The sequence below is a fragment of the Callionymus lyra genome, chromosome 6, assembly GCF_982586985.1.
Source record: "Callionymus lyra chromosome 6, fCalLyr1.hap1.1, whole genome shotgun sequence".
NCBI lineage: Eukaryota > Metazoa > Chordata > Actinopteri > Syngnathiformes > Callionymidae > Callionymus > Callionymus lyra.
The window spans coordinates 12,621,598-12,765,776 of record NC_141823.1 but is presented as its reverse complement, the minus strand read 5'-3'; the positions used below and the strand labels follow the sequence as shown (position 1 = coordinate 12,765,776).

Below are 144,179 nucleotides of genomic sequence, written 5' to 3'. Positions count from 1 at the left end.
AATATTAAAAGGAAATCACCATTCAGTTGAACTTCAGAGGATTTTGGAAAAGACGTGTCACCGCTATTCCTGCTGCGTAGGTCACCACTTCTACAGGTTTGTTCAGGCGAGATGAAACAAAGAGACAGAAGCGTTATGGGGATTATATGACAGGTATGTCTAAAGAGACAATCCAGGGGTCACTTTTGACCCTCAAGTACATTATAACATATTGACAAGATCATGAGTCAAAGGAAAAAACAACAAAGTGAAGCTGCGAATGGTCTAAAGCACGAAAAATATTTTTGAGACCGTTTGTAAAAAGGTTCTTAATTTTGTGTTGAAGTCAATTATGATATAGATGCTTTATATTTCGAACTTATCAATGTGATAACATGTCTGTTAATTTGAACTTGTGACCCTCTTCCAACAACATTTGAACACCCTTGTAATATCACTCTGTTCCGAAGGAGCTCTCCAGAGGGATTGATAAAGTCTTTCTAATCTAATAAAAAGAACCAGCTACTGTTTCAAATGATTGATAATGTGTTACAAGCTGTAGTCAGACGCCATCGTACCCTTCCTGGCTACAGTGGGAAATCCACTCCCTTATTGTTGAGTGAAACTTCTCTCTGCTGACAGCCGAGTCCTCGTAGTCCGGATCAAGAAGAAGCTGAAGAGCCGTCAGCCTGTCCCGGTCTGGACTTTCTCCCATCATGGTTTCCAGATATTTTATAATTGATGAAGCAGTAACCTCTCCTGTTTAAAAAAGAAAAAAAAGCATCAAGAACATTCCTTTCTTTATTCCATGTAACTACTCAGAGCGTGAATGAACTGTCTGTACCTGCGCCAGGCAGCTTGCAGGCGTTATACATGATCTCAAGAAGTTCGTGATCTGAGACTCCACCTGTGTTTTTAGAGTCCTCAGACGTCGCAAACACTTTGAAAAAACACAGACATTTACCAAGCAGTTGCAACGATCTGAAAAATATTTGTTGTCCCAATGGCACTCACCATCGTTACTTTTAGACATGATTATTCTTTTTACAGGAATCCTTGAAGACAAAAGATAAAAAACATGAATAATAAGACTGTTTCTACTTTATTATTCTAATGATCATTTTTTTCTTGATTATCAAATGATCTCTGCATATTATAGTATAGCCAGTTTATCATACTTAATGAATATACTGTAGAGAGAATTGTTCCATTTTAAGTCTCCTACCTTAAATTAAGATCGATCAGAAACACATTACAATTCTACATGGTTTGTGTTTCCAATTATGTTCTGTTCTGGAAAAAAAACAAATACATTTTGTGTTGAAGACAATTCAAGATGCTCTAATGGAAATGGATGGAAATGGTTCTAACAAATCTAACATATAATAAACTAAAATCAATGTAATAATACAGATAAATTCTTACTTCTCAAGCCTGCTGTTCGTCCCGTTGGAATGAAATGGCGTACATTTTAAATCAGTTGCTGAAGAGCTTTATCTGATGGAACACATTAAGCCTTCAAGATGGTGTTGTTGGTTTTAACTGCTTGACATCAAAACCAGATGACAGTCCTTCTTCCCCGTCGCCCCTCCTCACCCTCCTCAGCCTCCTCACCTTCCTCACCCTCCTCACCCTCCTCAGCCTCCTCAGCCTCCTCACCCTCCTCACCCTCCTCACCCTCCTCAGCCTCCTCCTGACACAGTTATGGAACACAGACATACTACAATCATTTAATTATGTAATGAATCACATCATTTAACTGCAAAGCAAAACAAATCTAACAATTACATAAAATAAATAGAAACAGTGTAATAAAATAAACGTTTGAATTAAATTGTTTTCTTTAATTATTTAAGAAAAAGAACACAACATTAAATTAATTTAATCTGAAATTAATCCTCATTAGATTCAAACAAATAGGGCGGTCACTTCTTCACCTTAAAAAAACATACATATCCTCCAATAACATCCATCAATCCTTTAAAATGTTAAATAATTATGCAGTCTGTCCCTGCACACTAAGAATAAAAGTAAAAAAAAATTTTATTTCTATCTAAAGCAACCAATTATTCCATTATAAAACTTACCTAAAACCTATTTTCTGCTCTTTAAACTGAAGTATGTTGCTAAAGCTAATAGGTACATATTTAAAAGCCCTGAAAACTCGTTTTACTATTAACACGAGTCTCAAAATGTAATAGGAAACCATGCACATAATTGCGTTATTAAAAATCTCAATTTATCATTTATATTATTCTTATTTAGACACAATTTACTCCTGAAAATCTTCCCTGGTTCTTCAACACTCATGTCGAGCAGGGACTATATTCAAAAGAGACCGTGTTTCCGCCCGGACCGTAATTTGGAAACACCTTGTGTGTTTGTTTCATGTCGGTCGCATGAAACAACTACCGAACGTTTGGCGAAGAATCGAAACTAACTAGTGGATTTATCGCTCCACAGACATGTCTCGGGGGTCGATTGAGATCCCCTTGCGGGACACAGATGAGGTAAGACTCCTTAAAAAACCAAGCGCGGACTATGATGCTAGCTAATGTTGATTAGCCGATGCTAACAGACGCTACGTGAAGGCGATCCGTGCAAAAAATCTGTTCTTAAACTTTTGAATCGTGATCGAAATACATTTACACCTACTTTTATTTTTGAATATACAGAAGGATTAGCTGAAGCGATTTAAAAATAACGGGCAACAAACTTAGTTAAAATTGACATCTCAAACTTTATTACTCTATTTTTTTCGTTTGTTTGTTTTGAATCTGCTTTGAAATATTAATTCTTGTTCCGATCTGCGAAAACTTACTTCCTGAAGGTTACAGTTTTATCAAGAGCACATTATAATAAAGTTTTTATTTTATTTTATTTAGTTACGTTATTGCAATATCTTCATTAGCTTTTGACAATCCAGTAATCTGATCTACTTTAGTCTTCATGTGGACGTAAAAATATGAGATTTTAACAAACAAATACATGTTCTGCAGCTACTTAACTGCTTGTTTGCCAAAGTTAAAATCTTAGTTGGGGGAAAAAAAATTATCAATATACAATATTGAGTTGTTTTTTAAATGGAAATTTAATTTACAATCCAGTCCTTTTAGATTGTATTTTGGCAAAAGTATATTTACTGAATGGAACTTGAGATGCATTGATGCATTGAAATGTTTTTTTTAACATGTGAAGCATCCTAACTTGTTCATCTTTATCTTGTAGGTCATTGAGCTTGACTTCGATCAGCTGCCAGAAGGAGATGAAGTCATCAGTATTCTGAAGCAGGAACACACTCAACTGCACATCTGGATAGCCTTGGCTGTAAGTGATGTTTTTCCCCAAAAAAATGTGAACAACTGCATTTTAAAATGAATTAAACATGTATACTTTTTCACATTCATTTGTATGAATTTATCTTTGAGATGTGATGAAAAGCATGATTCCTGCTAAGAACTATTTCCCTTTTTTTCTCTTCCTCTCAGTTGGAGTATTACAAGCAGGGAAAAACAGAAGATTTTGTCAAACTGTTAGAGGCAGCTCGGATCGATGGGAACCTGGACTACAGAGACCACGAGAAAGACCAGATGACTTGCCTGGACACATTAGCAGCGTATTATGTCCAGCAAGCGCGTAAAGAGAAGAACAAAGATGCCAAGAAAGAACTCATCACGCAGGCGACGCTGCTCTACACAATGGCAGACAAGATCATCATGTATGATCAGGTAAGCATCGCGCCAACGTACTTGCTTATTAAAAAATAGTTTGGATCTAAAAATAACATTATTTCTCTCATTCAGAACCACTTGTTGGGAAGAGCCTGTTTTTGCCTCCTTGAAGGAGATAAAATGGACCAGGCCGATGCTCAATTCCACTTTGTCCTCAACCAGTCGACCAATAACATACCGGCTTTGCTAGGTGCGTAGATAATATAAGTGTACACCAAAACCACCATTCAAAATAACATATTTAAAAAATAACAATGCTCTGTTCAACAGGTAAGGCCTGCATCTCCTTCAATAAAAAGGATTACAGAGGAGCGCTGGCGTATTACAAGAAGGCTCTGCGAACAAACCCCGGCTGTCCCGGTAAGTATTTTATTTAAAAAACTCTTTTAAAAAAAATGGCAATATGAACAACAGAGGTGGGCAATTTAATTATATACTCTAACTGTTGTGAGGCACCATCAAGTCCAAATAGATGAGCAAAGAGCCAAAATATGATGGAAAACACAAAAATAAAATAAAGCTCAACATTAAATTAACCCATATATGCCAGTAAAATATTTAATAAACCTTTCATATAAAATAAAATGAAATGATTGTTTTTCTAAATAAATTAAATTTGAGTATTAACTCTCAATGAGTTAGAAAAATACTCAAAAAATGACAACAAAAAGAAGGAAAAAAGAAACTTGAGAAAATAATATTTTGAGTTAATACAGTAATAGACACAGACATTTAATTGTTAGCTGTAAGAAATATGTGCTACGTGTTCTACTCTGACCTCATTAGGGCCACAGAAATACAATCAAAAGATGAAGGATTTCCTTTTCCCCTGTTTGATTTACGATGAACATGATAACATTTTTTAACGACTCAAAACAAATAGATTTCCGATTAAATGGAAAAGGATTATTTATTTGATTACTTGATTTATTTATTTATTTTTGTTGTTCAGCCGAGGTCCGGCTCGGGATGGGTCACTGTTTCGTGAAACTCAACAAGCTGGAAAAGGCTCGACTGGCCTTCGGTCGAGCCCTGGAACTCAACTCCAAGTGTGTGGGAGCGCTGGTGGGTTTGGCGGTTCTGGAGCTCAACAACAAAGAAGCGGATTCCATCAAGAACGGAGTTCAGCTTCTGTCGCGAGCCTACACTATCGATCCAAGCAACCCCATGGTGCTGAACCACCTGGCCAACCATTTCTTCTTCAAAAAGGTAGCCGTTTTAAGATTTTTATTAGATGATGATTGTCTGACAAAAGCTTCTTCTTCTTCCTCTTCTGTCAGGACTACAGCAAGGTGCAACACTTGGCCCTCCATGCCTTCCACAACACGGAGGTGGAGGCCATGCAGGCGGAGAGTTGCTACCAGTTGGCTCGATCCTTCCATGTGCAGGCAAGTTCCCCATGATGACTTTTCTTTGACTTTCATTTTTTTATTTTGAGGTAAAAAGTTGATTCAAAATTCAATATTCACCCTTTAACACACAATGTTGGTCGCTTGTTTGATGGGGAAAAGTAGTGACCATTGAATGTTTCTTGATTCATTTAACAATATTTATTTGAAAACATTGCATATGTGATGCCATCCATCTCAACAACCTTCTCAGTAAAAGTGACCTGAAAAGCTCCTATACTGCTTTGCCGCCCAGCCAAATGTGACCTGCGACATGACTGTGTAACAGTCTGAGTGAGACATGTTTCCTCATCATCTCGTCTCTTGTTTTTTTTAATCCAATAGGAAGACTACGACCAGGCCTTCCAGTATTACTACCAAGCCACTCAGTTTGCCTCGTCCACCTTCGTGTTGCCCTTCTTCGGCCTCGGTCAGATGTACGTTTATCGCAGGGACAAGGAGAACGCCGCCCAGTGTTTTGAGAAAGTTCTGAAGGCGTACCCCAACAATTATGAAACCATGAAAATCCTGGGGTCTCTCTACGCGACGTCCGACGATCAAGAGAAGAGAGATATAGCGAAGGTACGAACCATGCCTGGGTTGTTTTATTTCTACATTTTGAGGTCAGTATCAGTCAATTAAATGTTATTGTTTGCCTTTCAGGGTCATTTGAAAAAGGTCACAGAGCAGTACCCAGATGATGTGGAGGCCTGGATCGAGTTGGCTCAGATCCTGGAGCAGACGGACATCCAAGGCGCTCTGTCGGCCTACGGCACAGCCACGCGGATCCTGCAGGAGAAGGTCCAGGCCGACGTTCCACCCGAGATCCTCAACAATCTGGGAGCTCTTCACTTCCGACTGGGCAACCTGGGCGAGGCCAAGGTAGCCACCGCTCGTCATTTTCGATGAATTACTCCCGTCGTTCATTGTTCTTTCCCTCGACAGAAATACTTTTTAGCGTCACTGGAACGCGCCAAAGCGGAAGGAGAACACGACGAACACTACTATAACGCCATCTCTGTGACCACCTCCTACAATCTGGCTCGTCTGTACGAGGCCATGTGCGAGTTCCACGAAGCTGAGAAGCTCTACAAGAACATCCTGAGAGAACATCCCAACTACGTGGACTGTAAGTGTATACATGCATTTATAACAAAATAACAGTCTCTAAATACTTTAATTCAAATTCCTCCAGGTTATCTGCGCCTCGGGGCCATGGCTCGTGACAAAGGGAACTTCTATGAAGCTTCAGACTGGTTTAAAGAAGCCTTGCAGATCAACCAGGTAACATAATCTCAACGAATACATTCGTGTTTAGTTTCATATTTTCAGTTTTTCTTAATGAGCATCATCTCAGTATCGTTTTTTTTCCTCAATGATATTGCCCTAAATCTATCTTATCTATAAAACCTATACGTTTTACCAAAAAGCTCAATAGAACAGCAGGTGGCAGTAGTGATGTGGAACTCTTGTACACAAGCATAAAGTGATGAATCAAAACATCACCAACATTCACTCCTATTATATACATTTCTTGATAAACTTTTCTGAATTTGAGTAAAGTTTATTTATTTTCCCAGTGATTAGGAGATTTCCTAATGAGAAACAATGTCACAATAATCTTTTTTGTTATAAGTTATAATTTTTCAAAGTGCTAACTACACAGTTACTGTACAACTACACAAGCGCTAACTAAACATACATTCAACAAGTAATATTCAATTACTTTTTCAATGTTCTCTTTTCACGTATTTCTTATTTAACAATAAATCATTAATGATACAAGAACACAATAATGGGTATATATAATAACGGGCACCGTCAGAATATTAAATGGATGAATTTTTACTAATTGAATTCTCTAATTTGTATTTTAAATTTCTTTTAATTTCTATTATAAATAATTAATTTGACAAAGTTGAATTTTTATATTTCAAAATATTTGTGTTGGAGTAGAATATGAAACTCTTGAAAACATGAATCTATTTTGAAAATACTTTTTTAAGACAATTATTTAACAAAATGAATTCCTTTCAATATAGAAGTGAATTAATTCAATTACTCGATAAAACTAATTCAACATTTACTTATAGAAATTATTTAATTGGATTATTTAAATGCTTAAAACATTTCCATGTAAAGTTTCCACATTTAAAATGTTAAAAAGAACCAGGCCTTTGGTTAGGATGAAGGTCAATAATACATACATGTGTATGTAATAGAGACAGTTCTAGCTACTACTTTAATAACAGTTGTAAACCAACTTAATATTTAACTTAAACAATCATGCAAAAATGTGCGCTTTTGTATTATTTATATTATTAAATTGTATTTTTCATAAATGCAAATGTTTTAATATAACATGTGTGTATGTTTATCTTTTTTGTGAACTTCTGTGACGACTCAAATTTCAAGGTTTATCTTGTATCTCAGTCAGTAAAATAAATCACACAACTTTATTTGAAACATATCAGCGTAATGTCTCAGTGAACTTCAGTTTCTCTAACCATCCTAACTAAACAAATGCTCCCCGCCGTGTTCTCCAGGATCATCCGGACGCCTGGTCCCTCATCGGAAACCTTCACTTGGCCAAACAAGAATGGGGTCCCGGGCAGAAGAAGTTCGAGCGCATCCTGAAGCAGCCGTCCACTCAGAACGACACCTACTCCATGCTGGCTCTGGGTAACGTGTGGCTGCAGACGCTCCATCAGCCCACCAGAGACCGAGAGAAGGTTCGTGACGAGGGAAGGCGACCAGGAGGACGAGAAGTCACGCTCTTGTTTTATGCAGGAAAAGCGGCATCAGGACCGAGCTCTGGCCATTTACAAGCAAGTCCTGAGGAACGACTCCAAGAACCTCTACGCTGCCAACGGAATAGGTGAGTGTTAGACTTGGATTTTGTCTTCTGACTGGTTCGTCTTACGATCTTCGTGCTTGCAGGCGCCGTCCTCGCCCACAAGGGCTACTTCAGAGAGGCTCGCGACGTGTTCGCTCAGGTCCGAGAGGCGACGGCCGACATCAGCGACGTGTGGCTGAACCTGGCGCACATCTACGTGGAGCAGAAACAGTACATCAGCGCCGTGCAGATGGTGAGTTCCTCTACTGGGACGTCGCACGTTCTGTGGACTCACGATGTGGATCTTGTAGTACGAGAACTGCCTGAAGAAGTTCTACAAGCACCAGAACACGGAGGTGCTGCTGTACCTGGCCAGAGCGCTCTTCAAATGTGGGAAGCTGCAGGAGTGCAAGCAGATGCTGCTCAAGGTCTGTTCGGAGCATGTTTTTAAGAATGTTTTATTTGACTGACGTGTTGTTGTTGTTGTCGTGAAGGCCCGACACGTGGCGCCCAGCGACACCGTGTTGATGTTCAACGTGGCCCTGGTGCTGCAGCGTCTGGCCACTCTGGTGCTCAAGGACGAGAAGAGCAACTTGAAGGCTGTGCTGAGCGCCGTGAAGGAGCTGGAGCTGGCTCACAGGTGAGGATGACGCGCCGGAGCGACTCTTTTCTTCCTCGCTGAACCATCGTCTTTCTTCCGCCGCAGATACTTCAGCTACCTCAGCAAAGCTGGAGACAAGATGCGCTTCGATCTCGCTCTCGCCGCCTCTGAAGCCCGGTCAGTGGGATCCAAACACATTTGTGCAATGATGAGATTGAATTATTCTTTACTGCGATCATTGTGCCACGAGTTGCTTTCATTCTGACCTGGGATTCAAACTATAGCCTGAGAAAATCTGTTTAGTATTTCCAGTTTTAGGTTTTGGAATCTCTTTTTATGTCGTGTCGCACAGATTTTAATATCAAATTCTGCATTAAGAAATGCACTCCGTCAGCACCTGATGAGAAAGGGAGGCTCCTCTAAATGTACTATAATGGGTGTGAGGAAGACTAGAGATGAATCTAGACTCGTGTCCAGAGAGTTTTAACCATTTAAAAATGTATTACAAAGTTTACAGTCGATGAGATGCCTTGACCACATTTTTTTTAAATCAAATTGAAGAACTGGTGACTAAGAAATGTAGCACAAAAGTCAGAAAAGAATTATGTAAAAAATACTTTTTAGAGGAAAAAAAACCTTCGAATTTGATCTCAATCCGTGTTGGTTAGTTATTAATTTTTTGACAATTTATCTACGGTTTATTGTTTTTGATTGAGATATTTATTGACCACAGTACAATGTTTGAAGATACATAGACACACCTGCTGCCAAAGGGATAAAAACACAAAAACACTTATTTCCATTGTGGTCCTTTTATGTGAGAGTATGCGTGTGTCTGTGAGTATCTGCAAGTACATGTGTATAATGTTGTTGTTGTTTATTGTTTATTGTCTGGCATGACAGTTTAGATCACATTTCATCATAGTTCACATATTATAACGTGAGAAGTTAGTTTCTTTAATTTGACTTTGTTTTCTAATCAGTTTAATGTGTTTAAAGAACTCTATTTTTTTTTAGTAAAAGCAATAATTAATTATATTAGTCATTTTAGTAATAATAATAATGTTTTTGTGATGATGAAACTAATTTTTTCATCACATTTTTACAAAATCTATATCAGTGTTTTCTGAAATATAGTCGACCTCTATGGCGATCAACAAAAGAACACGACACAGAGGTAGAGGTTGTGTAAAAAAAGTCAGACCCTGACTCTGACATGCTGCAATGACGCTTCTAACTCTGACACGTGGTGCATTGTGGGATTCCAGGCAGTGCTCTGACCTCCTGAGTCAGGCTCAGTACCACGTGGCGCGAGCCAGGAAGCAGGACGAAGAGGAGAAGGAGCTCCGGGCCAAACAAGAGCAGGAGAGAGACATCCTGAGGCAGCAGATGAAGAAGGAGCAGGTCAAACCTTCAATGGCTTTTCTTGAAAACTGAAATGCAACGCTCTCTGTCGGGACTCTGATTCTCATTCATGGTTTTGCAGGAGGATAAGCGAAGCAAGGTAGAAGAAGAGCAGAAGAAGCTCCTGGAGCAGAGAGCGCTGTTCCTGGAGAAAACCAAGGACCTGCTCAACTTCGCCGAGGAAAGAGAAATGGCCAGAGAGAAGAAGAAGGGAGGAGGAGGAGGACGGGTAAGTTCTCGAGTTCTTCATCAGATCAAGTGAAACGCACTACGGGTGTGAGGAAATATATTTTTATTCACGATACTGTGTCGTTATTCAATAGCATTACCTAGATATTTAAAATAATCTATATTTTTGCGCTGATAAAATTGTGTGTGTGGAGTATGAAGGAGGACAAATCACACCACAAGATTCAACAGCACTTACTTTATTAAACATCTAAAGACGCATCACGACAAATACGAGCAGATCGAAGAAACAAGACGCAAAAAAAGTTAACTTTGCTGTTCTGTAGAGACGAGAGAAACTTTCAGTCGACATCAACAACAAATGTTCTCATTAGTGTCATAAAGCCGTTAAATGCTTTACTAAGTTACTTTTAAATCGTGTCAAATAAGATCAAATTAGCTATTTCTTCAAAAACTAAAGGATAAAATAACTTTGAATTTAAGTAAATTGTTATTTCAAATATTTAACGTCAGCTTTATTTTGGCTTTAAACCCTAGTTTTAAGTTAGAAAATGTAATACTGACAGATGCTGAATATTGCCTGTTGCTCCAGGTAGTTTGAGATGTTAATGCGTTTCATTGTTTATTGTTAATGTAAGTTTACATTTTTTTTAATATTATGAGAAGCACTTTCCTACAAACACTTTCACATTTGATTAGAGAAAGTATTTCCTAATTTCTTTGCTGTAACAGGCAGAAAAAGTCTTCTTTAAAAGAAACGTCATCGATATATTGTTTCTTCGCAATATTATCTTATCACACATGTATCATGATATGCATCATATCGGCAGATTCTTGTCAATACACAGCCCTAAAACTTCTGTAAACGTTGAATACTTTGGTTCTCACAGCGTAAGAAAGGCGGCGACATGGACGAGTTCGTCAACGACGACTCGGACGAAGACCTGCCGGTCAGGAAGAAGAAGAAGAGGAGAGGCGGCAGCGGCAGCGAGCAGGAGGAGGAGGGAGGAGAGAAGACGCAGCGCAAGAAGAGAAAGAAGTTTGTGTTGGAAATCGATGGCGGCGTCGGGATCAGGACTCAAACCTGGATCTTGTTTTTCTCAGGGTCGTCAGAGACGGCAGCGACGACGAGGAAGGAGGTTCACGACCCAAGAAGCAGCGCAAACCGAAGGATCGCAGGAGGATAGAAAAGGTTTGGACTTGTTTTTTACTGAATTTTAACATCGACTTGAATTAAATATTTTCATTTCCAGTCCCAGCCGGAGCGCATGCCCCCGTCCCTCAAAGGGAAGATCAAGTCTAAGGCCATCATCTCGTCCTCCGAAGACTCCTCCGACGAGGACGGCTTAAAAATAGCCGAAGACCGGTACGACTCCGACGGGTTTCATCGTCACGTTCTTACATTAAATCAACGTTTCCTCACCAGGAACCAGAGGGACAGCGGGTCCGGCTCGGACGACGGAGGCGGACACACCAAGCGCATCGCGTCCGACAGCGACTCCGACGCCGGTCGGAACCGCTCGGCCAGCGAGGCGGGGGGCAGCCCACGCCGCCGCTCGGCGGGCTCGGACGACTCCGGCAGCGACCGCCCGGCCAAGAGGAGGATTCAGCGCCAGTCGGACTCGGAGCAGTCGGACAACGAGAGCAAGAAGAGCAGGTCGGGATCGGAGGACGGGTCCCCGCCCGGGTCGCCAGCGCCGGCCTCGGACGCAGGCTCGGGATCGCCGCGCCGCTCCGATAACGGATCAGAACCGGCGGGTTCCAACAACGATGACAGCGATTAAATTTTTTTTTATTTCTCGTGTCTCTGTGTCGAGAGATTGTCAGTCATGATCGTTTATGTCTCTTTGGATGATTTGGTGTCAAAGGTTCGACCTAATGCTGGTTTAATGCTTCAATAAAGATCCTGACAAGTCTGACTTTTTAATTTGTAGATATTCTGTTTGCATCTTTTTTATTAAACTGTAGCGACAATTTCAGACTTCCATTCATTTTTCTGAAGGCCACATTTCAAAATAAGATTAATGCAAAAGTATACTGAAAAACGAGTTGTAATTTAGTTGATTTGTTAAACAATTAGGAAATAATTGTGTATTGGAAAGAATCTGTTGACGATAAGATCTAGTGATACTGTAGTAACAAGGATATATTTGTAGTATTGTCGAGTACTTGACTCTGGTGTTGAAGAATTTACAGACCACATGACTCTTGATGAAGTCGTAAATGTTTTCATTTGTTTTAAAACCAAAATGTGTCCAAACATCAGCTCTAAATGAGTCGACTGTATCCTCTCGTCCTCAGTCGTTTCTGGGATCTTGCAAAATACTTATTAAAATATTAACCATAAAATAACTCATAAGAAATACTTGACTCTGGTGTTGCAGACCACATGACTAGGTTGAAATTACTTTTGTTTTGAAAATAAAATCGGCGTTTAGAAGTTATTTAGAAGCTGCTGCAGTCGACCGTATCCTCTCGTCCTCAGTCAACACTGGGGTCTTGAGGGATTCCGTTGGTTGTTAAGCTGCGAAGGATGTAATGACGCATGTCATCTAGCGGCCAGAACTTTAATCACAGCACAAAAAAAATTAACAAATTCCATGAATATTTCCATGTTAATTATAAATGTAAAATACCAAATTATTTCATACACAATGTATTGAATCATAAACCATTAAAGAACAATGGTGGAAAATATATGGTTTGAAGCAACAACAAAAAATAAAGGACATTGCAGTCAAAATATCCACAGTATCGTGAAAAAAAAAGCTATAGAAGTAAAATGATACAATCCTGACTGGCAAACCTTTGAATAATTGTCAAAATTGGGAGAATATAAATTAATCTGATTTAATTAGATCAGATGTCCTTATGCAGTTTACTTTTTTGAACAGCTTCTAAACAGGTTTACACACTAAAACCAGATTAGGGAATTTGTACTGGCAGGAAAACTAATATTGCAAATATTGAAGACAAATACACATCTTTTCAATAGCAACCTTCAGGGCTACTAGCTTTACTTTTAAAGAAACGAGTCGGCTACTGAACAGAACACTAAAGTATGTCCAAGACTAAAGGTCCATGTGTTCCCTGAAGGCAGCATGGTTTGGGTCAGGGGTAAAAAAAAAAAAAAAAGCCATGACACGTTTAAAAAAAAAAAGGAAAAAAAAAAAGATTCTGACACCAGAAGTCGCATTAAATGAACCATAAGTTTAATTAAGTTTTTGATCTGCAGCTACTCACACATACACACTTCAAAAACTTGACATTACATCAACACATAAAAAAAAAAAAGGAAAAAAAAAGAAAAATGTTACCAAACCATACATTCTGTGTAAATTCTTGATGATAAAAAATACCTTTTTTTTTTAAAATACCTGACGAATTCAGCAAACCGACAAAAGTGAGGACATGAAACTTTGGCTGTCGACTCGATAAAAACCAGACATTCAAGTATAGTCAGAGATACATTAGAGGTATATCCATTTGAATTGATAAATTAAAGGCCACAGAGATTCATTCCACAGCAAAAAAAAAAAAAAAAAAAAAAAATTATAGAGGAAATGAAGGATCCATACTCAACAATTTAAAAAGAGGGGGAAACATTTTGCACAGAACAGAATCCCAGATGAGAAAAAAAAAATGTCAGTTTCCGATTTCCCACAAAAATGATCTGGTACAAGCTGCACCGTTTTAAAAACCTCCGAATAGTCTGAGAGTGAACGAGTTAAAAATTGCACGACTGCACTTGGATGTTGTCTCAAAAATGAAGAATGTATTTCATATTGCAGTGAGTGATTTAGCAAAGTGCATCAAAAACTGATTAAGGATAAAAAGTATTTTTGCATTTAACTTAAAGGATTTCATCGTTTGTAAACCGTTAGTTACAACCAGACCCGCTCAAGGTGTAGGAGCGGGTCTGGCGAGAAATGAAAAAGAAAAAACTACAGACGACCAAAACCACAGTAGATTGACGATTATACTTAGCAGATCTGATGGGAGAAGGTAGATCTAAAAAACATAAATATAAGCCCAAATTGACGATAAGCATCGTAGTGGAATCGACTGTAACAGTGGTGGAGAAACACAGAAACTACAAAAAGGGTTTAAAAATATATCGTTTCTTGCATCAATGTGGTTCTGGACCAGATGGGCCTCAATAATCCTCTTCCTCAGACTCTTCCTCCTCGGCCGTCTCCAGCCAGGTCAGCCACTGGTTCACCTGCAGAAGAGACTCGTGTTTAGACATCAACTCTGTGGAGGCTTCAATGGCGTCACGAGCGCTCGTCTAACCTGAAACAACGCTTTTCCTTTCCCGGGATACTCTTGGGTCACGTCTTCTTTCCAGGACAGGAAGGCTTCTTCCTCGATGATTTCCATGTCGTAGTAGTGAACGAAGTAGCGCAGCATCATCCCTGGAAGTCACGTCACGTTTTAATTCACGTCGACATCTCACCCTGGTGGGTGGTTTCCTACCTTTGGGGAAGTGTTTGGAGTTGCAGTGGACCTGCAGCGCGTACAGAGCCTCCACCTGCAGGTCGATGTGGTCGTGCAGGAACTTCTGCATCACGGGTTTGAAGGACAGCAGCAGCTGGTTCTCGTCGTCCTGCTGTTCCTTGGTGGGAGACGCAAACTGCTCCTCGTCGTCGTCCGGGTTAATCTCATAGGCAATGAACTGCAGGAAACTGAGAAGATCCCATGCATTATTCATGTGTCTTAGAACACGAGTCATGAGCGGAGGGTCTTACCTGGTTGTGAGGATGTTGACAAATCCTTTGTCCGTGTGGAGCTTCGGGGAGATGTTGTCTTTGATCCACTTGTAGATGGACTGAGGAGACGGATCCACCTTGATCTGCTTCAGGAGCTCCTTCTCCAGCTTCATCAGCGGGAACAAGAAGGAGAGACCCTTCCCCTCCAGGATCTCCAGCATCTTGTCCTTGTTCTGATCCATTTCTAAAAACACAGGCCGAGCGTTAAACGGCGTCTACGACTCGCGCCAGATGGAACTCACCAGGCAGCATCTTGAGCATGTTGACTTTGCTCTGCTGGAATATGTCCGTCAGCCACTCGCGGTCCTTCAGCTTGGCCATCTGCTGCAGGCACAGCAGGAACAGAGGGAAGTGGGCTCCGTTCTCCAGCTGGTGGGCCAAGTCTGCGATGCTGATCAGGTCCGCGACCGCGGCCCGAGCCGCAAACTGAGCCAGGTAGGATTTCACCAGTGGGATTTCTTCTTCGATCTTAGGGCAGTCAAGCACACTGAGAAAGGCCTGGACACAAAAAAAAAAAAACAATGATTAGATCAAATCATATTTCCTTCGAGCCGCTTCACTTTCTACCATCTCACCTGCAGAACGTTCTCGCTGCTGACCACAGAATCTCTGGAAAGTTCGTAGATGAGAGTCGACACTTGTTCTTTGTCGTCGTCGGAGCGGTCCAGAGAGTAAACCACCATCTTGTTCAGCATCTCAGACAGGAAGTGTTTGGGGGCCCTCATCTCCTTCACGGCGGCCAAGGCGTCGTTGGCGTTCCCGCCGGTCAAGAACTCGGACAGCAGTTTCTCCTGCAAGCACAGCTTCATGAACATCCGTGCAGAACCGGTGGTTGTCGGGCGCGTGTTCGACGCAACGTACCGTCATCTTGATCAACTCTTCCTTGGTAGGCGGCGCCTTCTTGATGGACTTGGCAGGTTTCTCCTGGATGGGAGGAGGGTTGGTTTTGAGGCCCAGCTGTGGTGCCTGAAATCAAATCAGAAACTTGTAATAAAGTCCAGTTTTCATCGTCGTTTCGAGCTCAGTAACAGGATGACTCACCTGTCCCAGGGGTGTCGACATCATGGTCATCTGTGGAGCCAGCTTTGGCATTTGTTTCTTGTTCAGGAGGAAAGACTGTGCTGGTCTCAGACTGATCTGCTTGTGAACGGAGAAGTTAATAAATCTAATAATTGATTAAATACACTTTAAGAGTCAAAATACCTCGTCAGCGTTCATCTTTCCCTTCTTGGAGAAGCGAGGAGCCATGTCCTTCCCCTGCATCTGGACCGAGATGTTCTGCTTGTGGTTGAACACGGGTGATCCCTGGCCCTGAAGCAAGACCAATAAAAACAGCAATGAAGCAAACGATCCCCACGTGTGAACCAGAGTTTGAGAAATCATACCTGGCTCGGCTTAATATAAGGCTTGTTTCCCGCGTCGTACTGCGGCTGGTGCGATCCATTACCGTTACCCATGTGACCGTTGTACATCGGGTTTGCACGGTGGCGACCCATGGTGGGAGAGTAGTGATCCTGAATGACTCCTGGTCCGGTGCCAATGCCGATCCCTGGAAATAAAAAAAGGTACGTTAATTGGACTGAGTCGTAAAAAAGAAAAGAGGTTCAGAATAGTGAACGTACCTGGCATTTGACCAAACATATCAGCCAAACCACCGATTGTTTCTTTGTCAAACTTCATCCTTGGTGGCATGAAGGTGTTCTCCATGAAAAACTCATTCCTCATTCCATTATTAGGATGAGGAATAAAAACACCAATGTCCTGCAAGATTAAAGAATGGCGTTACTGGAAGGTAGATTCATAATTAAGCAAGTTTATTTGGTCCAACACATTCAAAACTTCAACCACAGTCAGATACGAGTCAAAAGTTTAAAAAAAAGACAGTTAATATAAGGTGTTTAATAAGAAACAAACCTTAACTGCATCTTGGCGGACTTGACTGATTGTCCTGGGACCGTTGTCCACGTAGGCTTTGCGAGGCGCCCAGTGCTCCGCCCGGAGCTCCACTGTGTTCTGCAGCAGGAAGCGGATTCTTGCTGGAAGCTCCTTGTTGGTGGTCAAGGCCTTCATGCGACTAAAGTACTGATCCATTAGAGACTGGTGGAGGCAAACACAGATGATTAGATAAAAGGCTTCTGGTCACATGTTTATCCAACTCACCTTTGCCTTGTCATGGTCCAGTTTAGGTCCCACAGTTTTCATTATTTGACAAAGGCATTCAAGGTCTTCACCCATATCCTTGAGCTGGACCTTTTTCTTTTTCTCCAAGAGCTTGAGATTTAAAAAAACAAACAAAAAAAAAGTTAGCAACTCAACTTTGAATCCAAAATATAATCTAGTTAAAGTTTAAGTAACTCACTGTTTTGATGCACCGATGAAGGATAGACTCGTGAATGAGGTGGAGTTTTCCAAGTTCCCCAATGAATTTGATGTTGCCCAACATCTTAAGCTTTGCAATGCCACGCTGTTCTTCCTCCTCGGGCGTGAGTGGGATGTCGTTTTTTTCAAAGACTGGAGAAAGGTAAACAACTTCAGCAACACCTCAAAGCCAAGACAGTGCAGACTTTTCAGATACAAGTTACCCACCTTCGACATTTCGGGCACGATTCTCAAACTCATCTTGAAGCTTAGAGATCAACAGTCTTCGGAAGGTCTGAAGGAAAATAAATTGTTAAAACCCATGTAAACGATTTGAAGAAAAGTACTCTTTTCTCACAGTGTTTTGCTTTTGTGATGATGGAGTTTCACTGGAGTCTTCAAAGTTGGGTGCATCCTCTGATAAGCGTAGACATAGTTGGGCATACAACTGGCTGTACTTGGGCTCTTCGAGGGCTTTGTCAACAATCTGCAACAAAAAAGAAAAAAAATGGATGAGACACTGCAATCAACCTGACAAGAGATGTAAACCCACTGAACGCACCAGTAAAATTGTTCCTTTCAAGACAATTTTTGAGTCCACACCCACATTGAGAAGCTCCAGGCAAAGCTTGTCAAATTTATCAGGGGTCAGCTTGTTGAGTATGCTGGAGAAGATGTTGAAAGTCATTTATTTTGGACAACAACGCGACAGTTACCGGGCCAACCAGAAAACCTACCCTCTCACTTTCCGGAAGATTGGGTCATGTTGTCCTTTTTCGTTCGCATCTCGTCTAGTGTGTCGAGAAGGTTCCCATCTCTGAACGCTAGAACCTGGGGTCTTCCCCAGGGACTCGCTAGCAAAAAAAGGGAAACAACCGAGGTCAATAAAAAGTATTGCCGAACACGTCACACCTCTTTAATGGCCATAATGCCTTTTGCACAACATATGATTAAACAATCAATAATACATAGCTTTAAACACATAAAACAATAAAAATCCCATTATTCGTGCTTATTTTTAACCTTTTTTCACTTGCGTCATCTTTTGTTTATACATTACACATAATTTAAAAAAATGTACCCTGAAATCATGTCAATACAACAAGAAAAAAATTCACCTGTTGCAGACAGTCTTGGGATAGTGCTGAGCAGCACCCCCGCCTTCTCCCCCTACACTGAGATACAAAAGCAAATGCGTTTACACTTACCCCAAAAAAAAATATTATCAAGCGCTATGTTTTGGGGGAGCAGGGGTGGTCTAGTAAATAAGAGTAGGGTTCTTATTGAATACCTGAAACGAGAAGGACCCCCTGGTGCGACGACACTCTCCACTTTGGCGGCTTGGCAACGAATATTAGGAAAGAATAATGTTCCGGGAAGTGAGACGGAGAGAAAGCGACCTGGAAGAAGAGACGAGGCATGAGTCATCGGGTTGTTTAATGGCTGAACAATTGAAGCAAATTCACAAAAAACGGTAACTAGGAAACTAGCCCTAGGATCCTGTTCTGTCGCGCATAAAAATAATAATGGTTTATGGATCTCTCTTGAGATTTAAATAACGCTTTATTTACACAGTGACAGCAAGTTCAACACGACATGTGATCGGAGAAGAAAAACTTTTGACGTGTTTACTCGATAAGATCGCACCATGTAAGACCTAAATCCAGGTGACCCAGATAGGGCTTCGACATGAGACCTGGCGAACATGTGCCTGGGCCGAGATTTGGCTGAAAAACACGCTCGATCGCGGGGAAAAAGGGCCTAACAGTGGCGACATTACAACAGTTTAAATAAAAACGTAGCCAACTCAAAATGGTCGCGGCTGAATTTCGATTTTTTTGGTTAAAAATGTTACTCGTTATTATAAGAAGGAGTAATTTATACGAGGGATTTTGACAATATTATACGTGAAATGTCGGCGCCACGTCGATGTAGTGAGTCGACTGGCATAAAAGATGTGTAGTTGGCGATGACAAAAGCAAACAAAGAGGTAAAAATTGTATCAGCTGGTTTTACGAGGCCTTTGTTAGAAAACCGGAAGCGGAGACACAACGACACCCGGTAAACTGACCTAGTAAAGAAACGATCGTGTTTTAACCGAAGAGACAGTCGATACCGAACAAAGTATTGATCCATATTCTTAATATCTGACGATTTATCGTCACGGTGGCGTTCAAACGCCGGAATAAAACGGAACAGGCCCACGATTAACGTCTAAGCCGGCAAAGTGTTAGCTAGCGTTAGCATAGCAGCTTACCTTCGTTAAAAGGACGTCAGCGTAATGGCCGTTTGGTCGACGACGAAGAAAAAAAGGAGAAAGAAGAGGAAGAAAAGTAAACTAATAAGATGGGGGGAAAAATGGCAGCTACTTGTCAAGTAGCAGAAGTGGCAGCAGATCGGGGCGGGTTAGCAGGTCTAGCTGCTCGCTGCTGAGGGGAGAAGAATCTGCTGACTGCGACGTGGGGGCCGCGTTTTTTGTGTGGGCTACTGCTGACGTCACTGCGCCGTCACCGGCACGTCACGTACTGAAACTGGTTTCGCAATCCTATTTTTCCTGGATCTGATTTAATTATTACTTAATCGTATCATATCGCAAGTTACTACGGGTTGGATAAACGTAAAAAATAAAATATGATTTGGTTAAAAAAATGAGCATATCAAAATTCCAATCTGCTTACGGTTCCCCTCCCCCACACCATCTGACTCCTGACCTTATATCAGGGGCCAATTTCACTTTTTGTTTATCAGGCTATTAGTGGACGTGACACATGAAGACCGATTCTTACAACATATTAAAACATAATGTTTATTTTAAAATGTCTCGATGTTCTCCCTTTAGTCGTCATTGTTTGTATCAGAATGACCCAAATACTACAAACATTTAAACAATGTTATATGTATATTTATTATTATATACAATGGTTAGCTAAACAATACATAAATACATTTTAAATGTAGATGACTTGTAAGTTAATATGTGTGTAACAATCTTTGTACAACAACAACCTTAATAACCTAGAATATTCTTTTTCATTTGTGTATATGTGTTTATTAATAATTAATAATGTATAAGCCATTTTATGACAGTATATTTGAGTTTCATCTCCCTTTATTCAATTAATTATTATTTAATGCCACAACAAATTCCTGTCTTGTGTTTACACAGGAATTACACGTTTTGTGATTCTGATTAAAGTACAGGTGTCACTGGCCAATCAAAATCTATATTTATTCCACCGTCTATAACAGGAAACATAAAATAAATTCAATGTAATTTTCTAAAGCATTCCTGGAAGTTTCACTACAAACATAACATACATTTTGCATTGAAATTTCCTTTTTATCTGTTGACTTTTAAGATCTTATCACTAGAAAAACAGCTTGACAAATGATCATAATAGCAACAGCAACATTAACAATATTAAAAACTATGATCTCCGTGGGTCATGGTGGGAGTGAAGGACTGGTTAAGGTTTAAGGGCTTCAGGTTGTCAAACACAACTCGGGCTGAAACTATTTTATATTTACCAAACTGTCTCCAACAGGATCAAGTTAATTTTCTTCGACCTTAGTTCTACATTTATTAGAAGTTTCTGTATAATTCTTGACATCCACAATCTCTCTAATGTATCTTAAACACTGACATATCTATAGGTCAACATATCAACATGAACATTATCTACCGTCAAGTTCCACATAAAACCACTTGGTGGGTCAAAAGTTTGACACATGATTTTCGCTTTGTGTGTGTGTGATTGAACCTACCAACATGTGTCATTGATTTATCCTAACTCGGTCCAAATGTCACCTCGTGGATGCTGCCGTAAAGAAGCCCCTTTGTCATCGACCGCATTTTATTTTCAGTGACCAACGATGCTGTGATGAGGTTGAAAGGAGGACTTTATTAGGAATAAAACCAGGTGAATGACAAGATCAAAGTTTTTTCAAATGAAAGATTAAAGTGACTCAGTGAGCTGCTGAGCCTCAGGTACTGTGATGTGTCTTTAAAGTGAGTTTGCATGAAATCTCCTCTCACAGAGGTCACAGACATACATGTCATTTGATGACACTCCGGGGTGTGAATGCATCCACTGGTGATAGTGTCGCCCGGGGGCGCTTGTTTTTCCTTAACATATGATGTAGGAACCCTAAGGTAATCCTTATCATTTCAACAGAAGCACTTTTATATTCTGTGTGAAATGTAAGCGATTCAATCATTTATTCACTTTATAATTAACATTTTAGTAAAATGTGTATTAATACAATGAATACGTCTGCAGCCCATATATTTTCCTTGTGATAAACATTTAACAGTGATTTAATCATAGTAAAGTGTGTTTATTTAAAAAACAAAAATGTATATATTTTAATTAGAAATATCAAAAACTCCCCCCAAATTCAACATTTTATTCGTTTTTTCTCTCTCCATTCTGAGATGATTTAAACTCTTTTTGATCACATCAGGTCATACAAATGCTAATAACAATTAGAAAGCACTTTAGTCTGCCCCCCCCCCTTTGGCCCGGATTTGCATGACACTTGTCCAATTAACATGTGAGTTACATCTTTATAGACTCACGTGACATTCGAATAGACTCTTTTGTTTCATAGATTTAACTGTTAAAAACTGAAATAAATCAATTTGATTTGCGAAAAAGGTTATTTTAATGTTCGTGAGTTTGTTATCTACAGGTGTTTTACTTCAGAATCAGAAACTTTTATTGCCAGTGTTGTAAACACGTCATAGGATTTTTTTTGCGTGGTGTTAGTACAGAATGAAATAAAATAAAACACTAAATAAGCAAAATAAAATCAGAATCAAGCACCAACATATATATGTTACTAGTTGTTTTTTTTTTTTACTACAAAGGGTCAAACATAGTCAATAACATCCTTGTTTCCTCATGTTATTTACAACCCAGTGATGAAATAGACATTTTATAAGAGGTGGGATTCTGTGTATGACATTGATTTGGGTGAGGCAGTTGTGTGTGTGTGTGTCGGTGTGTGTGTGTGTGTGCATGTTTGTAATTACACAACAAGCAAAAACACGTCCGGTAGCTGCCTGTGAGCTGAGGTCACCACAGTTGACTCTGAATATTCAAATTCATTCTTCCCCGTCTCAGACGGATGAAGATCTATGACAGCATCTGACATGTTGGCCCTGTTATTAAATCGTCTTCACTGTCCAATATCTCGTGGATCATCTGCACCTGCCACTGTTTCTCTCTGTCAAGTTCTGATCGACCCGGCGGAACAATCGTCAATAACCAACCAGTCCCGGCGCTGCCTGATGATGATGAAGCTCTGATCAATGACATCCTCACAACATTTCACTTTCAAAGAGTATTCACACAGAAATATTTGATCTGACACAGTATTTCTCTCTCCAGTCAAACACTGTCCTCCCCATCAATCTCCACCAAAGGTCTCATCAGACGTTTATGGGATGTGTTGCCGTGGAGATGGTCCATTCTAGGAGGACTTATTTAATCATGCGCCTCTGAGAGTCATCACATATTCATCAAAAGCCAGTTGTCTGTAAACACTCGGGTTCACAAGTTAATTAAAACATGAGGATTTTTCTCTCTCTTTGCACTTGGACGGCAGTCAGTGTTTGCTAGTGAGCATGAGAGGGTGGTTGGACAAGGAAAAGAGGATATTTATTTATTTAAAAAAAAAAGAGTCAACAAGCATTAAAAATAACATTTAGTTCATATCCATAAAGACATTATCTTCAAGATTAAAACAAAACAAAACAGGAATATGTACAGTTTACTGGTCAATTTGTCTCTGGTCAAGAATATATGCTTTGACAGCGTTATTTAATTAAAAGTAAATTATACATTTCTACTAAAAGAAAATTCGTTTTTAATTAGATGTTTTCTCCGTTACCAAGGTACATTTTCTGCTGTTTTATGTTAGCAATAAAACAAATATAGAAGAAAAATAAAGCAGATAATAGGATAAGAAACTGATTATTATATGTTGGTAGGACTTTTCCTCTTTGCACCTACTGTGCGAGTTTAGTCCAGACCGCTACCGCCACCTAGTGTCCAGTCGAACTCATTGCTATCAACGATTTTTCACATTTTATAAAGGGATTAAGTAATAGTAAGTAAGTAGGTAATGGTTATTTCTAGAATAGGGTCACAAACCATTACAATTAAAATATTAGTCGTCAATATATAATTTAAAAAGAGCGGCTTATGTTTGTTTGAGCGTATTTGTTAAACGATTATTTAACCCATCATCTTTGTTAGACTATATTATACAGTTGAACTTCTCTGTCTTATAATCATAAAATAGTTTATTCCTCCAACATAAATGCGTTTTAATATCTTGCTCAGGGAACAGAAAAGATGATATTCGATGACGATAAAGTGTAATCCAACATTCACCTGCCACTGTAGGGAAATATAAACTGAACACTAGAGGGAACCAAAACACAACCATTTCCTCGAATTTCCACTTATTTAGTGGCCTGACATTTTGTTTTTGTTATAAGATAAAACCTCACTCAGACAGATAAGACCACAGAGTCTGCAACGACAATACAATTCTGAGCTAACATAAAAAAGCTTCTAAAATCAAACAGCAGAGAGAGATACGTAACAAAACACAATGAAGTCAAAACAATAATCATCAATTGGGTAATTAAATCATTAATTTGTACATTAATATCCTCAATTATTTAGACTTTTATTTTAATGAATTCTAAATAAGTATCAGGGGCAAACCAACAGTGTAACTATGTCAGTTTGGCTTCAGGAAATTGTTTTGTGTCAAAATAAAATAAAATAAAAACAAGCTTAGGTTATTTTAATAAACTTTCATTCACATTTGGATCCTGACCTTCTCCTGCAGCTGACACTTGTCATCCCAGGCTTTATTGAGAGCAATTTTTCCGTCTTCCCGTGTATATTCAAGCGTGATTTCTCCAGATTGATTTATTCATACGTGGGAAAGTGGGAGCGCGACCTCATGTGTCATTGCAAAAACAGCCCAAAGGACTTCATTGTTTTGTCATACGGATCCTGCGTTTAATATTCTGTCCACATTCCACGAGAAAATGCTGAGCAAGTGTTCTGTGGCCGGATTGTTGGCCAGGTAGCTTGGCTGGAGGAAAGACCAGACCAGTGGAAGTCTTGTGTTTGAGCTGGGAACCATTTTTGATTCATAAATTGATTCTTATATGAATCCATGTATAGTTTTTATAGCGTAAATAAACAAATACAGCTGGATGGGCATATATGCAATATTTATTTGTTGAAACTAACTTTAAAAATGTAGACTATATATATTTTCATCCAGTGCATTTGTTTTTAAATTGAGGCACAAAGAGAGAGCTAAATCAAATAAATGTTTTGTATTGATTATAAATAGTGGTGTTAAATTCTTCGGACAATACTTTATCAATATTAAACAGCAGTGTATAGATTTTTTTTTTAAATATATAGAAAATAATTCTGCTGTTTTATTGTGAGTTTGACTTTAAATCATATTTATCCCAGTTTCACAAAGAGTGTTTTAAAATAAAGTAAATCGATTTTTTAAATTAAATTCACAATTCTTATACAACTATTCACTTTGTTTGTTCATTTTTGTGTTGCAATAAAACCTCCCGCTACTAGATGGTCAGTCAGTCATTACTTCCGCCGCAGTTATTGTCGAATAGATCTTAGCGATGACTGTGGACGAGAGGATACAGTCGACTCCAACATCTTTTAAAGCTAATGTTTGGACATATTTCCGTTTCAAATCAAATGAAAGTAGTTACGACTTTGTCAAGAGTCATGTGGTCTGTAAATTCTGCAACACCAGAGTCAAGTACTCGGACAATATTACAAATATATCCTTTGCTACTGCAGTATAGCAATATATTGTATCGTTGTCCCTGTATCGATATACGTATCGTATCAACAACAGAGTTGCAAAAACTTTTGACACATCTGAGTCAATATGTTCTCTTCAAATACTGCAGTCCTTTCCTTAAACAGACCAAGTTTTTGTTGGCTACCTTTTACCCGCAAAAGGGAATCACAGTTATTACTGTAGAAAACCGGTTGATATCACTTTTTTAGAACCTTGCTTGCACATATTATTTAGGAAACACGCTCATCACGACCTGTGTAATTGACCTTGATGAAACAAAATATGCTCTTAAACTAAAGAAAATGTATATAAATCAATATATCATAGCAGGCCATATATATGCATCTTCTGGTTCTTTTCATTCTTTAAAATATTTGACTAGAAGTGTAGATGGAGCTGCCAGTAAACCCCCCTCTCCCCCTCAAAACATCAGTTAACTGTGAGATGGATGATAGTCTGTCGACCAGTCCCAGGATTATACATGTTTCATCACAATAAATAGTTGATTTCTTCTCTTCACTGCATGTCTCAAAATGTCAACCATTAAAGTCAGAGAAGGTTAAATCTTTCTATCTTCAGAATGTGAAAGTAGTTCAGGTTCCTCTATTAAATAGAATATTAATGCTGAGTCATACATTTGTATTTACCCCCACATTGTCCTTCATATCCCAGTTATAGACACAATACAAATAATGGATTGAATTTCATATCGATTAGTCGCATGTTGAAGAAAGCAAACTATTCAAGGACGTATTTGACACACAACAACACAAGTGTCACATCTGATCCACGCACGACCTTGTTTATTACATTTTCAAACCGGGCTGCCCGCAGACAATGGCCTTGTTCTTATTCTCAAAATAGATTAACCCACTAATCCAGATGACAACTCGATAAAGCCAAAAGCACGGCCGTGAGACCGAGATTTCCCTTCGAGAAAATGTCTACATGAGACCAGACTGACTAATGAACAGACTGCCGAAGGTGGCTTCGCTCACTTTGGTCAAAGCACCGAGGCGGCAGTGGCCGGAAAACACAAACATTCTCTCTGTTTGTCTGCTCAAGTCGTTTATCAAAATCAGCGACAACAGCGCTGAAGCTCTATAATCCCATTTTAGAAGTTTATAGGCTGTTAAGGGGAGTTATTTGCTGTTCTGATAGAGGTCACTACTCAAAGAAACGTGTAAGTACTTCAGAGACTGTGTGTTTTTTTCATGTTGCACAGACTCACACTTGGGTATGACTCAAACATGCCAGTTAAAAAGTTTGTAGTTTCACTTGAGGGGCTCTGGTGACCCCAGAAAACTTAGGAATAAACAGTCCAAAAGACACAAGGACTAAAAGATGATAACATAGCTGGAGGTCAAGCGGACCATCAGTGGATTAAAAAAAAAGAGAAGAAGATGGAAAAGTAAGTTGGAAGGATAAAATGATAAAATGTCAGGAATAAATCTTTTTTTAGTGGGGTGTAGAACAAGCGCCATCGACACAGCCACAGTAAAAAAGTATAAAAAGTGTTTTGAGGGATAAATACAGTATATACTTGAAAAATTACACACAAAAAGTAAATAATTGTTATGTTATAATGTAAATGAATAATAGATACAAAATACATTTGTTAATGCATTGGAACCATTTATACATGATCATACAGGTCTGCTGTATCATGATAGAGTGCTTGGGTACTTGGTGACTTGAGAAACCTGGGTGTTGTATTTTATAAAGACATGTCTCTAGTTCAACACTGCAGAAAACTGACCAGAAACTCTTTCCTTCAACTGAGAAAAATCTCTAAACTTGAAAATGTTGTCAGAACATGATCTGGAGCTTGTAATCCATGCGTTTGTGTCTTCTCGTCTGGACTATTGTCAAACAACAAACTATTATTAAACAGTTTAATTTCATGTCTTAACAAGAAGGAGCTGTCTCGCCTGCAGTTGATTCAGAACTCTGCAGCGAGAATTCTAACCCGCTCTAGTAGAAGAACTTACATTTGTCCGATCCTTAAAACTCTTCACTGGCTTCCAGTTTCTTTCAGGATCAACTTTAAAATTCTGGTTCTTACTTTCAGATCTATTCATGGTCAGGCTCCTCCTTACATCACTGATCTGATCCAGCCTTACACCCCAGCTCGGGCTCTGAGGTCTGTGGATCAGAATCTACTTATGGTTCCACGCACACGGTTCAGGACCAGAGGAGAGAAATCCTTCCAGACTGTTGCTCCTAAGCTTTGGAACAATCATTTTCTCTCTTTGCGTTTGATGGATCTACTGACTCCTTTAAGAAACATCTTAAGACGTTTTTATTTGTTCAGGCTTTTCCTTGATTTTCTGAAACTACTGTTGTGTTATCAGTTTTCTCTTGACCTTTAAAGTATATACTTTATTGAGTATTGTTTTGATTGTTTAAGCGCTTTGTGACCCTGGTCTGGAAAAGCGCTATACAAATAAAAATAACTTACTTACTTACTTACAGATGTTTCATGATGCCTTATCAACCCATCACTAAAATGTTTAATATTTCAAATATCTGTACTATATTATATTATCTGAACAGTTTTAAGACACCAACCAAAAAATCTATCCATTTTAGCTACGTTTTTTTGAAACCACTTCTTCTTGAACAGCTCGTAAAATAATGCTGAAGTCGTGATTCTATCATTAGTGTTGTTCGAAGATTGGTCTCTCTGAATGGACTGACATGTCGGGAGAGGCACAAGCCGGGGTTGAGTAAAGTCGGCTCTGATCAGAAGGTTGATTCATGTCTCGAGATCCGTCTTCTTGATGGTCAGGTTGGCAGCTCGAATGTCTGAATCGTCGCCCGGATGACATTGACCGCGTCTCATGACGGGAGGTCACCCCTAAGCATTGGGAAGCACCTTACGAAGGTGACGCTTACAAAAAGAATTCTAATAAGCTTTTGGATGTCTGTGATCCTGACATTCTTTAACAACAAACATGCTAACTTTCTCAGTTTCACGCTCACCAAAAAATACACAGTAAGTGTAAGGGGTGTGTATTGGCAGTAATCTGGCAAAATAATACGCATCACGATACAGTAACAAATATTACCATATATTGTAACTTTACTTACAGTACTTAGTACTTTAGGAACAAAGATACAGTATATTTGTACTATTGTCGAATACTTGACTCTGGTCTTGCAGAATTTACAGACCACATGACTGTTTTCAAGCCACAATATGTCCAAACAGTCGACTGCATCCTCTTGTCCTCAGTCATGGCCGAAATCCGGCAGAATTTCAATGATTCTTTACTTCATTGGTCTGTAAACCATTAAAGAACTATGGAAATCAACAAATTATGATTTGACGCAAAAAAACAATTAGCTACAGTGCTGTCGAATATCGATACTGTATTAAGGAGAAAAAAACTACAATATATAACCGTATCAGTATTTCGCCCCTGGTCTATCACGTTAGATTGAGGCCTCATGAAACAGCTGATGATGTATCACGATACAGAAAAGCCATTGGATACCACTCTAAATAATATTTTATTCTGATCTGCTAATTCAATAAAACCTCAAATTAGAGTGCCATCTAGTGGCCCCTTTAAAATGAAGACACTGTATCATCCTGATACCTCGTCAGCTGTTTGAGGCCTCATCAACAACTCACTAAAAACCCAGTAGCCAATATATCAATACTAATTCTTACTAGTTTACTCTACAACAAAGTTTAAGTAAAAGCACCCAAAATTCATATTTACATTAGATTACAGATGAGCAGTATGAAGGTCATTTGTTGTTTTTATTTCTGTCTTTTTGGACGAAGATGAAGACAACTGAGCTCCAGTCGCTACTTAAAATGAACAAACATTTTTGTCTATAATTCTGAAAAGGAACAGATTACTCTGAAAATAATCCCAACCCTTAGGCAACATGAGGGTGAGTAGAAAATGAGTGAAGTTAAATTTTTTTGTGTGAACTACCACTTTTGAGATTGTTCACAGTGTAGCTTCTATTGAAAGTACTCTTTCTTTTGTAAAAGGAAAAAGTCATCTTTGAGTAACACAATATAATGTTTGTGTCCATAATGAGAAAAACTGTGTATTTTACCCACTGAGTTCGCAAAGTGGTTCTTTGTGTTTGCATCTCCTGTTCATGCTTGTTTGGGTTTCATCTGGGAAATCTAGTTTCCTCCATAACAGAAACGGAAATAAGCAGCACGGATAGTGAATAAAATATAAAGCTTAAATATAACAAAACATATAAAAAAGTAAAAAAATCATCCATTTAGTTTGTTGCACTGAGTATCTGTTTTACCACCATTTTGTAACACATCAGACTCCGAGACGAAGATGAAACAACACCCACAACAAACTCATCTATAAAATGGTTATTCGCCCTGAGACGAGAAAGCTGTTTGAGAAAAGCTTCATCAGGGTTAAGGAGTTCATAAATCCATTACCCACCATGAATACAACGCAGATTCAAAGACGCTCTGATGATGTTTTTCTTCTCATTAAGAGATGCTTTCAGTCCTGATCTTAAGTACAGAAGCTTTACGGGGAAACAGGTTCATCCGCACACACATCCATGGAAACAGCAAATCGCTTTTTGAAATCACAAGGCATTTATGGTTGTGGAGCTCGTTGGATGTTTATCGCTTCCGTCGTTATGTTTTGAGAATAACTCAAACGCGGGTTATCAGTGTCATGCTTGCAGTTTTGTTATTGAAGACTGTGACCAGATGGAGACGCGAGATTCATGTGCAAGAATGAAAGTTGTTTGAAAGAGGTAGAACAGTTGAGAGACGATGTTACAGGGCCTTGAACCCACTTTCATTGACGGAGAACAAGATGGAGACGTAAAGAGGAGTAGAGGAGTAGGAGGTAGAATAGAAGTAAATACCAAAATACCAGTGAAGGTTATTTCATTGTATAAAACATCAAACTAGAATAAATCCAGTATGTGAGGCGATTTCAAAGTACATGTGTTTGAAAATACACCGGAGATCGACGACATAATGTTGTGCATTTGAGTCCTAAGGTATTCAATAATTAACATGGATTAAATATTTATTTCAAATTGTTTGTCTCGGTGCCAAGTCCGTGCCATATAATATCATTAAATAACCATTAAAGCGTAAAAACTGAAATATTAATGGCGTTTCATCTATGGAGAGATGGTGGATGATGTAAAAATAGGTCGACACAACATGTCCTCAGAGCGTAAAGACTTTTGATATCTGACCACGGAATCCTGCAGAACTTTGGCTTCACACAGTGAGCGGAGTAGGAGTTGACAGGATGAGGAGTTTCTACGAGGCTGTTGGTCTGCGTGGAACCACTGGAGGTCTGATTGTGTCGTTGCTTCAGGCTTGTCGACATCTGAGGGAAACACCGAGGGTCGGCTGTCGGTCTCGTTTCCACCGCACACGTTTGTGGGCTTGAAGTGGAAGAGTGGGTGTGGAACACAACAGCTCGCTTATAACACAACAATGTCTCTTATAACATATTTTTTTAATCCGTCCGTTCATCCATCCGTCGGTCCGTCCGTCCTCCCGTCCATCTATCATCCATCCATCCATCCATCCATCCATCCATCCATCCATCCATCCATCCATCATCCATCCATCCATCCATCCATCCATCCATCCATCCGTCCGTCAGTCGTTCCAGCCATCCATACATCAATCCATCCATCCATCCATCCATCCATCCATCCATCCATCCATCCATCCATCCATCCATCCATCCATCCATCCATCCATCCATCCATCCATCCATCCATCCGTCCGTCCGTTGTTCCAGCCATCCATACATCAATCCATCAGTCCATCCATCCATCCATCCATCCATCCATCCATCCATCCATCCATCCATCCATCCGTCCGTCCATCCATCCATCCATCCATCCATCCATCCATCCATCCATCCGTCCGTCCGTCGTTCCATCCATCCATCCATCCATCCATCAGTCCATCAGTCCATCCATCCATCCATCCATCCATCCATCCATCCATCCATCCATCCATCCATCCATCCATCCATCCATCCATCCATCCATCCATCCATCCATCCATCCATCCATCCATCCATCCATCCATCCATCCAGGTTGCAACAAGGTGGAAGTGATTTTTAAAAATATATTCTATGGATCTAAAACCAGTTTTTAGTTCATCGAATGCAATACATTCTAAATAAAATATAAAGGGTATATTAAATCACATGTTCTGAAAGGAAGGTTTGAAAACATTATATTTTATTATATTTGTTATGGTTGAGAGTTGGGTGTTAATGTTTGATTTCATGGTTGGGCCGCATGGACAGATTATATTATTTCTATTAATCAAAATTCTTATAAATATTAGTGTTTAAATCTTCAATTGGACACCTCAGAGGAAACATTATGTGTAAAGGCTCTATATTCAAATAAAGGCTTCCACCATAGTAAGTGTTCGACCCACTGTGTTTACTTCTGTGTTCATCTGTACTTCCCTAAAATATACTTTCTTTAACTCTTAACTTATTGTTCTTTTTCTACATTTGTTTCAGTTCAGGTACAGCACTGCAGCTGGAGGAGATAATCGTTAAAATAATATGTTCATTTGAAACACAAACAAACTATAAACTCTGACATTAGTACAGAGTATTGTTCACGGAGCTCATCAAATACTCATTACCGCTCTAAAACTATACCTCATGTAACATTTATTGGGAAAGGTTTGGATAATATCTGTGAAAACATCCACAGGAATATTCTTTAACACTGTTAGAAGATTGTAAAAGTCTTTACAAATGTTGCGACCGTCAGGAAGTGCAGTTTAACATTGAAAGCTTTTCTTGTCACCATCAAGCAGCCGATGGCACTGAGGACGAATGTCACCCTTGGAGAAAGTATGTTTGTACTGGCTTTTTGAAATACTTCAGCTGAACATGGAATGGATTTTTCTTTATACATTTACTATTTACAGAAGATTGAGGATAATGGCCCAGGACTCCAGCCTTCTGCTGGCAGACATAAATGCTTCACTTGGGGAAAAGGTCTGTGAACGGTTGCCTTGGCGATCTTGAACAGGTGAGAGAGATTATAACCTTCAAATATCACCTTTTTAAAAATAAACTGACGAGCAAACGCTCTCTTTAGCGCCTTATTTCAAGTTCCTGTCTGTGGTGGTCAAACAACAGATTCGCAATAAAGGTGGATTTCATTTTCGAAAACATGATCGTTTTGATATTTAAATCTCGAGCCAACTCCTGTCAGAGCCATTTAGTCATTTGTGTTGGAAGTACCACTTGAAAGCCCAGTAAGTGGCACTTGGTACCTTTTACGTTTAATTAGGAACCGATAAAGTGACAGGTGCGCTGGAAACTAGGGAAGTACACTGTTCTCGACAATCAAACGTCATTAGGTTATTAGGTTTTTTTGTGTTTTGTTTGATTCATCACGTTTGTTGGACTTCAATAAACTAGATAATGACATAAGATTGGATCGACCAGGTCACTGTAATAACCTGTTCTTGTTTGTCTTTCAAAGATTGGATGATGTAACTTTTGACAAGAGACAACAATATACATCAACATTTATACACCACAATGATTTAAATAGAGGAAAATTCTAGAACATATGGTTTGTCAAAGTATTCTCTTCTGGATAAAATGACAAAACACTAAAATTAAAACTGGCCTCTTCTACAACCAGAATGGCCTCAATGCTTTTATTCAAATGCTGTGTCTCAAATCGCATACTACTCTTAGTATGCTAGAAGTTAGTATGCATCAGTTTAGTGTACGTACTAACTAGTACGCAAATTCTCCACAGATAGTATGTCTCAAACCAAACACTGCTGCTACACACTAACCTGAGATCACATGACAGCTTCTCCTTCTACTTCTATTTAACAGTGGTTTCAACCAGCTGTTTGAACGCTATCACCGACACCTGCTGGCAGCACGTATTGCAACTTTGTAAAAAGAAATAAAGAAAAAATATGAGAATCTAAATAATCGCGAGTTATTTAAACTGGTATCAGCAGCGAAGACGTGTTTATCCTCCTACTGCTGCGGAAAATGCACCTGTAAGTATATGCATATATATGCATTTATATATGACGTAACTTCCGGTTAAAACGTCACTAAGATGGCGGCTGTTTAGTATGGTTAGTGTCCATCGAACCATGCTCAGTTTTGTGGGCGTGTTAGTATGTCAATTTAGTGTGCATGGCGCACTACATTTCGCATACTAAGAATTGAGACGCACTAACGCACTAAAAATACTAACTTTTAGTACGCTAGTATGCGATTTGAGACACAGCAAAAGTGAAATATAAGTTAAGACATTATTTAAAAACTTTTGCTTTGTGTTTAATTCAGAGACACTTGCCTATTTCTTTTCATCGTTGTTTGTGATATAAAGTGAAATATTGTTAATCTGATAGAACATTATAACCACTATATCGGTCACAGGCTGTACGAAATGTACGGTTTTTGACCAGTCTACTTGTTTCCCTCCGCTTATGAAAGGCAAAGAGAAGTGATGCAAGTCTGACTTTAAAGTCTGATTATTTTATTTAAAAATCTTCAATAATCCTTGCTTGATATAAAACATGTAAAAACTCTCAGTCAGTCTTTATAACGCAGAAGAAGAGGAAGATCAATCCAAAGTTTAGGAGCAACAGCCTGAGGATTTCTCTCTTCTGGTCCGGAAGCGTGTTCAGGAACCATCAGTAGATTCTGATCCACAGACCTCAGAGCCCGAGCTGGGGTGTAAGTCTGGATCAGATCACTGATGTAAGGAGAAGCCTGACCATGAATAGATCTGAAAGTAAGAACCAGAATTTAAAAATGGATCCTGAAAGAAACTGGCAGCCAGTGAAGAGTTTTACAATGTGAGAATGTGAGTCCTCCTACTAGAGCCGGTCAGAATTTCGCTGCAGAGTTGTGTTCAGATGTTTGTCACTGTGTCGTCTTCACCTTTTAAAGTTTTTAAATGTGTATTTTTCTATTCACGCTATATCGCGCTTTGAGACCCTGGTCTATGAAAGGCGCTTTACAAATATAAATGCCTTGCTTACTTACTTACAAATCAGTGTACTTTGATTTTGACTAAACTTGATATTTAAAAATATATGCGTCCCGGGTCAATCAATTTCTATAACTGCCTAAAAGTTATTATTAGTGTATCGTCTTAATGAGCTTATTCATAAAAAAAGAAATTGTCCACTTTTAGGACGTCTGGAAATAGAGTGATTGTCCCTGCGAGGACAAAGGCTAATGAAGCTTTTAACTGTTGTGACCCAAATTGATTGAAGAAACTCTTGCTAATGACCAGCGACGGTGTTGAGACGTGATTCCTGCCAAACTGGCCCAGTTTCCGTCCCATTTCCTGAGCTCTCCGAAATCTCAAAATGTATCAAAACACACCCATAGTAATAATAATTAAAGTATTGGGAATTACTTCACAAAATCTTGACCAAACATTAAGTATTTATTCATGTCTGGAAAATTTATCCTGCTTCTGCTGGTTTCTTGTTAGTATTTCTCTGTCACTACTTTTATTGAAATATAATTTCCATCTCTTTCCTCGAGTGTCTCCTCCCGATGGATAGAGCATCAGAATCCTCCAGCTCATTCAAAAGTGGTTCTGGACCTCCCTCTCTTTTAACCGAATCTGCCTGCTTCTATTAGGAGACCCCGAGTCTCCCTCAGTCTTCTGCGCTCCATTAAGTCTCCAATGTTCCCCTTCCTGTGTGAATCAAGCATCTAATGTCATCGTCAGAGCAGATGTGTAGCTCCACCGTGTTAAATGGACGGACTGAGAACATCATCTTTCACAAGTTGTTGATCTTATTTCAAGGTTCTGGAGCCCATTAAAATGATTGAATGTAACCTTGATCCAGCAGCTCAGCAGAACTTGTGATGTTAAATTGGGCAAATTAATATGAAAGGAAGTTCTATTTTGTTTTGGGATGAACTGGAAAACACTCGTTAATCACTCGACATCGTTACGCCTATTAAGGTCGGAGCTTGATCGTCCAAATAAAAGTGCGGATAAGGACACGTTCAAGTGAAGGTTGCTCAGGTTCATCGACGCCCGTGTTTCATTTAGCAGCGCCGGCTAATTGAATTTCCTCAGGGGCCGAGCTTTCTCACAGCAGACACGTCCAGACTGTAATCCTAGGACCTGTGGTCTCTGTTCAATAACTGCAATAACTTTAAAATGAGAGACAATATTATCATAAGTCAAATGAAAACACTACAAAATGAAGCTGCTTAAGTGTTGATGCTAATTCCATCTAAAAATAATTCTCTGTGTTGAATTGGATGAAGTTGTTGCGTTATACTTTGAACTTCTGAGGCCCTCGGCTGTTTTCCCATTATCAAATTGGTCCTCGTCCAAGAAGGTGTGGACAACCCTGACATACATTGACCGCTGTAAAGGTCCGTCAAGCCAATACCATTAGAAAAAAAACTTTATATAATGGGGATATATAAGGGAGAAAGTAGGAAATATAATAGTATTATAAGCTGTTTATTATTAGTTTAATTTATACATTTTATCTAGAGATTTTGCATATGATTGAGAAGATCTTTCAGAGAACTAAATGTGACATCATTGCACTTTATCACTTTTTCCTAGTAATTGTTAGGGACAAAAAAATAATTACCAAGACATGACGTTAAAAACCCATTGTATTTTAAATGTACAGAACAGGCCAAAAGTTTGGACACGTGAAGAAGAAGTCAAGAAATTCCACAAAGTATGCCAGAAAAGATACACCTGTGCAAACCATGTCAGGTTAATTCATTAAAAGATAAAAGTCTGCAAAGCAGTAATATAAGAAAAGGGTATTTACTTAATTAGAAACAAGACTACAAGATTTATTTTGTTCTTTTTAAATGTGTTTGTTGAGAAAATAATGCCATGTGTATTCATTCATAGTTTTCTATTCAGTGATGAAAGGATGTGTTTTCATATACATTGTACATTGTATATATATATAAATATTAATTTTATGACCTATACGGTATATAATCTAACATTATAACATGAGCTGTGAAAAAGACTATAAATCCCCACAATTTGGGAAATGGTGACATCCTAAGATAAGATGTACAAAAACACTCAAACTGTTTCTAAGTTTTAAAATATATTAATCTTTATTTTTATTGTTTTTCTCTGGCCCCAAGAAGACCCCACAAAAATATGTGAAAAGGCCCTCTATTGTAGACCTTGTCCAGTTCTACAGAGAATGCATAAACTCGAGCAAGAATCTCATTTCACGATACTTTATAAAAACACAATTTACAATCCAATAAAACAACTTCTCCTCTTGGGTAGACGCCAAGATTGCAGCAACATAGGTCAACACCATGAATTGTTTACTGGTGTGAACATGTGTGTGTGTTACTATGGAAAGCCAAGTGAGCCTTGATATCAAAAACACAAGAACAATTCCCAACCGGTCCAGCTCCCTCCAATCACTGAATAATTTGTCAAAAATTGAATCAATGAATTAACAATGATGTGTATGCAAGCTTTGACCAGCAGCCAAGGATCCTTTAAAATTTCATTCATCCCGTTATTAAATGTCTACTGCAAGTGAATTTTCTTGGAAAGCTCATCAGTTGTGTCAAGGGTTGTGATTTACGATCCAGGTTTGATCGTGAGTTGAGTCAGACGAATGATTCCTGAGAAGCTGTTGTGATCATGGGATCAATCGTGATACGATTCTGCTGGAGTCAAACCCGGTCATGCAAGATCTAACAATGTGACAGCCACGATTAAGACGCTTCGGAATCACGAGCATTCATCATACTTTTCTCAAAGAGAATCCAAAAGCGTGCTAAGACGGCAGCTCTGGGTAACGATGTGGATGGAAATGACGGCGTGTTTATAAAGTGTATTCCGCTCCACTTGACTGTGATTTCATGCCTCGTATAAAATGGCGGTTGTTTTTGATGCCTCCTCTTGTTTATTTTTACTGCCTGAATTCATTACCATTTCAAAGATTTCCAGCTTCTATGGCTGCGCTCCTTCAGTCGGCGAGATCAGGGTTCCTCATATCGTTGATTCATGCTGCTTGTTTTTATTGGGGATGTAGCATATTATGTTTCCTAAACTTTTTGTATTCAGTTTTGTAAATTACTTTTGTTTGAAAATTGTTGCTGAAGAACTGTCTACAGCTGTTTGAATTAGTTGTATGTTCATATGTTTTAATTCTTAGGGGTCAGCAGAGTGATCCAAATACGGTACAAGCCTTAATAGATCATTATTATTACAATAGCATTAGTAAAAAGTAACCACTGTGAGTAGTTGGTTACGAAAAGCCAGTTATCCGTGTTTTAACCTTTCGGACTGCTAATGTTTGAAACCCAAAAAGTGTGAAAGGAATCAGGGCTTTTCTTGGAAGTACTCAAATGCTTTCCCAGCACGATTTAATCTAGTTTTTAAAGGGTGTGATTAAGATCGACACTCCCCGTTTTAAAGGGCAACTAATGTGAAACTCCAACTCACTTGACTCACTCACATGTTTCAAATGTTGAAGTCCATGTTGCAGTAAGTCTCTCATCATGACCATGTTTTGAAGTTATTACTTTATAAAGTTCTCCCCCGTCTGAAATCTCAGTGGAAGAGAGGTTACAATACCGAAGTCTGTTATGACGTAATAATGGCTTCACTCCTCCTCCAGACAGCTGTAATCATGCCCCACTTTGTGTATACAACGAGTCCCTTGGAGGTGAAGACTTCCGGGATTGATGACGTGCGGTGACAGATCTCAATGCTTGACCAATCACAGCAGAGTGGTTGTGGTTATAGTAAACAATATTTAATCTCCAGAAAAACTAAATGGTTTCAGTGGGCGGGGCTTAAGATCATTTTGTAATGGAAATATTTAAATGAAAAGAGAGTTTTGTACAAACAGACACATACTAATGATACAATAGAGTTCAATATATATTTGAGACACACTTAAATGACCTCACACCACAGCTCTTACTTCAAACCCTCAATGTATTCTACTAATGGATTATTTTTTCAAATGTTATTTTCTTAGACTACCTCGCAATTCATTGGTGCCCTGAGCTTCCCTTTTAATTAATTTATGTCTTGACTTTTCTCATGATTTTCTTTTGTAGTTTGGTGTCACTGGCCTCTGTGCTCTTTACTTTTCTCTGGAGACATACTTTGTGTGGATTTATTTTATTTGGAGCTTTGTTGCCATCAAATTGATGATTTATTTGGTTTTGTGAACATTATATTGACTTTTTATCTCCTTTTCTTATTGACCCTTATTGGGTCACTTGAACCCACATCCATAAAACTAAAACTTTAGTTGTTTGTCAAATATTTGGGAGCTGCTATAGAAGTCTTTTGCTGACATTCCTAGTGTAGTGCTTTTATTAATATTGGTGTTAAATCATAAAAAATCATCAACAAAGGTTGGTGTGGGTCTCTTAACGTGGCAAGCTTTATTATCATTGATCGTATTTTTTTGCTACACTTACAAAAACCTTTACATAAAATAACACAAAAGAATATTCCACTGTCGTAAACTACTTCAGAAATGTGTTATTATTTTCATGTTACTTATTTATTGTACTCAAAGTACTTTTATTTTAAAAAAGCAAGACGAAACAAAGACACATAATTTTCCGTATAATTTTGATTTGATTTCTATGAAAACATATTTATTCACTTGAGACTTTTCAAATCAAACCTCTTTAATTATTCATTGGACTCAAATGGAAATCATAAGAAAACCTAAAGGTCTTTGTAACGTTGTTGTACTGTTGATGATTAAATATGATTTATTTTATAATATGTCAGAAGTAAAGTGAGAGTTTGAAAACAGTTGGAGGTGTCGGTCCGGTGTGTCACACGTGCACAAGGGTCAAGTCAATTGTCCTGAGCTCCAAAGTGTCCACATGTTTGGAATGTTTATTGTGTGGATGTGTCAGCTCAGAGATAGATTGTTTATCAGTTCTCCATCGATCAGATAACGGGCGGCGAACGCAGCCAGCAACTGTCCTCATGATGGATTTTCCAATTCCGCAACTGACTTGTGCGTTTAGACCCGGTGAGTGAAAAGGCTAACGTTTGTCGATGAAGTTGATCTTTATTCTCCGCGACCGGCAAATAACGAAGTTTGTTTCTGGAGAATAGTTCTCCTCTCTGAGTAAACGCCTCCAGACAGATGGTTTTTTTTATTTATCTGAAAACATCCATTTCCTGAATCGCCACCCAGGCCATATTAACATTAGATTTGATTCAACTCTGGTTGCTCTTGACTCCCCCAGAATCTCGGTGTCCTCCCGCATCAGCAACCTTCCGCCCACTTCCAATGACCTTCTGCTCTCCAACGCTTAGTCCTGTCATTTCTATAACCAATTCTTCCCTCGTCCTCCCGCTGAGAACACTTTCGCCAAAACACGGCTCTTATCCTCCCACTGTTGAGACAAGTGTAACCTTCTTGACTCTGGTAAAAGTGCAAACAAAGTTTAGAACGTTTTCCTTTTTTTTTTTTTTTTTACGTATATCTGATCATAGAAACATACACATATATTGTAATAGAAAATAAGATTATGAATAAATAAAACAGTAGTTCAAGAAGTACAAACATGGACAATGAGTGGAAGTGATTCATGTGTTATTTCCACGATGTGTCCACAACATGTTTTATAACGAATGGTCTCTTCATCTCAAGTTTAACGTATATGTTTAAAAGGTTAAAGTATGCTAATTCTACCTCTCTAAGGTCAGCTGAATGCTAAATTATGCTAACCGAGACCCAGGTTTGTGGGCGTCTGGACGGCTGCTGAGGTTATCATTTAGAACGGTTGACACCTTGACGTTAGCTGCGCTCGACCAGGTTCTAAAAATAGAATTGTGAATACCAGAAAGCTCTCTTCGGTCTCCCCTGAGACGCCTGGATGCACTTTGAGCTTGTGTTTGCTTCTTAATGGTTTACACACTGAAGCAGGTGACAAAAGAGAACATTAACAAACAACATGAAAATAACAGTCATTAGTTAAACACCAAGGGAGTTCAACTAATGTGTTGATTTAAGCGTGTTTTGAATAGATGTTGGACTCTATTCTATCATCAGTATGTGTCTGTTTGAACAAAACTCTCTTTTCATTGAAATATTTATATGAAAATGTGCTTAAGCCCACTGAAAACACTTAAAATGTTGTTTACCATAACCACACCCACTCTGCTGTGATTGGTCAAAGGTAGAGGTTTGTCACGCGGGTCATCAATCCCATAACTCTCCATCTCCAAGGGACTTGTTGTATAAACAAAGCGGGGTGTGTTTACAGCTGGCTGAAGGTGTGAAGATTAGACGGGGGGGAACTTTATAAAGTAATAACTTCAAAACATGGTCATGATGATGGACTTCTTGGAGAGGAAGACTTCAACATATGAGTGAGTCAGGAGAGTTGGGTTTTCACCTTAGTTTTCATTTAAAATACTTGGAATGGAAGCAAAAAGATCCCAAAACAAAATCAAACAGACAAGAAAAGTCTGATCTTGAATGTAAAAGATGTCATCTTTTTATTTTGTTGTGTCTGCCACTGCTGGATAGGTTGTGACGCTCACAAGTCTAAAGTACATTTAGATATATTTACAAACTTTCAACACAAAGTCACTATTGCTAATTACCATGAGAGTTATGTCTAAGGATGAACCCCCACTTTTGTTATTTGTACCTGTTGTTGCAGTCTTGACCTTGATAGTAACATTAGAGGTCAGATTAGAAAAGATAAATGAACTTTTAATGTGACTAAATGTAATTTGTGATTCTCTTTTTGCTCAATGTCGTTGATTTATATATAAAAGAGAGGTGTGTACGCGTGTGTGTGTGTGTGTGTGTGTGTGTGTGTGTGTGTGTCTGTCGCAGCTCACCTCACAAGAAGTGAATTTAATCATCAAGACCTTTAGTAAGAAACTGTTTTTTTTCTTTCTCCCAGCGTTTAAGAAAGTTGTGCAAAGATGTGCAGAAATAGGTTATCGACGGGTTTCTTCTCCAAATTCCTCCTCGTGTCGCAGTGATAAGTTCAGAGGCAGGTGGCCCCTAAAATGAGCTTCTCTCCCACGAACCCACATTAGATTATTTCGCTCCGTCTGTTTGACAGATGCCGTTTGCCAGTAATGATTAATTTGGCATCTGGGTCAGAGTGTGTGTTTGAGACCGGAGACTGGAGAGCCTGAGAATGAGTTTTAGAGGAATCTTTATGGTTTTGTTTTACATCATTCTTTCGCAATAATCTAATAATAATTTTAAGGTAATATATACACAGGAATTTCAAATCTTACACTGGTCAATTTAAAACTCTTTTTTGGGATTATGATACACACGAAAAACGGTCACTGTTTTGCTAAATGACTCCTGTGTGAGGTTGAATGCTAAATGGTTTAATGGTTAATGGATTTAGAAGCACCACAGGAGCTCTGTGAAGTGAGAGCTGAGCCAGAAGGCAAATCTAACTCTATTTAATTGTTTTTCTGTTAAATGTGCCTTGATTTCCAGTTTCACGAGAAACGATTGTTTGGAATATTGCAACAGTTTATTTTAGTGTCTAAACAAGAAGGAGCTGTCTCCCCTGCAGTTAATACAAAACTCTGCAGCAAGAATTCTGACTCGCTCTAGTAGGAGAACTTACATTTCTTTGATTCTTAAAACTCTTCCCTGGCTGCCAGTTTCTTTCAGGATCAATTTTTAAATTCTGGTTCTTACTTTCAGATCTATACATGGTCAGACTCCTCCTTACATCAGTGATCTGATCCAGCCTTACACCCCAGCTCGGGCTCTGAGGTCTGTGGATCAGAATCTACTGATGGTTCCTGAACACGGTTCAGGACCAGAAGAGAGAAATCCTTCCAGGCTGTTGCTCCTAAGCTTTAGAACGATCTTCCTCTCCCTCTGTGTTTGATGATCTACTGACTACTTTTAAAGTATATATTTTAACTGTGTATTGTTTTTGATTGTTAGAGGCTTTGCGACCCTGGTCTAGAAAGATGCTTTAGAAATAACCATTACTTACTTAATTACTTACTTGTTTCTGTTAGAAGAGCAGAAATAAGTCGATCAGAGGCACAGTTTGAGTAGAGATGTTTGGAGAAGATAGAGGTTGGAGGATAAATGTTGGTGATGCCAAGAAAAAGTGGACAACCAATCAGGCTCATGGATTTTAAAAGTAAATGTACCTTACTTGTGTGTTTATATACCTTTAGAGGTTATTCCGATTCATATATAAATACTTCAAAGTTGTTGTTTATTTTGTGAAATCCAAGACCAAACTTAAGATAAAAAAAAAAATCTTTGTTTTTGAGCTTGTTTACTTGTTTTTGCTGATATTGATTTGAACAAACTTTTTAAAGCAGAGTATGATAACATTATTTAAAATTTAGATTTTTTGGTGAGGATCTATTTTTGACTCTCTTTTGACTTATATCACAATTATGATAAATTATAATGAAATATGACACAACCCTAACCCTCTGATAGGAAATGTTGACAGAGAAAAGGATATGAAAAATAAAGACAAACTCAAGATTTAAAAGGAAAATTGGACACAAAAAACATTATAGTAATATAGAAACTTAAAAAACCTTATCAGGAACCAACGAAAACCTTCTTAATGTCACTTGACCCATGAATGAACCCACATACAGCAGATTGTGTCATTTTTAAGGATATTTCTGAGGGTTCAGAGTGAAAAACCTGTGTGTCTTTGCGAATGTTTCTTGTTTTCGTTGACTCCAAAATCAATAAAATACACAGTGTATCAATAAATCATGTCAGTATAATTCACCAATCTTCATCTTCGGCTTAAACATTAAATTTGTAATTCAGGTCATAAAATCTTTGAGCCAAGTGTTCCAACAGAGTTGATGAAATAATGAGTTAACACGATGAAAGCAGCGGAAAAAAGACGGTTGAAATTAATTAACCAAACCATTTGCCAACAAGCTTGTTTATCTTCCACACAGGGACAGGGACTCAAGGCTACCAGGGTGATGTAAGGTGTGAGAGAATAAGAAGTTTTATATTCCAGAAACATTGAGCGATAATTCTCTCCTCGTGTGAGTCATAGAAGGTGTCACCATGGTTGGAGCTTCAGGAGGAACGAGCAGCACCTTCACGAACACCTTGACCTTGTGAGCAGTGTCCCGGTTTTTATATCCTACCTTTTTTACTCTTTTTTTCTTCTATTCATTTGTCAACTTTTGTGCGATATCTTAGCCAACACAATGAAAAAAACAACATCTTTTGAAAATTATTAATAGTTTTTGTTTTAGTATTTTAGATTCAGTGAAACTTTACTAATTAAAAAACCTATATATTTGGATGGATGGATGGATGGGTGGATGGATGGATGGATGGATGGATGGATGGATGGATGGTAGATGGACGGGAGGACGGATGGACGGATGGACGGATGGATGAACGATGGATGGATGGATGGTTGGATGGAAAGATGGATGGATGGATGATAGATGGACGGGAGGACGGGAGGATGGATGGATGAACGATGGATGGAAGGATGGATGGATGGATGATAGATGGACGGGAGGACGGGAGGACGGGAGGATGGATGGACGAACGATGGATGGTTGGATGGAAAGATGGATGGATGAACGATGGATGGATGGATGGATGGATGGATGGATGGATGGATGGATGGATGGATGGATGGAAGGATGGATGGATGGATGATAGATGGACGGGAGGACGGGAGGACGGATGGACGGATGGACGGATGGATGAACGATGGATGGATGGATGGATGGATGGATGGATGGATGGATGGATGGATGATAGATGGACGGGAGGACGGATGGACGGATGGATGAACGATGGATGGTTGGATGGAAAGATGGATGGATGAACGATGGATGGATGGATGGTTTTATGGATGGAAGGATTGATGATGGATGGATGGATGGATGGATGGATGGATGAAAGATTGATAAAAAATGTGTTTGTGGTATACCTTCTGATGTCTAAGGGTCAAGGTAACCCGAAAGCCTGAAAAACAAATATGTTCGCGGTATCCCTTGTGTTATCTCAGGGTCAACTTGACCCGAAAGCCTGAAAAACAAATATGTTCGCGGTATCCCTTGCGTTATCTTAGGGTCAAAATAAGCTACCTTCTCCGCTGCATATGTATTTCAGTTTCTACCCAAAAGTAACCTTGACCCTGAGGTAACACAAGGGTTAATATCATGCTATTAAGGATAGTATTATAGTCACAGTGACCAAGGTGTGAGTTAGTACTTTATGATGGTTCATAAGTGGCTAATTTGCTGTTAATACACATGTGAATAAGTATCGTTTTATTATGTCATATGTGTTACACATTATAATGTGTTACTCACAACAAAACAATATTCCTTATTTGGTATATGTTTCTAAAAAAAACCCTTGTAATCGGATGATTTAATACAGAAAAAAAGTTTCTTTGATTTGTGTTAGAAACTTCATCTGAAGTCGACCCGACATCAGCAAGTCTCAAATTCCAACCATCTGCCTGCTGCAGCTGGAGACCGAAGAGTTATTAATAAAAGACGTTCAAAAACCTTGACGCGGCGTCTGCAGACAGCACAGGTGATTAGTATCATCTCCAGCGCCGCGTTATTACAAGTATTGATCAGCGTCTCAGTGACTCCGAGTCTCGTTGAAAGAGTTGATCCTCGTCTCTCCGCCTCCTCGGCATCGCAGACACTCAGGCAGACGAGGCTCGTCGCTGCAGCAGCTGCCATCTTAATGTACTTCACTTCGTCCTGTTATTTCCAATAAATGTTAACGAGCGAAGCTGATGCGAAGTTTGTGGATTTTACCTCCCAAACAATTTTCGCCGCCTCTTGACAGTGATGGATGAGGTTCTGCTTCGGAGCCTATAAATCAGACAAAATAGTGAAAATGGGTATTGACTGAATTATCCAGGGGACTATTAGCTTTGAGGTTTTTAACAATGTATCACCGCAGTTTAGTCGCCAGACTGTTGGAATGTCTTTCGGGCTCTCACGACAGCGGCCGACATGTCATCCATCATTTCCAGATAATGGATGTAAAATCAAACGACACGGACTAAACATCCTGAATGAGCAGAAGACTAAAGATTTTTCTGATTTCATTTTCAGTTAACCTTTCATTTTTGACGCAAATCAATTCGCTTCAGCTGGATTAACGTCTTATTTAGTTACACCGAATGTTTAAAGAGCTTCTTCTTCCATTAAAATGACAGCATTTGTTCTAAAAACTTACTTTATCTTAGACATTATTTAATATTTTTGGTGGATTTTTTTTAAAGACACCAGGTAAACATCAGGGCACCCTGCCTGCACTCTCTTCTTCACCTCCCACCATTTCATTTCATGAGTGAGCCACTCTTTAAAATATCAATAAAAACATATATTGATACATTTAAAAATATAGCAGTGAAAGTGAAACATCTGTGTTTTTTATTTTTTTCCCTCAAAATTTGATGCACGTCTTGAACTCCCTCCTCAAACTCATTTCTCATTTGTTCGCTGCATAACGTCGGTTGTCAAATCCAACAGGACGGAGATAAGAATCTCATTTGTCTCACCTCGCTGGACAGACTTGTCGTGACCTCGGTTGTTATGCCGGTGGGCGTCTGCGACAGACTTCATGCGCGTCTACGACTTCATCATCATCGTAGACAGCGGGTGGAAATATGAAGAAGAAGAAATACAATTTGAAGTGATAGTTCACCCGAGTCAGATCGTCTCATTTTCGACTCAACCTCGTGTCGACTGTGGATTGGGATTATTATGAGTAATCCATACCTTTTGGAGTCAAAAATGTATTCCCTTAGTCGACATGATGATGTAGAACATTACAGGTCATCATCATCATCGTACATAAAAACAATTTCAGATGCTACATTTTCATCGTATTAAATAATTACAGACTATTTATTTGAGCCTATTAAGGTTATAATGGGATTTCTCGGAGCCGAAATGGTAGCAAAATTGTTTTCCCGCATGGCTAATTGATCTGGCTTTGTATTCACACACATGCACACACACACACACACACACACACACAATAAAGTCCAGTAAGTGTCAGAATTTAACTGCATTCTGAACCTGGAATTTTATTATCAACTTGTAAATGATTAAAAAATAATATATTTTTTTCATTTATTTCTTTGTTTTTAGTAATTTAATGTAATATTGAATCTGGAATGTAAAACTGGGTTGTGTATAAAATGCCTCCTGGCCAGTAATCCCTTGAAAAATGGATCTGTGGATTTCAATGAGACTTTCCTATGTTAAATAATAACAATAATACATTATCTTAGTCGTTACACACAGCTTTTTTTGTCTGTTATTTACCCTGAAATGGAATTATGACCCGTCTATAGGGGTAGACCCGGCCCCCTAAAGAGATCAGACGTCCCACAGTCAATGTTCCTATAATTCAGATGTAAAAGATTGATTCATCAGAAAACACACTAATTGTTTGGGTTTATCCCCATTAGGTCCAATATATTAAAATAACCTCTTTCTTCCTTCTACCCAGGACTCAGCTTTTTCTATGTGGCACAACAAAGGTCTACATAATTTCCTGTATTTGTATACAGACGGCCAATTAGAAAACTTTACAAACCTTTCTTTGAAATACAGACAACCAGCTAAGAATCTTTTTAGGTATTTTAAAATCAGGAACTTTATTTCACATAACTTCACTACTTTTCCTTCAAAGCCGTCTCAGCGGCTCAGTGATGATTTTATGACTTTCAAAACAAATAGAGGGGGAATCGTGTCAGAGGTTTATGATCGAATTTTCAATCTCTGTGATCAATCCAACATTAAACTTAAAACTACCTGGAAAAAAGACTTGAATATCCAGCTTTGGCGAGACTTGGTGGGATAAAGCGGTTTGTGAAATCGGTTCCGTTTCATCGTGTGCTCGACTGTCACTAATCCATTTTAAAGTAATCTACAGAATTCACTTCTCTAAATTTAGACTTTCACAAATATACCCGGAAGAATCTGATAAATACACATTCTGGTCTGGCTACCTTAACTGTATATCTACTGTTTTGGGAATTACAATTCAGCCATGCCCACTTATGGCAGTATTTGGAACCCCGTCAGAAGACATGAATCTGAGTTCTTCCCAGTCGTCGTCGAGCAATCAAAGAAGTGAATTTCACAACCAACTGTGATACAGACTGTTGTATTGTTGCTTTGGAAATCTCCAAAACCACCAACAACTTCAATGTGTCTGAGAGACGTTGTATCTTTTCTCAAACTTGAAAAGATTAAATATACAATGAGAGGCTCAACACAGAAATTCACAGTTACTTGGGAACCATTTCTGTCACATTTTAAAGCTTTGCAAGTTTTGCCTGACTGAGAGTGGTTAGGAGTATTACTCATTATTCTAACTTGTCTAGAGGTCACTTTGTATTGATGACGTTATGAATGCTATTATACGGGGAGGGTGTGTAACAAGTGTGTAGCTGCAGGGATTAACATTTTTAGCAATTTTTAGTCAGAATAAGGTGGTGAGTCTTCTCTGTGAAGCGGATGAGATCATGTCCTAACCAGAGTCAGCAGTTGTGCAGACGATGCACCGATTTGTGGTAGTAAAAAGAAAGTTAAGTCAAAAGGGAAACCACTGTGTACTGGTTGAACTTTGTCTTTTTTCTCACATGACTATTGGTTTGTGACCCAAAGAACAAGATCGTGGATCCAGCCTTACACCCCAGCTCGGGCTCTGAGGTCTGTGGATCAGAATCTACTGATGGTTCCTGAACACGGTTCAGGACCAGAGGAGAGAAATCCTTCCAGGCTGTTGCTCCTAAGCTTTGGAACGATCTTCTTCTCCCTCTGTGTTTGATGATCTACTGACTCCTTCAAGAAACATCTGAAGACATTTTTATTTGTGCAGGATTTTTCCTGATTTTCTGGAACTCCTGTGTTGTTTCTAGATATTATCTTGACCTTTTAAGTATATATTTTATTGAGTATTGTTTTGATTGTTTAAGCGTTTTGTGACCCTGGTCTGGAAAAGCGCTCTACAAATATAAATTACTTACTTACATACTTACAAGCGGCCAAAGTTATTCAAAAGGTGTCTGGACTGTGCCTTGGAGATAGGGTGAAAAGCAGGCCATCCAGGAGAGGCACCGAGTAGAACTGCTGAGTTGAGATGGGTTGGACATTGGGAAGCATGTCTCCTGGACACTGGTTAGATGTTCAGGTCACCTCCTAAAATAAGGAAACCGCATGGAAGACCCAGGACACACTGGAGAGAATATGTCTATGTGGATTCATGAAGGACGTCAGTACAGGATCTGGAAAATCTACTCGATCTGCTTATGCATCTGCATGCAGGTGCCAAGGCCTGTCTCAGTTCGGCATGTTGGAATCGGTGATCCATTTGGTCATGTGTGTCGCATTCAAAAACACATCTTTCAAAATCAATAAACTCAGTTGTACGGGACCACACCATCAGCCAGTCACACCAGTCAGATATTATTTCTCCTTCCTGACATTTGTCTTCGAGACGTTTCACCTGAACGGCCGGCCTTCTCACTGTAGCCTCTAGCACCGCATCGGTGTACTGCTGTGAATACAAGCAAGCGAAGAGTCAATTTTTCCAAAGAAATCTGCTTTTAGAAAATCCGCCATTGCTTAGAAAAGTTTGCTGCTAACTTTGTATTGATGACGTTATGAATGCTATTATACGGGGAGGGTGTGGGTGTGTCGTTTGATTTCTTGTATTGCCCTTTTGTTTTCCTTCTATTTTTGTATTATTATTGTTCTTTTTTAATTTTTAATTTTTGTTTTGTTTTCTATGTATGTAAAAAAAAGAGGAAAAAGTAAAAGTAAGTTTTGTTATGTAAACTGTGATCTAATTTGTTGTTTTCCAATAAAAAATATTGAAACAAAATAAAAAAATATTGATTCAAAGCTCTTGGTATGCATGTTGTTTTGCCTGCAAACTTGACTGTCTGAGTATTTTTGTCTCCCTTACGCGCTTGGGTTGATTGACACCCCTGCTTTAATCCGACTCCACAAATGTACCATTTGCCTGTGTTTGTGATCATATGTAGCCGTTGCCTTAATGGATTCCTTGTTGAATTGGAGAAAGGAAAAAATCATTGAAGCTTATTAAAACTAATGAGGTTAATTTCCTTCTCCAGTTTCTCCTCTTTTTTTAATTTCCTGGCTCAAACAACTGGAATAAATTATGTTACACATAATGTATTCAACCATTTGCGTGTGACTCATCGTCTGGTCATTTACTTTATTTATTTCCCAGGCACAATGAAGTTTGACGGTTACCTTGGCAACGGTCACTTTATCACAATTACCACAAGCCCCCCCCCGGGGCGCTCGATTATTCTCTTTGTTTTGATCACATGTTTGCACCCACTTCTCTTTTTTTTTGTAGCACCTTCTGACATGAGCGAGAGCAAAAGAAAAAGCTAATTACTTTTCTTTCACACAGTTCTTCCACCTCTGCTGCAACAGTTACACGTGGCACACCTGCAGCATCAGCGGAGGAACACCTCTGCATCCGAGGAGGTGGTGACATATTCACACGTCTGACAAGCTCCTTCCTGCTCGCCATATGGTAATCAACACCGATTCCCCCGATCGCGCTTCATCTGCTGCCAGGAATATCTTCCTCTCTGCTTCATCCCGGTGCCGAGGGCAGAAAAATAATGACAAGATATGATAGGTTGAGTGTGTGAAAGTTCCCCCTCCAGAGGCGGCACCGGGACGGCTGGTGCGATTGTAAGAGTTGGCAATTAAATATTCACTCGCTCTGAACCTGGTGAGTTTGAGAGAGTGGCTGGAAATACCCGCTGGATGAACCTTCAAGAACGTTTCATCTGGGATGACATTCTTGAGGCTGTAAGGATGAAGAGCTCTGTAATTCTTAAAAGACGTGGAGCAGAGCAGCACCGTCTTTGAGTGGGAAGTTAATATGAAGCATAGTTATAACCCAGCTGCAGTTAAGTGCCTGAATAGTGGTTGAGAATATCCTGATTTTTAATGTCAACGGCCTGGAGTCGATCTGACGTTGAGAAAGTTGCCAAAAACTGCATTTGAATCATATTTTTTCTTTCGGGTTCCTGCTTTTTGCTGATGATGTGATCGTATTCATCACCGGGACTTCTATCCCTCTTAGACGAGCAAGTGTGAAGCTGCAGGGATGAAAATCTGCCATTTCCAGTCGTAATAAGCTGGTTAGTCGTCTCTGTGAAGCGGAGCAGATCATGTCCTAACCAGAGTCAGCAGTTGTGCAGACGATGCACCGATTTGTGGTGGTAAAAAGATAGTTAAGCCAAAAGGGAAAGCACTGTGTAATGGTTGATCTTGGTCTTTTGTCTCACATACTATCAACTATTGGTTAGTGAGCCAAAGAACAAGATCGTGGATACAGCCTTACACCCCAGCTCGGGCTCTGAGGTCTGTGGATCAGAATCTACTGATGTTACCTGAACATGGTTCCGGACCAGAGGAGAGAAATCCTTCCAGGCTGTTGCTCCTAAGCTTTGAAACGATCTTCCTCTCCATCTGTGTTTGATGATCTACTGACTCCTTCAAGAAACATCTTAAGACATTTTTATTTGTGCAGGATTTTCCCTGATTTTCTGGAACTCCTGTGTTGTTTTTAGATATTATCTTGACCTTTTAAGTATATATTTTATTGAGTATTGTTTTGATTGTTTAAGCGTTTTGTGACCCTGGTCTGGAAAAGCGCTCTACAAATATAAATTACTTACTTACATACTTACAAGCGGCCAAAGTTATTCAAAAGGTGTCTGGACTGTGCCTTGGAGATAGGATGAAAAGCAGGCCATCCAGGAGAGGCACCGAGTAGAACTGCTGAGTTGAGATGGGTTGGACATTGGGAAGCATGTCTCCTGGACACTGGTTAGATTTTCAGGTCACCTCCTAAAATAAGGAAACCGCATGGAAGACCCAGGACACACTGGAGAGAATATGTCTATGTGGATTCATGGAGGACGTCAGTACAGGATCTGGAAAATCTACTCGATCTGCTTATGCATCTGCATGCAGGTGCCAAGGCCTGTCTCAGTTCGGCATGTTGGAATCGGTGATCCATTTGGTCATGTGTGTCGCATTCAAAAACACATCTTTCAAAATCAATAAACTCAGTGGTACGGGACCACACCATCAGCCAGTCACACCAGTCAGATATTATTTCTCCTTCCTGACATTTGTCTTCGAGACGTTTCACCTGAACGGTCGGCCTTTTCACTGTAGCCTCTAGCACCGCATCGGTGTACCGCTGCGAATACAAGCAAGCGAAGAGTCAATTTTTCCAAAGAAATCTGCTTTTAGAAAATCCACCATTGCTTAGAAAAGTTTGCTGCTAACCGGGGTATCGACGTTAGCCTCTGGGTTTTGCCTGCTCTCATAAGTTCTGTTTTTTGACAGGAAGAAAAAAGTTATTCAAATCATTTCAGTTATTGAACTTCTTGTCACCGCTTTAACTGGGTAAAGCTTGAAAAAAAATGGTGTATATTATTTAAAGTGGGTCACAGTTCCAGGAGCATCTCCAGCGTTCCACTGCAACCCCCTCAAAAACACAACTTTATTTATGAAACTGATAATGTATTGTCGGCTCTAGTCCCAAAACATAAATTTCATGAAAGATGAAGAGGAAAACATGCCGTGAGCTTCGCAGTGGCGAGACTGTCCCTGCAAAACAAGGCTTGTTCTTGGAATCCTCTGGTCTGGTATCACAGAGCAAATCATCGTGTCGTGTTTCAACTAATTGTACACAGTAAAAGAGGAAACGTCCCGATGGTAAAATGTTCACAGACTCAATGATTCGTTTTCCATTTTTAATCTTTCATTTAATTGATGCTTCAATACTAGAAGTGACATTACGTTCTTGGCTTTATAAATAATGTTGTGTTTTTTGAATGAACTTGCTCAAATGAATCAAATAGAGAATAGAATATTAACAGGCAATCGCGCATCCGTTCCTGGATCACAGAGATTCCCGGATCATGTATTGAAAAAGACACAACGTTTTATTCGTACATGAGGAAGGAGGGGATTCGTGTCGACCAGGGAATGTGTGACATCAGGTGCAGGATATTTCTAGTCGCCCAGGTGATTAGAGAGAGAGCAGGTGATAAGAACCAGATAATCATTATCACACCTGAGACGCGACACCTTTAAGGAACCAAATTAGAGAAGAGATTTAGAAGAGAACAGAATGACCAAAGAAGAAAACGTTCACCTGAGATAAAAGCTTGATTGACAGATGGTTGCATAAGTAAAAGTATTGACAAAACACATGCAATAAAAGGCAAAAGAATAAAGTAATTTATAAAAAAGAATCAATGGGTAATTGTCTATTCAAAATAAAGAATACTTTTATAATAATTCCATAAAGAATTGTTTGGTAATTAACTGGGGAAACTAAATCATTCAAAGCTGAATAGTCTTCTTTTCTTCTTAATTAATCCAAGACAGTTCTTGTCTTGTTTAATTCAAACTGGTCACAATTCACTGCTGTTACTCGGACGCCTCCACGTCTCTTGTCAGAAACAGTTTAAAGCCCCCCCCCAGAAGAACTCCAGCATACACACTCAAATGTCGCTCTATGGATTCTTCTTCACTTTAACAGCATGCTCTTTCTTTCTTTCCCCACTCTCTTTTCCCTCGTTATTTCCATCATGCCTCCCTCTTTCCCCGGATTACCCCCTCCCGCCGTGGCCGCTCTCTGCTTCCAAAGAATACGTAAATCAATTACAGAGCTGAGAATGAAGCTTCCAAAAAAGACCGATAGAAAAGAAAAGATATCTGTTTTGCACGATTTCTCCGCGAGAGACGCCGACTCCTGCTGAGCCTCTTACAGCATATATTAAAGTGTACGTGAGGGAGGTCCTTTGATGAAATTGGGTTCCTATGTATATTTAATGGCCTGTGCTGCTGCGTCCGTACTGTGTGGATTTTAATGGCGACTGGCAAAATGAAAACAGGTTCTGTGTTCCGGCTCCTCCCCAGGTACCGACGACAGCCAGACAGCGGAGAAAAGGGTTCCCATCTTTGGTTGTGTATTTGTTATTTTTTTTTAAGCCAGAACACTATGAGAATACTTTTCTTGACTTTCTTTTACTTTTCAGCGAGTGTTTCCGCATGTTTGAATGTTGATGAAGTTTCCGCATCAAAGTCGATCAAAGAAACTTCCGACAACTCTGCGTAAAACATTCGAGTTCTAGGGACTATTTGGTGTGTTAGATTGACAAGCCATCTCTTCACAAATTTTGCTGATGACAGTCACAAGTATAGGAGAAAGATCAATATCTATGATTAACACTAAACTTCTCCTTTTTCTATTTTTATTTTTTATTCATTTATTTAACAGGGACAATGCACAGCTCTCAGCCGCACCAGATTTAGCAGGAAAAATACAAATATAAATCAGATAATGATCACAAAACTTATTCAAAAACAACAATGACTTAGTTCACACCATTTGACCACAGTAAAATCACAGTGACAAGACACTACTTTAAAAACTAGTGCTTGAGGTTTATGATCGACGGGTACATGATTGAGTTGATTTTAGCCATGATTTCATCTTGGATTTAAAGAGAGGGAAACTGTTGCTCCCTCTTATCTCACTAGGCAGCGAGTTCCAGTGATTTTTAGCCCTAATAGAGAAGGCTGCTTTGCCAAACTCAATAGTTCTGTGCTGTACTACACAGTCACGTCTGCTGCTTGTTCTAGTTGTCATGGAGTGCATATATAGTTTTGCTGCATCTAAGGGAAGTTGCTTTCGGATGTATCTAAAAACTCAGGTTGAATTTGACACTTTTACACACCTGCTTTATGTGTTTCTTGAAGGAATATTGGGAGTCAACAGTATGACTAGATATTTAAAATGTGACACATCCTGGATCTTTTCCCCTTTTACAATGATGTCTGGCTGGCTCCTATTTTGTCCAATATAAAAATACATGCAGGCAGTTTTACTAGTGTTTAGTGTCAGGCAAGACTCTGAAAGTCAAGTGGATTTTTTTGTCATCGCTACTGTTTATTTGGATGCCACTTTACATCTATCTTTTCCATGCGCAAGGATAACCGTGTCATCAACGTACATTTGGGTTTCTACCTCATGGCACACCAGTGGCAAATCTTTGACATATACACTAAATAATAAAGGGCCCAAAATTGATCCTTGTGGGACGCCAACAGAAGAGTCAATAAAGGATGATGTTTTATCCCCAACTCTGGTACATTACCTTCTCATAGTGAGGTAGGACTCTATCCATTTAATTACATCAACAGAAAACTTAAATTGTGACAACTTTGAAAGAAGAACATTATGGTTTACTGTATCAAATGCCTTTTTCAAATCCAAGAAGACAGCTCCCACAGCACACCCACTATCTAGTCTTAATTTGATTGTTTTCAATAAAATAACAAGTAGCCATCTCTGTTGAGTGGTTTTTCCTGAAACCAAATTACATGGAATGAAGTAAGGCTTGACCAGAGTTAAGATAGTCAGCTAATTGTTCAGTTACCACTTTTTCTGCAATATTTGATGCTACAGGCAAGATGCTGATGGGTCTACAGTTATCTACATCCGTTGGTTCCCCTGTCCTAAAGATAGGAACTACAACTGGAAGATGAACAATTTACTTATTATTGATAAATGGTTAAATGTCCATGTATTTTCAATCCATATCCCTTTACCTGATCTGTCTCTCTCTTTGTTAATTTATTAATGTTCATCCATATCAGTTTACTATTTCCTTTTCCTTCTTTGATAATATCCATAACAAAGTTGACCTTTGCCTTCTTTAGTTAATTCACTACTTTGTTACAAAGACTATAAAAAACTCGTCTGTCATGAATTGATCCTGACTTCAGTGCTGTTTTCAGTGCAAAATCACGCTTTTAAGTCCCACAAGTTGTCATTGAACCAAGGCAGGTTACTCTTGGGGCGTCCATTTTTAAATGTTTAGGTGTATTTTTCTTCAATTCTGTTCATGGAACCTATAAAGGATTCACAAGAGGCCTCTATATCATCTGTGAGTAGATCATCACTCCAATCAGTTTGGCTTATTTCTTCCTTAAATCCATTCATGTCCCATTTTCATTATTCCATAGGAATGTTTAATTATCTCTTGCTGGTAAGAAAACCTGTTTTTTGTCATATTGTGATCTGAGAAGTCAGTGAGGAGACAATAAGATTTAATGATTCTTTCAGGCTTGTTGAGGAAAAGCAATTTGTGTTTTTGCGACATTTGTTATTCTTGTGGGTCCATCTATTAATTGAGTAAATTCAAATTGGTCTGTAAGTGCTTTTAGCTTTTTTCTAAAATTTCTTCAGCCCCGTTTAAATTAAAATTAGCCTGGGTGCCATCCTCTTTCTACTGGGGTCTCCTACACTCGCTACCCTAATAAAAATAGTCTGGGATCGCTTGACCTGCTTCCGTCGTCAGGGCTTCACATCGTCATTAACATGGCCGACGCGGAAGCCAACTAGCAATACTAGTAGCTTGATCTGATTGGATCGCGGTATGAAAGGGTCATCCAGGGGTCATCAAATTGGATCCAGCGTGCACCACATGATGCCTTCATTACCCGATTTTGAATTCCAAACGTAAGCGGGTCAAGCGATCCCAGACTATTAGGGTAGCGAGTGTAAAACATAGGATGGCACCCAGGCTAATTTAAAATCGCCGATAACTATACATTCTATCTTTGTGTTCAATTCCTTAAGTAGGTTCTTGAAGTACTCATGAAATGTGACATCAGGTGACGGGGGGTCTATACACACCTATCACATTAAATGACATCTGCTGAGACAGTGTGACGCTAACGGTAATACATTCAATTTCATTTGCACAAGCGAGATCTGTTTGTTTACATTTAATGTTATCTCTCACGTACATAGGCTGTCGCCGCCTCTTCCTTTGATTCTGTCTTTCTGAAGACCTAGTAGCCAGGCATTGTACAGGAGGCTACAGGTGATGTGGTTGTAGATCTTGCACAGAAGCAGGCCCCGGGTTCAGCGTTAGCCCAGTTGACAGAGGTGAAGGCCCAGCTAGCAGTGGTCGAGGCCCAGTTAGCTCTTTTATTGTGCGCTACTGCAAAATGCTGTGGAAATGAAATGAAATGAAATTGAAAAACAGAGGAGAAATTTATGAAATTGAAATACTTTGAGAAAATTGTGGAAAATTTGACAAAATCCACAATAAAGGTACAACATTTGTGACATAAATCGACAAACTCATTAGAAAAAACAAATACAGACACGTTGCAGAGTTTGTAAATTCATATAGTAATTGTGTACACTTGTTTTCAAGACTTTATAAATTTCAACTCAAAAATATTGTGATTATTGTTATGAGTTTACATTGCTTGTGTTGGTGATGTCACCAGTCCAACTACTGGGCCGTCCAGACTTGGTTAAAGATCTAAAATAAAAAAGCCAAAGTAGCAGGTTCTCATCAACCCTCTTCCTCGTTTGGCATCTTAACTGAAATTAAGGCAACATATGTCTTAAAAATTTCATGAAGCTGAGGTTTTGACATCGAATTAGTCTAATTGGTAAAGAGAGATTTACCAATCCGTGACTCGAAGAAAAATATTGCTGATCGTAAAATTGTGAGTACTTTGACAGTCCCACCATCTACAGTACCTAATATCACCACCGGATCAATCTGAGGGATCAATGTTTTCCATTACGGTTATTACAGTAATAAAAGCAATATTTCTAAACTCACACAGTACTCTGGTGATTTTAACGTGTTTCTATTCCAGGCACAGGATGGAGGAACACAGGAGGAGAAAACTGAGTGAACACATTTACAAACAGCAGAGACTTTGCAGATAAGTTTTAGGATTTTTTAATTCGTAATTTTCCATTTGAGTTCGCACGTTGATGTCATGGTTTTGTAAATTGTTTTAGAGTTTGTAAATTTATCTTAGAGTTTGTAAATGTGTTTCAGTTTGTAAATTGATGTCATGGTTTGTATATTTATTTTTAGAGTTTTTACATTTATTTCAAGATTTTGTCAATTCGTTTTTCAGAGTTTTATAAGTTGAGATAATAGTTTTGTACATTTTTTTGTAGTTTGTACATTTGTGTACATTTGTTTCAGATGTTTGGTACATTTATTTCATGATTTGCAAATATATTTCAGAGTTTGTGAATTTGTTTTGTACTTCCAAGCCAACGTAGCCAGATTGTTGTTATGTATTTATGCTGCAAAACACCACTCATTTTTATTTAATTAAAATATTTCCAGAAGCAAAATAACATTTTGTATAATGAGAGAGAAGCAGTGCCAGAGTCGGGTCAATCCATAAATTCCAAGAGTTCCATTTTAAAAGAGGTGGAATTCCAGCGACATAATATTGTGTTCTCTGCGTATTTGAATCACCACGAGACAAAAGTTTCTATAATTTATTCAAATTCCTGTTTGCAACCTCCAATGTTGTGTTGTTATTCAGTTAAAAAGTCTGTTTCTCGAGTGTGTGTTTTTCTGAGCTGCTGATCCACTTCCTCCGGCGAGCAACACCTGAACTCAATTGTTCAATCACCGCCTCTACTTAAGCCAGTTCAGTCTCCACTTCCAGAGTCTCGCTTTACTTGACAGTGACACTCTGTTCTCCTGATTTCATTCAGCGCTGCGTCTGCAGCCTTTTCTCCTCCCTGAATCTTTTGAAGGTTACATTGTTTGTTTTTTAAACACTTTTCTGAGAACAAATCGAACATTGTATTCTTTCACTACCACGTTTCTCGCAGTTTTAGCTCCATGTTTCTCCAGGCTGTGAAACAAAATAACCAAAAAGAATAAATAAAACTCACATTGTCGGTGTGTTGTGTTTTTTTTGTGTTTATTTTAATCTATGGCATATCTTGAAAGACTGTGAAATGGCAGCAACATAAGGCACATCAGGCTTGAAAAGTTTTTCCACATCCAATTAGGTTAATTGATAACATTTGATTTACCAATCTGTGACTGACTCACTCCGAGAAATATTACCTGTCGTAAAATTGATCGTTAATCTAAGGGATCAATAGCTGGTGTTCCATTACACTTATTATGGTATTAAAATCCGTATTTCTAAATGTATCACAGTACTTTAAACTTGTTTCTATTAAAGCTTGTTTTGGTCTCGTGAAATGAGACCAACTCCCACATGAGAATAAATGAATATGAATATTGTCTACCTTTCTACCTGCTTATTCCCTTATCCTAGTGTCTTCTGGGAAGAGGCAGGGGACACCCTGGACAGGACTCCAGTCCATCACAGGTCACACAAAGACAGACAATCATTCGCACGCACACACTTGTACCTACGGACAATTTCCCCAAGTTTTCAATTAACCTTTTTAACCTATTTTTGGACTGTGTGAGGAAATTGGAGTGCCTGGAGTAAACCCACGCAACACAAGGAGATCATAAAAACTATAAACGGGTCACAAGTTGCCTCCCCCCAAACCGGGAAGCGTACCTGCAACCTTGTTTCTGTGCAGCAGAATGTCTCACTTGGTTTATTGCGCCTAATGATAATTCCAGGGTCACAACACGATCTGGAGCTTGTAATCCATGGGTTTGTGACTTCTCGTTTAGAGTATTGTAACAGTTTATTTTTGTGTCTAAACAAGAAGGAGTTGTCTCGCCTGCAGTTAATACAAAATACAGTTAGAATTCTGACCCGCTCTAGTAGAAGAACTCACATTTCTCCGATCCTTAAAACTCTTCACTGGCTTCCAGTTTCTTTCAGAATCAATTTTAAAATTCAGGTTCTTACTTTCAGATCTATTCATGATCAGACTCCTCCTTACATCAGTGATCTGATCCAGCCTTACACCCCAGCTCGGGCTCTGAGGTCTGTGGATCAGAATCTACTGATGGTTCCTGAACACGCTTCCGGACCAGAGGAGAGAAATGTGTTTGATGGATCTACTTTTTCTGGGGGCCTGTGTTTGTCTCTGTGTCTTGGCCTGTTAAAGTTTAATTTAACTGTGTAATCGTTCTGTTGCTTAAGCACCTTGTGACCCTGGTTTGAGAAATGCGGTTTCCAAATAATAATTTACTTACTTACTTTGGTTGGACCCCTACAATCTTACTGGTTTGACACGTCCAGAGTACTAAACCAGGAAAGCACAGAGTTGTCATTTTGATGCTCGAGAAACCTGAACATACCTTGTTGTTACCTAGTTGTACATTCAGTCTCTCCCAGACTATTGAGCTTCTTTTCACTCTGGTAACTACAGGGAATCATGAAGATTTTTGGAAGCCCCCTAAAGAGAGCATCCTGACAAATGTAGGCCTTTAGCCATCTTAGAATATACTTACAAATTCCTTATTTAGTAAACGATTCCAGTAAAATTGTGACTTTTACCACCAATGAATATTTTTAGAAAAGCTTGAGAGAATCTTTGAATATTGACGAAGCCTCTAGTAACGGAATCAAACACTGATCCCGCATCTGTGTTAAACATTTAAAAAAAGTGTGTTAACATTTTAAAAAGGAAAATCATGCAGCAAGAGAAATAACACCAGCTCTTTTTTTTAATATAATACAAATCTTTTGGAATAATCACATTTTTGTAAAATGTCCTACAGTATCTCATGGTTTTCCCAGACAATGTACATGTGAATCACATAATAAAGCTACAAACCTGAGACACTTAAATCAAACCGTTACAGCAGAGACGGAGAAACTCGCTACACGGTAGCGGTTTTAGGACAAAGTACAAACTCATTATATATTCTTGAGTCAAAGAAAAATCTGACTCTGCTGTATTTTACACAAAATAGAGTAAATAAATGTCAAATATTTTCCTTGCAAAATATCCGCCGCCTGAGGCTGCTCCAGTAGGCAAAATAAAAGTTCAACATTTAAGATGTGATGGTCGTCAGAGGACGTTGTGTTGCTCGGAGTGAACTTGTTCCTCCTCGTGGCTCCACACAAGCTTCCGTGTGCTCAATAGAAACAACCTTCCGACCGCTCGCGGCTTTGATCACGAAGACGAGCCGAACAGCACGTTTGTGATGGACCACTTCTGTCCGGAGCATTTCTGCAGCGCCAGTTGGAATCCAAACTCATTGTCACTGCTCGCTACGAGCTCCAGGCATCGCTTTGATTTCTGGTTCTGAATGGATCCTCCCTGAGAAGGAAAGTGGGATGGTTAGCACGCGGTTCCAAAAACGTTTAGCTACAAAGTCGCCCCCAAACACTTGTGTTTTCACGGCTGTGAATACAAATGCTGTGGTTGGAGGCAATTTGGCAGATTCACCCTTTAAAATTCATCCAACAGATGAATCAGTGACACAAATTTAACTTCAAAAGGTCAAAGAGAGAATGGAGACAAAACTAGTCGCATGTTTGTTCATGTTTTTCTGTTTGGTTCATTTTTGATTGATCAAAATTCACGTGACAAAATGATAATTTTACAACTCTTACCTATAATAAAAATTGAGAAAATAGGAACTTTTCGTGCTATTTGAGGGCAGGAGTGGAGTGAAAAGATGATTGAAAAGATGTATTCTATTCTATGTTAATCTTTGTTTACTTCTTGTTTTATTCCCTTTGATGTATGTTCTTTATACTTGCACTTTGTTCTTTTTAAAAAAAAACTTGTCTTTATGAAACTTCTGTACCTTCTATCGTCTGCTGTGTACTCAGAAACAATGACCCTGATCTTCAAAAGCGCTCTACAAATATAAATTACTTTCTTACTTACAACACACCAACAATGTGCGTTTTACTTTTTCTGTTTTCTAAGTCCAATCTCACTTGTTTGGTTATTTTGAGTCCCAGCCTTCAGAGAAGTGGAGCTAAAACTGTAAGAAACTAAACCCAATTTCCAGACGGAGATCTCCAGAGGAATTAAATAAAGTCAATCTTATCTTGTTTTAGCTTTTATCTTAAAGTGGTTTAAGATCAAAGGGTTGGTTTAGCTTAAGTGGTGTTCTGGATTACATCTGAATCCACAAACCTTTTGAAGGATTCATCACTTCTCTGTGCTCCTAAACTTTGGTCTATGCTATGTCTTGTTATGCTACTGCAACCTGCTGCCCAATCTCCCTGCTATCAAATTCAAACACTAAAAAAATGTCGGGAAAATGTGACAAGACTAAAACTAAATACTGGTCATGTGATCATAACTATATTTGACTCTATAAGGCAAATTCGATGAGTCATAAAAAGCGAGACCAAACGTGGTTTACAGGCTATAAACTGTTAACAATGACAATAATAATACAATAGAAATAATATATAAGACATGGTTACTTTTGTTTATAAACCTTTACATATTACCAGGACAAACTGGTGGGTTCAATAGTGTAGGAACGACAATGCTGGATTCAATACTGTGGGACAAATACAACTCACAGGAAAGTAAAAACAAATGGAGGGATTTTTCTTTCCGAACCAAAACAAAAAAGCCCAAAGGTAGAAGAGATTATCAGATCGAGACCCAGACTGGTCTTGACTGTTTTTCAATTCTTTATTACCTGTTAAAATCACTAGTACTAGTAACATTGAGTAGTAATATTTGTGTTTACAGCACTGGCGATAAAATAGATTGTGACTCTAATAACCAACAAGCCAGTACTTGGCATATCATTAAGCAGCACTGAATTCAAAGGCCATTGTTTGATTAACATTAATCTTGATTAATTGATATAAACTAAGTGTGACAAAAAAAACTATTATTTTTGTGTAAAAGTTTAACTTTGCAATCTGTGTCTGATCCAGATTTTCCAACTCAGTTTGATTGCTTCCAAGACGACATAAAAAAGTAAAAGTGTGACAAAAAAAATATTTTAAAGTGAAAAAAGTCTCAATACTTTCTTAAAAAAAAAACTCATAAGATTGAGGGGAAAAAAAAGCTCATCGCGACACCATGTCCCCGTTTTCTCTCCCGAATATTGTCTAAAATCAATTATTCAGAAGACAGACAATATTTGAAGGATATGAGCACGAGAAATACGGGGCCTCAAGCAAGAGAACAGATTTTTTTTTTTTTTCCTAAATGAAAGCGAGGTCTAACAATTTAGACACTTTAAAGTGACATCTATCATCTGGATGTGAGCATAAATCTTTAGATCATAAATATTGCAGCATGTGCTGATGAAACGTGGCAGGATTTTCTCATTACGGCGTCGGCGCTGACAAAAATTGTGATTGAAGACACTTGAACCAGGAGGAGATGACATTAGCTTGTAGAGAGTGTCCACGCGCAGAAGTTTGAGCATCTGAAGTTTAAAGTAGTTTAGTCACTGTGGTCAACATCTTATCTTATCTTAGTTCTTGATCACTTTCTTAAACACTGTTTTACCATTTTTCTTTCAACTGTTGCAGTACAATTTCAGAGCTATTCATGGTCAGGCTCCTCCTTACATCAGTGATCTGATCCAGCCTTACACCCCAGCTCTGGCTCTGAGGTCTGTGGATCAGAATCTACTTATGGTTCTACGCACACGGCTCAGGACCAGAGGAGAGAAATCTTTTCGTTGTCGGAACATGATCTGGAGCTTGTAATCCATGCGTTTGTTTCTTCTCGTCTGGACTATTGCAACAGTTTGTTTTCATGTCTTAACAAGAAGGATCTGTCTCGTCTGCAGTTGATAAAGAACTCTGCAGCGAGAATTCTGACCTGCTCTAGTAGAAGAACTCACATTTCTCCGGTCCTTAAAACTCTTCACTGGCTTCCAGTTTCTTTCAGGATCAACCTTAAAATTCTGGTTCTTACTTTCAGAGCTATTCATTGTCAGACTCCTCCTTACATCACTGATCTGATCCAGCCTTACACCCCAGCTCGGGCTCTGAGGTCTGTGGATCAAAATCTACTTATGGTTCCACGCACACAGTTCAGGACCAGAGGAGAGAAATCTTTTCAGGCTGTTGCTCCTAAGCTTTGGAACGATCTTCCTCTCTCTTTGCGCTTGATGGATCTACTGACTCCTTTAAGAAACATCTTAAGACGTTTCTATTTGTTCAGGCTTTTCCTTGAATTTCTCGAACTCCTGTTGTGTTCTCAGTATTATCTTGATCTTTAAAGTATGTACTTTTTTGAGTATTGTTTTGATTGTTTAAGCACTTTGTGACCCTGGTCTCGAAAAGCGCTATATAAATAAATATTACTTACTTACAATACGGGACCGTGCTTTTCTTAGGCCCATAAATCATATAGATTATGAGATATTAAAATGTTATGGTCCCTAAATAATATAAATGATGGTGAAATCAATATTTTATGCTCGCTTTATCTAAATTATGAGGGATTTCATTTCTTCTGTTCTCTAAATAATCAAGGCTTTTACATCTCATATGGTCCTTTTAAAATCTAGATTGTGATGTATTTAGTCTCTAAAGATCCATAAATAATCTAGATTATGAAGTACTAAATCCTTTATGGTTCTTAACAAATCTAGACGATGGAGGTTATGAGGGTTTTACATCTCACATGGTTAGTTTAAAATCTAGATTATACTGTATTTATAATATTATATAATGTGACTGTTTTTAGGGATGGTAAAGCCAAAAGATCCGTAACACCATTTGGGAAAAAAAGTAAAAAAGAGAATATATGAAGAAAATATATTTATTTTTGTAAAATAAGTGTCATTAGTTTGTAAGATTATAGGAATAAAATACAAAATATACGCATGTTATATATAAAATATTATAACAATTATAAATAAATAAAAAAAAGTAAAACATATATGAGACCTATAATACAGAAATACTATTAAAATGTAAAAATAGATTTGTAATTTTGAGGTAAATACTGTGAAATGTATTCCTAAAAAAGGTTTTTTTATCAAAATGTTAAACAACAAAAAAGTACTGCAAAGTACAACAGGGTTATTCAATTACTGAAGCCATAAATATTTGTGATCAGTTGTATAATTGAATTGCCACCTCAAAGTAATTAAGTAATACAACAGATACATGTTGCACACAAGTTTAAAATAAAGTTGAACTTGATAAATGAGTAAGTATAGACAATATTATTTGTTGTTGTTTTACCTGATTTATCTTTTCCTGTGCTGTATTTCAAGCACAGGAAATTTAAAGTCTCTTTAAGTGGCCGGTCGGCTGATCTTTGTATGATTGGCTGAGAAAGTGAACGATGTCAAGTCGACGACGGCTCCTGCACATTATGCTGTGTATTATTTAAAGCATGTTGCCCGTGGAAGCGGGAAGCGTTAGGCTCAAATGGGAAAAGATTTCCAGGATGTCGCAGCACTTTGTAGAGCATCACAACACATCAACGCAAGGTGGAATCTTGGCACGGTTTCTTTTCAAAAGCTGGACTCTCTCACACACCGTTTATCTTTTTTACTGTTTGAAATGTTGAGATTTAATAAGGCAGAGAGACGTGTGAAGCTCATTGGATGTTTCACACGTGATCTCTGGACTTGTATTCCACCTAATCATGGTCTTCTCACCTGAGTGAAGAGCCAGTGAAGCTTCATGCGCTTGGCGGCGGCGTAGCCACACTCGATGAGCCGAGGTCGGCTGTTTACGTCCACCAGGCACTTGTTGTCGTCGTCGTCTATCGTGGGACTGAGGAGACCGACGTGGATCAGCTGGTTCCGAGTGTAGTACACATTCTGCCAGGAACCAATAGCCGTGTTACTTATGGACCAACGTGACAACGTAACACATCAACAGGAAGTAAGGACGTTAAGAGTGTTTGTTCTGTCATAAAAAAATAAAAAAATGCAGAAACAGAAGTTCTACCTATTTGTGAGGGATGTTGATGATTACAAACATGCTTTAAATGTGGTCCATTTATTGGTATTTATTTTCAATGATGAGTAGCTTTGTCTTCTAAAAAATCTTACTCGTCATGTCTGATTTTATTTTTGTTTTTTTGACTGTTGTTTGCATCTTCACTTGGTTCCAGCTCTAGTCAAAACCTCACGATACCATAGTGGACACCAATGGCATAAGAATGACAGATTTGTTAAGAGTATAATTTGATTCATTACATTTTTTTTTTACTGGATAAATAAAAAGAAATAATAAAGGCTGTTCATACTTAATAAAATCTAAAGATAACGTAATATATATTATTATAGATAGTGATTAAGATTCCTACAATACACTAATCACATGATTAATTCTTCAATTATAACCAACTGGCCAACAAGAAAGGAAACGCATAATTAAACATAATAAGATACAAAATGCACTAACACAATTAAGACGTATTTTATGTCTTTTTATTTGTTATTTAATTTTAAATAATGAGCAGCTTCCAAAAAATCCTACCATGTTGGACATCCATTGCATAAGAATGAAGGTATAGAAATATTAAAAGTATAAAAGAGTATATTTACGATCAAATCATATCGTTTTATTTTGTAATCTTTTTTCATTAAGGAAGGGGAAAAAAATGTGTAATTGGTGAAAAAATGTTTCCTCATATAGATAAACTTCCCCCCATTCCCTTTAATAGTGTTCAGCTGTACCTTTAATTTAAAAACAAAGTAGATTAATATTCATATTGGTGACTTAAAAAGATACCAGTGTTTAAGAAAAGATAATGAACAGAGATTATTGACGTCAACAAACTGGAGAACAAAACAAGGATAATTTAGATAAATTAAGCCTCAAATATTGAACGATAGTAGATATGAGTGAATCAAATTGACTTAAAAAGCTGCTATTTCGACTCCATAGTTTTTCTCAGAGGTTGTGTAACTTGAAATCCACATTAACTATAAAGCAGCCAAAGACGATAATAATCATATAATGCATACGTTCCATCCTGTCTAACGACTGCTGTCACATGACTTCTTTATTTGTGCGTCATGACAAGGTTGTGTTTAATGAGTTCAAACGTGTTTGTGCTTCACACTTGTAAAAGCCTTGTCGTGTCACGGAGTCAGCTTTGTATTTCCCTTTCTTTCATGTTTCTCTTTTAACCCATTTCTTAAAAATGACGCAAGACATTTTCTCTTCAAATGCTCCAGTGATGAAAAGAAAGCCGTCGTTTGGGTTCTTACAATATTTGATTTGGTCCCAGAAACAAACCAGGAGCTGTTTGTCTGCTGCCAAATAAAAGTGGAGCCCAGTGAGCGAGGCTTGTATAATGTTCTTTTAACAGTTTGAATATTTTAAATCCTCCCTTCTCCCTGCTGCATCGACGCACATGTTTAAAGATACATACAACGCTTCAGAACACATGAGGATCACACGGGCAAAGTAAAGCAGCGAAGAAAAGGAAAGAATACGATCATTAAAATGTCCAAATGTGAAGTGACTCTCAAGATGGAAGAGGCGGAAGAGGGAGGCGTATTAAATCAGGAGGTGATATATTACATGTAACAGCAGCTGACCTGAGGGGTCATCCCGTGACAGAGATACAGGATCGGGACGTTATCGTTTTCCGGTCCCTGGTCCAGACACAGGTCGTTCTTCAGGGTGTTTTTCAGCTGAGAAGAGAACAAAAGACAAACATTTTAGAACTTTAACGACGTTCATTAAATATTATAACCTTTTTAAATCTATTTATTTTGATGGTTATTCGAGGGTCCCACAGTCAGTATGAGTTATCAACACAGCATTGATTCAAAAGATGCAAAGATGTGCCCCAGATTACACTTTGTTGCAGTTTAAAGGATTTGGGGGAGTTTACATTCACAAACTGATCTCATTTACCACAGACCATAAGGTTTTGCCGAAGAAAATGCTATTTTAATTTAGCGCACACACTCTGAAGGTTGAGCATCAGTAGTTAGATGGAGACATCCTCATTCATATTTATTTTATAAACCGAGATCCTCAGCCTTAAGATGACACAGATCTAGTATCAGTATTATGAAATCCTGATTTTTGTGTTGACGATTGGGATTATTTTCAGAGTAATCTGTTCCTTTTTAGAGTTATAGACACAAATGTATGTTCATTTTAATGTAGCGACTGGAGCTCAGTTGTCTTCATCTTCGTCCAAAATTACCCATTTAAAAAAGTTCCAAATACCTCCATACTGCTCATCTGTTTCTATGGACACCTCAACATTAGAAATTGTTACGATATTATTTTAAACAATTTTTAATTGTAATGGAAGATCCCAAGCCATCAGGCTAAATCTTGCAGACTTGCAACGTGTAGACTTGGAGGTGGAGCCGAGCGACCGTGAAATTCAGCTACTTAAAATATACAAACTTGTTTAATTATTTTTTATAACAATTTCTTATTTCCAGGCTACAATACAGGAGGGACGTTACAGATGTGCAGTTTGGAGGTATTTTGATGTTTTTAAGTGTCTTTTTGGACAAAGATGAAGACAAAGACAACTGAGCTCCAGTCCCTACATTAAAATGAAAAAGCATTTTGTCTATAACTCTATAAAAAGGAACAGATTATTCTGAAAATAATCTGGTCGACATGAGGCTAAGTAGAACGTGTGAAATTTAATTTATTCACTGTTTGGGTGGCAGCATGTGCTTGTGACTCTCCAAACTCTAGTCCTAAACTGACCTTGAAATATAAAAAACAAAGTAAAGAGATAAAAACTGGATTAAAAATGATTCAATAAAAAAAATATAATTGAATTTATAGTGAATTCAATCCTCATTATTGTAACAATTTCAAAGTAAATAACACTAAATGTATCCGTAGGGACTAAATAGTTTGTGACAACAGTGAAGTGTTTCCTACTTTCATTTTGTTTTAGCTGCATGAAGGACGTGTTGTTGGCACCAGGTTGTTGGCTGATGCAGTTACGGCAGGTGAGAGCCAACAAACAAACACTGCATCAGAACATTCAATCAACTTCATGATAGGAATGAAGTTTATTACTGTCAATCAAAAGTTTAGCCGGAGCCAGTTAGAAGCTAATGATGATATTTGACTTGTCAGGGTTTTAAAAGAACGTGTCATTCTTTCTGTCGTCTATCTCACATCTGGCAGATATTCTAAACGTTACAAACGTCTGCTTCTCAAGCATCAAAAAGACTCAGTAGTGACAAAACTAAGCTGCAGATAAAGTGTCAGAGCTTCAAGCTCACAAATGCTCATAAATTCTTTGTCACGATGCTGTTTGTCAGACTGTCAATCCGTACATAAGCTTGAAGCGAGAACGAACGTATATGTATATGTGCTTTTCCTTCTTTCTTCTGCAGGAATCTAACCATGCTGTCATGAGCAGTTGTCATTATCTTTCTTCTCCGCATCCTTCTTCTTTTCTTGGATGTATTGATCGCGGCTCTTCACTGACTGCTGCTCACTATTGACAAGAAGTTCCTCAACCAACAACCAGTTTGCTTTGTGGAAATTCTTCACACGCGCCAAGAGTTTAGTAGTATATACGGATATTCGTGGGCTTTCCTGAATCATCTTATTTTCTCCAATATGTGTTTTTTAAAAATGTTTTCCTACTGTTCCTGGATGACACTCATGCTGTGATTTATTCCATCAGGAGAACCAAGTCAGTGTTGTTGAAATAGATTCCACATCAGGGCGCGACTCTATTATACTGTTGCCGACACCTCAAATATATATCTATGTTCTCCTTTACAGGTTTTGCTTTTCATGATAACGTCTGCTGCTCATAGATATTCCTGAACCTGTGAGGGACTTGAAGTAATACTTCACGTACATTTCCAGATTTCAACCTTTTTCTACTATGTTGACAAAGGGTCAGGATTATTTTTTTCAGAGTAATCTGTGTATTTTCGGAGTTATTGGCAGAAACGTATGTCCGTATAAAGGTAGCGACCGGGGCTCACTTTTCTTTGTCTAAAAAGAAAATAAAAATTATACTACTCGTCTCTCCTTCTTCTATTGATGCCTCAACATGAGAAATTGTTCCAACAAAAAGTAAAATAAGTCTTTATTTTAAGCTTGTTAATATAAATTTACATTTGTTTGAGAAGCACTTTCCTAAAAGCACTTTCACATTTGGTTAAAGAAAGTATTTGCTCATTTCTTTGTTGTAAAACTGTTCGATAAACAATATATTCTTGTTCCTACTGAATCGCAGTATAGTGCAATACATTGTATCGTCACACTGGTATCGTAATACGTTTTTATATCGCCAGATTCTTGCCAATACACAGCCGAAGTAGCTCAAAAATCCCTTATGATAGCAGAGGAAAACGGAGTCCAGTTTCTTGCCCTGCTGTGAGACATGTAACCTGGGACTCCCATGGGCTCTCCACCTGTGAATGGAGCTAAAGGGGTGCAGTGAAATGTGACCCGGGGCAGCCCCCTAAGACGAGGACCTTGGCGATTTGATCCTCTCATGTCAACTGCATTCAGGCCCGCAGGCAAAATCGTGTTCATTAAATATGACTTGTGACATTATTAACTTTTGACTTTTCACTGCTTGTGTATATCTACCACTCCCACAATGCACTGCCACAATAATAGTTTATATTTGGATGCATTTAGTGTAAGAAAATAATGAATCTGTACATATGTCACTCATTTTTTAAATCCAGGCCTATATGATCTGAACGCTGAGAAAAGGCTAGAGTGGTTGAGGTTAATACGGAAGGTCCAACAAACCAAAGTGAAGCCATTTTTTCCGTGTATTCACTGTCATGAGGGGATACGTTTAAATCATGTGCAGCTTAAATGATTCAAACATTCATGTGAGCCAAGATGTGCATACAACACATGTTGGCTGCTCGTGTCAAAACATATGAGCCACATAGCATGACAGAGTTCTCCAGACACATGTGAATTTTACAGCAAACAAACAGTCTAAGACTTACATGAGAATCAAAAGCTTAAAAATATAGTAAATGATGGAGAACGAGCTGAAATATTTGCAACTGGAAATATCTATTTTCATTTTATTAAGTCGTTATCACAAACCGATAATAAGCGAAAGATTATCATCACATTAAGATAAGCTTCTGTATTACTTCCAGTCCAGAAAGTTTAAAGACTCAGAGCCAGGAATGTATTTTTGCTTCATAAAAATGCAAATTGAAGCATAACGGCTGATGAACATGGTTCTGATGGTTATTCATGTGCACCATGACAAAGGTCTGCCTGATTGCCAGATATGAAGAGTGCCGTTGGGAGCTGCTGGAATTCTGGGCTTTTTTTTTTTGTTGTGTGTGAATTAGGTACAGAGATCAAAGGAGCAGAGTTACTCGTGCTCCGGCTCTGCAACAGCTCCAGAGAATTCCATCTGCTAATCAGTGAATCCACAGGCAGCGCGTGGTTCTACGAGGCTGCGTCCGCTTAATTGTTTCTGGAGAACAAAAGTCACGTGAATATTTAACCGTCTTGGTCGCTCGGACCTGAAAGTCATCAACCCAGAATCACCAGAAGATTAACTGTGTTTGTTCTGCAAACTTTAAATCTGTGTGTGTGTGTGTGTGTGTGTGTGTGTGTCGGCTTAAACCTGATATACTCCCAAACCACTTGACAAAACTGAAAATAAGCATGTAGACTATTGACCTCTCAGTCAAGGTTTTAAAGAGTGACAGTCAATTGATCCGGATATTATTATCATGATAATTCAAACATTTTAATAACATTTAAACCCTATTTATTACATACTAAGTCAGGGAGATTCAATTATAGTAAGGGTGCAAGAAGGGGGGGCAGAAGACCCCCCGATAGTTCACATATGTCATTTTTTAACGTAATTTAAGCCGCACTGTATGTGTTAAATACTTAAAATAAATTAAATTAAAACATACAAATATTTGTTGTTGTTTTAAGGTCCACAACCAACCGTAACTTACTGGCTTCTCTCTCCTCCCTCTATCTTGAGGGTTATTTTGGTTATTTGTTTTTGAAAATGTATGTTTTTGTACAGGGTGACAGGTGGGTCAGTTGTGTTTTTAGTAATCAGCCTTAAATTAATGTTCTAGATTCATGTAGAAATATCCTCTCTCTCTCATCAACATTTGACCATTTTAATGAAAGGGTTAATGAACTTAAAATACTGGGTTTAATAGGTTTTAATTGGTTTGAAATCACCAAAAGCTAAAATTCAGAAAGTAAACTTGTAGTTGTAAAGTTTCCTTTTTTTTTAGTTAAACTTTGTCATCTTTAGAGAGCAGAAGCTAACAGCGGTAAAACACTGGGAGAGTTGAGTTGCCATTAGCTTGAAAGTGTATTTTTTCCCTCGACAAACTGGGAATTAAATCTTTCCGGCTGCAAACTCGAGAACTGGACTTAAAGGAAACATTAGAAAGTGGAAAATCATTTGATGAGAGATGTTTCTATTAAATTTGACACATTTTCTACACACCCTCATGACTAAGGGTCGAAAAGACAAACTTAAAAACATCAAAATACCTCCATACTGTTCGTCTGTATCTTGTTGTGACACCTTGACAAGAGGATTTTTTTAATAAACCTGAATTCGTCATTTTTTAAAGATCCATTGTAGCAGAAGCTTAAAGGCTAGCATGCTACACAGTGCCTACTGTCTGCACTAGGCTACAACTGAGCTCTAGTCACTACATTGAAATAAACATGCATTTTTATTTATAACTCTAAAAACACACATATTACTCAAATAATCCTAAATTAACATAAGGGTGGGTAGAAAATAATTGAAGTTTTAATCACTTCAATTGTGATCCAAACACAATCCAAAGACACGACAGGATGAAAAACAACCAACAGGTGGCACTATTGGACCCTTTCAATCTCACTCTTTCAATTGACAAATCGGCGGATCGTTGCCAAGATTATGAGGCAGGAATCGACTTCACTTGAGTGAGTTTAAGCTCATGGTGCCGTCGAAAGCTAATGACAAAGTCAGGGCGTGATCATCCGAGTGACTCATTTTACACTTTGTCCGGATGTTTTGAAGTGATTTGGTTGCTCACAGTTAAACAAACACATGCATTAACAGACACACACACTGCCATACATTCAACCAGTGCAATGGAAATAAAGTTCTAAGTGTTTTTCTGTTCAAGAAAGGCCTATTTCAACCCGACATGATCAGTAGCTCGACGGGATAATGAGGTCTACACAGTGAATGTGACACAGTTCATCATCGAGCGTCAAAGAGGACAACGTTGTGTCAGAGGCATCAGAGCGACGAGAGGTGGGAGGATTGTAGATATAAAGCATCTGGAGAACAACTGGTGAAACACTGGCAGCACGTCTGTCAGCAACCGAGGGTTCCTCTGAATGACTTCAAAGCCTCCCCGGCAGGATGTTGTATCTATATTTGAGGTAAACCTCGTCTCATCCAGACGCCTTGTTCTACTCGCAAACCTTCAGAGGAGGAAAGTTGGCGGAAACACACCACACGTTTGTGTCCGTGACAGCAGGCGTCACCGGAGATTAAAAGCATTTCTTCTGAGAAAAAGTCTAGCTTTGTGTTCATCAGAGCGGGAAGAAGATGTTTGAGGCTCACCACTCCGTACGCCACGGTCTCGCTGTACATCCTCATCTCCGGGTAGATGTTGACCAGATACCATCGGAAGGTTTTACACTGCAGCCGCTTCCTCAGGGCTTTTCTTTCCGAGATGTCGCCGATGTCGATGCCGGAATCCTGCATCACACAAGGATCGATTAGCCGGGGTTTATGAAGAGCCGGATCAGATAATGGATCATTGAGGGAGCAGAAGCGGTGCAGTCAACTGTTTGCTACTTTAATAGCCTCGATAAAGTTTTGATTTTCTTCTACCAGCTCGATCAATCCGCTTTTATTTCAACCGCACTCCAATCCATTTTTCTAACAGAGTCTCAACAGAAGTTCCAGGTTTAAAAAGACCTGTGCGATCACATGCAATGTTGACCTGATAATGATTTTTTTTAAAGTAAATTAACACCGACTAATTCAGCAGCGAAGCCACCTCCCCGGGCTGAATTTTCACGCTTCACGGCCACAAATACCAAAAACGTCTCATCAGTGATTGAACGAATGGCCTGCAGACGCTCATCTATTCATGAAGCGGATTTATACATTCAAGACGATTAAGCGCAGGGAAAAATAGAGTCGGTAAACAAACATTTGACTTCGCCTCCGAGGGATGCTTCACTTAACGTCACTTGACAATATGATTAGTTTTTCACAGGAGAATAAATGAGCGCATGCAAACATACAGCTTGTTAAGTAGGCCCAGATACCGTGGGGCAAACTCGGTTTTGAAGCCAAGCTGCAGCCATCTTGGAAATTAGGTCTTGGAGATTAGCCAGATTTTATTTTAGCCGGACTTCAGTTTAGCAAGACTTCGGTTTAGTAAGACTTCGGTTTAGCCAAGTTGAGTTTATCCGGACTTCGGTTTAACCGGACTTCAGTTTAGCCAGACTTCGGTTTAGCCAAATTTAAGCTTATCCGGACTTCGGTTTAGCCAGACTGTGGTTTAGCCAACTTTAGTGTATCCCGACTTCAGTTTAGCTGGACTTCGATTTAGCCGGACTTTAGTTTAGCTGTCCTTCGGTTTAGCTGGACTTCGTTTTAGCCAGATTCCGGTTAAGCTTCACTTCGGTTAAATCGTATTTTAGTTTAGCCACACTTCGGTTTAGCTAAATTTAAGCTTTGCCAGACGTCGGTTTAACCGGATTTCAGTTTAACCGGACTTCGGTTTAGCCGACTGTAGTTTTGCCAGACTTCAGTTTAGCCGGACTTCATTTTCGCCAGATTCCGGCTTAGCTTCACTTCGGTTTAACCGGACTTCAGTTGAACCAGACTTCGGTTTAGCCAAATTTAAGATTAGCCGGACTTTGGTGTAGCTTGATTTCAGTTTAGTCTAATTTGGGATTAGCCAGACTTCAGTTTAGCCAATTTTAGTTTAGCCAGACTTCGGTTTAGATTGACTTAAGTTTAGCCGGACTTTGGTTAAGCACGATTCTGGTTTAGCTTCACTTTGGTTTAGCTGGACTTCGGTTTATTAAAATTCAAGCTTAGCCGGACTTCCGTTTATTCAAATTCAAGTTTAGCCGGACTTCGGTTTAGCCAAATTTAATCTTAGCCGGACGTCGGGTTTAGCTGAATTCGGATTAGCCAGACTTCAGTTTAGCCAATTTTAGTTTAGCCAGACTTCGGTTTAGATTGACTTCAGTTTAGCCGGACTTTGGTTAAGCACGATTCTGGTTTAGCTTCACTTTGGTTTAGCTGGACTTCGATTTATTAAAATTCAAGCTTAGCCGTACTTCGGTTTAGCCAAATTTAAGCTTAGCCGGACGTCGGGTTTAGCTGAATTCAGTTTAGCCAACTTTAGTTTAGCTGAGTTTATCTATCTATTTATCCTTCTATCCATCTATCATCTATCCATCTATCTATCCATCTAACACCGGTCTTTGACTTTAAAAATATCAAATATTTTCTGATCTTGAGTAGATGTGAATCCGTGCCTCTCGAGGTCACAAGGTTATTCTGTCTCAGCAATTATACTGGACCTGTTATTTAACCTTCCTCCTCACCTCTCACCATCACTGTCCTTGGCGTGCGACCAGGGGTGAGCATTCCAACATAAATTGAAAGCTAAATGGAGACTTTCACCTTCAAGCTCACGTTGCTTTTTACTCTCCAAAAAAAAAAAAAAAAATCTGATTCTGAACTGATGTGACTTTCTTCTCCTCTGCAATTAAGTTGACTCTGAGTCTGAGACATTTGAACTCCATCATTCGTTAATAATTCATGTGCTTTGCTAAAAGTGTCCCTGCACGTGCTTTCAAAAGACCTCCAAGTGTAATTTCAGAGGATTACGTTCGGTCTGGACTGGAAGATGTTGCATCGGTTTTCCAGTGAACTTTCATTGCAATAACAGTCCCATCTAACTGAAGCAAGTGTAGGGTAACATCCTTTTGCAATGTTCAATTACACTATTTTCCTTTTTTTGGAAGCTCCAAGACAATCATCCAACAAAAAAAATGAAAAGTTTTCATCGTATTTTCAGCATTTGGCAGTAAAAGTAAAACAAAAATGTCAGATAAGGTATCTGATATCTTCATATGAAAATAGACTTAAAATACTATCATTTTAAATGAAGCTTCTCTCTGTTATGTTGCTCAAATACATAATCACTGTTAATTATGTTTTATAAATTTGGTTAAGGATGAATTTATTTATTTTAAAAAAATCACCGGAAGCAAAATTCTATTAAACATTTCTTGTATTTTGTTCATGTTTAATAATAAATCCTGCTTGAAATACACATAAATTAAAACCTCTCTGCGACCCTGATAGTTATCGTTTTCCAAAGCTTCTTGAGATTATGTTTTTATTCTATTATCGTTTCTTATGGCCGGTTCCTCCAGTTCCCAAGCGACATCAGCGATCACGCACCTCAGGAGGGATGTTCCAGGCCATGTACACGTGGTTCTTGAACTCGTCCATCCACACCTCGGCCACCCTGAGGGCGTTTCGCCGCACGTGCGAGGTCAGGTCTTCCGTGTAGGGTTTGTGGGCTCGCTCGATGTGGGCGATGCGAGCACACGGCAGCACCTCCACGCTGCCCCCACACTGCCACGCCTAGGACGGGGGAGAAAAACATAGTTCAGTGAGGGTTCAAGGTTTGTGTACTTCCTCAGCTTCTTCCTTCCCATTGTAATCCAGTTATTGTTATGAATAACGGATGTTTTTGACCTCGAACTCAAGGTCGAAATTGAGTTTCTTTTTTGTCATGTCACTGCACTTAACCTGACATATCTCATTGATTAAAAAGGATTTCCTTTAAGAAGCAAAAGATCAATTAAAGTATTCAAAAATCACAACAAAGCCCACATCACACACTCGTATTGTTACTGCAGAAGATCCACCCGGGTACTGTCTCCGGCTCCGCTCGCTAGAGAGCCATTATAGCATCATTTGTAGAAGCGTGTCAAGGACCAGAGCTCTTTATCACCTCTGCCTGAATCGGTATCCTTGACCAGATGGAAGCTCCTTCCATGACGGACAAATGTGTCTCTGAGGAGAAATCCAAGTCCTCCAAGATTCAAACATCAAACGTAGTTGAAGTCCAAAGTATAATTAAGACCACTGGGAGGCTCCGGAGCGTCGCTCAAGTTTAGGTGGATCCTTGTAGAGAAATTCATTTTCATAGTATCTAACGTTTGGATGTTTTTTAATGAACAGATGGAAGTGAAATGTTGAGCATTAATTAAAGAAATAGATCAGAATATTAACCATTGATATTTCCATATTCATATGTTTAAAGTTAACATTATTCAACCTTTTAAAATGACAATTACTGTATGTTCTAATGACTTTGTTTTTTTCTAGTAAGCAATACGTTCTTTTTTGTTTGTGTACACTTTTGGTGCAAAAGTTATGCTACAACAGAAGATTACATAAAATGTTTTTTTTGTCGAATGACGTTTTATTTTGCAATGTTGATTATATTTGTGACTTTAACTTTACAAATGATGTACACAAGATAATAATCAAACCATTTCTAAAAAATAAAGTTTATATTCTAAACATGTTTGTAGCGGAGGCTAATACGCTAACATGCTACACAGACAACAAACAATGTAAATATTGTGAGAGATCCCAGTGTCTCTCTTGTTGAGTTCTCAATACAAGAGGGACATTACATACGAGCAGTATGAAAGTATTTGGATGTTTTAAGTTTGTATTTTTGGACGAAGAAAAGTAAATGCCAGTCACGTGTCTTGGAATGGACTTACATTTTTGCCTATAACTCCGAAAAGACACCGATTTGAAAATAACCATTTGGCAAGATGGTAAGTTAAAAAAATGGTGAAATTTTAAAGCGGAAAAAAGTAAATCCGTCTCTACCTTGTGTCAGAACAGTGTAACTGCAATGTCACGGCCACATTACTTAATTTTGTCTTTGTTTGCAAATGTAGGATTAAATAACAAGATAAGGGCTCTTGATGTTAATTCAAAAAAGAAGAAGAGAATCCTAAAAAAAAGTTAGAGATCATTACAGAAATAAAAACAGAACATTAAAAAACTGTCAAAATGTTACATACTGTTGCTTTAAGTATATTATCAAAGCCATACATTTGCTTGAAGTATACTGTACTAAGCTATGAAAAAATGCTAACATTTGATGCATTAATCATCTTTATTCATTGACCATCAGTGTAAAGATGAAGTCCCTTGCTCGGGGCCACACTAAACTTTTAATATCATCCCACGGACTGCAAGTTTGAGACCTTGGTGGGGTCAGCAGTACTAACACCGTGAGTCTCTACTCTGTCACATCAATGTTTGCGCCAGTGGGTTAAAATGTCAATATAATGACACGGTAACAGCGTCTGAGTGTTTAGTTCCTCCACTGCTCATCTTCCTGCAGCAGGAAATGATGAATCTAAATGGATGATTTCTGATGAAATCTGGTTCCCTTAATAAGCCTCTGAAAGACCAGATGCAAGAACATCGAGAAAAGAGTAATTTATATGGGTGTTTTCATTCTATGATTAAGGTGTGAACTCTAGTCGCACAAAGATGAAATGATTATATTCAACCACGATTCACGCAGACGCCGCGTCGACAACCACTTAAATCTGTTTTTAGAAAAATTTCCGGAACTCATGCTGTTTTAGCGGGAAAAGGAAAGGAGCTGTCACACTGGGCTGTTGCATGTGATCTCAGCACCGCGGCAGACTTCCTGCGTCTAAATGAAGCAGATCATTTATTTCAACAAACCTGCTGCTAAATAGAAGACAAAAACATCTACTCAAATACTCTCCTTCAAACTTAACACACACTAATGACAGATTTGTTTCTTCAATCGACCGGATCGGCCTGGATAAAAGAAAAAAAAAAAAAAGAATATTTAGTTGAGAATCTATGGATTTTAGTTCTTTGCATCATTTTTCACTACGAAGCCTGTTCACTCCCACTTCCTGAAGTCACCACGGCCACTTCAGATGATTTAGGAAGATTTCATCGACTAATGAAAGTGTGTTTTTTATTGGATCAGCGAACCGCCAGCGTGCAAATTCTGAAGTTTAACAAGGAAGCAAATGTATTTGTCCAGGAAGGTTTCGAAGCTACGATTTATTTTCCATGTTTCTACGGTGTTGTTTACAGCCACTCACTTCCTTTTCTTTACCCGTCAATCATCACTTTACCTTTTCATTGAACCAAGTCTGTGTCAGTGAGAGTCAGACTTTTGCAAAATGTGTATTTAGCAAACTATAACAGGAAGTGTGAGTCTGATTGTCATGTTGTACTTTTGGATGAGATGTATCTATATTGACAATATCTCTGTGTTTGTGTGGGTTTACTCCGGTTTCCTCCCACAGTCCAAAAACAGACAGAGGTTTATTGAGTTCTCTCAATTGTCTAGGTGTGTGTGGGTGTGTGTGTGTGTGTGTGTGTGTGTGTGTGTGTGTGTGTGCCCAGCCCCAGTGCAACCTGTTCTGTAGTTAATGAAAGAATAATCGTGTATTTGTTGAAGGTTAAAACAACAAACTCATATTTATGAAGTAAACCCGATGAGCCTCAGCAACGAAGACTTTCTGACAGTTTTCAACGTTAACGGTTCTGCGTGGGCTCAGAGCGACGGAGCAAAATGAAGGAGCAAAAGGTGACGATTGAAAGCAAGTCTTGAAAGAAGAGAGAAAAAACAAGTGCCGATCAAAAGCAAGATACTTTTGAGGATGGTTTTAAAGTTTCAGTGGATGGATTGAGCGAGGAGATTAAACTTTTTTTTATCCAAAAATAATGAACGTTGACGACTTTGAGTGAGGAATTAAAAAATAAAACAAACAAAAACAAACAAAACTAAAAAGATGAAATGATTAAATCTTGAAACAGTTTAAGGATTATATTTTGGACAAATAAATCCTCCCTTATATTTGCAAATGACCTCAACCTATTCTTGTTAGTTCATCCGCATCCAAACCTTTTTCATGTCCGTCTAACTTTTTCCTGCAAAGTCAGATCTATTACGGAGGCTTCGACCTGGGAAGACTTTTTTTATTGCCGCCATCATCATAATTTGCTTTGGAGAGCAGCACTCTTTAAACATCTGTAATGCAAATGTAATGTGAGAGGAAGTGTCCATCTCGTTCCGTGCCAGTTCCTAATCGCAGCATCTTGTGGATGAAAGTGGAGTCAGAGAGGAGGCACTAATGAGCTTTTTACAAATGAATCAGAGCTAATAGTGAAGAAGAATCTGCCAAACGGTTGAAGTGAAGTGAGGGGCAGGAAGTGCTGATGGGCAGATGGACACATTCACAACTAAAAGCTAAATGAAGTCATTTTTGCCAAATCTGTTGGACTGCACAACAAAGAAAAAGCTTTTCAAAGCTTCAAAACATGTTGTTGTCTTTTGCCAACAGCAGAATAAAAATTGTGTTTTGGGGAATTCAGCGCCGAGAAAACTAACTTCTCTCTCCATGATGGAAATCAGGAGCATGTCTGCTGAGGACACACAGCCTGAACACACCAGTCAGTGAGTTGGACATTCATTCCGTCACAATTTTTCTGTTTCATTTGTTTCTTAGAAGCAGATACAAAGGATTTTGAGAAACACATCTTGGTTAAAGAGGAAGCAATTCAGGAAATGCAAAAGCACTCTGACAGCACATACCTCTGCCAAGGAGCCTTCATTAAAACTATCAAAGCAGTTTCTATCATACACAATTTTTTTCTTCTCTTTTTTGCGATAATTTTAAACATTGATCAGACTCATTTTTCAGTGTACCAAATATTAAATTGATATTTTATCAATATTTTATTTTAAACTCTAGGCCTCCTCGTTAGCTTAGCTTAGCATGTTAACAAAACTATGGCGATCTTATCTGCCAGTCCTAAAAATGATGTTGAGAGATTAACGTTTGTAATATTTAAACAAACTTTCATTATATTAGTTATTTGATCGTTCGTTGTACTTTGTAATATTTTTTTAACCTTTGCTTTTTTGCCAATTCTCAACAAACTAGCATCAGTTAGAAGACGTTCAAGTGAATAAAATAATCTTTAAAACCATTCAAAATCCAACTGTCTCTTAATGTTTCTTAAACAATGAATATTAAAGTATTTAAACCTATTTTCGGTTTTTTAGAGGGATAAACAGAATCAAATCACAAGTTGGCTAACACGATACAAACATAAAATAATACACAATGGTATCCACCAATACACAAGTATAAACCCTGTTCCTTCAAACTGGGTTTGAAATACGCTTTGAAAAAAAAAAGAATAATAATTGCGAAGAATATGACTTAATGGGTTTTGACTGAACTCCAGCTCCTTTATTATATTTTATTTGATTGACAAAACAGGGACGGAATCTGGTCGTTTCCCTAGGAACAAGAAGAAGTTAAAGAGTCTCTAGCTGAGCCTGAATGAAGGGAAACATGGTTCTCCATCCAAAATTTGCTCTTGTGTCACACAATTGAAGTCACTGCCAAATATATCTAAAAACAGGCTTCTATTAAAGAGAGGTAGATTAGAGTGGTGGGAGTGCATGATGATGTAATCAGCCATTTGAAACTGTCATGGCAGGAGATATCTGGTCCACAGGCCTTGAGTGCGACATTGTTGAGGTAAACACAATGATGGTAAACACATTATTATACAGTACTTATCATTAGAAAAATAATTAGCTTTATTTATTGTTTAGCTCTTAATCTAAACAACACGATCTTGATCTTATAATCCATGCATTTGTGTCTTCTCGTTTAAACTATTGTAACAGTTTATTTTCGTGTCTAAACAAGAAGGAGTTGTCTCGACTGCAGTTAATATAAAACTCTGCAGCAAGAATTCTGAGCTGCTCTAGTAGAAGAACTCACATTTCTCCGATCCTTAAAACTCTTCACTGGCTGCCAGTTTCTTTCAGGATCAATTTTAAAATTCTGGTTCTTACTTTCAGATCTATTCATGGTCAGACTCCTCTTTACATCAGTGATCTGATCCAGAATTACACCCCAGCTCGGGCTCTGAGGTCTGTGGATCAGAACCTGCAGCTCAGGCTGTTGCTCCTAAGCTTTGGAACGATCTTCCTCTCCCTCTTCGTTTGATGGATCTACTGACTCCTTCAAGAAACATCTTAAAACATTTTTATTTGTGCTTTTCCCTGATTTTCTGAGACTCCTGTGTTTTGGTCTCGAAAGACGCTTCACAAATAACTATTACTTACTTACTTTCCTTTATTCATTTATGTTATTTCTTAATAAATTAACAGTAAAGGTAATTAGAGTTAAGTTTTGCCTTCAATAAGTCACTTAACTAAACTCCAGAAGAAACAAAAATCCAGTGTTGATGTGACGAACAGTGACAAAAAACTCATTCTTGGTGAGAAGTGCACTCGAAACCACACTTTACCTTCACACACATCAGGCCACAATAATCCGAGGCTCTTCGTAAAAAAAAAGGCAATTAAGCTCAAGGTTCTACAAGAAAGCGCGAACGACCTTGTCGAAGGAGTCCTGCTCTCGGAACGTGACTCTGAGTTCAAGCAAAGTGGAACGAGGACGAGGGGAAGGAAATGATTCCTCCCTCCAGTACCATGATGAACCACAGCAGATGGGGAGAACCTTCTGTCTCAGACTCATCACCCCAAAACTAGAACTGTGTGTCTCAATCACTTGCCAGCAGCAAACACACATGTCCTTGAATAATTCAGGGCCTCACTTTCTCCTCTTTCTCCATTGAATTATCAAACAGTTTATCGTAGTTTGCATCCAATGTTTGGAGATTATAGCCTTTAATTCGACTATATGTGTGGTCGTCTCTCGCTTCGTTCTCCCGCTCTGATAAACCTGTGATCTGCAGAAAAGAGCCTTCAGCCGCTAGAAAAAGAATAGAATTCAAATTATTTCTAGTCATAAAATGAGCCTTGTCGTTTTTTTCCATTTTCTCTGACCCTGCTCTGCTTAAAGTTTCCCTTTCCTCTTGTTAAGCAGAAGCATCATTATATCTCACCCAGAAGATTTTATATCTCTTTTTCAGATCCACAGAATAAAAAGAAAGAAAAAACTCACAGTGGAATTTACAAGACTTTGTTTGGTCTTTTTTGGTCTTGAATTTGTATCTATGATTTTCCTTTAATATTTGTGAGCATATGCCGCAGTAGGTTTGTTTTTTGTCTTTTGTTCCGACTTCAGGATTTTGAACATTTTAAATACACAATCCTTTATTTATTCAAACCTATTGAAGTATGTGTTGGAAGTCAACTCACAGTTTCCAGGGATAAGTAAGCAAGGACATGAAAACAGACGATCTAAAGATATGCTACAGCAATGGAGGCTCACTTGATGTTGAAAATCATGATGGAAAATACTGGAAGAAAGCTAAAATGATTCATAACTTCTTTAAACTAGCAACAATAACATCCAAACTATTAGTTCCAGCTGCACCGACACATAAAATAATTCTTGTTTGGTTCATAAACTCAATTCACAGACTTCCTATCTTCACAATAACCAAATGTTAGCTTTTATTACTTAAAATATGTATAGAAACATACAGAATACAGAAGCATATTGACTTAGAAAATAAACTGTTTTTACAGTGTCATTTATTGAGCATTCGTTTCTGTTTTTCACGTTATTTTTCTTATACCGTTTATTGTTTTCTCTTTTAACCTCAGAGCTCTTTCCTCAGGAGACGGGAGTCACCACTTATCGACACCAAGTTGTTTAAGTTGTTGTTGTCTTATTCCCAAACCTCTCATTTTGTGGGTGTTTCTTCCACAGACGACTCCAGTGGACATGTTTGAAGTTGTCATAGGATTTGGAAGTATCTCAATAATTAAGGAAAAAACACTAGTCGGACAAAAAGCCTGAATTACCACAAATAATAACATTATATTACCTCGGAATAGTTTTTTTTTTCTCAAGTGAATGTATCAGGCTTAAATATTGAGATGAAATCAGAAAGAAAGAACGTTTTCAGTATAAAAATAAAGGCGCACTAATAAGATTTTCACATACAACCTATTTTTCTGTGAGGTTTATTTCCAAGCGGTCATGACGTGCACAGTATTGTTCCGAAAATGTTTATACACATATTTGAAGCCGAGGTCCATGTCACCTTCAAACTTTCATTTCAATTACGCCTACAGTATTGAGAGTACGTCATGAAGCCTTGAGGAAGAGAAAACTAGCCTTTTCTCTTCTAACCAACTGTAAGTGCAGACTGTGGGCAAAGGATGGGAGACCCTTGAGTTATTATGACAGATAATAACACTGCTTTAACATTAGAGGGAGCCAGAAACAAATATATTCAATCTTATTCTTTAATGAATAATTGCAAATTGAAATAGATGAATAAATGTGAGGAAAAGTGATTCAGAAATGTTTCTTACAATAGCTGATGGGAAAAAAAAAAAAAATTATATAAAAACATTCAAATGTACAAGTATAAACAACTTTAAAGTCACAGATGGACTGTTTAAGGCTCAAGCAAAAAAATACTTGTTTATACTTTTTCCATTTTTATACTTGACGTGTTCTGATGTGTGAGGGTGAGTAAATCAAAGTGACATTTAAAAAAGGAGTGATATAATGACGCAGACTCATTTACAAGTTGTTGTGAACACATCAGACATGAGGTTCATCCGACTGTCATGTCGCTCGTCGTCGCTTGAAACTGGAGGTGAGCAGGAGGAGGAGCGTCGTCCTCATAAACATGAGCTCCTTTCATAAAAAGCTGGAGCAGCAGAAGATCAGAGGAAGTGTTGATAAAACAGAAGCGTCGCTCCCTGGGTGATACCACCGCAATACCTCGTGGAACAAACAACAGGAGGTTTTGAAACTCAAGTGGAATCTTTGATCCTTGTGAATAGTCGTATTAATGAAGCTATTTTTCAACTAATGATCCTTCACATCAATGTATTATCCACACAGTGATTTAAAGTGACTCTTACACATAAAGAAACCATAATCTATGACATTTATCTTGATTTAAATGATAAAAGAGCGAGATTTATTTCACAGTGGGATGTTGGCTTCAGCATTTAATTCGGAAAAAGTGTAAATTATTCGGAGATAGATTCTAATGTCTGTGACAAAGCTTTTTTTTATTCATATGCAGTAAAATGACTTCCTTCAAAAGACTAAATAAAAAACCTCAGTTGCACAGGAGCAGTGAATTAAGTTACAGTCTGACAAGAAGTCTTTAAAATCCGAGCAAATTGTCCAATACTAAGTGATATCTGTCAAACATGAGAGAAATCTGAGTAAAAAAAATTGACAGGCAGAGCTCAAGGAAGCTTTTTTTCTTTTTACTCTTCTAGGAGTTTTTCTATTTTCATTTCGTACTTGTCGATCTGGCTGAAACTATCTCTTTTCATCTTCACCACCAATTCCACTTTCTATCCTCTAGACTCTTGCAGGATTTAAAGTAACCTGCAATATTTGCAATTGAATTCATTTCACTTCTGCTCGCGACTCAGCAATAATAAAGCCCTTCACATCAAAGCAGAGAGCGACTATTATGGCCAAGCTGTTTTTTTTTCTTCAGCCACCAGATCCGAGCACAGGAGTGGGATTTGCCTCGTTCTGATTGTGAGAATAAGATGAAGCATTATATATATATATATATATATATATATATATATATATATACTGTATATATTAACCTCAAAGTGTTGTTTGATACGATAAATTATCTTGTGTGTCTCGCTTCTCCAATCAACGCTGTCTTCTGTGAAGCTCACAGCAATGCATTGTTGAGATTTTTTATTGAGAAAATTAAGGAGACCAAAGAAAATATCCCTCCCCTTTGTGTAGAACCCCTGCTGTCACTGAGCCTGTCTCCAGCTTGTGGTACTCCTTTAACACTGTGACTCTGGCTGATATATCGGCACTGGTGAGCAAGATTTAGCCCTCCTCTTGCTCGTCCGACGTCCTTCCGTGTAGGCTCTTTATTGAAGTGTTTGATGTAATTTGCATGTATTTGTTTTACTGTGTATTGCTTTTGATTGTTCAAGCGCTTTGTGACACTGGTCTAAAAAAGGCGCTTTACAAAAAACTATTACTTGCTTACTTACCTTGGCCTATGGATTCGAGTATATGATACATATTTCAAAAACTTCTTTAGTTCTCAAACGATTTATTGGACCCTCAAAACAATCAGTTTATAATTTATAAAACACATCGTCATATGCAATTTGAGCCGCAGAGGAATAAAGGCTTAAAAAGGTTGAAAGAAATCTGAACATATTTATTCAATCTCATGATGAATAAACCTGATGATTATTCAAAAAATGGTTCGAATAACAATAATAAGTATATCTACTCTGGAGAGAAACTTCACTTACATGGTTTTAGGCTGTCAATTCAGGTCAGAAAGTCCTTTTATATACATAAAAAAAGATAGAAGTGGGCGTACTGCTCGTGGACTTAAAAGCTTGCTGCAGAATTGTGATCGAAGAGTCGAGTCGAAGACATCAAAGCAAAATAAAACTCTTGAAGCATAACAGATTTAAATGTCCACCTCTCTATTTAAACACCACCAATAGCCTAATGGCTGCCATTTGTGCTAGCTAATAATACATAATCACAAATCTAACATTTTACGAGTGCAATATTTTCAACTCTGGTAACACACCACCAAGATCCACACAAGTTACAAAAAACGACCCTTAAAAATTCTGTCTGCTGTATTTCGCCGCTTTATTAAATCCGTGTTCATCACGATTGCTTTTAGGTTTCGCTGACCCTCGGAAACTTTAGACGTTGCCCTTGAACATGAAACACAAACGAAATATAAATGCATGTAAATGTGATTTGCGGCAAACAGAGCAGCAGTAATGTGTACCGACAACCATTTGAAGCCCTGGCGCCTTGAATTATTTATGTAGCACTTTCCATCACATCCTGTCCACAAAACGAGTCGTCTTGAGTGGTGATGATACCTCGACGCTTCCTTCGCCTGGACTCTGTGAGTCTTTCATTTCTCTGCTAATAAAACAAAGGTTGTGTCGAGCTCAAGTACGACATTCGCAAAGTTTTCCTTTTGTGGTTTGTATATGATAAATCTTGCTTTTGTAGTCCATTTACTGTTGGATGTTACTTATGCGACTCAGGGCTTTCTATTTCCTCGATGTATAAAACACAGAAAAGTAAAATAATTAATTGGGATTCTCTATAGGCACAATGGAGCGTGGTGTGAATACTTCCTGACTAAAGTGAGCAGAACTCATTCATTTTTCTCTGGTTTATTTCCAGGGAAAGAGGACAAATAAGTGAAAATCTTGACTCCGACAAAAGCCCTTCTTTGACTGAATACATTAAAGAAAACCCGATAAATCAAATGGCTTAAGTTCAAAAGATATGATTAAATTGAATTTATTATTTATTTTTATCTATAATGTACATGGGGATTGATTGTTCCGTTGGGATATTATGACAATCTCCAGTTGTTGACTTCAGTGACAGCAGATCCTCTTTTTACTAATTTTTTTTTATTATATCTATGTTTAAAAGTATCCAAGAGTATCCTTTGTACTCGCAATTTCAATCTAAGAATTTCGGGACATTTTGTTAACATAATTATATCTAGAGTAAATATAAACAAGATGAAATTAAAAGAGTTTCATTTGAACATCAATGGCACTATCAACATCACATGCTAACACTTTAGGCTGAACAACAACTGCATGTGAATTCCACAAACCCTCAGACTCACACAGCAAGTGACGTCTATACAGAGGAATCAGATTGTTGCTGTCCACGGGGATCCATGTCCAGGATTTAGTATTCACTGTGAGCGCAAAACCCATTCAGAGAGTGACAACTGAGTGACTGCAATGCATTTCATTCCATACAGATTTGGTGTCCTGAAACGTTCATCCGTCCTTCTGTCTGTGAACAACACTGCCGCGGTGGAAGACGGATCGTTGTTCGGAGAATTCAGAGACGTTGTTCTTCTCGGACATCAGGGTGTTAGACGTTGGACTTTAATCATTTTAGATCGATGAGTGGAGTCTCCTCCTCAACAAGATGATTTCAATCAATATTTCTGCTTCATTCCAACAAAGAGCAACAGTTCTGCTAATGAACATACTAAAACATTTCCCAAAGGAGACCTCCTGAGGGACCAATACAGTTCTACCTACCTACCTAATGTAAAGAAATACAAATACAAATACAAAGATGATACAAAGACACTGTTTCTTTAAGTGATCACTTAAAGCCTAGCAGGAGCCAAGGTCTTAGCAGGTAAGTTAATGACATGATTTAAGGGAGAAATCATTTAATTTAATTACATTTTTTGTTGTTGTCATTTGAAGGCTACTTTTTCCACAACGTAACACTTTGTATCTCTTTGTTTTTTGAACTGTAAAACCTCATTTCAATAACAAAGTTATGGGCCAAAAAATTTTGGACATATTTAAAGCAGGAAACATTTGAAAGTCAATATTGAACCTATTTAAACATGGACAACACAATGTGGCTAAATCTGGGGTAGATATTGTGCATTCATTCTGGAGCTTTTGTTGCCATAAATCAATAGAAGAGTTGTGTGTTTTTGTTGTTATAAGTGGACGAGTTCTTTTAAAAACAGAAGCTTCACATCTACAGGGAGTTCATTTTGTGTAGCATACGTATGTAGCAGTGCACGCGTGTTCAAGTCCACAATGGCGTGAAATAATGGGTGAAAGCCTTTCTTTTTTGGAGAGAAAACACAAATGCAGGAGTCGAAAGATTGGCCGAGAGTGACTGGAGGACGGGAGGCTACATCTGTCCGTGGATGATTGCTTTAAAGGTGATTGACCTGAAGAAGATTTGTCAACAAACCAGCCAATGCTGCGGGAAAAACTACTGCGAGCACCAAACCTTCAGCAGAAGCAGAAAAAGAGCCGTAACATAACTTTGATTTATAAATATAAAAATAAGAACAAACGCAATAATTAAATAATTATGTAACTCAGACTTTAGAAAACCTCTTGAAAAATTACACCTATAAATAAATATTTTTTCTCACATCCCAGAATATACCAGGATAACATCATAACATTTTATGAAGAAACAGAAGTGAAATCTGTGATGTTTTTTTCCTCAGATTACTGACTGATTACTAGAACTTAACTGATTATGTCACAGACCAATCTCCAAAAGAGAAGACCCTTCAAATCTTGGAATATCAATAATGAAACATTTATAAATAATTATACGTTTATCTTCGTTTCTGGAGGACGTCAACACAACATTTTTGTCGTTTTCTAATCTTCTGCTTTTAAAGGAGGAGAGAACTGAAGAAAGTTGGGTTACATTTTTTTAATCGTTTCATCAGGATACGCCAAGACTGGATCTTTTTAAGAACGTAAGAATCATTTTAAGCTTTATTAAGAGCCTTCTTTTGTCATCTTTCTACTCTAGTCTTCGTAAGTATCCAATCCCAACCTTGGTCGACATGATGGTGAGTAGGAAATGATTTTTTAAATTGAACTTGAAAATTAACTTTTGAATTTTTCAGTTAACTATCCAATTATATATTATTATGGAGCAGTAAAAAATAGCAAAAGTCCAAAAGCGAAAAACCTCTTTGGATGAATCTAAAGTCTAGTTATGAATAGAATAAATGAATAAATAATAAAATGGTTAGTTTCTACACAACCTTGAGTGGGCCATAACAATGCAGTAAAAGGGCCATATGGGGCCCAAGTGTGCTGTAGAAACAGTTTCAGAAGCCTTCATACACAGTATATTATTACGACAGTGTTCCAATGAAAGCATCAACAAGATGTGACACCAAACAATTGTATTTCAGTAGTAGAGCGCGAGCCGACCCTTCATGTGTCCAGACACACTTTCCCTTCCATCATAGAAAGGACATTTCCTTCCACGGCTCGGAGCTTATCTCAGATTCCGATCTCTGAAGTGATGTCTTGCTATATTTCTGAAGAGTAATTCAAGGAGGGGACGCTCTTTATGACACGGCTCCGTGTGATCTCAGCAGCTTTAGCCGACTACAGCCCGAATTTAAAAATGCCACGAGTCACGGTTTGATTTCCGGCGTGAACAGCGGCGCTCGGTGCAGTGAATCTCAAACACTTGCTGTGCAGTTACTTTCAGACCGTGTAGTTTATTACAGGAACAGGACAAGACCTTGAACCCGTGTTATGAAACTGTGATTTCTCAAGGCTGCTATAAAAAAGTATTTTCCAGGAGTGAGCCACAAACATTCACGAGTGACTTGTTTCAATATTGGAAGAAAACGCTTTCGCGCTTGTAGTTAAATAAAGTTTCAAGTCATATCTCTGATATTTTTTGGCACATATTGTGCTTTCCTACAATTATCTACAGCGTTCACAAGTCACTTTTACAAACACTGTATTGGAAATGTAAAGTTTGTGTATTTAGTGGTTATTAAAGTTGTAAAAATATTTCCACTAAAAAAAATGTTTGCCAAATGTACTACAGACAACAGAACTAAAGTAGACCATGTACCTCAAGCAAAGCATCATGGGATAGATTATGTGCTGCCCCGGATTAACAACTCAACCAGTGCATCCTTATTTAAACTTGTGTTTTTCACTTAATTTCACTTAAGTATGATTTGAGTTTTGTTTTTGTCTTTTTCTTAAAGGGCAACTAATATGAAAACCCAACTCTCCTGACTGACATCTTTCAAATGTTGAAGTCTTCCTCTCCAAAATGCAGAAAGTTCCTCATCATGACCATGTTTTGAACTTAATTCTTTATAAAGTTCTCCCCCGTCTGAAATCTGGGCGAATGAGAGGTTACGAGAGTGAAGGCTATTATGATGCAATAATGGCTTCACTCCTCCTCCAGCCAGCTGTAATCATACCCCGTATTGTTTATACAACAAGTCCCTTGGAGGTGGAGACGTCCAGGATTGATGATGTGCGGTGACAAACCTTTATGCTTGACCAATCATAGCAGAGTGGGTGTGGTTATGGTAAACAAGATTTAATCTCCATTAAAACCAAGTATTTTCAGTGGGCGGGTCTTAAGCCCTTTTTCTGGTGTAAATATTTCAATGAAAAGAGAGTTTTGTACAAACAGACACTGATGATACAATAGAGTCCAACATTTATTTAAGATACACTTAAATCAACACATTAGTTGAACTTTAAGAGCTGAGATCATTTTGCAAATGTTTAAAGAATGTATAGAATAAGATAAGATAAGAGTTTATATTTATTGTTTTTACTTTTTTCAAGAGCTCTTTACCCTCTTGGAATTTCAGGTTTAGGGTTCGTGAACAACCTTCCTGTGTCACCTAGACCCTGAAATAACACAAAGGATACCTTAAACACATTTGTTTTCAGGCCTTTTGGTCACCTTGACCCTGAGATAACACAAGGGTTATGAACACGGGGGAAAAAGGAAATGTCTTAGCTTAAGATGATCTTTCACCAAGAACAAAACGTAAGATGGAGCTGACCCACTCTTAACAACCAATGACCAAATTCTAAACAAACTTTCTAAATAATGAGGTCTTTATCTGCTGGACCAGTAAAGATTTTTGTTTCTCTAAAACTTTTAATGATGAGGTTTAGATGTAGTTGTGTTTCGTGGTACAGGTTTCTGTGACTGTGGCTCCTGACATCCCTTGACAAGTCAACACTTTCTAAAGAGAAAACATTTGCTTCAGAAGTGACACTTTCTTGTACCACCCTCGGTCTGGCAGGGGCTTGAAGGTATGCGAGGATCCGCCAGCGTACGGCGACGTGCTGGCAGCGAGGCCCGCAGGCATGACCAATACGCCACCGAACATCATTGCCAGGACCGAGCGAGCAAGTCTGGAGCGAAGCGTGAGTCATGCGGCGCGTTGGGATCTGAGCTCACGCTGTCACCAGTGTTTCAGAGCCATGACTGAACTCTAAACAACATCACTCAGTCAGCAAGGGCACATTCCTTGAGGCCAACACAAACACCGGCAAGTAAACAACATCCATTGTGAATTCAGAGCCTGATCTGAACACTGAGCCAATGTGCTTCATTAACGCAGTCAACAAGGACATATTCATAATTTATGAGATAAAATCTTCTCTGTGCCCAGTGATAAGAGGCAGAAACCCGGGAAAAAGCTATAGCATTCCTGCAGGGAAATGACTTATGGCTCCATCTAGTCGTCATGATCGCATCTCCGTCATTAGCAAGCAGGGATTTAAGGATCCGTTGTGTTTCCCTCCGTTTCTAAGTTTTTGGCATTTCTGAAATACAAAATTATACCATTTTCAACTTTGCAATCATTATAAAAAAAAAGATGAACCTTTTCTCAGCTCATGATAATAGAGCAACAACACTAAAGTTGAAATTAACATTATTATTATTATTTATCCATTTTACTGAGAGGTAGAGGAACGACTTGAATAAAAATGTACAAAACTACTCTGATAATATTAAAATTGTCCATTAAGCTTTGCTTGAGTGAAAGTAAAAAAGTGCATCATAAAGTAAAAAAAATAAAATAATGTGACAGACCTTAGTTGAGAAATTTAAAATGAAGTACATATTATTTTAATAATAGTAAAGTTAAAGCTCTATAAACATTGCATGTCTTATCTCGTGTCATTTATTGTGACACTTGTTTGTTTGTTCAAATTTCGCTTTGTTTCCTGAGTTTGTTCAGGACCACAGCGCCTGTTGCTGTGCCTCAAGGCTCCTCAACTAACTATTACATCAGTTGCAGAGATTAAGTGATAGTTCACCCAAAATTAAAAACTAATTTTCAACTCACCCTCATGTCGACTAAGAGTTGGGATTATTTTTGAGTAATTTGTTCCTTTTTAGTGTTACAGACAAAAATGTTTATTCATTTTAATGAAGAGACTTGAGCTCAGTTGCCTATATCTTAAACTTGTTTTAGCGGACGTTGCAGGCTAGCTTCATCTTCATCCCAAAAAGACACCGTAAAAAAAAAACACCTCCTTGATGCTCGTTTATAACGACCATCTTGCATTGAAGCCTTGAAGAAAGGAATTGTTCCAAAAAAATAAAATAAAATCTATACTTTGCCTGTTGCTTGTTTGTTTCTCTTATCCATAGTCACAATTAAGTCTTTAATTTCCTATTCTATTGTGAACAAACTTCTAGTTAATGCATTTCTTAAACTCCCATAATGCCCTCAAAACAGAGTAAGCTCTGAAGAAGGTTTCAATCATTTCAAAATACTTTGAAGAGTAAAAGAAGAATTTTGTGTTGCAAAATGAAATGATACTTTTTAAAAAGTTGTTGAAATTTACATCAAAAATAAGCCAAAAAGCAGCATCAGATTCCAAGTAGGAGAGACTTTCCTCCTCCTCCAGTTTGATCCATCGTACAACAGACTGGCTGGGTATCAGACAGTTGCTTGAAGCGAGACATTTTTGGGTCCAAGTCAGATAAATAGACATTGTTGTGCCTTGAAGCATTGCAGCTGTGTTATTTCAGCATCCAATATGGGCTTAAAAAGACCAAGAGAATCGAAGGTGGGAATTTATGCTAGTACATATCCACACTTGCTAGATCAGTGGAGTAAAAAGATTTATTTCAGAGGTGGCAGGGTGTGTGTAACCATGAGAGAAAATCTGATCTGATTATCCACAGCATAAAATATATTTTGAGGTATATAGCTACCTCTGCATTCAATATGGTAATGGTTGTTAATCCTACTGCAGAACAGAACTACATCTTCGAAGACTGAATCGTTTTTCTAACAGATTGATGGTCCTCTGAGATTCCCTTATAGCATTAGCTGTAAATTTAAATTTTCTCAGCGACTACATTAGTTATAAATTTAAATTTTCTCAGCGACTACTTTATATACTCGGACTGCTGTGAAGGATTGTGCAAGGTGTTTTTTTTCTTCAGAACTTATTTTAAAAGAGAAGAAAAATTCCACTATCAAAAATCTTGCAAGTTATATTAAGACTTTAAACCAGAAATAAATAAAATAATCTAAATTTTCACATTAACAGATGGATCAAAAGGCCATATTCGCCCCTTGGGGCGGCACTTTGCCCTGGTCTCCTCTGGAGTTTAGAAAGGGGGAGGGAGGATAAAGGGCCTCCCAGCAGTTCTCACCCGAAAAATCCACAGCCCTTGTCAGATCAGCTTAGCCCTGCTGTTCTTTCCACTGTGACCACACATTAGCCGACGTCTGATGAATGAAAGTTGAAGGATGAACAAGCTGGTGAAAGAGTGAGAAGAATTTCTTGTCTCCTTCTTTAATTGAAAAATCACTAACAGGCCAATGATTCTTGTTTCTTCAGACTTAAATCCACTTAAAAAGACAAAACTACAGAGGATCATTTTGTTGCGAAATTCTTCAGATAGATGCATTGTTTATAATTTATACAGGGTTTTGGTTGCAGGTTCTATTAAAGGTGCACTTGTTTTGCTAACCCAGCCGTCCAGGAAAGGTATTCTACAGTAAATACGTTTAGGGCTACCTTATTCTTAATCCCCCAAAAAGGGGCAATATATATGTTTAATAAAGTTGTGGTACAACTGTGTGTGTGTATTAACTGTTGAGTGCTTTCTACGCACTTTTAATTCAGTTAAATTCATATTCAAAATTCCTAAAAAAGACCCTTAACCAGGCCTTAACAACACTATGGTCTGTAACAGTTCATTCATTCATTTTCTTTTCCATCTATTCCCTTATGGGGGTTGTATCCCAGCTTCATCAGGTGAGAGGTGGGGGACACCCTGGACAGGGCACCAGTCTGTCGCAGAACACACCAAGACATACAACCATTTATACCTATGGACAATTCGCCAAAGTTTCCAATAAAGCTCTGTATGTTTTTGGACCGGAGTGCTTGGAGCAAACCCACGCTACACTCCACACAGAAAGGTCAAAAGTTGGCTCCCTCCCGACCTGGAAGCAAACCAGCAACCTTCTTGCTGTGAGGCGTTGCACTAACCACTGCGCCACCGTACACCCTGTCTGTACCAATTGTGTATAAATATTCAGATTTGTGACAAAATACAATGTTATATCTCTTCTAGTCTAACAAATATGAAGGTAGTCCATTCTTAACTCACTGCCATCAATTATATGGGAATATAAATAATATCTAAACAAAAAGAAAAAAAGCCTTTTTTTTAAGGTTTAGTTATCCCTCAAACTAATGTCTCTTATTGTGGCTATTATATATAAATACCTGCATAATAAGATTTTTTTTTTTAAATCACAAACAATGACAATACCGAGTCAGGGTTTGAATACCAGAATTTTAAGTTCAGAACTTCTGACCACAAGCTAAACGGACTGATGATGTGAACATTTTTCTTTTACAACTTAATAACGATGATCGTAGTTTTAACCATCACTGCCTTTGATATCAAAGCGATTTCAGAGCGTCATACATTTTTCATCACATCACGTTTGATCCAGATGGATTCATGTAATTATTTTCAAACGATTAAAGTACCTTTCACAAGCAACGGACCATGATGCGGGAACAAAGTCAAGTAGTCCATGTACATCTCGACCACTATGTTGCCATAACGACCACATCCGGCTTCATCTCCGAAACCATGACGTCAAATCCCTCGTTAAAACAGAACTAACCCTTTTTTTTTATCTTCTGTAAATCTCCTGGTGAGTGCTGAATAGAAACAACTGACAGTTCTGAACTCTTCAGAAGCAGATTCTTGACACACCAGTTCCCGCAACGTAAACACGCACAGTAGGTTACGCCGCCGCCGCCATCTTCCTCAATCAGTGTCAACATTTTCATCAAACACGGGCGCGCCATCTAACTTCCAATCTCCGCGGAGGACAGAAGCAAACGGGCGAACTTCAGAATGAATTAGTGATTATTTTTTCTTCCAAGGAGAAGTGTCACAACGTGTTCTGGTTACACATGCAGTCGGATAATTGTGTTTTCTTGTTCCTGTCACGCTTTCTTTATTTCACGTTAGAGCGACGGCCTTGAAAGAAACGCTAATCTGTACGCTGTGTAAATATCAAAGAAACAATGTGAATTCAGGAATGAAATAATGTGATATACTGTTTTTTTAATCAATCTTTCAAACAAGTTTTGAAGCTAACTGATGGAGCAGCCATCTTGGAAATGCCGTCTTCAGGTTTAGAGTTCAGGGATTTTGAATTTGGGATGAAACCGTCCCCACCAACTAAAAAGCTAAGGTCACTTGTCAGTCAATCACTTATTATCACCAAAACGAATTAATCGGAATAGAATCAAAATAGGGAAATGTCTTCCTGTAAAGATTCAAGAAGTTTATTGTCATGTCTAGAGTAGAATTTCTGGCCAAAATAAAAGCCAGTAAAAAATAAATAAATCATATTTATATATATTTATACTGTATATATGTATAAGACAACGTTAAAAAACAAACTAAATATAATATATAGAGTGTTTGTCAACAGTGACATGATAGTGATATGTAAAATATAGATTAAAATGAAATCCTTAAGGGTTTGTTTTTGTCCGAGTCTTGATGCATTCTATGTTCTTGCTGTAGCTTTACTTGGGTTTTTTTCTCCAGCAGAACCAGTCCATAGATGTATTTAATAACTTCAACATAGATATAGTACATGTATATTACTTTATATAAGTGGTTACATTGAAATGTATTTAAAAATATAAAACTGAATTTTCTATCAAAACGAGCTATAAGAACTTCGTCTAGACAACATGGCCTTGTGGACATAATCTATGCAAATATTGATATACAGTATAATAAATGTATAAAAACACTTATGTATCTATGAAGATTAACTGAACAGGTCTTCAAATATTTTTCATTGGTCACACTACCCAGATAACAAATGTGATTGATTCAATGTTGATTATTAGTCAGATTGAATAGTTGGGGTTGGTGTTGAGAAGTCGATGTTTATTTAATGATTAATGATTCATTGTAACCAATTTAAAGTTGAGAAACTGTTGTTGAATTTGGACACTTTTGGCCAGTTAGGACAGAGCTGGGTATCAACGTATTCATCTATAATGCATATATATATTTGAAAAAAATGTTGATTCACTGTATAATTCATTTAAATTCCAACATTGTTTCAATGTTGATCTTAGCGAGCACTTTAAATGTTGTTTACGGATATCAATGTTCCTGTCAAGGTTTAAAATTCAATATATTTTTCTATCCGGGTAAACATCATCCAAATCGTATCAATTATTCAGTCTAGTGTGTTTGCTCGGCGAGCAGCAACAACTTGTGGAGGTATAGACGTTCACATCACAATGAGCTGATGTTTGAGGTGAATATGAATAATGAGATCTGGTCACTCATGTAATGATGGGATGGTGCATGTTTTAAACCTTCTTCATAAGGTAAATGTCTGCATCTGGAGAGACATTATCATTAGGAAGTATCAGCTGAAAGACATCCACGTTTCCTGTTTCCTTCCCCTCAGTAACCACTGTTAGTACTTTCAGTACATTTCTAGTAAAACACTGCAGAAATGACCAGGAACTGTTTCTAAGAAAAATTCCTAAATTTAGGAAAATTATGTCACAACGCGATCTGGAGCTTATAATCCATGTGTTTGTGTCTCGTTTGGACTATTGTTACAGTTTATTTCCGTGTCTAAACAAGAAGGAGCTGTCTTGCCTGCAATTAATATAAAACTCTGAAGTGAGAATTCTGACCCGCTCTAGTAGAAGAACTCACATTTCTCCGATCCTTAAAACTCTTTACTGACTGCCAGTTTCTTTCAGGATCCATTTTAAAATTCAGGTTCTTACTTTCAGATCTATTCATGGCCAGGCTCCTCATTACATCAGTGATCTGATCCAGCCTTACACCCCAGCTCGGGCTCTGAGGTCTGTGCATCAGAATCTACTGATGGTTCCTGAACACGCTTCCAGACCAGAGGAGAGAAATCCTTCCAAGATGTTGCTCCTAAGCTTTGGAAAGAAACATCTGAAGACACTTTTATTTGTGCTTTTCTCTGATTTTCTGGGACTCCTGTGTTTGTCTTATGTGTTTTGGCCTTAAAAAGTATATATTTTAACTGTGTATTGTTTTTTATTATTAAAGCGCTTTGTCACCAGTGGTCTAGAAAGGCACTTTACAAATAACCATTACTTACTTACTTTCATTCCCGCGATGGCTAAGGGACTAACCTGGACCTTGAAATGGACTTCATGATGATGTTTTGTGCGCTTAACAGTTTCCATGGTTCGACATCATAGCGGGTGAAATAAAAGCAGCAACACGAAGATCATTTTATATTTCAAATGAATATTCTCACAATCAGGAATCCACAAAAAGCGAGATAAAAGTCCACAACCTAAATCCCTTAAACGGAAAATCTTCTTTCAGCCAAGCTTCAGACGCACAACCCAAATTGCTCGAAGCCAAATTACACATTTTCACAGAGTCTTGCGTTTCATAAGCGGGGAGTGAAATCCCTCAGTGACCTTGCCTCCAACTAGCATAAAGAGTCATTTGCATAGTTAATTTGCTACATATTACCTGGATGAACGATGGCCTGTGGCCGCAGGGAATGGTGTGATTACTCACCCTGATGCCCAGCTCCACGTTCTCTCCCCCGTACACCTCCATCCCCTCGTCCAACAGTCCAATCTCTTCGAAGTACAGCCTGTCCACCACGAAGCAGCCAATCAAGGCGGGACTCCTGAGAGATTGAAGAGGTCCAGACAACATTGAACCATTTAGCTTAGGTGCAAAACCTTGGCTAACAATTGAAAATATTGGGTTCTTTTCGGAGAGTAGTTTGTTTGATGAAATATGATAAAAAAAAAAAAATATTTTCTCGCCTAGAGCGTAACACAACATTTTGGAATCTGTAATCTGCATTCATGCACGAAAGAGCTTAATGTTGGAAATCCACTTACTGTATCGGGGCGGTCTTATTGTTTCTGTGCCACCAGGTCTTGGGTGGGTTGAGGTAACGACACCACAGTTCCCAGTCGAAACCCTGTGCAGAGAGCGGATACTCCTCGATCTCGAACGTGTCGTAGTTGATGTTGTCGAAGGACGGGGAGATGATTCGGGTTCTGTCTTCTTGAATTCTCTGAAGAATGGGTTCAGCCCTGAAGGAAGCATGGATATGGGCAAGTTAGCATCATGTGAGGACACTTACTTTCACTTGTTAAAAAACTGTCTGTAGACCCGTCCCCTAGATTCAGTAAGTGAAGTAGACTGAAACTTCTGTGAGTTTTGGAGCAAGATAATGAATCATGGAGAACAACTCTACATTAGGTACAGGATGTGGTTTTTAACCTAAGGTTTGAAAAGATAAGATGCACCATTTGAGGTTCTGAAAATTTTATTTTGACCAACTAACATGATCCTATTTTTTATGGTTTACAGTTTTAAAATGTGAGTTTAAACAAAAACTAATTTGATTATTTATTTATTTACAATTAAATGCAAATATTAATGGTGTTTGTTCATTTTTGTGTTGCAATTAACCTTCCGGCCTCTAGAGGGAAGCAGTCATTACCTTTTGCGCAGCTAAAGGAATAATAAAATCCAGCAAGTTCCCAGAAATGACTGAGGTCAAGAGGATACATTTATAAAGCTTATACATTTACATATTTAGGTTTCAAAACAAATACAAGAGTCATGTGGTCTGTAAATACTGCAACACCAGAGTCAAGTACTCAACAATACTACACACATATCGTGAACTGACTCTTGCCAGAAGTACAGGGAAGTACATTTCTTGTATTATAATGTTTTCTTCTTATTCACTGCGATACCCTTTTTTCACTCATGCTCATCAATTCATTTATTTTCGTAAACCAGGCCTGAAAAAACTTGCTTCTTTTGTATTTCTTACTGAAAATTATATCAGCAAATGTTTACTATACGCATACACAGTTTTCATTTCGTGAAATAATTAGAGTGAGAGCACTTGTATTTCTTCTTTATTTTGCCTTTTCATAAGAAAACAATCAATAATAATCACATTGAAAGAATCGTGGAGAACAAGTACTATGTGCTGCCTGAAATAACCCGTGTTCATGTTATTGAATTCACAGTAGTTCTGCTCACGAAAACACCATAAAAACATCTGTCGGATCGATAGACCCATCAGCATCACAGGTTTAGATATGTGATGGTCTTCCTGAAATTTCAAAACATAAAGCCATAAAATCCTGTTTCAAATAATACTTAGAAGGTATCACTTGTTGCATTATTTTATTATTAACAAATGTTTGTTTGTTGAATTTGCCTGCTCAAATTTAGAAAGTAAATTTTACTAATTTTATCTTATTTACTATTGTTTTCTTTTACTGTACCTTGTGATTTGATTGTATCATGTGATTTTCATTGTGAAGTGATCTTGAGTCTCGCTAAAGGTGCTTTTAAATAAATTGTATTACTATTATTATTATTTACTTGTCTTTACATTCCTCATTATTAACAACCTTAATCAGTAAAATAAATAAACAACTACCTTTCTAATATGAGTTAGGATTATTATGGGATATTAAATTTAGAAAGAAATGTTGTTGTTTGTTTCATTCCTTCATATGTACCATCTGAAATGAAGACAATGATCGTCTCAAGTCCGAATAGTGATTTTATTGAGATGATATAAACATCAGCACTACTGTGTTAATTGTTATGAAGCAGTTTATTCATTTATGTGCTAAACACTATTTGAATTATGGTTATATTTCTCTCCACATCTTCACTGCTGTTTCTAAAATGAAGCTACAATGAAGAGAATGTGTCCAGGGTGAGTACTTCGCAGCAGTTAAACGGGAAATAACACATAATATATGTCAAAATATGGCTTGAGGGAGACTAAACTTCAGGCTCACTATTTAAATCTGGATGTTGTTGATGATGTGGGACGCGACCAGTCACCGAGGGAGTCGTAACTTCCGGATGGTTCTGTTATGACACTTACATGTGAAATAATGAGTTCACCAATGCGTCAACAAAGTCCTCGACACCAGATGATTTTGTTTCCAACTGTAATTTCCTTCAGCAAAACCCACACAGCTATGATCCGTTCTAACCCTGTGCAGGCTCTGGTTCGGGCGTGACTCACCAGCCGACGTTGAACTCGACGTGGGCATCGAACAAGGCAACAACTGGGGCAGTGGCGGCCCTCCAGCCGCTCACTCTGGAGCGGATCAGTCCCTCCTGCTTGTTGTGCCGAACCACTTTGATGAACCCCGGACGTTTGCCGTTGATCTCCGACACAGAGACCTGCAGCTTCTCCTTCAGCTCGACTGCAAAACACAAGAGAACCAGCCGCGAGAATTAGCCAGATATTTTAAAGAGATCAGCCATTAAAAGCGCCGAGGTAATTGAGCGGCTTATGATGGTGTTTTCCTCCCACACGACACTGTGCTCCTTCAGCGTGGAAGATTTCATTGGTGAAACGCCAAAAGCATTGGGATCATCCAGAGAGGAGGCACTTTGAGAAACACTCATAAGAAAATAGCGCAATATTGTCAGATTGCAAAGCTTTTTGATCTCTCAGGGATAAAAAAAGATGATATTGTTTGCCTTCAAGATTCAACTCCTTTATTAGCAGAGAGATATACCATATGAAGAGGCGAAGCCTGCAGGACTGAGAGGTCACAAGAAAGAAATTTTGAAATGTTATTATACATAAGAAAAGAGGAGTTTAATGTCACCTCAGCTGCCTTTATGGAGAGGTCAGAACCAGACGATGTATCATCAAATGAAATGAAGTCAATAAGGGGTTTTTTTTAAGTTTGTTTTTCTCAAGTTTATTCAAGGTTTAAAAGCAGTTGAGGCGCTTGTAAATTCAGATTGTAATCATTATTATCATGATACCTGTACATTTTGCATCATTTTCAAGTTTCCTATTCCGTTGTTTTTTTTGCTTTCTTTCAGTTGATTGCATCTCCTGACCAGCTTTGGCTCGACTCTGATTGCTCCGAGAACTTTCTGATTTTCCTTAGACTGACGTTCTCAGCGTTTAAGCGTTAACCCTAGCTGTGTATAAGTACGATTCCAAGTGTGCCCCCACCACCTTGGTTCTGGACTTTGGATTCTCTATCGTGTTTGAAACTGTTTCTGCTTTTGGGCCCTTTGCCACTTAACCTGTGATGATTGGTTTAGTATTAATGTTTGTGTCATCTAGAATCAAAACTCCACTTATCGAAAATTCATTCAGTTATTATTATTCATTTTCGACCCATAATTCTGGCGTCACAATAGATTAAAGCCAGTTTCTAAGGGCCTCGGGCAAATCCCAGGGCTCTCATAGACAACAACACACTCAAACCAATGGACAATTTAAAGGAGGAAACTAGAGTAAACTGGAGTAAACCCGAGCAAACTCAGAAAGGATTCATGTTTCCTCTATCAACCAAACCTGCAACAGACACCATGTACCCAAAATCAATTAAGGGGGGAAATTATTTGTAAAAATATGAATTAATCTTACTCTTACAAGCTGTGGTCGGCCACATTAAATCACTTGTTGGGCAGGATTTGGCCCCCGGGCCATGAGTGTGACTAGTGCAATTAAACTAGGATCTAATGATGCCAGTACTAGTCAGTTAAGAGGTCACATTTTCAAACAATTGTAAATAATAATAATAAACATCATATTTATACAGCACTTTTTTGGACACGCAAATATGCTTGACAAGCTTAGCTTAGCTTCTCCTAAGGGGAAGTTTAAAGGTAAAAAGTCTTCCCAGGTTTTTCAACATAATTCTTAATCTTACAAACATATTTTAATCCTGTTGACAACATTATAAACGACTTTTCCATCCCAACTATTAACCATCTCTACTTCTTTAAGTTATTTACCTTCAGAGTCAGAGAAGCAGAACAGGAAAAATAACCTGATATTGACTTTGCTCTGATATTATTGATCTAACTTTGCCACTTGTTGTTTTGCCTCAGATGCCTCAAAGCAAAATACTTTTTCAACAAATCCTGATGATTCTTCAAACTGTATTCCGCTGCATGTTTAGGTCATCAATGTATAAACATAAATAACATCCCAAAGCCCAACTTTTCTTCTTCAGGTTCAACGTATTCCCTCCAAGACTCTTCATATCTGCTCATCTCCAGACAGATCATTTGCACAGCAGATGGTAAACAGGCATGAAACCAGACTCGGGTTCGCAACCGTGTTTACACTTCACTGTTTGAGAAAAACAAATCTGTGTGAAATGTTAAAAATATCCGACTAACATCTCCTCCCAAGTTTCAACAGTTGATATTCAAATCCTCGTCCGCAGAGAGTCCAACGTTTCCCTGCCGCTAATGAATGTGGACTATTTAAAATTCATAGTGTTCAATCTTTACCTGCTTCATTTATATGTGCCTTTTAGCCCCGCAGCTTTTATTCCAGAAACCTGCAGCGACTGACAGTCGGATTTCAAACAGACTTCAGATGCTCGCAGTGTGTAGTTACAGGAAATATAAATGGCTTCAAATGACCTTGAGGTCTTTGTCTGCTTCATCAAATATACTGTAAGTGAACCAATATCAGGTTTATACACTTTAAATCTTTTGGTTGTTTGGATTACAAGTAAAAAAAAAAGTACTTTAAATCACTGACAAGTAGTTGTACACTTTTTCTTTTAGGTATTCCCATAAAAAAGGTCTAGTTTTCTAATTAATCACCTGCTAAAGTGTGTCTACAGTACATTTTCATGCAACACTGTGTATATAAAATGGCATTTATTTACTACTTTCATCCCTTTCTTGATCCAGCTACCAAATGTCACTGGAATAGTTTCATCTGGGATTTTTAAAGTTAGCAGGTTATCTTGAATTAGAGAAAATCAGGGGGTCATGGGTAAAGGTTTGGGGGTCATAACATCAATGTATTAAACTCAAAGACACATGTCTCATAACCACAAGTTCAAATCATAAAGTAGCTTCAGTCCAAATGAATAATTGATCCGAATATTTTTTTAAACCAGGAAAGAAAGACCTTTGGGCCAGATCTGACCATTAAATCAGAAAAGCAAAGAAAAGTCGATCTTAAGGCCAAAAAGGCAACTTTCATAGGGAAGAAGAACCCACACAATAAAAATATGTTTTTATTTCAGAGAATCAAAGCCGGTTTGTCGGAAGAAATACTTTATATCTTTAAACCTTTGGATGGATGGATGGATGGATAAATCAAATCCCAAGTTGGGTCCTGAGATTCCTAACATTTTCATACTGAATATAGTAGCTGGAGGTCGATTTATTAAAGAAAGTACTCGTCACTTTTTCCTTTCACGGTTACATTTCATGCCAAGCTACGCGAGCGGTTCCATGACCGATGCAAAGCCGATAATGCTACTAAGTGCTACTCGCTGATGAGGACTTCTTTACATCGCGGGTCAGCGGGCTAATGACAGTTAGCTCCGATTACACCGATAATGACAACACATCAGCAGTCGTGTGACCGGGGGCACGGACTGTCGGGGTTACACGCCATTACCAAAATGTCAGCGTGTGACTGGAAGGAAGCTCGGGGCCAGAATCGCCCTCAATTAAGAGATGAAATGCTGGTCATGCCAAGTGAAGGAAAACATCCTGAGGTGTGACAACACATATTTCTGATCAATGTTGAGACGACAAACCACTGAGCGACATTCAAAGCGAGGTAGCCGACAGACCATGATACATTTTAGTATTGATTTCATCAAGCTCCCCAATACCACTCATGCTTAATTTCCCAAACGGCCATTTTCCTAAGAAGTGGCCGATCAATAACTTTAGATGTTGGGTCAGCGTTCACTCGTGTTGTGTTGTCCGCTCGACATGTCGGACTCAACTCGTGATCTCACTGCTGTAATAAGCAGCAAATACACAGTGTCAGCAAATATTGAATCTTTTCCGCCTGCCTTTGTTGACACTTCATCCAGTGCATGTCGATGTAAGCATTAGCAGTGCCGATGCGCTTATACACCAGCGGAGAAAACCCTCTGACTTTGCCTCGAGGTTATTTGACTGGGAATTCAAAGATATATATTTCCTCAGAGTATAAATATATAATAATATCACATTTTATATAAAGGCGTCTTGACGGACACTCAAGGTCACTGATATTCATTTTTAAATCAGTTAGCGCGAGCGTACATATTTTAGCCATCGAAACATGTGTCATGATAATCTTTTAATCCTCACTCCAGCTCCGTTGGCATCTTTACCCAAAAACATGATTTACTGAAGACTTATCTCAGCTGCTCGTGAGTCTTAAGGCTCGGGTTTCCAACAAAACGTGGCTCATCAGAGAATGTTTTTTTTTACTCTCGGGACAGCGAGTGTATTCATTTTCGTGCATCCTTCCGTCAAGAGACCTGCAATGTTTAACACAGGAATAGAATATCAGCATCCCATAATAACCAGGGCCTGACTTTCTACTTTTAAAAAAAAAGGCTTCCGAGCGGAGCCCTCAGCCCAGTGACATCAGTGAACAGTGTAGTTTCTTACTGTTATTGCTGTTGTCGTCCACCAGTACGATCTCTTTCAGGAGGTGCGACGGCGTTCGGTTCATGGCGGAGTGGATGGAGCGAAGAATGACGGACAAGGCTTCGTTCACGAAGATGAACACGATGCTCACTTGAGGGAGGTTGAGAGGATACGAGATGTTCGAACACCTAAGAAGAAAAAGGGATCATGTTAAAAGTCTGTTATAAGACATTTGTGCAATGAACAAATACAGAGTCAGGTTTATAGAAAAGTTCCTTATTACCTGTTACTATATTTATTTATGTGGCCCTCATGAGGCCCAAATCAAATTTTCAAAACTGATTGTTTATAATGTTTCTGTTATTTACATGCAAAATAAAATAAATAAAATGATAAACTCTACATGTTTTGTCCATTACCAAATGTGGTACGTTGAATGAAAGAATATAAAACAAAAATAAATTTGAAAAATTGTCTTAAATCCTTGCTTACTTTTGAGTTAAATAAGCATTTTATTTTTACAATGCATAACCTATCTTATTTTTCTATTGGTTGGTCTAGAATACAGTTGCATGAAAAAGTTTGGTACATTTGGTCAACTTTTACAGTTTGTAAAACGTGTTTAACGTAAACAATAAATTAAATAAATAACAAGAACGCAGATGAAATTATTTCCAAAAGGTGTTATAGATGATACATTATAGATGTTAAATTCCATTTAACATTTTAAACATGTTTTAAGTAAGATAAAATAAAAAGGAAAAAGGGGCCACAGCCAAAGTTGAAACACCCTGCATCGTTAAAACTTGTTGGATGTAGGGCCCCATTAAGTATCACAGCTTATAAAGGCTTTTTGAAGGAAGCCCGTCTTATATATCTTGTTAGAGGGATTTCCATCCTTCCATCTTTCCTCACAGAATATTCCAGCTCTGTGAGATTCCTGGTCAGTACGTGCAGCTCTTCTGAGGTCTATCCATTGAAGAAGCACTCTTTTTAGATTCAGTTTTTTTTTGCAGATGGTTTTACATTCACCTCCGGAATTCATTAGAATTTAAATAAATCCATTCTTCGCTCCACCTGTGAAATATTCGGCTGCAATTCATCTCCAGAGCACGGTCCATCCACCCATATGTTGTCAAGTTATTTTCTTTAAATTCTCAGGTTTTTTTTTCTCCAAACACACCTTTGCTCATTCCGGCCAAAAGTACCATCAAATCTACTTCCCAAAACTACACAGTGGTTTAAGGATCTTCTGCAGTATTTGAAACTCATTGTCTATTCGTGGCCAATCTGCAAACTTTGATAAGATGTGGAAATCAATTTTTGTTTTCATTAAAGGGAGTCACATCTGCATTAGTTGCCATAGTTTGTATCACTGAGGCCAGTATTTATACGTGAATGTATAGATTTATATATATATATATATATATATATATATATATATATATATACAGTTAAATGTGTGTGTCTGTGTTTACCTGTGTAGCCATATATTTCTGCTCTTTTCGTTTAAACGCAATGAATGCATGATTTTTCTCAAAACACTTTTTTTTTCTTTTCTTTTTTCAGTGATATTGTGAAATGTACCATTGTTTAATATTTCATTTTTTTTTTAAAAGGAATGCGTTTAATTGTCTTTGTATTGTACATATTTCGACACAATTTATTTTATAAATTCAGAAGATATACAGTACATATACATATACAGAACAGTTATACATTGTACCACAATTTCAAGGTTGTAGGTTTTCTGAAATCAAACAGGGTTCTTTTGTAGCATATCTTTATGAAATCTTTAGGGATCTTTCTTGGTTTGTCCTTCACTGTTTCCCTCCTTATTTCTTAATGGCATTCCCAAATGAGGAAATTGGTACCTGAAGAACGCTTTACTATCTTCTCAAAGACTTCTTCTGCTTTATAGTTACAATCCTTTGTAGTTTCAGTATTAAGAAACAGCTCAGACCTCTGAGAACTCATGGCTCATATAGCATCAGCAGAGGCCTCATGTACTAAGGGGTTGTACGCACAAAAAACCTGCGGGCATATACTTTTCCACCTCAAAGTACATGTGTACCAATAAGGAAAAGAGCGTTCAAAAGGTCGCACTTCCAGAAACATTTGAAGGTGGCGTACGTCCTTTTTTTTTACTGCTCATAGATAAGTCATCCTCACTAGTCATGTTGAGATGTTCACTTCATTAACCATCAATATTGATCAAAAATAAACACACAAGTGATGAGTGGATATTGAATTATTTCCAAACGTATAAATATGTTCTCATTCTCCTAACTGGTGATCTGTATTTATTAAGACAACATTGATCGTTTTATACTGAATATTTTTAATCGACTATTCCACGCAATTCAGAAAAAATTAAAGGATATAAGCTTGTTTTTTATATTATAGCGAACAAAATGATCAGCGTCTGATGCTTCAAGTCTTTCTCTACGAGAGTCACAGACGTTCTTGTTAAACAACATCATGTTTTTTTCAAAGTGAAGCTTCAGAATGAAAGCAGCTAAAGCCGGTTTCCCTCGTGTGATCCCCTAACCGGAGTGACATATATAATATATATATATATAATAATGGACAAAATAATGTAATATATTTATCCTTCTTAATTAAGACTTATATTCTATATAAAAACATGTTTATATATCAGAACCAGAATAATTATTATTGCAATTGCTAGTGAAGTGTTCCACCAACAGTAGAAAAACAACTTTAAATATAAATAAAAAAATAACTATGTATATAATGCAGAAAATTTGCGGAATGGAAAGTATGGACCGTTGAACTAATTGTGTGTTATTCATTATTAATATGTCATTTTATGTTGCCACCACATAATATCCACTGTTGTGTTTATAACAATAAACGTTTTTTTTTTTAATATTCTGATCTTATAAAGAAAGGTGTAAAAAAAGTAAATATAAAGATGTTGGCACAATTATACCAAAATCATTTATATTGAATGAATGAAAAAATATTGCATTTAGAAATTGTGTTTTTGAATTATTGGAATTAGAATATTGAACTCAAAGAATATATATTTATTTATTTTAATTAAATAATTCAAAAAGATAATTCAATGCTTTAGATTTTCATTTTAATAATAAAAGATAATCAATCAATCAATCAACTTTATTCATAAAGCACTTTAAAAACAACAACAGTCGATACATGAAAGTGCTAAGAAAGCTCAGTTAAAACACACAAAGATAAAACAATATCAAATGAAACAAGTAAAAAACACTAAAAACAGCTCAGAGTTTTATGCTGTGTTAAAAGAGAATAAAAGTGTGTTTTATGTAATTTAAGTCAAAGTTTATACATTTTTATCATCATCATCATCAACATCAATGATCATCATCATCATCATCATCATCATCATCCTCATTATCCTCATCATCTTCACCATCATCTTCACCATCACCATCATCATCATCATCATCATCGTCATCATCATCGTCATCATCATCGTCATCATCATCATCATCGTCATCATCATCATCATCATCATCACCATCATCACCATCATCACCATCATCACCATCATCACCATCCTCATCATCATCATCATCATCATCATCACCATCATCACCATCATCACCATCATCACCATCCTCATCATCATCATCATCATCATCATCACCATCATCACCATCATCACCATCATCATCATCACCATCATCACCATCATCACCATCATCACCATCCTCATCATCATCGTCATCATCATCATCATCATCATCATCATCATCACCATCACCAGCACCATCACCAGCACCATCACCATCCATCATCACCATCCATCATCACCATCATCACCATCATCATCATCACCATCATCACCATCATCACCATCACCATCATCATCATCATCATCACCATCACCAGCACCATCACCATCCATCATCACCATCCATCATCATAATTATCCTCATCATCGTCATCATCATCACCATCATCATCATCATCACCATAAATAACAACCACAACAACATCATCATCCTCATCACCATCATCACCATCACCATCACCATCACCATCATTATCATCTTCACCATCATCATCATCATCTTCACCATCATCATCATCCTCATCACCATCATCACCATCACCATCACCATCACCATCACCATCACCATCATTATCATCTTCACCATCATCATCATCATCTTCACCATCATCATCATCATCATCACCATCATCATGATCATCATCATCATCATCAATAACAACGACAAAAACATCCTCATCATCATCATCATTATCATCATCATCATCATCATCACCATCACTACCATCATCATCATCATGATCACCATCACCATCATCATCATCATCATCATCATCATCATGATCACCATCACCATCACCATCATCATCATCATCATCATCTTCTTTTCCTGATTTTCCTGACTCTTGACTCAACACCTGAGGATGTTCATTGAATCTGTCTGGATGATCAGGACGACACTGATGTTTTCTCGTGTTTGTCATTTTCTTGTTTCCTTCAGACAACATCAACCATGAGTCTGCGGTGTTTGGATCCTGAGTGATGTCCTGTGAGTATGTGAGGAACTGCTCTCTGGTCTCTGGAAGGAACATCATTGAGATGTCAGTGCACATGTCTCTCAGAAGGTCCAGGACTTGGTCTCTGCAGGCTGACACGGCTGCCGTTACTTCCTTAAAGCGATGGTGAGTTTGCTTAAGGGTCATGGAGGAGGTCGTGTCTTCACTGACCTCTGAGAGTGAGGTCCAGTTCTGCAGGAAGATGGTGTGAATGTCGGTGAGGGACAGCTGCTGCAGCTCAGCCTCTTTCTTCTTCAGCTCAGAGATCTCCTGCATCAGCTGCTCCTGAAGTCCTCTGACTCGAGCGGCTTCAGTCTCCTGCTGAGATCTGATCTGCTGCTCCACATCAGACATACTGCTCTGGAGGATCTGGATCATCTGGACGAGGGTCTTCTGACTGTCCTTCACTGCTTTATCAGCAGAGACTGTTATGTTCTTATCCTCCTGCTGGAGCAGCTCCACTTCCTTCTCTCTCTTCTGGATCTTCTGCTGGATCCTTCCTTGACTCTGATCCACGTCTTTCTCTCGCTCCCTCCTCTCTGCATTAGCCGAGACGATGTCATGATCTTTGTGTTGGTCCACACAGAGATGACAGATGAGCTGCTGATCAGAACGACAGAACATCTTCTTCTCCTCCTCGTGTTCAGAGCAGATCATCTCCCGGAGCTGCTTGGACGGCTGGACCAGCTTGTGTCTCCTGAAGGCCGGAGCTTCTCGATGATGCTGAAGATGTTCCTGACAGTAGGAAACCAGACACACCAGACAGGACTTGAGGGCTTTCATCTTCCTCCCAGTGCAGACTTCACAGGTCACATCTTCAGGTCCAGCTGCTCCAGTCTTCTTCAGCTCCTCCACTAACTCTGCTAACACGGTGTTCTTCTGCAGGAGAGGTCTCTCGCTGAAGCTCTGTCTGCACTGAGGACAGTCGTAGATGTTCTTGTCCTGCCAGTGTCCTTCAACACAGACCTTACAGTAGTTGTGTCCACATGGAAGAGTGACTGGATCCTTCAGTAGATCCAGACAGATGCAACAAGACAACAAATCAACTCTAGTCTGCTCCATGTCTCTGTGACTGAAACACTCCCTTCACAGGTCAACTCTTTTATAGTCGCAGTCACATGTCTCTGCCACAATCTGGTCCAACCTGCTCACTCACATGTTATCGAACTTCCTTGAAACCAACTGCTGATTCAGGACAAAGTTCTCGACACACCTTGATTCTAACACACACACCTGTGTATCTATATTTCACAAATCAGCCGATACGTCTCACATACAGGGAAAACGATACAATAAATTGCAATATATCTTGATACTGTAGTAACAAGGATATATGTGTAATATTGTTGAGTACTTGACTCTGGTGTTGTAGTATTTACAGACCACATGACTCTTGACAAAGTCATAACTGCTTTCATTTGTTTTGAAACAATGTGAACAAGCATTATTGATTTTCTGGAACTCCTGTTGTGTTATCAGTTTTATCTTGATCTTTAAAATATATACTTTATTGAATATTGTTTTGATTGTTTAAGCGCTTTGTGACCCTGGTCTGGAAAAGCGCTATATAAATAAAAATTACTTACTTACTTACTTACATTATAGGAGATTCTACAAGCATTAACTATGCAAGGTGACCAAACCTTTGCGTCCCACTGAGTACTGCTTAATAAAAACAAGAACTCTTTTTACAAACAGATCTTCTTCAGGTATCCTTTATCTTAAGATTGAAGTGTGGAATAAGAAGCTTACCCATAAGGCCTGAGGTCTGGTATTGGTCTGTCCAAAGAAAGACGATCGCTGAGATAGCCATTATAGCCGTAGTACTGGAACATCTTCAGAGCCACCCGTCGATTGTCCGGACTCAAGTCCCGGCCCCAGTGAGCGAAGAGGGACGACTCCGAGAATGAGGATTCCATCTGGTTGTCTTCGTCCTTCCCTGGTGCTTCTGCAAGATTTCGTGGAGAGAAACGTCACGTTCATGTCTCAACATGGAACCATTTGTTCTATCGCTAATCATACATTTATATATAATCATACATTTGTATAAATCCTGTTTTTGTAAGAACGAAGCTGCTGGTTCTGAGCTGAAGTCTCAACAGTGGCTGTTCCGACTGAAGAGATGTCTACAATTGCACCAGAAGCCCACAAACATTGTACACCTGCTTGTTGATCGCTTGCCTTCATGTTCAAATAACTGTTGAAATTCAGCGCTGCCTCCTGCAGCTCATGATGCTCCTCGCGGGTGTTTAACAGTCAGAGAGTCAACCTGAGGCCAAACAGGTGAAAATGTCACAACAAGTATGAGCGTCGGAATGATTACAAATCTGTTTCGAATCATCCTCACTTCCTGTTTAATTCCAAAGATGTGATGAACAGTAAGCTATGGCATTACGATTACCTATATACTGTGCAGCAAGGGGGCGCTTTTGAGTTAGAGTGTGCATTAGAATTTGTTTTTTAATCATTAAATACTGACAGTTTTGACAGAATATATTCTAGTAAATGAACATTTTAAAAGCTTCTTGAAAATCCCTTCACAATGACTGTTCAATATAAATACAATTAAGAAATAAAAAAAGATTCACTATATATAAATATATATATATATATAAACTTGTTGTAAGAAACTAAAATTGAAACTGTGGACGTAGTAATCAAGCAAACTATTTAAACCTTTCTAATGAGTCAAACTTAAGTACAAAAATCTCCAGTAAAAACATAGAAATAATTGATGTTTGTGTTTGTTATCATAACTTGTTTTTTCTCCATGCAAGTGTAGCATGTTAAAATGAAAAGTCTGCCTACAGATTCTGTGACATTAAAAGAAAACATTGAAATATGAGTCAGAATCAGATCAACTTTGAAACGTTGTTATTGATAACAATGAGTTTGCTACGACATATTGGCTGTAAAAAGCACTACCGAATTTCCCCTCGCGGGACTAATAAGGGAATCCTAAAAAAAATAAAAATAAAAAAAAAAACTCACTTACACAACACACCAAAAGGTGTGGAGAGGAGAGTAACGACACCTTGCCAACAAACACTAGACCACCAGAAAGATGTTACCACATGTATTTTGTTCCTTTCTGAAAATATCATTGAAATGTTGAGTATTAGGGCCACTCACAAATGCATTTTTGTTTTACTACGACATTAAACTCGTACAAAAAACTTTATTATGAGATTAAAGTTGTACAAAATACTCTATTACGAAATTAAAGTTGTAGGAAAATCATCATAATCTCATAGTAAAGTATTTTGCTTCAATTGTTATCTCTTCATAAATAATTTTCCTTCAATTTAAATTTTGTAGTATTGTATTTTGTATGACTTAAATCTCGCAGTAAAATATTTGTATATTTTTCTTTTTTATATACAAAGTACTTTTTACAACTTTAATCTCGTAATAAATAATATTCCTACGACTTTAATCTCGTAATAAAGTATTTTGTAAAACTTAAATCTGGTCGAGTTAGTAAACTTGAACAACCAAAACTCAATAAAAAAGCGAACCCATAATGATGATCATTGAACCAGCATCCACCTGGACCGCACCAACCCGCAGGGGAACTCCAATTTCTTTCTTCAATATATCAGAATACTATTCCTCTCATGTTTAATCAAAATATTGGAAATTAAACCGTCTTCATTGCACACTTCTGCAGTTGAAAATAAAAGAAATAATATCAAATTAGACACCCCCCACCATCCAGAGTTGGTAGCGCCCAATGACATCACCTATGACAGGTGTTAAAAGCAGGAACTAAACTGTCCTTCAACCTTTTGCCTCTGGACCACATGGTGAGTAACTGATCTTCCCTACATGTATATTGACAACATAATAAGGAATCCAGGCCTGAGGGGAGTGACAACTTGATATTACCAAGTAAATAAATTTCCTCTGTTGTTTGACAAGATAGTACAAGGATTACACGAAGGACAGATAAAAAGTTGTGAAAGACTTTCAATCTTGGCGAGCGAGCCTCGAGGCCCATTGACTGACTTGTGCCGGTGATTGATTAAGCTAACGGAGATGAAACTCCGTACTAAAGATTTTGGAATCGAAAAGATCGGGTGCACCTGCATCCACCTTGAGAGTCCAGCCTTCAGGTGGAAACACAAAAAAAGTTACCTTTTCATCAATCATTTCAAGATCAAATTTTTTCCTCACGTCAAAGATTTGCGAATAATCTTCGTGCTCCCATTTTGGTTTCTTTATTTTTTCACTTTTAACTTTGACAATACATTGAAATGGGTTAAAAAAAGGAATAAAGACATTCAACTTTATAGAAACTCCTAAAGCAAATCTAAACTAGTGGTTCAGGAACAAAAAGTGACAGGGTTGTGGACATTTTTCCCCAAAAATAATCTGCTTTTATTTATAAAACTTTAATACGTCTTTTATATTGAGTTATATACACGTCTTAAGTGGCACATTTTTTAAACATTTATATTTAATAGCTTTTTCTCCGAAAGGACATTAGGTTCCAAAGCACTAGTCAGGAAAAGGATTTAAAAATATAATGGTTGGATGTATGGATGGATACTTAATTGATCCCAAGGAGGACAAAATTATTTTCTCCAGCAATAAAAAATACGTACATCCATCCAAACAAACATCCATAAATGCATGTAAAAACAATCAAATAAATGCATACAAAACATATAAAGACATAAATAAATAATTTAAAAGTTGCCAAAAAACAAGTAAAAAGGGCAGCTTATGACAGAAGGATTAAAGCGTTTTGCAGTGCAGGGAGAGGAGCCTGTTGCTGCGGTTACTCTTCTGAGCCGCCATGCAGAAGGAGTCTAGTGTTACTCCGGATGTCCTGCATAAGAACCTTCATCCATTTCTCCAGCACTTCCACCAACAGAGTCCACACTTTCCCCACCACAGATGTGTATTTCCTGATCAGCCTGTCCAGTGGTTCACTGTCTCTCGAGATCATGCCGCCTGAACGCACAACCCAAAAGAACACGACACCAGCAACGACAGACTGATGAGGTGCAACATTTGACAGCTCACATCATCCTTTTTAACTGCAGAAAACTGACCAGAAACTGTTTCCTTCAACTGAGAAAAATCTCTAAACTTAGGAAAATGTTGTCGGAACATGATCTGGAGCTTGTAATCCATGCGTTTGTTTCTTCTCGTCTGGACTATTGTAACAGTTTGTTTTCATGTCTTAACAAGAAGGAGCTGTCTCGTCTGCAGTTAATACAAAACTCTGCAGCGAGAATTCTGACCTGCTCTAGTAGAAGAACTCACATTTCTCCGATCCTTAAAACTCTTCACTGGCTTCCAGTTTCTTTCAGGATCAACTTTAAAATTCTGGTTCTTACTTTCAGATCTATTCATGGTCAGGCTCCTCCTTACATCAGTGATCTGATCCAGCCTTACACCCCAGCTCGGGCTCTGAGGTCTGTGGATCAGAATCTACTTATGGTTCCACGCACACGGTTCAGGACCAGAGGAGAGAAATCCTTCCAGACTGTTGCTCCTAAGCTTTGGAACGATCTTCTCTCTCTTTGCGCTTGATGATCTACTGACTCCTTTAAGAAACATCTTAAGACGTTTCTATTTGTTCAGGCTTTTCCTTGATTTTCTGGAACTCCTGTGTTGTTCTCAGTATTATCTTGATCTTTAAGGTATATACTTTTTTGAGTATTGTTTTGATTGTTAAAGCGCTTTGTGACCCTGGTCTGGAAAAGCGCTATATAAATAAATATTACTTACTTACTTACTTACTTTTTCTTTGACTAACATGAAGAAACTAAGCTATTTTTATTTTAGTTTCATCTCTTCTCGTTTATAAGATCAATAGTGGATCTTTTTTTGGTCCAAGTCGAGTAAAGCGTTAGAAAAACTAACGAGTGCTGTATATACTCACGTAACACTTTGACACACTGAACTGAAGATTTGAAAGAAGGATAACGGGTTCTCATCCCACAGCGAAACAGAGAAGACCAGTCGTCCTTTCATGGTTCAGACGGAGCTCGTGTTTCACGGCTCGGCCTCGCGGTTCAAACTATTGCTGGTGGGCTCATAACAGAAGCAAAGAGACACAATCGTATTAGAGCTGTTTTATCAGCCGGCACTCGCCTCCTCCGAGAGTTGGAATCACTTTAAAGATTGATCATGGCTCCAAATCACATCGCAGGTCCCCAAAGAGGCCGTCGAGAAGAGTCTAAGATCTGCCAGAAACGGCTTCCTTCTGGACCGGAGTCTGAAGGGAGCTGTGTTTTTATAGCACAGCCTTTTTCATAAATCAACAGTTATATGGTCGTGAGAGTGATTTTATTTTCACGCTTTACATATCCTGCTTTATTATAGAAACCTATAGCTGCTGCTGCATATGAAAATAATTTAAACAGCACCTTTGCTTTTGTATTTAATGCGTTCGTTTTATAGTTCTTCATGAAAGTAACTATAAATGTTATATATAGAAGTAGTGTGTGGATGAAACTACAGACTCGGATCATCGATTTAAGTTCTTTAATTTGCCGCCATGGTTACTGGTTCATGAAAATCAGATGTGGAATATGTACTATCACGTGTTAATTATAATTGGGTAAAATTAAAAGTGATTCTTGTGCCTTTTTGCTACAGTTACCGCTGGCATATTGTTGCATTATAGTCAGAAACTTTAATTAAAAATCAAATAAGACAATTTAATTCTACTCAGACAGTCTCCAGGGGCTCTGGAAGGAAAAACTAAAGACCTCTTTGATTAAAATTGTGATAAATAACACCTATTTCAGCCCGTGTTGCAGATGTTAAGGAAATAAAATGTATTTCATTCACACTAATAGAAAAAAGCAACAATAAAAAAACCTATCTACAAACCTAATTTTTTTAGTTTGAGTCAATCCATTTCCGTTTTAAACGAAGTGTGTTGGAATTTAAAATAAATACTAAACAAGGATGCATTTATTGATTTATGTTTGTGTCAATGACGCGTCTAAATAGCTTAGCTGGGGGTTATTATTGACTATTGAAATGGTTTTAGTAACAGGACATTCTGTAGTCATGTAGCAGAATATAGGTACATATCATTAGAACCATATTTAGTGAAGTAAAACTTCAAAATACCCACATTAGTACAGAAAGACTTAAGCTATAATCAAGTAAAAAATTGTAGTTGTACTGGTTTACAAATCTTTTAGCAAACAATAATACACAAGGATTAATAAAAGGGATTATACTTAAGGTTTCTCAAATGGACAGAATTTCTTCTTATGATGTGTGAATTTTTCAAGTCAAAGGAAAGAAGACAAGGAAAATATGACCCTGAAATAATGGCAGAATGTTTGGCAACAAGGATATTTGATGAAAAAAATAGAATATAAGATAACAAGTGATCATGACTGTGTAAAATAAGCAATATTGGGTACAATTGTTATTTTATTGCACATTATTTCGTTCTATATACATGTAGTAATATACCTTTAAATAAAAATGTATATTTTAATGTTATCCAGAATATATTTTCATTCACAAATGTAGAGAATGAAAATAAAAAGTCTCTTTGAAGAGTTATATTTAGAGTTAAAAAAATAATATAAAAGAAAAATGATAAATGGGTTAGTTGGCCCTCAGAAACAGTAGCTTCATATTTAAATAACTTCTTAAACCAATATCCTAATTTCACAATTAACTTTTATTTTGATCCTTAAAAAATCTGAAACAAAAAACAAATCCTGTCAAAGTTGAAGTGCATTATGGGATCGATGTAGGATGAGATTTAAACTCACAACTCTAGTCATTTTGTGGTAACCCCATGAGCCAACCATCCACACATTTCTGACAATTTCAGAAAGTAATAATGGAACAAAAGACAATGCAGCGTCTGTGACCTGCTCGGGAAGAAGGGAAGTTCTCTCATTAGGTCTCATCAGACGCCGACACGTCAACACGGCGTTCAGAGCAAACTGACCGTGCAGCTTTGTTTCCTCTTCCTTTCTTCCCGAGCAACCAAGTGTGGTGCCAGAACAAAAAAAGGCTCATGTTTGTTTGTCATCTGTACCCCTTTTGAGTCTCCCTCGTTGATCCCGCAATTCATGAGCGACCTTCAGAAGAGCATGAAGGGGGTCTTTGTTGGTTTTGCTGCTTATTAACGTGGTCCATAGTGATCAGCAGTGTGTCATGTTCCTTTATTTCCTTGAGCTGCTGCCACTGCAGGAGTTGTTTTCATCGAGAGTTGAGGATCCCGAGTCTCATTTTCAAAAAGCAGGATTTATCTGCTCTTTTGTCGGCTGTTTGAGTCAAAACATTTAACTTGCGGGTCACATCATCGCCCTTAATTTCACACCCTTGGTCTGTTGAGGGTTTTGTTTATTTCAGAGAGCAAATATTTGGCATAAATCATCTATTCACTCGTTTTGAGGGCGGAATACTTGGGAAAGTTTGTGGTGAAGAGGCGTTAATTTACAGTGCGAGTCTCGATGAGGAATAATCTGATCAAGATGCATGTGTGACGACACGATGTAATGCGATATATTGTGATATATTATGATACTGTAGGAATGATGTATTGTTTCAAAACTTTTTTCTGGCTTTTACAATAAAGAATTGAGCAAATTCTTACTTTAATAAAACGTGAAAGAGCGTCTCATAATATATATATTATGATATATAGATATATAGATATAGATATAGATAGATATAGATAGATAGATATAGACATATATAGACATATATATATATGTCTATATATATATCTATATATATATATATATATAGACGATGGTCTATAGAACTGTGTGTATAGACTATCGATCAGGAATAAAAATATCACAAGGTAACGTTATATCGACATTTTCTTACACCCCAGCCTCAATGTATTCAGACCATAATCCCTGTCAATACTTTCTCTGAAGTATGAAGAAATGGACTTTAGTAGGGAAGTCATTCAAAATATCCTCAAAATGGTTGGTGCTTAGTTCTGTTTTTTCTTTTTGCTTATTTCATTCTTTTATTCTGATATATAACTGTATAACTGACACCACAACAACTTCCATGTTGTGTTTAAAACACTGGCAATGATGATATAAGAGGTAATTATTAATAATATATTATAATATAATATTATTTATAATAATATAATTCATAATATTTTCAGTTTTCTCACCAAGAACCATTTTGGTCTGGGCACTTCCTACGTGATGACCTCACATCCTGTAAACGCAAACATCTTTTTTTATGAATAAACTTATACAACACATAAATCATTTCTATTAACTTAGGTTAGGTAGAACTTTATTGATTGATTGATTGATGATTGATTGAAATTGTTTAACCTGTGATCGTACCTGTCATCTCAGGGTGTCATCGTCTTGTAGCTCCGTGATTGTACTCATGCAGGTTTCAACCCACGACACATGACTTTTCCTCGTCGTGTTTAATCTTCTAGATTCACCAGCTTCATATTTCAATCCAGTTAATTTGTATGAATCATATTCTTTGGGTGATATGCTAGTAATATGGTTTAGTTCTGTGAGTTTAGTTTTTTTTACGTATCCTTTGCCAAATTTGAAATCACTTTTTTGTCCTCACTGTGTCACGGACTGAAATGCATTTGTGCTTTTTAACTGAGTAAGATGTTTTTTTTAAGTTACTGGGGATTTATATTTGTATTATTACCAATTAAAATGCTTTAAATCTTGTTTTTTAAAGATTGTATTTTCTTGAAGGTGTCATATACAAGTAATTTAAAAAGGTTTTTTTTAAGCATAGAACAGGTAAATTCACATCTAATCTTGATGAAAGAATTATCTATCACTGCTCAAAAATGCTATATAAATCACTTTATTAACACTTAACTAGTGGCAAATATAAGCATATCTGATGCAACTGTGAGTCTCGACATCATGGTACACATTTAAATGTGTCAAATAAGTGGTATTGTTTAAATCTGATCAAAATAAAACTACCAAAAAGCTCTTCTGTCACGTAAACACAAAATCTGCTTGGTGTTTCACAAATGTGGTTTTGAGAGCAGCTTTTTAAAGGCGCTGATCCTGAAAGTGACAACTGTGTTCAGTGAGTCAAACTGTGATGAGTCATGTGTGATGCTTTTTTACTGCAGCATTTCAGTTTGGAAATGTACGTCTATGAATTCATTTAAAATTCAAATAATAAGGTCTTAGATGAGTGTCCTAGTTCTTGCCTCACTTCGTACTGAACCCACAACATGTTTGACGGCAGAGGAAGTTTATTTTCATGGAAGATCAATAAACATTTCATGACTCTGACTCTTGAATTTTGTTTTTTTTATATATTATTGTATAACATGAATATACTAAGACAGTTTGCTTCATGCATTTCAACTTGTTTTTTTTTTTTATAGATTATTGCAATTAAAATACTTTTAATTTAACTTTTTTCAACCACAATATTTTAGAATAAGTATTTTATACTGGGTTAATTCACCGTGTAATTTATTATTTGTGTGTGTGTTAAGACATGGCTCTGGAGCAGCACCATGGATAAAAGCACGAGTTGACTCCTCCACGGATAAGACTCTCTTTTTATGAAATGCAAAACATCTGAGGACATTTGAAAAATTCAGACAGATACTGCTTAATATTTTATGACCAAGTAGCGAGAGGATCTTAAAAACACTGCTAGGTTTGTCTTTTCTTTAAGCGGAAGAATTCAGTTGTGCGTATTTAATGATTTGTGAACGACACTTTCATTTCCTGCTCGCCGTGAGAAAATGATTTGTTCTTGAATCATTCAAGTGTAGAACTGTAAACCGCTTATCATTCAACATTTTTATATGTTTTTTTTGTAATATAAGTTTAATTTATTTTTCAACAGTGACTCCACAATAAGAACACACCAAGATAATTATTTAACTGCACCTTTCTTGTTATTTTTGTAAATATGATTGTGTATATAATACAGTGCAGATTTATTTTCTATTCTATTTAGATTTTTTCTTTTCTTTTTAATATTTTATTTCTGGGTGTTTTATTTTTTTTTGGTATATTGCTCTTGCTGTTGTTAAAACGAATTTCCCCTCGCGGGACAATAAAGGATTCTGATTAAAAGTCAGGATCACACCTGCAATTGCTGCGCACGGGAACTTTTTAATATTTTATTTTTAATTTTCTGAAAGTAACTCAAGACTAAGGTTTTTCTCCTCGCGTACGAAAACCTACATGAGATGCAGACACCCGTCCTAACGAACCGAGACATCTGTGCCACGGAAATAGTTGACCTGAATTCCATTTCTTGATTCCTTTCCCGTTGAGTGAGAGAAAACACTGTTGGGTGAAGAAACACTGAAGAAGCGGCGTGAAGCGTTCTGTCAGATATTCTGTAGAAGTCAAGCACGTCCATGAAACCCTGGTGGCACCTGGAACACACTGAGGGTGTCGGAGCGCAGTGACAGAAGAAAGTCTTCAGCTGGTGAAGTGAAGACGTCTGTGACTCGCGAGAGAGAGACGAGTCTGTTAGAGATGATTGTTGGAGAAGAGAACGAAGGGGAAGCTGAGGATACATTTTGTTGAGAGGATTTTACTGTTAAATTGGAAAATACAGTTTGACTGTGATATATTTATATATATAAAAAAAAATGAATGTAGCTCAGATTTGATTTGATTTTGATGCATGTTTTCTGTTCCAAGATTGACACGAAACTTAAGTTGCAAACTCGATATGGATGCCAAAGAATATTTGTAAGCATTGGCATTTTTTTTATTCATTAAAAATGCTTTGATAATTAACATTAGAAATAAATACTTAAAGTTAATAGAAACAGAAAATAACCTAAACATCAGAACATTTCTACATAGAGTTCTACATAGTCTAAATAAATGCTAAATAAATTAAATTTGATGTCATTTTAAAGAGTTTTACAGAATTACTTTTTAAATTGAAATACATTCTTACACCTTATCCTAGCTTTTAGCTCCACAAAATAAGACTCTTAAGAAATTCTGTTGAACACCTGATTATGTACAGATTGGGTTTTGAATGGACTACTCAACAGTAATGAAAAGAACATCCAGTCCATCCTTCAAGGCCTTTAAGAAGATCTCAATGAAATGATGGCTTAAGTGGGGACGATGCCCAGAAAGAAGGAAGAAGAAAGAAACGACTGAAGCTGTCCAGGTAGACCAAACCTGAATCTCCAACAATACTCAATATCTGCAGCTGAATGGGTCATTTGAGGGTGAAATTCATTTTCTGAAGGAAGTCATTTATTAGTAAAATGCTTTCACTACAGAGACCGGTTATGAAACATGGATTTAATGTAATTATCAAGCTTTTTACACTTTTTATTCATAGCTATATTAGTTCTTATATCTAATTCAGAACCAGCTCAGAAATTCAAAACCATTCAGTGTAAAGGCGAGGCCTGATTCATATAAATTTCACTTCAAACTTTTTTTTAATTTAATTTCATACAAATTCTGCCCCTGATGCTATCAATGTTTTCTTTAATTTTCTTTTCAATTTTTTTCCCATATAAAGTACAATTTATGATACAAAACTAAAAATCTTTTTCTTTTTTTTTTAAATCCCAAAGTTAACATACCATCCCATAACACTGTGACATGACAGCTATTACAAACACACTGTTTTTTTTAAGTGAAATCACTGACCGCAGATGTCAAACCTTTGCTGGAGCCGAGGTTCTCAAGCAGGATAGTTCCATGACTTATCGTTCAACTTAACAATAAACTAACTTTTTTTTGAGTTAAATGAGTTTGTTAAGTTTAACCTCAACACCCCATAACAACTACTAGGTAGAGTAACTACTCGAGTAATTCTCTTTAACCGGATTGGCATACTTGCTAGCTTGGTTTTACCTTACCTTAACTTAGCTTGTTAATAACAGTTAGCTACAAAGGACTGTTGAGGGAAATTGAACACCATCTGACAAATGTTTTGCAGATTTGATCTAAACAAGTTACAAACCTTGGACTCTCTAATATGAAATTGTGGTCACTTTAATGAAAAAACAAAACATAATGGAAAAGGGAAAATGGAATTTGTTTCATCAAATAATGTCTTTATTATTCCCAGCCTGTCAGTGAAAAGCAGCTCTATCTCCCTCTCTGCGATTCCTTCACGCTCTTCTTACAGCTAATGTCATGAAGCTTCAAATCTCTTCTGATTACACATGATCGGTTTTAGAAAATTCAATAAATGTAAATCCTGGTTTTCTGTAGAAACGACTAATGCCGTCAAATTGGAGTAAATCGCGACAGGAAATCCTTCAGTAAAAATGAATTTCACACAATCTTAACGGCTCTGAGACGAAATGGGATATTCAAGTGTATTTAGCGTTAAAAATGTTTAATTCCTATATAATTTCCTGGAGAGAGAAAAAACAGCAGTGTCTTTCCAGGAGATAATGGATGAAACGACCTCAAGATGTTCCCAATTTGTTTAAATGACTTGGACCTTCTTTTTTTCTTTTTTTTTCCAGCGATAATGTGGAGGCATTAATCTAAAGGGCGGAGGCTACGATGACCCGCTGAGAAATATGCTGACTATGACAAAGTGAAAATTGAAAGTAAAGTCTTACATTGATTATTAATATTAACACCGTTTCAGAGAGTTCAGCAGTTTTCCAGCTCCGACTGTACAGAAGTGGTCACATGATTACATATATATATATATATATATATATATATATATATATAGCAATATGTTACAGTAGAAACATGTATTCATGAGCTACTATACATTTCTTTCATTATTTCCTCCTATATTTTTCTAAACGCTTCATGTTTTGGTCGTAGCTAATGTTACTCGGGAGGACAGAAGGTGGTCCATGAGAAGACGATACCTTTGTTAACCTCATGTAAGTGAAGTGAAAATGAACTAAATCTACATCATCAATGAAATAAACACCATTGATTCGTATGCAGCATAACTCATCAGCCCATCATACGCCCATCAAATTTCTTCTCTGGAATCCCAACACTGCTTTCCCTGTGTCGTCTGTGGACTGCAGGCCACTTTCATGTCAGAGCTGGTCCACATCAGACATCTGTCCAGCACCCCATGCAGCTCGTCGCCGCTCAGACCACATGACACCATGAAGCCCACATGCAGGGGAAGCCCGTCATCTAAGAACGAGTCTTTTAAGAAAGTCTCTAAATGAGCTGTTTCACAATCTAATGTATGTTCTACGACTCTTTAGAGCAACACAGAAAAACCCACTTTATACACTAGTGAACTGAAATATACTTAATGCCGCACCTAATCCGTTCACTACAGTAGCATTTTTCCTGTTATATATAACCTTTTTTTTTGTATGCATTAACAAAATGCTATTTTACAAAGCACGAAAAGATTCCATTGGATCCGCCAGCTGCCAATTAAAACAGCTGGTTTGGTTTTAAGATGTTGGCTGATGATGATAAAATTGCGAGGTGTTGAGAAGAAGTAGAGCGAGTCTCTCAATGTGTTTGTGCTGCGAAAGAATGTGATAAAAATTTGGCGATTAAATGTCGGAAAACAGGTTTTATTGCGCATTTATTCTTGGGGAACACTTTCATCTCTAATTTACAGCCTAAATTATCCTATCAATGTTGGAACATAAATCCTATTTTAACATATAATACAAAGCTCGCAGAATATAGTTCGATTTGCAATACTTTTGTTTTCGTTAAAGTTAGTTATAGTTTTTTATTTTAGTTACATTTTCAAAAGCTCTATTTTGTTATAGTTAGTTATAGTATTTTTTTATCGTTCGATTTTCAAAAGATCTATTTAGTTATATTTAGTTATAGTTGTTGTTTTGTTTTAGTTCAATTTGCAAAAGTTGTATTTTGTTATAGTTGGTTATAGTTGTTATTTTTTTTGTTTGATTTAAAAAAAAGGTTCTATTTTGTTATAGTTAATTATAGCTGTTGTTTTTGTATTATTTTGATTTCCAAAAGTTTTATTTTGTTATAGTTATAGCTGTTAATTTGTTGTAGTTCGATCTGCAAAAGTTATATTTTGTTATAGTTTTTATTTTGTTTTCGTTCGATTTGCAAATGTTGTATTTTTTATAGTTAGTTATAGTCGTATTTTTTTTAGTTTCGATTTGCAAAAGTTATATTTTGTTAAAGTTAGTTATAGCTGTTAGTCCTATTTACCAAAGTTCTATGTTGTTATGGTTAGTTATAGTTGTTATAGTTCAATTTGCAATAGTTCAATTTTTTATTTGACAAAACTATCAATGCAACCACTAATGGTGTGAATCCAGGGGTTAGAATACCTTTTTAGTTCCTAAAATGATGAAAATGGCTTTAAAAACCTAGTTGTGGAGAGTTGAGTAACCACTTCTTATCGCTGGAGAGCAGATTCTCTATGAATAGAGGTAACTTTTGTGTCGACTCACGACTGAAGAACGTGTAAAAGCTGTTTCTGCGTCTGATGGATCCAAGAGAGGAAATAAATGCACCTGCTGACATGTTTCCAGGGAATAGCAGGATAAAAGTTCTGTTTGCAATCATTTGGACATTCAAATATATGATCTTTGTGGTTTTCAGAGGAAAAACATAGTGAAGTGAATTCAAATAAATATTCATTTGATGAGTTTAAGTGGTTATGGGAAAAGTTTAAAGAAACTAACACACGTCTATTCTAACCACTGACTGTGTAACAGGTGCATCTCTAGCCATCAGTTCAGTTCAGCACGGCTCCAGCGGGGGATAATAGAAACACAGTATGAAAACGGGAGCCTCTGGCTGTCTTTTGAATTAAAATAAACTATAAACGAAAAAATAAAAATGTTAAAATTTTCCAGAATATTCAGGAGTCGTCTCATTTGATACCCATTAACGTGTTGTTGTTTTTTTTTAATTTACTTTATTATTTGAATTTTTATTTAAAAATTAGCAGAAACAATTAAAAATGTGTATATAAATATTCAATTATATGTATATATTTAACTATGAATGAGCTAAAGAGCTTTTACGTTCATAGAAAAAAAGTGTTTAACTTGGAATACACTGATAAATCAACATTTAATTGTTTGTTTCTAGTAAAGATGTCATTAAAACTTATTATTGATGCAGAACTTCAGCTTCTGGCTTCATTTGGAAATTCATTGTTTTGGATGTAACACATTCCAGCTTTGATGTGAGAGACACTGATAATCACAGATGTTTTATCTTATAAAAACTGTTTTCATTACGATCGCACGACGCTGGCGAAATACTCAAAGTAAAAAATTGTGCGATGGAAGTGGTTTTGTTTTCATCCAGACACAATGTTGTTACTAGATTTACTTCCTGTTAGCAAGCTTCGCGTTCTTCAATCACTCCTTCATCCTACAAACATCTCTCTGCATTTTAATCGGCTTCTAACATCTGTCCAATTAACCACGAACCGTCTCGGCAACCTTGTTGACGGCGGAGAAGAAAGTGGGTCAGTGGGCCTTTAATTAAGAGATAAGAATGAACGAACATGGAACCACTGGTGCCTAAATTAAAATCTTAGCTCTATCAGACGTGAGTTATCTTAGCTCAGCTCAAAGAGAGAAAAACTCCTTTTTTTTTTCAATTAAAGGTGCAGTTTTATGTGTGAACCATTAGAAAAGAAGAAGTACGACCTGGTTATTATCTCAATATAACAACCATGTCTTCATCTTCAAACTACCGCTCCGGTTATTATCGGTGTCAGCGTGAGCGAGGCTCCCAGGAAAACCATCGGAGCCTTGAACCCCAGATATTGAATCATGAGTTTAATTTGAAAATCTCAATCACAGTTTGCTTTTGATTAAAAAGGCTTTCAAGTCATTTGTAATTGACTCGCGCCTCATCTTGTCTCGGCCTGTAATCCATCACCGCTTCAGTAGCAGCTGACACGAGGCCACGTTTACTTCCCGGGCTAGGAATGAAAAATGTTGCTTTTTTCATCATCCCCAATAACAGAACATGCACTTTAAGGGGTATTTTATCACTTAAAGATGGATCGTCTTCAGAACCAGATTGGGTTTCTGCTCTAACCCATACATAATGAGACTTTCCCCCTCAGTTTCTCTCGTATGTCTTCGCCTGTTTTTGTGTGTCTGGACTGATTTGTCAAGGATTGTACTTGGCGACACATTTGCAGCGCATCAAGCAATCAGCGACACACATCAGCCGCAGATTAGACCTTGTTCAGAACTCATTTCCAGCTTGTCCTTCCACCCCTCGGTGCTGCCGGGGCTTGATAATGACAATTGTCACTGGTTAGCCTCGACCCGACCTCGGCTTCGAGTTCCTGGAAGTCTTCGGCGCTTATTGATGCTACAGGAAACGTAACAAACTCCTATAGAGGAGTAATGTTTACGTAGCTTCATCTGTAAAACTCTATTTATTCATTTATTCACATCCAAAGACGGATGAAACGACTGATGGTTGGGAGGTAAATGATGATGAATCTAGAAGTTCTATTATTCTATATCCTCTCAGATTTAATTAATGGAAGAAAAATAAAGGTATTTTCATGATCATCTCCATCTAAAGGAAATCTTTTTAAGACTTCTTACAAAGCGATTTCTCTTTGGAGATTAATAAGATTCTGATGCTGGTCTGGTCTTCTGGTCTGCCAAGGCACATTTGCTGGCCCTTTTTTTTCAGCCAGCGGAGATTAGTGTCATTGCTGTAAGTATAAATATGATTCATCAGAAGGAGGGACCATCCAGGAATGATTGAAACTGTCGTTGCTTCAAGGAGAGAAGTATGAGTCGGAAAGCGTTGACACCAAAGACAAATGGGTCAATTCAATGTTGGGTTCTCTTCCGTTTATTTCAACACCAGTACCTGGTACTTGTTTGTGTATCAACCATGTCTGAAAATAAGTGTAAAGTTGCCAAGTTGACTAAAAAAAAAAATAGCATTTTATATTATTATTTAATAAAGCCAGTAATTCTTAAATTTAAACTTGAATCTAATAATTGTAGTGTGTTTTATTGAACCAGACTTTGGATATTTAAATACATTTTAAACATTTTATTTTCTTTCTTAATCATGAACAAGGATTTTAATTAACACATCAAGGCAGATCATCGCTTTTATTATTTTTATTATTTTTTATTATGCTTGTGTCAGAATCATCCTTAACTATATATATATATATATATATATATATATATGTGTATCTTTATTTCAACCCATGGGTCTATGGCAATACCAACACAACAACAGACTCACAACACTGGCTAAAAAACTTGGCAAAATAGGGAAGAAATTGATATAAAGTTTAAAAAAAATAGTGTCTACTGAACATTAATGATTTTCAGAGTCATCACGCCAACACATAAATCTATACATCAGATTAAAGTGTTAAGTAACGTGCATTAACAAACATTTTAGTCGTACTCTAGGTCTTTTAAGCTAAATTCTTATCGCCTCATTTTATGCAAACTGCCGTTTTTTTCAAGCTTTTTGGAAGTTGGCTTACAACTATGTGTTGTACAACGATGTACCGTAGGTATTGAAAAGTGGTATTTTGTAGTGATGCCCTGGTGAAGCTTCATGAAACAGTGTCATGTTGTTTAGAGGTCAGTAGGTGGCGCCATCAGTTTAAGAAATGATGTTTCATTAGAACAGTTGTTCAAAACAAAGGAAAATAGTGCAGAGACCGCCATCTAGTGGACTCTAATGGAGTGGAAAATAATGACACTGTTTCATGAAGCTTCACCGGCCCATCACTAATATTTTGACATCTGAACACGTATGAAACCTGCAAGCACGAGTATTTACCTGCACATTAACTAACAACAATGTCGTCTGATATCATCACAACCATTGGTCATGTCCTCTGTGAGGAATTGGCTGTGGTATTTGACCTTTTAGCAGAGGGATCAATATAATTATAGTTGACAGATTAAAAGAAAAGGAAAGTCATTCTTTGGTCCTCTTTGGTGCGGCAGATCAGAAAGAATGATGTTGTGTTCAGTGCCGTATAGAGATATATATTCCACTGTCGTTGGAGACTAGTGATGCTCAGGGGAAAAAAAAAAGAAATCATCAGCGTACATCAGAAGGTTTACTTTTTTTTGTCACCAATCATACGACTAGTCCCACAGACTGCAAGTCACTGTGATAGGTCGTCCATACAGAGGTTAGACACCATTGATCACACACTTATTTTAGGGTTAACTGGATCCATTGCCTTAGATTGCATCAATGAAACACATTAGAGATTAATTCAGATTTGAATACTTTTACATTAATTTCTTTTAGTGCATAAATACACAAGACGTAACCAAGATTTTGCTAAAACAAAACTGATTTTCTGAAAAGTTAATGAGATTAATCCGTACATGAGGAAGTTAAAATTCCAGCACTATAGAGATTAAACTTCCTACAAGCCTGTAGTTACAAAGCTTTCCCACTTTATGTGTAAAGTTAAACTAATGTGTCGATTTAAGTGCGTCTTAAATAGATCTTGGACTATATATTACTGGAATATATTTTTATTGAAATATTTACATGATCTTAAGCCCTGCCCCCTTGAAACAGTTGTTTTTTTCTGGAGATGAAATCTTGTTTACCATAACCACTCCCACTCTGCTGTGATTGGTCAAGCAACGAGGTTCGTCAGCGTAGGTCATCATTCCCGGAAGTCTCCCTCTCCAAGGGACTCATTGTATAAACAAAGCGGGGCGTGAATACAGCTGGCTGGAGGAGGAGTGAAGCCTTGATTACGTCATAATTGACTCCACTCTCGTAACCTCTCATTTGTCAAGATTTCAGACGGGGGAGAAATTTATAAAGTAATAACTTGATGAGGGACTTACTGTATCTTCAACATTTACTGACTTAAGAAATAACCAATTCAATAGTGATCAGATAATGTCTAAGGTTTCTTGGTTGGTTTGAGTTCTCGTTCTTCTAGACACATCCATATAAACAATGATGTTAATCAGCGCCAACGTTGTAGTGTTTCTTTCTTTGCTGTGGGAACGATCGTGTTTACTGATTGTAAATCTTTTCAGGCTCTGAACAAAAACTTTATCTGCTTCCCTGACGGAGTGTGTTGCGAGCGATTAGATCGGATCAGTTAACGAGGAGGAAAACCGGGCAGGAAAGACAAAGTGTGTTTGTTAATACGGAAGATAACAAGTTGTTCAGATAGTGCGTGAGCTGCCGCGCACTTCCTCACGCCGTGTATTTTCAGTGTAGAAAGTGTAGATGGAGGGAGGAATAAAGAGACGACTCGCTTAAACAAGGCTTCTCCTCCAGACTCGCTGCTGTTTAAGTTCTATTATGAGCAAAACAATGACGCCGCGTATTAATGATTGTTTTCTCCAGTGTTTTCCCTCAGTGGCTTCAACAGACAAATTGGAAGCAGCTTTTCAATAGATGAGCCGAAACAGACATCGCAGCCTCGCTGCTCATTATGATTAACAGGAGAACTGGAGTGCATCAGAGTCTGAGCAGAAGCAGCAGTTTCCAATATGAACAACTTTCACTGAAGGACTGGAGATGGCGACCCCGCAGTTGACTCAGAGCCCACTGCGTTCTGTTCGGTCTCGCATTTGGTTGTGAGTCATTCTGAATCAGTGGAACGTGGGATTGTTTAGAGATGAGCAGTCATCGCGCATCGTGCATCAGTGACCAATGAGAGACGTTGTTGTCCATGAGCGCTGGGTGATGTGTGGCCCCTCGAGACACTTGAGATCTTTTGTCGGCACCTGAGTGGCCCTTACCTGCACGACTGGAGATATTATCGTCATTCCTGTCATATAGTCTTGATGTTAACGTTTAGAGACGCTCATGGAATGCTTGAAAATATTATTATTATTTTTTATTTTAACATACAGTTACTTCTCTTATACTATTATCTTCTATTAATCTATATATATATAGAGAGAGAGGTTAGTGTTACCACCTCAAATTAAGAAGGTTGCAGGTTCAATTCCACGCCGTGTTCCTTCTGTTCTTGCCTTGAGCTTTCTCCCCCCTTTTCACCCATAGTTTGAAAATTATTTAGATGATTTTTGAGAAATTGTCTGTCAGCGTGAGTGTTAGCGAGAGCTGGTGTCTGTGTCTGGGAAACTGTCCAGGGTGTCCCCTGCTTCTCGAACTAACCAGCTGGGATATGCTCCACCCCCCTGTAACCCTCTTTAAAAATGAATGAACAAGATCATTTTTTATTTAATCTCCATAAAGAAATTTATTTTTATTTTTTTATCCATTTTATACTTGATATCCATGTTTTTAAAAACAAATATTTATTTTGTAATCCTAGTTTTAACAGCTTATCCTTTTTTAAAAGACAACAAATAATTTCCTCCTATTCAGCTTTTAATAAATAAAAATACGTCTCATCTTTTTCTGTCTAATAACATTTTCATTTTATAGCTGTTTCATGTTATATTGCAAGTTTATTATCTCCTAGACCAGGCATATAAAAATAATATCCAAGATGATAAACACTATTAAAGTTGAGTCAACATAAGGGATATACAAACATTTGCCAACTGGCTGATTTTTAAACGTCAAGAGACACATTTCCAATTCCAAAGTTTATCAGGCTATATCAGTAATTTCTCCTCCTTATGAAGATTTCTCCCTCAAGACTTGGCATCATTAATTGTTTTCATTAGCATTCAGTCTCCGGTGAATTCGCGGCGTCACCGTTTTCCATTCTGAACGCGAGAGTTTCTACGATTATTTCTGTTTCTGTTCTACTCTTGACAACCCATCACACGTCCCCACGCTCACGGGCTGCCGGCAGCCAGACAGACGATCCCACTCCGCTATAAATAAGCTGAATTCTTTCGGTTTCTCTCGACTTGCTTAAATGACTCCTCCACGATCACATAATCAATTCCTGCTCCAATATCCGTTAATGACCTTGAGAGTCTGAAAGCGAGCGCTTTATAAACACAGAAGCCAAAGATAAAGATGATAATGGAGCAGCTGTCACTTTCGGGAAGTCGTGAGCGAACATTCCTCTCGCAGACAATTCGTTCCAATACGACGATATACTTTTCTCGCCGCTCATTTCCTTCTGCTTTTTTTTTTTCTTCTGATCATCAGCTGTCATCACATCTGCCTAAATTCCCTCAGCGATATGTCAGCTCACAACTACAGGGGCTGCTGTGAGGACTATAAATAGTCCCTACTTTTGAATCAATGCAACGATAGTGTCATGATAATGACTTCTTAATCATTTCAAGGTACTCAGTTTGTGTCGTCTTCTGGTATAATAATGTTTAAAATGTACTTTATGCATGTATTCTCGCCACACAGCAAGACCAGACAGTGTTAACACACAACAGCCACTTAAATTGCCTTTAAATTGTATGTCAGGGAAGTCATGCCCGGAGGCATTACAAGGTTGAAGGTTCATGTCCCACGTGGATCATGTACAGATTCGTGGAGCATCGAGCCGTTAACCTTTACTAACCAACTTCTCATTCAGTTTCTGAGATATGTATGAAAAAAAAAGTTTTAGTTAAATAACCGGGGAAATAGTCCAGGTCAAGCACATATGTCTGGATTTTTTCTGAACAAAGAAGTCAATGACCTTTTAAATGACAGTGCTGGTCACAAGGATGACGCCTCTGTCCTTCCATCTTTACTTTGTACTATAGGTAAAGGAATGCAGGGTAAAAAAGATTAGAAAAAAAAAAGGTTTAATTCTTTAGAATGATGTGAGAAACACAATTCAAGTACTCGAATAAGAAAGAAATGAACAAAAAGATGATAAAAGTAACACAAATAAGTGCTAACCCTCCATTTATTTTCTCTTGGAATAGGAGCTGAAAAGGTATTTGGGTTTTCTACCCTCCAGGAAAAGAATATGTGTGAGTTATGTTGCCTTCATAGCTGCATACCTGACAGGAGCGTGCTCCAGCATGCAGCACCTACTGTAGGATACACCGGCACTCCTGTCCTTTGTTAATCTGCGACTCACTCCCCTCTTTTCTGCTGCACACGCTGCTCAAATAAAACCTGCTAATTGCACAGATTTAGCTTCCCTCTGAGCATTGAATAATTCAATATATATTTTGCTAAAAGCCATCTTGGGCGCTGACAAAAATCCTTTTCAATGTGAGTCAGGGCTGTGTTAATAAGAACTTTAAAATGACCCGAAGGTAGTTTAATCAAACATTCCAAGGTCTGAAAAGGGTTGAGGAGAAAAATCTGTACTTATAAAAGCTTTCCTATAATGCAGTGACCACGGTGAATATTTCTACTGACACGACATGGACTTTAAATTTTTTTTTTTATCATTCTTCATACATACTCGGAGGGCATGAGGGTTCATGTTGGGTCGGATTCTCTGGTGTAGACGGCGAGATCTCTGGCAGAGAAATACAGTTTGAATTATGTCAGTGGTTTCATAGACATTTCTAGAGACGTGAGTCTTCTTGGTACAAGTTAATATTCAAGTTAACAACATAAAATAGCTATCTGTTACAGAATGAATTGTCATTTATTTTGATGCTTTTGACTCTTTCACGTCCAAAGTTATTTTTTAATTATTTTTTTTTAAATGCACGTACTGGTAATCACTGGTCATGGACCTGTAACCTTTGGTCTGTATGAACCATTTTTAAGTTCAGCAACAAGTTGATGCTCTTATGTCTTTCAACACAACAAAGATTAATACCTTAAATTGTATTCTATTTTTATTGTATTCTTATTTAAGTATTTTATTACATTTTTGTTTTTTATTAAGTGTGTGCTCTTGTTCATTGTATTTTTTTCCCCTGATGCTGCTGTAAAATTTCCCGTTGTGGGACCAGTAAAGGAAATCTAATCTAATCTAAATTTGTAAATCATACAAACCCATAAATATGATTAACTTGAATTTTGAATCCATTGATAGCGCTCACAAGAATTTGGTTCCAGTTCACGAGACATTCAATACCAGCCACACAGAAAGACATCTGCATGATTTATGGATGTATTGATTTCAACTATCTTAAAGGTGTTGAACTTTGGGTAGAAAATGACAATTATTTTCCTAAATTAATATAAGTCAATGACGTCAAGACACAAGTCAAGACACTTGTTTCGGCCAAGTTAACTCAAAGTATACTGTAAGCCTGTAAACAGTTCAAAAACTTAAATATGGGACCATCTTGTTGGAGCCTAAACCAATATTTTTAACCTGTATTTTTACATTTGTTTCTTGCTCATTTATTTTTCCCATTTTTTATCTGATTTTAATCCATTCAAAATAATGCCGTCACTGAATTGGTCCACAGTGCATGTAGTTAATCATTTCTTATTGTGGTTCGACAAAAGTCTAAAGACATTGGGTTCTAACTGACATAACACAAGACTTGAAGAAGTGAAGCCCTACAGGTGGTCGAACTGAGCTCAGGTGTAAAATATTCATCTATTCATCATCCACTGCTTCTCGGGTACCTGAAAGGGACACGGGACACTGGATCCGATCCGACCTGACATTTGGCGAGAGGAGAGATACAACGTGGAAAGGTTACGACAGAACTGCAGGGGGTCCAGAGACGACAGACTCCCTCACAGATGACTACGATATATGAAGACAAAGAAACCAACAGGTACAGCGTGAGCATAAAAAACGATCCTGTGATGGGTTGAGTCATAAATGCTAACACACCTGGAGAAATATTGAAAATACATTCTTGAGAAAACCTCGCAAATCTTTTAACACACAGCTGCTTTAGATTTAAGAGGAAAGAAGCCCCGACGGTGGGCTTGTATCAACCTGCTCTGCCCGTCAACTACCTACAAGTTCAGTGGGTTTTTTTAGTGGCGTTACCGAGCAGTGCTGTCGTGGTAACAGACCACTTAACTCCGCTGCACATTTACAGTAGCGGCTATTTCTGCCTCTTTCCCGAGAACCTGCGAGACACCAGAGACGCAGTCCGAGTGACTCAGCAGCAGTAAATATTGGATTTCTTTCACATACAGTAATGCCCTATGATGTGGGAGCTCATGTTGGTGGTTGCTGCACGAAAATAAAGTGCATGCAGCATTTCCAGCTGGTTCATTGGTGCACCGCGGCCACCGGTCCCTGCAGGCACAGAAATCTAACTAGACAATTGTGTACATTTATTCAAGTGAAACGGTTGTATTACTAGCGTGCAAGGCCTGCTAATGATCGTGGATCTAAAAAACAATTAGGGGGGTGTATTGGAAAGAATTTGGCGACACGATACAATGGAAACGATACTATATATTGTGATACTGTAGTAACAAGGATATATTTGTAGTATTGTCGAGTACTTGACTCTGGTGTTGCAGAATTTACAGACCACATGACTCTTGACGAAGTCGTAACTGCTTTCATTCGTTTTCAAACCAAAATGTGTCCAAACATCAGCTTTAAATGAGTCGACTGTATCCTCTCGTCCTCAGTCGTCGCTGGGATCTTGCCAAATGCTTATTGAAATATAAACCGTAAAATAACTAATGATAAAAAATACAGTATATTGTTCAGCGCTGTTGAATATCATTACAGTATCTTGAAAAAAGTATTAGTATTTGAGTTTATTAATATCATCTCACAAACCTATAGAGACGATGCTTGTTGATGCAGAGAATAGTCAATACATGAAGATGATAACTGCATCTGTAAACAACGTAGTTGATTTTGTTTCTTAATAAATGGATGTCGACACAGCAGCCCCTTCCCCCCCACAGACTGTTTACAGAAATGGTAAAAATATTCCAAGATAATTTGGTCCATTTCATGTCCCAACAGCTTAAATCAGGCGTCGACCAACACTTGTGCAGGATAATAAAAGAACAAATATCTATAGCAGCAAATAATGAGACTGGCTGACTGTGCAAACACAGTTATTTCACACATAAAAAGGAATATTCCTCAATATGTTGCCTAGCCAAACAAGTTTATAAACAAGTATATATCACTTATTTATGTAGATTTATTTCTGCCACCTGTGTTGCACACACCTGAGATATTAATATTTCATTACATAGGAACTGGGTCGGGAATTTGACACATTTGAATCTCTGAGGCAAGCCTTAAAAAATGTGCAGCAGCAAACAAACACTCGCTTTCACTTCCTGGTTAATGCACATTAGTTGTGATTTGTCACTCGGTGTCAGATACCCGAGCGTCTAATCGTCCACCACAGACGTCTCTGAAGAACGAGCGACCTGGGAGCTTTTGGACCGATGTTGCATTTAAGGACGCACACAAAGACCTGCCGTGATTTAATTAGGTTTTCTGTTCGACATCAGCTGTCGTTTGTAACACACACAAGATAAAGTACTTGAAAAAACAAACGAAGAAGAGAAGAGCTTCGTCAAACCACTGTTTCAATGTATTTTTGCCCAATATTATTGCCTTACAGGGAGTACAATTGAGACGTATTAATACCAATGTCTAGCTACTACTATGTACTACATTGTCACGGCTCTGACTTTATTAACGCTCTCTGATTGGCTCTGATGGTTTCTGGGTAGCGACATGTGATGCGTTCTCGATGTAATCTAGTCACTTTCATGACTATGCATGTGTGTTTAGTCATTAGAATTTGAAGGAAGTCAAAAAAAACAAACATGGAACTTAAGACATGTTAAAATATTTCATTAGAGTTGGAGAGAAAAGTTAATTTTTAGCCATTTGTTTTATGTACTTTAATGAAAGACATGACAACTGAAGAAAACTATGATTAAAACAAATAAATTACACCCAATATGGACTAACTTCACTTTACGATGAGATCGATTCTTCAGACAAGTTCGGAAAATGACAGAAAATGAATACGCAAAAAGCATCTAAATTAAAGGTATTCCAATGGGGGTAAGAAACTTTTTGTTGTTTCTAAAAAGAAGTCTTTATACAATAAAGTGAAATAGTCCATTTTTACTGTTTCCAATCAATTCAGATCTCATTTGATTTTTAAATATCTTGAAATAATAATTCAATAAAAATTGAATTTTAATGTAGTTGGATTGTTACTTCGAATTCCAACTATGATAATTTGATTGTTTTGTAATTGTTTGATGAAATAGTATTAAAGTGGGACTGCAAATACAAAAAATAAAAATCAGTACAATTGGATAAAAAATGTTTCTTTTATAGTATCTCAAATATCCATGGCATCCATGAGCTCTATCGACTCCTTCTGAACCACAGAGAGACTGATCTTCAAATGAGTTGTGGATCCAGATGGTAATTATAAAACACCACCACAATGGAACAATCTGTTCCTTTTCCATTATCAACATTTCCTTAAACATTCAATGATATGTATTTGAGTTATACTAACAAAACTTAAGATAATAATTAAATATACAATTAAACCATTAAATCCTAAGTGAACACTGTTGGTCTTTTGGCAACATTCGATTCACTGAACCATCCACTTACTTTGACTCCTGAACCAGGAATTACTTTGACGTAAAAAATAATGTATCTAGTGAAACCGTTTCAGTTTAATCTCGAGAACTTCAATCTGAAAAAGTTAATAAGATTTTTAAATCAAGAAAACTTTCGAAGATGCACCGTGATCACAACCACGCACCTCCATAGAGCCCGTCGTCGGTCACAATCTGAAGAAAAGATGGCGGGACTGGGAACAGCGAGAGGTCTGTCTGAGTTTTAATTCTGTGCGGTGCCACTACGACCTGGGACACGCCCCCCCGTGAAGCTGGGAATAGCTCTTTCAGCAGCGCTCAGCGGAGAGAAATTAACCGTGTGAGATCAAGCGTAAAGTAACAGTACACCCAAAGTGGCAGAAGGCTTGAAGGAATTTGGGAGGGAAAAGGGATTCCTGACATACCATGAGGTAAAGAACAAGACTAAGTGGACGTCTGTTTGTGGAGATGGAGGTTTGAACTGGTGGATGTTCTTTAAACTGAGAGATGAACAGATCTGGAATCACCAGAAGCTCTTCTGCGACATGTTGATGCTCAACGCAGCTTCAGATCTCCGAGTTACGCTTTGATTTCTTACGATAAACTGATGTTAAACAACATCTAGTGACAATGAAATAAAAAGCAGCTCAAGGCAAATTGAAAGGAATATAAAGTACACAACATTGTGGAGTAGAGAAAATAAGCTTTTAAGTTTAAAAAAGTATTATAGAAACATTTAAAGATGGTATTTGATTTGTAAATTGTTTTTTACAATTAAGAATGGATGACGTTATTCATTTTAAAATTTTCATTTTTATCAAGTACGTTTTCAATGGTTTATTTTGATTTTTTTTTACCATGAAGGAGTCATGGTTTGTTTTGTATTAAGTATCAAAGTCCGAGTTTTCACTTCATCGATGTATAATATGATTCATTTTTTATATATGTTCATTTAGTCATCACAACAGTCGTATAATGTATGAAACACTATAGTTTATGTTATTTATTCACAAAATGATACCAAATATCCATTTAGTTAAAAGTGATTTAAATTATAATTGAATCACCTGTTTTTCACTATTATACACCTTATATTAGAATTTACTGCTTATTATTAAATTTACCTTAAGTTTGTATTTAGAGCGGTATCATTGACTTTTCTTTTTTTTATAACAATTTAATTTGGATTTTCATGTACTTGGAAAATACTATTGAATTTTACATCCTTTGAACATACTGTTGTATCTGTTGTGCGTAACATTTCACTATCAAACATTCTTTATCTTTTGGTTTGATTTCACTTTCCATTTTTAATTTTTTTTTTCCAAATACCTCTGTTGAGAAACTTCAGATTTGTAGCTTGAATATTACTTGACGACTGGTCTCCTTGCTCGAGTCCAAGTCCAATGAATGATATATTCCAGATTAGAAACGACTCTTGTTTCAGTGGATCTATTTCAGCAGCTCCTATGTGAGCTTCATGATAAATATTGCAGTGTTGATCTCTTGACTGCAGAAACACTTATATATCTTCACAGATCTCTTTCCCTTCTTCTAACATAAGTGTGTCTGTCATAAAGCAGACATTTTATCAATGTTGACCAAGATATTTCATAGGAACCTTTTAATGAATGTTTGAGAGTCACATCTTATTTTTGTAGATGTTCATCTCCACTCTGGCTGAGTTATGTCTCTGGATCCTAAACTGATCTACAGGTAAACTGTAGAATTAAATTAAAAAATATATATATATTGTGTTTCTATTCAGCAGCTCCAGTTGTATTCATCACGTTACTGGAGAACATTAAAAGTTCATGACATCCGTGCAGAAGTGCGTGAGCGTCTACCTTGGATGTGTTGGTTCACCACGTTCTCCAGACGGTCCAGCCTCTCCATGATCCGGATCGTGTCTCCTCCTCTCTTGTCCTCCTCCAACTTTCTGTCCGGAACCGGCATCGGCACTTTAATGTAAATATTGGCCACGTAGTTGGTGACCCATCCGACGTACAGCAGGCAGACGATGTTGGTCATGCCGCTGAGGATCACGCATGTCGACACCAAAGTTTTGGTTCTCCTGGTGCAAGCCATGCCGACATCCCTCCATGCAGGTCCGCAGGATCCAACACGCCCGGGATCACAGGGCGACAAACGCCCGCTGGAAGAAGAAGAAGAAAAAAAAAGCGCCCGGATCTCGCGTAGTTATCTCCAGAATGTTCCCAAACGATCCACTTTTTTGGTTTCTGACGCGCAGAATTTAAATATCTACAGGTGAAGGTTTCCTCTTGCGCTCCATTCTAAAGTCCCGTGAGCTCCGGCGGCAGAGAGGAACTGGAGGAACCGGAGGGACGCCGAGCATCCCGGTGCTGCTGCCGGTGGGAGGAGAGGAGGAGCAGGACTGATGCGCACGGATCCGCCGTGGAAGTGGATCTGACCGCACGAGGCTGCGAGAACAGCGCCACACTTGACGCTCTTCTCACCTGACGAGACGCGCAGTTTTAACATATATAACCCATTTTTTCTTAGCGTCCATTTTCATTATTATTATTTGAACATGTTCTTTATTGTGTTTTTTTGCGTTCAAATTGTGTTTCTGTTGTTATATATATTTCCATGTATTTATTTGGGCATAGTTATTTATACATTTATGTATATATATATATATATATGTTTATATATATGTTTATATATATGTTTATACTGTGCACTTTTGTTGGGGGTTAAAAGTAAGAATTTCATGGTAGTAGTACCTATGACAATAAAAGCTTTGAATCTTGAATCTTTGAATCTTTGAATCTTGAATCTCAGCTGTCATTATCTTTACTATCCACTTAAATAGAACTAATTTGAACTCAATTATAAATAATATTATCACCTCTTTGTATGTCATCTTTTGTTACAGTCATTATTTTAAGTTTTTATTAAGAGCAGATTGTTTTTCATGAGATGATATAGATGTTTGTTCTTTATTGTGTAATATATTGTTCTTTTTAATTTGGCTTCCTCCATACTTACTACAGTATCTTTGGTGTGCAAGATTTTATAAGGTAACGTTATGTATATTTGGTTTTATATATGCTTTATTTCTCTTCTCAAGTAATGATGTTGTTTAACATGTCATTTCCTCAGAACAATACAAATGAGTGAAGCATAACACTCATTAGTGACCAAATAACTGATTCTAAAGAAGATGTTTGAGTAAAATTGTTTGAAAAAAATACACGTACAGTAGAATTGTGTCAGACTCAAATTTGGCCCACTAAGTCATTTTATCTGGCCCAGAAGATAGAGAACTGCAAATTACTAAACCTATTTTATAGAGGAAAATGCTTTTTCAGCTTCCAAAGTACAGATAATAAATGACAATATTGAATATGTGGACAGGAACGTACATGAATTCCCTTCACAAATAAGCTAAATCTGATACAATTAATCTTGTAAAAATGGACAGATCCTCCATATGATCAAAATCTTTGAAAGAATGTTTAATTTTACCTGTTTGTTATTTTTCTATTGTGTCGTTTGAAATTGCTCGTCCTGAAAGGCACATTGTACGTTTTCCCTGATACGAATAAACTTAACTATTATACTTATATATACAGGATGGATGGACAAATGGAAAAAACAGGGCCAGATATATGACATTTGATTAAAATACTGTTTATTTTGTTTTATTTAGACTTGTTTTTAACCTTTACTCAAAATAAGCGTTCTGTACCTAGCCTAAGTTGAAAGAATTAACTGATCTTTTATACATGCATTTTAAAAAAACAAAACGTAACGTCAAGCTATGAAAGGGTTTCTATAACAGCTGCTTTTATGAGCATATACTGTACATTTTTAAAGTCAATTAACCACCAGATTCACAAACATGAAATGGTGCAGATACCTGTGTTTTTCCTGTATTAGTGAATTATTCCAACCTTTTACCCACTTAAACGTCTTCATCGCGCGATAGCTTCACTTTATTAAAGTCTGTCTTCCATCATGAGCAGGAAACATGACACCAGACTCACGAGAATAACATGGAACCAAATCTTTTATCACCACGTGACACTTGATCAGCGTGTCGTCTCTCACATCCACGCGACATTTTCCTGCCGAGCAGACAAGAGACAGCATGAATGCAGGATCAGACGCGAGGAGCCTCTTTCAGGAAGAAGAGACTGAACCTGACAGAGCCACCGGCTGCTGGGTCCAATCCCAGGTGACATTTGGCGCAAAACATTTCATCGACAAGTCACCGCTTCTTTGCTCCGAACATGGTGACTGAAGGTCAGAATCTGGTGCAGAATTTTAAAAAACGGTGGGAAAGAATCGGTAAACATAGATCTTAATAAAGATTAATTGCAAAAGATTCTTCACATTATCTTAAAAGCTGATTTTTTCTTTTTTGTACAGCACCAGGAATGGCAACTCAAATAGATTACATGACTATTTTAGAAACATAAACAGAATAAGAGCCAGATGAAGAACTGGATGGTGAATATGATGGAAGTAACTGATGTCCAATGTCCTAAAAAGAGTACTAAAATACAACTAAATCAGTCAAAAATATTCACCAAAAATCTAGTTTAAAGAATAACTATATCAAAGCATATTATAGGAACAAATAACACAGACATAAAATACATAAAACAAAAGTATTTTCATGAAACTAAAAACCCTATTTTAAGATTTTTCGAGCGAAAAAGTGTTAAAGAAATAAATCTTTCTGAGATGATTAAAAATATCCAGATGTAATAAGTGAAATGTCATTAAAATTAACATTAAACTCAAAATTCGAAGAATAAAATCATGAAAAAGCAGGAAAATATTGACAAAGAACAAAACTGTAGAAACTGTACTTTCTAATAAAATGTTACCATGAACTTTAAAATACTTATTAATCATAATGTTTTGATAGAAAAACAATAATATGACTGAGTTATAAAGATAAAGAAAACAATTATGGAAAAAGACAAATACAAGTTAAAACAATTTTTCACAGCTGATATTTTAACTCAAATAGAATTGTGAGGTATCTATCATAATAATGAAAACTATGTTTGATTTAAGACACAAAGTAAAGGATATTTCACTGCGTTCTTGTTTGCCTCAGATATTTCTTTACACTCGTTTCAATAGTGTTTCAAATCCTGCCTCCATTGATCAGTCAAATAGAAGCATCATCTGAAGCGTTCTCGCCACAACATCAGGCCGAGATAAAACCCAAGTCATATTTTCTGCTCTCCAGCTGTGATTGAATTGCAGGAGCCGCCGCTTACCCGGCGTCACATAAATCCACTCGTGGGAATAATGTGGAGGGAAAATAAATTGACAGTGAGGAATGTTGGTCTGGTTGAACTGGGAAGACTTACAAAGTGATTATTTTCGACTCGGATGCACATCGCTTCACTTTAAAAAACGCTTCCGTGGATTCCGCGGTTAATTCATTCTGCCAGAGGACAGGTGTGTTCACCTTCAGCTCCAGAGTCAGAATCTACAAACACACAACCTCACCTGGCATGTCTGCTCCACGGCGTCCATTCATGGCAGTTTATCAGCACCGGAGCAGTGAGCGTTCATTCATCTCTGCAAACACGCATCTGCTACACTTTCTCTCCGCATGCCCTCAAAACACAATGTTTTCATGCATGTTTGTCCCTGTGACACGATTTTATCCATATCAAAAATATTTATATTCTTAATGGGTGTCATAACTAAGTTTTTTAGCAAAAACATTTATTTTGCGATCAAAAAACGCTTGACACATTATCGCAAACATCGGACGAGTTCTTAATTTGCACTTGAAAGGTTCAAATACCATGAAATAATTCAAAAATTGTATCTCAAACAAGTTTTTCAGTATTTAAAAGTAGCTCCTAGGAACAATTTTCAACTATTTATCCCATAGTAAATGCTAACATGCTATCATGCTATCACGCTAACATGCTATCATGCTATCAAGCTAACATGTATGAAGACGGGGATGTAAACAAGGAAACTAATTATAAAAAAAAAAGAATTTAAAAAGCCAAGAAATGTTGTCTTGGTTTTTATCTACATATATACCCAGGATCTTACCTAATCACCTAGTCAAGTGAAAAACCAAGGGACACCCTGGAAAGCCTGCCAGGTTTTCACAAAATAAACACAATAATGTGTAAGGAGAGAAAAGTCATTTTCGAACCTTCAAAAAAAGAGGAATCCCTTTTCCATCAAAACACATTTACTTATGATCCTACAAATATAAGACAAAACTAGTAGAGAAAATGTATTTTAGGTCGGAGCACAGAGGGTTCTGTCCAGTGAGCTGCAGACACAAAGAGGTCATTGACTACTGATCATGGAGCCTCTGAAGGATCATCTGCTCCTCATAGGAAGGATGAAGAGGCTCTTCAAGATGCTCTCGCTCGGTGTCGTCTCCGGTTCTAACTAGTCGCACACAATCTTGTTCGTTTGGTCCCTGAAGTCCGTCCTCATGACACGACGGAGAGAATACATGACATGACAGGGGAAATTAAAATGTACTCACAACATAATAGTTGTGTGAGTCTGATCTCTGCTGACAGTTTTTTTTTCCATTTGAATTAATCATTTGGAAATGTTTTATCTCAAATCATTTTTAGTAGCAACCTTTTTAGGTTTTTTTGGATGATTTGTGTTACAAATCTAAGCCCTACACAACTATGACAATTTCTTTAGTTTGAAGATAAATCTTTTGATTTTCTGGAACTCCTGTGTTGTTCTCAGTATTATCTTGATCTTTAAAATTTGTTTTGATTGTTAAAGCGCTTTGTGACCCTGGTCTGGAAAAGCGCTATATAAATAAAAATTAATTACTTACTTACTTACTTACTATCTGATGTTTTTTTTACTAATCTTTGTCATATTAAGTATACTATGAGGAAGACCAAAAGATTACTTAAGGATATTAAAAATTATGAAATAAAAAAATGTAAATGTCCAACAGTATTAAGTTATAATTCTGTTTATTTTGCTATAAATGTATATTTATTTACTCAGCTTGTGCGAGTTGTCGAGCAGATTCATTTCATAGATGAAACATTTGTATTCTTCCAACATGATATTATCCTGAGCTTAAATTTACATAAATAAATACATGTGTATCACATACACACACATACACACACACACACACACGCACACACACACACGTGTATCTACTGTTGGTGTATGCTGAAATTAAACCTGTCAAAAGAGGGTCAATAGGGTCCAAAAGAGGTTTGGTATTATTCCATGTGTGTAAGAGAGTTTGGAGACGGCTTCTGCCTTTATTTCCATAATGGCTGAAATACAGAGAGGAGTTGATTACGTCGTTTCTCAGGAAGAGAAAAGGGAAATCCAAACTAACACAATACTTTCATTTTCTAAACAAATGTATGTGCTGAATTTACATTAACACTGTTCTAGGAATAGTTTAAAAACATTTCATAAAAGTAAGAATGAATAAAATGAAATTGAACAACGTTATACGAAAGAAAAGAAAATTGAGACCGGATCATCCTTCCTTGTAAAATATCCTTCACAGAAATTGTTGTTTAATTGTTTTAAAGGCAAATATCTTATTGTCTTTTAACTGTATAGTGTTTTATTTTAAACTCATTGAACCCATTGTATTACATGTTATATTAATAGACAAAACATCTTCACAAATGCGACAAAAGAGAGACCAAAAACCCACATTTTCGAATTAATCGACTTTTAAATAGGTTTTGTGTGATTTATAATAACAAACTCTGCCTTTTTTTCTATACAAGATGAATTCCATTTTAATGATGTATTTGTTGCGTCTACTTTTGCATATTCGGAGTCGGGTCGAGGGGGCAGCAGCTCAAGCGCAGAAGCCTAGACTTTCCGCTCTCTCTCCAGCTTTGATGATCTTTCAACACTATTAAAATGTTTGCTTCCAAGCGTGACTCATCCGTACGTGAGATGCTCCCCAGGAAGAAAAAAAAGCAAACAGAAAGCGAGATAACAATTAAAGTAAATTGAAAAATATAATGAGCGGAATCTTATCTGCAGACATAG

General features: G+C 37.7%; 4 protein-coding genes across 5 annotated transcripts in view; 1 reads left to right on the top strand and 3 right to left on the bottom strand.

Annotated features, from left to right (window-relative positions):
* The window catches only part of LOC148076428 (uncharacterized), a 6,379-nt gene extending 5,367 nt beyond the window's left edge, over window positions 1-1,012 (bottom strand). The window contains exons 1-3 of the mRNA XM_087793176.1: window positions 994-1,012; window positions 824-919; window positions 571-738 (exon numbers count right to left, since the gene is read on the bottom strand). Coding sequence (XP_087649302.1) covers window positions 571-738; window positions 824-919; window positions 994-1,012 — 283 coding nt within the window. The remainder of the gene's footprint in view (window positions 1-570; window positions 739-823; window positions 920-993) is intronic.
* Window positions 1,013-2,355: 1,343 nt separating this feature from the next.
* On the top strand, window positions 2,356-12,047 carry ctr9 (CTR9 component of Paf1/RNA polymerase II complex). Of its 2 annotated transcripts, none has more exons than XM_087793697.1 (23): window positions 2,356-2,489; window positions 3,208-3,306; window positions 3,468-3,707; window positions 3,783-3,900; window positions 3,981-4,070; window positions 4,663-4,919; window positions 4,991-5,098; window positions 5,444-5,680; window positions 5,762-5,980; window positions 6,044-6,227; window positions 6,294-6,382; window positions 7,645-7,830; window positions 7,889-7,976; window positions 8,039-8,187; window positions 8,246-8,362; window positions 8,429-8,574; window positions 8,641-8,712; window positions 9,804-9,939; window positions 10,022-10,168; window positions 11,019-11,167; window positions 11,233-11,320; window positions 11,382-11,494; window positions 11,555-12,047. In XM_087793697.1, the coding sequence occupies exons 1-23, from the start codon at window positions 2,445-2,447 to the stop codon at window positions 11,910-11,912; spliced, it is 3,435 nt and encodes a 1,144-aa protein (XP_087649823.1). In that variant the 5' UTR covers window positions 2,356-2,444; the 3' UTR covers window positions 11,913-12,047. The 2 variants fall into 2 exon arrangements, with proteins under 2 accessions (XP_087649823.1, XP_087649825.1); XM_087793699.1 differs by having other exon boundaries at window positions 4,991-5,102; window positions 5,448-5,680.
* Window positions 12,048-13,318: 1,271 nt separating this feature from the next.
* Window positions 13,319-18,683, bottom strand: eif4g2a (eukaryotic translation initiation factor 4, gamma 2a). The gene is made up of 20 exons (XM_087793175.1): window positions 18,547-18,683; window positions 18,374-18,430; window positions 17,993-18,109; window positions 17,818-17,920; window positions 17,614-17,742; window positions 17,484-17,550; window positions 17,257-17,408; window positions 17,058-17,168; window positions 16,812-16,994; window positions 16,520-16,658; window positions 16,283-16,446; window positions 16,101-16,208; window positions 15,939-16,034; window positions 15,759-15,863; window positions 15,473-15,688; window positions 15,140-15,395; window positions 14,877-15,081; window positions 14,605-14,813; window positions 14,422-14,543; window positions 13,319-14,350 (listed from the first exon to the last, which is right to left on the bottom strand). Exons 1-20 carry the CDS (start codon window positions 18,681-18,683, stop codon window positions 14,285-14,287), a joined length of 2,742 nt encoding a protein of 913 aa, XP_087649301.1. The 3' UTR covers window positions 13,319-14,284.
* A 41,000-nt stretch (window positions 18,684-59,683) lies between these two features.
* On the bottom strand, window positions 59,684-138,525 carry galnt18b (UDP-N-acetyl-alpha-D-galactosamine:polypeptide N-acetylgalactosaminyltransferase 18b). The gene is made up of 11 exons (XM_087793685.1): window positions 137,996-138,525; window positions 110,614-110,809; window positions 104,305-104,471; window positions 99,929-100,112; window positions 97,755-97,952; window positions 97,420-97,534; window positions 75,362-75,547; window positions 72,485-72,622; window positions 66,477-66,572; window positions 64,578-64,742; window positions 59,684-60,283 (listed from the first exon to the last, which is right to left on the bottom strand). The coding sequence occupies exons 1-11, from the start codon at window positions 138,234-138,236 to the stop codon at window positions 60,137-60,139; spliced, it is 1,833 nt and encodes a 610-aa protein (XP_087649811.1). The 5' UTR covers window positions 138,237-138,525; the 3' UTR covers window positions 59,684-60,136.
* Between the last annotated feature and the right edge of the window lie 5,654 nt (window positions 138,526-144,179).

Excerpts from the sequence above, each read along its gene's own strand:
- galnt18b (XM_087793685.1), bottom strand. The coding sequence starts at position 138,236 with ATGGCTTGCACCAGGAGAACCAAAACTTTGGTGTCGACATGCGTGATC. Across the intron at positions 104,472-110,613 it reads CCAGACCTCAGGCCTTATGG|GTGTTCGAACATCTCGTATC; the intron begins GTAAGCTTCTTA and ends TTTTCTTCTTAG. Across the intron at positions 66,573-72,484 it reads AGACCGTGGCGTACGGAGTG|CTGAAAAACACCCTGAAGAA; the intron begins GTGAGCCTCAAA and ends TTCTCTTCTCAG.
- ctr9 (XM_087793697.1), top strand. The coding sequence starts at position 2,445 with ATGTCTCGGGGGTCGATTGAGATCCCCTTGCGGGACACAGATGAG. Across the intron at positions 8,575-8,640 it reads GAGCTGGAGCTGGCTCACAG|ATACTTCAGCTACCTCAGCA; the intron begins GTGAGGATGACG and ends CTTCCGCCGCAG. Across the intron at positions 11,495-11,554 it reads TTAAAAATAGCCGAAGACCG|GAACCAGAGGGACAGCGGGT; the intron begins GTACGACTCCGA and ends TTTCCTCACCAG.
- eif4g2a (XM_087793175.1), bottom strand. The coding sequence starts at position 18,683 with ATGACTCATGCCTCGTCTCTTCTTCCAGGTCGCTTTCTCTCCGTCTCA. Across the intron at positions 16,995-17,057 it reads TGGACCATGACAAGGCAAAG|TCTCTAATGGATCAGTACTT; the intron begins GTGAGTTGGATA and ends TGCCTCCACCAG. Across the intron at positions 15,396-15,472 it reads GCAGCGAGAACGTTCTGCAG|GCCTTTCTCAGTGTGCTTGA; the intron begins GTGAGATGGTAG and ends TTTTGTGTCCAG.